The following is a 103,404-nucleotide window of genomic DNA, read 5'->3' on the forward strand; positions in this document are numbered from 1 at the left end:
GCTGTCACATTTCACATCTAAGTATCTTCAATGAAATAAACAGTTGAATCAGATATCCAGATAACAAACTGCATTATAAAAGCTACTGAGCCCAAATAATAGAAATCCAAAAGCTACTGCCAAGAAGGGGGGAAAAATAGTAATAAAGTGTTGCAAATTGGGAAAAACATAAATTACAATCACGTAGTTTATAAGTTTATAACTGTCATGATCTTTTCCTAATCATAAATATTATATAGAATTGTGGAAATTGGTTTTCCTTTTTTCTGAAAGCAATACTAATGCTAAATAACTATAAATGCTAAATAATTATTACGTACCAGCAAAACTGCATGAAAACATACATTGCAGTATATGAAAATGGATGTCCCTCATAGAATGGGCAGCAGCTTTACTCTCTATTTAGTGAGTGGAAAATAATTTTTATTAGCCCTCAGAGCATTCCTAAATTCAGAGACAGGATGTCACTGTTTATGCTTTTCCCACCATTATTAAAGATTTGTGTTAGCATTTTATCCACAATGCAAATAGACTTAACTCTGGGAAACAACAAAGTCATGGACACAAACCCAATTCTCAACAACCATACATGCCATGATACCTTAAAGAGGTTCACATATTAGTGTTGGCTCAATGGGATTTTGAAACTTCCTATGTGAATTATAGGGACGCGGTGGCTCAGTGGGTTAGGACGCTGAGCTTGTCGATCAGAAGGTCGGCAGTTTGGCGGGTCGAATCCCGAGTGCCGCATAGCAGAGTGAGCGCCTGTTACTCGTCCCAGCTTCTGCCAACCTAGCAGTTCGAAAGCACGTAAAAATGCAAGTAGAAAAATAGGGACCACTACAGTGGGAAGGTAACAGCGTTCCGTGCGCCTTTGGCATCTAGTCATGCCAGCCACATGACCATGGAGACGTCCTCGGACAAGCGCTGGCTCTTCGGCTTTGAAACGGAGATGAGCACCGGCCCCTAGAGTCGGAAACGACTAGCACGCATGTGCGGGGGAACCTTTACCTTTACCTTTTATGTGAATTAATTCTGCCTTATCTAAGTTCTTGATTACAAAAATGTTGAAAACCCAATGATGCATTTACAGTTTTCTGAACTTTTAAGAAAACCAAACTTTGCATCTGTTAGTACTTGAACTACATTGTTGACTGTTTTTCCCAGAGACTTTGATGAACCTTATACATCCTGATGAGATGTGCACTGAGACTAAAAGTATAGTTAAGTGATGCAAGCTGTGTTTCACAGTATGCTAATCTAATTGCCTGTGTTTATGAAATATATTGCAAAGTTTCAAGTAGAAGCAGCTCAACCTTAGGCTGCATTTTGGTTCACCAGAGCATTAGGTTAAAATGTGAAATTAAGTAATTAACAACTGACGTAGTGCATCGGGTGAATCCAATTGCAGTCTAAGGTGAGAGCTGCTTCTACTTTCTACTCTCGATGCCACAGAGAGGCCTTGATAATTTGAGATCACCTGATTTTATGATTTTGTCACTTTTGTTTTGATAAATTTATATTCAGATAATTCTCAACTTACAGCCATTTGTTTAGTGATCATTTAAAATTACAACAGTACTGAAAAAGTGACTTATGACAACTTTTCACACTTACAACTGTTGCAGTATCTTCATGGTTACATGATCAAATTTGGATGCTTGGCAACTGGCATGTATTTATGATGGTTGCAGTGTCCTGGGATCATGTCAACTTTTGCAGCCTTCTGAAAAACAGTCAATGGGGAAGCCAGATTTACTTAAAACCATATTACTAATCTATTCTGTCTGCGTGTGTATGTGTGTGTGTGTGTGTGTGTGTGTGTGTGTGTGTGTGTGTGTGTGTAAATTTTTTGGATTGCTGACAAAGAATTAAAAGGAAACTGATATGGCCATTTGTCCCGTGTTTGGGGCCTAGCAAGGTATTCTAAAATACTACACACACACACACACACACACACACACACACACACACACACACACATATATATATATATATATATATATATACACACATATATGTTAAATGCTTGTTAACTATTTAGATTACCTTGCTAGGCCCCAAACATGGAACAAATCTTTATTTCCTGTTTCAGCCTAACCGAAGGCCATCGACAGGCAGTAGTCACAACAGTGACAGCTCATATTTGTGTAAATGTTTTAGATTGCTAACAAAGAATTAAAGGGAGACTGATATGCATTTCAAACTTATTTGTTTTCATCAGTCAGCCATACCCTTCTGAGATTTGAACCTGGGCTGATTGCACATTAGGCAATATATACATACATATACATATACATATACATATACATATACATATACATATACATATACATATACATATACATATACATATAATACATACATACATACATACATACATACATACATACATACATATATATATATATATATATATATATATATATATATATATATATATAAAATGTTTTCTGAGGTTTTTGCGGGTGTTTGTATGTGGATCTCTGGTCATTCAGGTTTTTTTCCGCGTAGAATTGAAGGTGTACCACATGCTTCTCCCAGAAGAAGGAAGCTGAAGCCACCAGCCTGAGGATGACAGATGGGATTCCGTCAAAACGTTGCTCCTACACCTTCAATTCTACGCGGGGAAAAACCCGAATGACCAGAGATCTATATATGTAGATCTATATTTTTACACTCTCTCTCTCTCTCTCTCTCTCTCTCTATATATATATATATATATATATATATATATATATATATATATATATATATATATATATATATATATATATATATAGAGAGAGAGAGAGAGAGAGAGAGAGAGAGAGAGAGTGAGTGTAAAAATGCGAATCCTGGTTGTGTGCACGTTAGAAAGAAAAGAATCTAGCACCAGGATAGAAAAATAAACAAACTGTTTAATATGCAAAACACTTAGCTTTCATTGGCCAAACTGCCGACATCATCAGAGCAAGAATAGGAGATCTGGGAGTTTGCCTATATAGCCGGCTGATTTTGCACCCTGCTCATTGTGCGGGTAACAGGTCTATTGACTTCAAACGGCCGTAGCGTTTCTAAATGTCCCGCATTTCTTCGCGTGCTTGCAGGATCAGAACTTGTTTAAGACTGGTGACCCGCTCAATGAGCAGGCTGGAAAAGCAGCCAGCTATATAGGCAAACTCCCAGATCTCCTATTCTTGCTCTGACAACATCGGCAGTTTGGCCAATGAAAGCTAAGTGTTTTGCATATTAAACAGTTTATTTTTCTATCCTGGTGCTCGATTCTTTTCTTTCTAACAGATATGGATATAGATATAGATGATAGAGATAGAGATAGAGATAGAGATAGAGATAGAGATAGAGATAGAGATAGAGATAGAGATAGAGATAGAGATAGAGATAGAGATAGAGATAGAGATACAATGCCTTGGTAAGGCCACACTTGGAATACTGCATCCAGTTTTGGTCACCACGATGTAAAAAAGATGTTGAGCCTCTGGAAAGAGTACAGAGGAGAGCAGCAAAGATGATTAGGGGACTGGAGGCTAAAAAAATATAAGGAATGGCTGCTGGAAATGGTTATGTCTAGTTTAATGAAGAGAAGGTCTAGAGATGACATGATAGCAGTGTTCCAATATCTCAGGGGCTGCCACACGGAAGAGGGAGTCAAGCTATTCTCCAAAGCGCCCAAGGGCAGGACAAGAAGCAACAGATAGAAATTAATCAAGGAGAGAAGCAACCTAGAACTAAGGAGAAACTTCCTGACAGTTAGAACAATTAAGCAGTGGAACAACCTGCCTCCAGAAGCTGTGAATGCTCCAACACTGGAAATTTTTAAGAAGAGACTGGACAGCCATTTGTCTGAAATGGTATAGGGTTTCCTGCCTGAACAGGGGGTTGGACTAGATGACCTCCATGGTCCCTTCCAACTTAACTATTATGATTATGATTATAGAGATAGATAGATAGATAGATAGATAGATAGATAGATAGATAGATAGATAGATAGATAGATAGATAGATAGATGATAGATAGATAGATGATAGATAGATAGATAGATAGAGAGGGGGGGGAGAGAGGGAGAGAGAAAGGGAGATTTTTTATATAATCCTCAACTTCTGACCACAACTGGGATCAAAATTTCCATTGCTAAGCAAAACTAAAATTAAATGAGTTCAATTTTATGAACTTTTTGCCATGGTCATTCAGCAAATCAGTGAATCTGACTTCACATTGACTTTTTCAGAAGCTGGCTGGGAAGGACATAAATGGAAATCACATTATCCTGGGACATTGTAACTGTCATAAACAGTGCTTTTTTTTAAAAAAAGGTGCCGTTCAGAGGTGCTGTCACTGGGAGCGATGCCAGTGTCTTGCTATGGCATTGCCGCCCATCCTTTGTACCCCCGCCCCTGTGGCTCGGAGCCACATGCCGCAGGGATTCCCCTCCCCACAGCCGCCATGGGAATTCCCCACCCTGCAGTTGCCATGCCATGCTGAGCCCCCACCCAGAGCTGCTCTGAACCCCGACCCAGAGCTGTGTTCCTTGTGGCAGTGGTCTCCGGCGCCAAACAGCCTCTTTCCAACCACATCCATAAAAATTTGTAACAAACATTGGAATTCTCAAGGCCATGTTTGGTATTTCCCAGCAATCTGTTACTGGAAGAAAAAAGCAATTCCTGCTGTGTTACTGATCCCAGAGAAGCATTTGCATGTATGCAGGTATCCTTTTGCTAGGATACATGACCACTGCTTGTCCAGAATGTGAAAAGTGAAAGATTGTGACTAAACAAAATTGTAATGTACAGATAATACCACCAGAAATTATTTTAGCTTTTTTAATAAATGTTGATATTGATGTTAAGCTCACCATGGAAAACATCATATATTGTTATGTATATACTAGGTTAATTATTTAAAGACTGAAGTGCAACATAACTAGATTCTAAATAATCTATTTTTCAAAACACACAACAGTCCGAACAGTAAAAGTAAAGTCCAAGTTAAGAATATTTTATTCTTAAGAATTGTTTAATTTAAAGTGGTTTAGTTGTAATAGATGGTTATAGATTCAAAATAGTTTTCAAGAGTGTACAAAAGATACTATTTTTTTCTAGCATCAGCTAAATTAGACATATTACATTGAGAAAAATGTTTCTCATTTCTTTCCTGTTACCTTTATTGATTTCATTGCAGAGATGTTAACATAGGAAATAGATTATTTTGTTATCTAATTTTACCTTCCAAAAGACAGAAGCAGATGAAAAATGTGAGTTTCGTTCCTGTTGGCTTTTTTGAATTAGCTGTTTTAGATTCTAAAAGTTTAGTTCCTAAAGAAGTAACCTTGTAAATAATTTTAATGTCCTCCTCTAGTGCAGGGTAGGCAACCTTGGCTCTTTTATGACTCAAGGACTTCAATCCCAGAATTCCTGAGCCAGCATGGCTCAGCTTAGAAACCTCTCTCTTTCCCCTCAGCATGGCTGGCTCAGGATTTCTGGGAGTTGAAGTCCACAAGTCATAAAAAAGAGCCAAGATTGCCTACTCCTAAGGGGGAGCTTTTTTTTGTTGCAAAAGAAAAGGTGCCGGAACGCCGTTCTGAGTGTTCTATGAGGAAAAAAGCCCTGGTCATAAACGTATGCCAGTTGCCAAGTTTTTCAGAAGTGTTGTAACTTAGAATGGTCACTAAACAAATGGTTATAAGATGAGGACTATTATTCATGGAGAAAATGAAGGGTGGAAAAGCCTTAGGTCAGGCATGTCAAAAGTGCAACACATTGGGACTTTTTTCCCTTTGCTGGCAATGGGGTGGGCACAGTTTCGGCGTGACGCATCTGGCTCGCAGGCTGGCAGTTTGACATGCTTGCCTTAGTTGATGATGAAGGAAATCAGTGTATCCAATCTATTCTAATGGATTGTTTGCCTGTGCTTTGCTTCTGGTTATTGGGAAGTTCTGCTACACCAGGGAAGGCCACCTGTACATCCGGATCATATCAACAGGTCATTGTGTTTATTATTTCAGAGTTTGTATTTTCTAGTCTTACTTTCTTAAAAACCTGGCTTGGCTTATTTTTTATTTTCTACAGTACTCCTTTGCTTGAAGTTGATTGAATGACCTGCCTGGATACAGATTTGATCCCGTCCACCTACATTACTGTGTCTATTCAAGCAAGACACTTCTAATGGGAGATTAAATGAAGCCTGATCAAAAGTCTAGCTTTAACTACAGCTGATGACTTTTGAAGTTGCAGTTCCATCACATCTGGAAGTTATAAAGTTAAGACAGCTCCCAAGTTGATTTCAATATTTAAGTAGGAATGTGAGATTGTCTGTTATATCACTCCATCCACCCAATTTAGCATCCATCTTAAAACACTATGTATTGTAGGCAGTGCTTTTTTTGTAAAAGAAAAAGGTGCCGGAACTCACACATGTCATACAACCTGCCTTGCCTACCCTACAAGGTTGACCATCCAAAAAAGGTGCCGGAACTCCGTTCTGGGCATTCTATGAGGAAAAAAGCCCTGATTGTAGGAAAATATCTTTGTAACTCTCTCAGAAGATTAGAAATTTCAGCTTGCAAAATACTTCAAAAATGTTTATGAAAACTTATTTTTCTCTGGCATTAAGATGTACAGATTCCTAAACACCTTGGCTTTCAAATATGCTGTTTCTGGGAATCTTGAAAAAATAAATAGCATTTTAAGGTGTATTAGCAGAACTATGTGATAATGCAAGGAGGGAACATACAAAAATATTGGAGCATAGTATCTGAATAATAATAATATACATGACCAAATTAGATTTTGCAACAGGAAGAGCTACCAATTTTTTTCTTCTGAGAAATAATCTTTCTGTGTGAAGACAAAAGGGCATATCAGTGTGGCCTGCTGGCAAAACTATTCCTTGGTGCATTGTTACTACTCCAAGAAACGTACTCTTAATTTTTGAGATAAGTCAAATGAGACACATTTCCACTCTTTTATTTCATTTATATTGCAGGTACACCATGAGGTCCTAAATAAAACTAGTTACACAGAACACAGCATTAACATCCCATCCGAGTAATTTCAATCTAGATTCAGTCTATTTCATTTGCTATTTCAGTAACAAGCATATAGTCGCATAATAGATGGCATTTCAGATGATTGAAGAGCATAGAGTGTGGTTTGGACCTAGGCATAATCATAGTTAGGAGAGACCCATAGGTCTACTTTGGCAAAACCTTAATCCAAACCTGTGGATTTTATTTGAAAAGTCTAATTCTGATATTCAAGAACATTAAAGTACACTACATAACAAAAATATACGGTAAATTGGATTAACAGAGCATAGCAAGACCAAAATTGCAATATTAAATTCAGAGGACTTTGCTCATATGACATATTAAATGTATTGCCATATGCCAATCTTTTTTACAGCCAAAATTATAAAAGTACAAAATCTATAACAATTATATAGAATTTAAAAGAAGTTCAAGAATTCTAACAGTAAATCTAAGCGCATGAGTTAGCTAGAAATCACTAGGATAGGGTATGGGAAAACAACTGGTAATAGAATAGATCTATACTGCAATGTAGTTGGAATACTGTGAAAAAAATTGAGCTATTATTAAAATGTATATTATATGGATGGAAAAGATATAAAAAGCAGGATGAAAATGTGAAATAAAGTTGACTCGGCTGACAACAGTGATGGAAAGAAGAGCAGGCAAGTAGAGGAATAAGGAGATGACTTGAGATTGCCCATATGTTCTCCCGTCAGCTGCACCTCATGAGGAGACTGTAGGATAGGTTCTCTGGCAGGCTTAGAGCTTTAGGAGACATCTTGCTGAAACCACAGTCAATGTTTTAAAACGATACTGGTTCTACATACTTCCTTTTCTAATCACTTTCAAAAATGGTTTGTTAATTGTTTTTCAGCTATTAGAAATGACAGATTTTATAGGACCAGGTGAGTCTCTTTCAATCCTTCACAAAACAAATTGCAAGTACAAGGGGGAGGGCCTTCTCTGTGGGTGCGCCTGCCCTTTGGAACCAGCTGCCCGTGGAGCTTAGGACTGCCCCCGACCTTTGCTCATTTCGCCGGGACCTGAAGACCTGGCTCTTCGAGCTTTCCAGCCCAGGCTGAGAGTTTTAATTGGGGTTTTTATATTTCTACTTCAGGGACTGAATTTAATCATTTTTAACTGTTTTTTAATTTTTGTATTGATGTTTTAAACACCTTGTATACCACCCTGAGTCCTACAGGAAAAGGGCGGTATATAAATCTAATAAAATCTAAATCTAAGATTAAGAACTTAAAAACATTCATTTTTTGAATAAATATCAAATGGATTGCTTTTGATATTAGAAAGTTAAATTTTCTTTTGAACTGGACTGGAGCAAACCTGAAAAAATTAATTACAATATAGGAAGAAGAACACTTAGATTTGACTTACTAATACAAAATGGAGGAAAATACTTTCACATTGGACATATTGAGGGATATTTGTGAAAAATAGACCCAGAAATTAATTTTAGTCAGCCATTATTAGGTAGTGCTTTAAAAAAAATTATAGAAGAGGAACAAGTTTTACCAGACAAGACTGAGTCTGATGAGAAAGTGGACTTTAAAATGGCAGGTTACAAGAATGATATAGAAAAAGATGCTATACTGGGTATACAAATAAAACCAGCTGACGTCTTAATAAAAGGAATATACAAATGCAAACCAAAACAGCAACCTGAATAACTTTCCAATACTGGATTTATAAGAGATTTGTTAATGTTTTGAAAAATGTTGTGAAAAGGGAGAAAGAAAAAATTGGGAAAAGTCAAGTTTTAAGCCATCATTTGAAGGAATTAAAAATCAAGATTTTTTAAAAAAATAAAAGGAATATAAAATTGGTGCATTTTATCAAGGTTTATCATTTTATCAAGATGTGTTTCTTTATATATTTTTCTTTTTCTTTACTATATTTTTATTTTTTTATTTTTTATTTTTTACATGTTGTATTTTTTATTCTTTTATTTTTCTTAATTGTATTTTTTTCTTAATTGTAATGTTTGATACAATTACTATAAAAAAAGATACAGAAAAGAGCAGCCAAAATAATAAGTGGTTCGGAATAATTCCCCTTTAAGGAAAGATTATCACATTAAGATTCCGCTTAGACAGAAAATGGATAGAAAAAATAAGGTAATAAAAAAATCAATGTTTGTAGAAAATGTGGATATTCTTCCTATTTCCAAGTTATTATAGGAACTAAATACAGGGAGATTTGGCAAACTGCATAGTTTCAACACAGAATTCCTGCCATTCAATATGGTGATATCCACCAACTTATCCTTAGCATCTCATCTTGGAGAATTATTCTGACGATCACTACACAACAGCAAAGTGGCCATTTATATTTTTGCAGCTCTAAATTAGGGAAAGTTCTCAATCATGTTTGGAAACAAAATATTAATTTAAACAAAAACTAATTCTGACAATAGTTTGGTATCCTTGAAAATGAAAAAGAATGAAATTGTTATTAACCAGAATGTACAAAGCTACAAAGGTGAATCACAACAATGCTATTAGAATAGGATCCTGTTTTATAACCTCCTAAAATTTCAAATAGGAATGACTTTCTCCTCACTTAATACCACCAATAGAGGAAGCAGCTGTACATAATTCAATTTAATTATAGTTAAATCAAAACTTTGAGAAGTTTGACGGTTTTGGTATGTAAAACTGACTTTAAAAATCACCCATATATCGCAGCGATCCCCAATATTTCTGGCTCCATGAACCAGGAGTGGCAGTAACAGCAGCGGGTGGGAGGGGATGGTTTCCTGCTCCCAACCCAGATCCCACGCATGTGCAAATGAAACTTCACACACTGACCCGCCATTTCCACAGCCCGATTCCCAACAGTTTGCAGACTAATACCAGTTTGCGGTCTGCAGGTTTGGGACCCCTGATATAAAGAATGCCCTTTTGAATTGAATGGCACTTCTTGATAACAAAAGTTACAAAATTTATTCGTGGTTATTTCACTCAGTGAGCTGAAAATATAAAGTGAAATACAGTAGCTCGATATCCCTCTTTAATGTGGCTGTTGAAAGTATAAGGACTTTAGAGATTTTTTTCCTTATTTAATTTTATGTCTCTTTAATTAAAGCAATTTTAAAGGTTTTCCTGTCTAAAATCTATCAGTTGCAATCACTCACTGGCTGCACATCTACTATATTAATGTAATACAATTTCATGCTCAGAATACTAGTGAACAAAATAGACATATTTACCTAAATAAAAATGGGAGAACAGAATATCCACAAACCATAATTGTGACATCAATTTCTGTTAAAAATAAATGAAGATAAATTTTGAGGGGTCCTTGGTACTCTCTGAACTTAATTGGCTAACATTATCAAAGCAATTTTTTCTTGAGGTACCTAGGTCTAAAATACAAATTCATATCCCCACCCCCACTCTGCCCAGACAAGCTGGCTACTTGAAGGCATCAGAGTATGATCTTGCAAGCACTGCTTTTAAATGTGTATGCAAAGCCTGTTCCCTGTCAAATACATTCCCAACTCTCCTGACCTCTTGGTCTGTTTAGGCAGAAAAATATTACTTTTGACTTACACACCCAACTGTGGGCCAAAAATGAACAACTTTTTTTTCATTATCCAAGCCAAGCTGGCTAGATTACCTTGATTAGAAACATCTGTGTAATGCACAGAGATCGTAATAAAAATCAAATGTTACCATAATTACCTAGAGTATGAGAACAATTTTGGCTTAACCTATTACATACGAATAACTTAAACCTACATTCTTACTGCATTTTAACCTTCTATGAGCAAGCCTGGTGTTGTTTCAAGATAAACAACCATTTAAATTGACTAAAATAAATAAATATGGATTGTGTCAAGATATACATGTACTGACTTTTATATTTATGATCATAGAAATGATCATTGAGGCAATGTGAATAGTAACACCCTGTCCTTTCATTTCCCTAATATAATTTTTAACCAATTAAGTCTGCTAAAGTCATGAAAGCAGCTTATCTTATAAGAGCATAGAAAGATTTAATTGCCCTTCTGATTTCAGAGGGGAGACTAATCTCACCAATTACATAACATATCACCCCAGGATTTCTGAAACATTCTACATCCAATCCTAGCAATGGTGTAACTGAAAAATGGAGAGCCTTGAGAATAATTTCAACCATTAGAAGTCCTCATTCACAGATTTCTATTAGATTGCTTTTTCTTTTTTCTTTTTTTTTTTAAAAAAAAGCCAAATTATTTATGTTCGAAGATTGTCCTATGATTCCCTTGGGCATTGGTCTTTTCTTCAGAAGTAACCCTGGATATTTCTTACATATATTTTAAAAAAAACCTTCTTAAAGTCTGTTGTACCCTTCTTAAAGACTATTGTATGACTATTTGTGTGACTTCTTGCATATATTTAAAAAACTTCTTAAAGACTATTGTATGACTTCTATGTGATCCTGTTAGTACTAGTCTATATTCAAGATGCTTTAATCTTTTACACAATTGCTCTTATAGAGCAGAATCTCCTGAACCTGGCAGAGTAATGAACCTGTGTGTAAACTGAATTATTTGGTGTATAATATGCATATTTGAAATACAGATAAAGTTAATGAATTAGTACATTCAAATTAACATTATTTCAGCTCTCTCCTTCTAACTCTTAGGCACTAACAGTATCACATTTGAAATAAGGGGAGAGGTTCCAGATTCCTGAAGTTCCTTTGTTTTGCCTAACATCAAAAATTACCCAAGGAAAATCACTAAGAATTAAAAATCTTGATGAATAGACCAAAAAAAATGCTTATTAATAAAATATATGTTGGCTTTCAGCCAGAAAGTATAACAAATTACATACAAAACTATCTACAAGGATCTTTGCCAAACAATAATGGTCAAGCCATCATTGGGAAAGAAATATCATAATATAGCATCATTTTACCATAATAATATTGATGTATCGCTTTTGGTATGTTAGCAACCAGCAAAGTATATTGAACCAGATAATAATAATAATAATAATAATAATAATAATAATAATAATAATAATAATAATAATAATAATAATAATAATAATAATAATAATAATAATAATAATAATAATATAAAGTTGGAAGGGACCTTGGAGGTCATCTAGTCCAACCCCCTGCTCAGGCAGGAAACCCTATACCATTTCAGGCAAATGGCTGTCCAGTCTCTTCTTAAAAACCTCCAGTGTTGGAGCATTCACCACCTCTGGAGGCAGGTTGTTCCACTGGTTAATTGTTCTGTCAGGAAGTTTCTCCTTAGTTCTAGGTTGCTTCTCTCCTTGACTAGTTTCCATCCGTTGCTTCTTGTCCTGCTCTCAGGCACTTTGGAGAACAGCTTGACTCCCTCTTCTTTGTGATAGCCCCTGAGATACTGGAACACTGCTATCATGTCACCCCTCACCCTTCTCTTCATTAAACTACACATACCCAATTCCAGCAACCGTTCCCTATATGTTTTAGCCTCCAGCCCCCTAATCATCTTTGTTGCTCTTCTCTGTACCCTTTCTAGAGTCTCGACATCTTTTTTACATCGTGGTGACCAAAACTGGATGCAGTATTCCAGGCGTGGCCTTACCAAGGCATTGTAAAGTGGTATTAGTACTTCACTTGATCTTGATTCTATCCCTCTGTTAATGCAGCCTAGCACTGTGTTGGCTTTTTTGGCAGCTGCAGCACACTGCTGGCTCATATTGAAGTGATTGTCTACTAAGACTCCGAGATCCCTCTCACAGTTACTACTATTGAGCAAGGTACCACCTAAACTATACCTATGCATTTGATTTTTCCTGCCTAAATGTAGAACCTTACTTTTTTCACCATTGAATTTCATTTTGTTAGATAGTGCCCAGTGTTCGAGTCTGTCCAGATCCTTCTGTATCTTAAGCCTATCTTCTGGAGTATTGGCTATTCCTGCCAGCTTGGTGTCGTCTGCAAATTTGATGAGTTCCCCATCTATCCCCTCATCCAAATCATTAATGAAGATGTTGAAGAGCACTGGGCCCAGAACAGAGCCCTGGGGCACCCCACTACACACTGGGTGGGTGCTTTAACTATTATTAAAACTACTCCATGTTTAATATGTCATCTGAACAAGTCATAAACAAGAAGCCATTACAAAAATATATACAGAGTGGCAAGTTAACTAGGGGGAAAATGCAACGTTCAAGTTCTATCTAATGCAGTGTTTCATAAAATGAGATCCAAGGACCCTGTGTGGTCTTCCAAGACCTTCTGCAAAATCAAAATTATTTGCTGGATATATTTGCAAAGAGCTAAAACAATGTCACATTTTTCATTATTTTTTATTTGTTAAAATAAAGTTTTATTTATGTTAATCTTTCTCTCTCCCTCTCCCTCTCCCCCCCCCCTCTCTCTTTATTTCAGCTTTTGGGAAAACATAGCTGATTGAGAAGGACTTTGGGAGCTGATTGGTGTGGTGTCACTGACACTAGATGTAGATATTATAGGAGAGATGTGTTAGTTATGGTGGCCAAAATCAGGTGTCTGCATGGACCTTTTCTAACTAATACATTTTATTAAAAAGCCTAAGTTTTCATAAGAGATCTGGTGAAGTGGCTGCAGCTCATGAAAGTTATGCCTCTTAATAAAATGTGTAAATTAGAAAAGGTGCAACCAGACCTTTCTTAGGTTTTAATGTATTTTTATTGATTGGCTATGCTTTATTCTTTCTACACATATACTCTTTGAAAACTGAAGAGCTTATAAATTTTCTAAACCAAGAAGCAAATGATGTACTTTCCTGTAATCATAAAAACCTAAACTTTAAATACATTGAGCAAACCACTGCTACCTTAATTCTTGTGTTAAGGAACGTATGAATGCTCAGGAAGGAATATTCATGCTATGAATACCATGGCAAAGGGCATAGTTACTTGTTTGTCTCCCATAATATCTTCCTGGCCAATTCTATCCTGCAAGGTTCCTTCAATTAAACAATGTCATCTCTCAAGACCTTAGAAACATTATTTCTCTAAAGCAGCACCTGCCCTCTGGAATGAGGTTTCCCCCAAGATCCAGAGCCCACCCCCGTTATTTAGAAGAACTATCAAACTGTAAAACAGACTGAGCATGAAACATGAGTTAAATCTACCCTACTATAAGGCTACAAGAATCTTGCACTGAAAGTGCAAATGTACTGTCTCTTTTTACCATCTGATTAGTTAGGGCAGATCTTTTCTAAGTTTCTTTTTTTTAATCCGTTCTTCACTTATGGGTCCCTCCCTCTACTATATAGCAATAGCACTAAACTTATATACCACTTCACCATGCTTTGTTACCCTCTCTAAGCAGTTTAGTGTCAGCCTCTTTCCCCCAACAATCTGAGTCCTCATTTTACTGACCTCAGAAGGATGGAAGGCTGAGTCAACCGAGCTGGTGAGTCAGCAGTCAGCAGAATTAGCCTGCAATACTGCATTCTAACCACTGTGTCACCACAGCTCTATAACCTTTAGGCAATATCTCTCCCCTCCCCCATCTTCCAAACTTATTTTCACATTATATTACAAGAACCACAAAGGCCTGGCTCTTCACACAGACCTGCAGCAAAGCAGAGTGAAACCCATGCTTCATCTTTCTTGCCATCTTTTACCTTTCTGGTATTATTATTTTAACCTACATTTTATTGATTTTATTCCAGTGTCTTTATTAGATTGTTGTGAGCAATCCAGTCAGGTGGCATACAGGTTTAATGAAATTATTATTAAACATTGTTTTGTTATGAAGTTTTATGAGGCTTTTTACTGGCTACTGGTGAATAATCCTGAAATAACCAGTATCTCTAATAAGGTTTTAAAAATAAAAAAACTTTTCTTATGGTTGGAAGTGCTGTTTTTCTAGTATAGTTACTCACTTGATAGTAACTAAACAAAAACATGTTTACATTGTTATATAATATGTATAATAACTATATTTATAATAAAATGTGTATATAATAAAAATAAATTATATATAAAATATACATGCACACTCATAACCATATAGTACATATGTAATCTCTTAAGGGTTTTATTTTCCATGTCATGCTTCCTCCATCAGTAGAATTTAAGTAAATGGACAGCTCCCATTTTGAATTCAACATAATCACAATTCAGATACTTATAGTGAATAATTACAGCAAGCCTATATATTTCTAAATATCCATTGGAAGCTCTACTGATGCAAAAAATCACTTGCCTTTTGCGATTAGGCTGTTCCTACTGCTTATTAAAATGCCTGCCTGTACCTATAAATAATCCTCTTGAAAAATTCATCTTATATAACAGATTTTTATTAGCATAAGTGTTGAAGTTTGAAATAATTTAACTTCATAAATCTACTAGTGATTGATACATTCAAAGTTGACTTGGTTTTTAGACCAGACAGAGCCAATGTTCCAGCTGGAGGGCTGAATTCAGAGCATCAAAACTTCTGTTGCCGTACTGCTTGTCCAGAGCTGATTCAAGGCCAAACCTTTTGAAGCATTTGAAACAAAGAGTAGTTCATTTTATAGACATTCAAATGCATATATTAGGGTTAAGAAATCTATCATCTAATTCTCATAATTTGCATCTGGCCTTCATTCATTCATTTACAAAAATGTACAGCAACTGATCAGAGTTTGAGAAGAATTAAAAATTAGAACAGAGGCATAAAACGGAATAGTTTCATTTAATTTCAGTTAATACCAACAGTAATTTTTCATACTGAACCAGCATTTGCAATTAAAAACAACTCTTAAGTATGAAAATTTAGATTTCCTGAATCTCATTAGATTCTCTTTGGATATGCTATAATGCAAATATGATATGGAAATCATATACTACCTCTTCTATTTATACTTTGGAATATTCAGAAATGTAAGTTGGGTCCCACTGATGATTTACCTGCTGTTCTTACCTCTCCATTTGATGACACACAAATATAGGTAGGAACAATGAAATAAAAATATTGCAGGTGGTAAAACCTATGACTCGGCCAATTTCTATATTATACTACACATGCATCCTATATAATGTGACATAATTATATATTTATATAGCCTATTTTGTACTAAAATTATTTCATTTACATCTTTTATTTTTCATTCCTAGAATGTATTTCACGTGTTTTTCAAACTCAGCAACCTTTAAGATATGTAGACTTCAACTCCCAGAATTCTCCAGCACTGACACTGACAATGCTGTACTACATAGGCAGAAAACTAGCTTTAAGAAAAAAATTAAAATGTGGTTCCCTCTTTCTAAAACCGAATTTCAAATTAAGAAAATTTTGAAACATAAAATTCAGATAAAGCTGGCTCCTTAATAAAATATATTCAGTTGCCTATTTAGCTCTGATCATTAAATTTAAGGAAAGGATTTATACATTTTAAAAGAAGAAAAACAGCTGATAATCATGGCAATCCCTAGTCGTTAAATGTTTTTAAATACTACACATGAAAGCTTTCTGGATCTAGGATAACTTGCCATGCCCAACCCATTGCAGCCAACTTGCCAAGACCAAATTGCCAAGGGACAACTCACCACAGCCAACTCGCCACTGCACAACTTCAACACTATATTAAGCATTTCATTCAGTTACGGTACTTTTATTATTGGTGACCACATTATCAAAATTACTGTAACTCTTGTATTTCTGGATTGACTTTATTATTATTAGCCCTGGTTCCATTGAAATTAATTTAACTTTTGCATTTATTGAATTGTCCTGTGGCGAGTTGTCCCATGGCAAGTTGGCCAAAGCAAGTTGTCCCACAGTGAGTTGGCCATGGAAACTTGTCCCATTCTGTTTTTCTTAAATTATATTCCTAACACCTTTCCTAAACTGATTCATTTGATGCTATTTATAGCAGTTAATAGGGACGTGGTGGCTCAGTGGGTTAGGACGCTGAGCTTGTCGATCAGAAGGTCAGCAGTTTGGCGGGTCGAATCCCGAGTGCCACGTAACAGAGTGAGCACCTGTTACTCGTCCCAGCTTCTGCCAACCTAGCAGTTCGAAAGCACGTAAAAACGCAAGTAGAAAAATAGGGACCACTACGGTGGGAAGGTAACAGCGTTTCGTACGCCTTTGGTGTCTAGTCATGCCGGCCACATGACCACGGAGACGTCCTCGAACAAGCGCTGGCTCTTCAGCTTTGAAACGGAGATGAGCACCGGGCCCTAGAGTTGGAAACGACTAGCATGCATGTGCAGGGGAACAGTTTAGGGATAATGGTGCACATCAATGACAGAACTAGGCAGATATTGATTTTAAAAATTCTTATTTGAGTTAAGCTACTATAAGGATTTTTGTTTCTAACCTTTCAAAAATGCTTTCCACTAACCCTTAAGGCAGGGATGTCAAACTCACGTCACGTGACGTGTTGCGATGCATGGTGACTTTTTTCCTGTTGCCAAAAATGGGGTGAGTGCAGTTTCACCATGACACATCTGGTCCACAGGCCAGCAGTTTGTCACCCGGCTTAAGGTCAGAAAATATGGTGCACTTGGAACTGCACTCCTTTTCTTATCCAGTTATAAGGCCAGCTGTAAGACCAGAGTTGAGTGCATTTTTATGGATTTACTGCAGTTGTGGAAAACTTTTTTTCCTACTAAAATTCACCAGCTAGTAGGAAAAACAACCATCACTCTCCCTAGTATGGGCTGGAGCTTTGGCAGGAGACAAGAATGTAATGGAATATGAGGAATTTTGAGTCAATATTGGTGACTCCTTCTGGGTAGGAGTCACCTCTACTTAGTAGAGTTGAATTAGAGCTTAGTAGAGTTGGGTCAATGAGCATATTTTACTGGTAAATTTGCTTGCACTAAGCCTGGATTTCATTTGGATAGGAAGTCCTGTGGTGTCTTGCTGTGCTACTTGGGATGTTTGTAACATCTAAGAAAATGGATGGATCAGTGGTGGGATTCAAATATGTGAACAACTAGTTCTTTGTGTGGATGCCTCTTCTGGAAGTACGCTCTGGACCTGGGCAACAAAAAATTAGCTGGTTCTGCCAAAGTGGTGCAAACTGGCAGGGACAGATGTTCTTTTGGATATCCTTGCATAACTGCAGGATAGAGCTCTATCCTACAGCCTCAACTGAACAAAAGATTTACCTATTTACATATTTAAACAGCCTTTCCCTATTCACAAAATAGTAAATTGTTTAAATAGCAATATATGCAACCAGTTAACCTGAAAGTCAAAAGCAGCATTTCACCATTTGCTCATAAATATGCCAATTCAGCTCTGCTGCTTAACAGCCAAGACCTCCATCTAGTGGTGAGTTGCAGCCTGACACTGCAAAAGATTCACCTCTTATAAATGGATACTTACACAAATTTATGATCTTCTCTACCTAATTTCTTCTAATTTATAAATAACAATTTATCCAAATACAACATATTTGCTTCAAAACTTTATTCAGATAATTGTAATACTGTTAATGCAAAAACAGACAACTGAACAGAAGAAACAGAATTACAAATAATTCAGCAACATTACATTCAAAACAATACCAGATATTAATTTATGGATTTTCCAATCTTAGCTAACTTAACTAGCTCTGATTAATTTAAATAAAGTAATTATAGAAATCTCTAAGGTAACATGTGAAGCTTCAATCCAATATTCTGTTGTTTTTCACTTCTGGAAGACAAGTGGGAAAAATACTTGACAGCAGATAAATTTTAACATTCACAAAACTAAAGCTATTAACTCAGGTCAAGCACTGATATCTCTAGATATTATGTATCACAGTTGTTTTTAAAAAATACCAAAACATATGTATATAATTTTTCAAGATATATTTGTATCTTCTCCTGAAAAAGGCTATCTTGGGATGTATAGGTTACCCTGATCTTATTTATTGTGAATTGGCATTCTGATCACTCATATCCGCATCTGAATCTTTATCTGATGAAGGTTCACTCTTGTCATCCAGCCTTTCATCAAACACATCTTCTGGTCTCTGTTCTCCATGGTCATATTCAGTCACTTCACTTTCCAGTGGAACTGAAATCAGGTCAGGTGACAAGAAGCAGTCGTCATTCAACACCTGTTCTGCAGTCATCCGATTACCATAGCAAACGAGTTGTGAAAGCAGAGATTTAACTTTATCATCCTTGAAAGAAAAAGTCAGCATGAAACATCACTCAATCAAAGTGCAATTATTCAAAATCAATAAATGGGAATATTTGTTTTACAGAAAGAGTAACATTTTATTATATACCTCTGAAGTAAAAAAACACGAATTGCTTGCTCTACTGCAGGTGAGACAAAATCTGCAAGATGGTGGCCATGGAATCATGTTCACATACTGTAAACCTTTGATGATGATGTCATATCCACTATCTTCCAAATTTTGAGCTCATCATGCAGACTCCCCTAATGTATCCACAGTATTTCTTCTGTCTTCCATCTGAGTTGGAGCACTTTTGTCAACTTTAATTCAGCATTTAATACAATCATTCCTCAGCACCTACACCTAATAGACAAACTGGGCCTTTTAGGCTTTAATACTTCAAAAGTAAGACCTACCCCGAAAGTAAACCCTAGCTTGAGTATTGGAGTTGGGCCTAATATAAGCCCTACCCCAAAAGTAAGCCCTGCTTAAGAGCCTGCACAACAGACCACCTGCTGATTCCGTCTGGTTGCTACCAGACATGAGGTGGGGGGGGGAAGCTTCCAGTATGCTGCGACGAGACAAAGCCAGTGGGGAAGGGAGAATCTGACCCACATGCCCTGCTTACCAGTACCCTGCTTCAGCTTCTCACGCTGTCCCACTGGTTCTGTGGCTGGTTTCAGACGCTCACGGCATGACACATCGCACATTGTGCCCAATACCAGTACATGAGGCTTGGCAGATCCCCCCTCTGACCCACACAGCACCTGCTTTCCAACTCCCGACGCAATCCTAACCCTCACTCCCCAACCCTAACCCTCACTCCCTCCCCAGGGCAACCACAATGCCTTACCCCAACACTAACCCTCAATGAAATCAAGTTTGACACCACCACCACCCCGGTTTAATGATTTAATTTAATGGCAGATTCAAAGGGAGTATTTTGACTCCTGAAGAGTTCAAAAAGAAGGTGCTGGGCAAAGACCCATCCACCTGGAGCATCAGCCTGGCCATTCCCACCTTGGCGCCCTTCTGCCACACCCTGCACAGACTGGCACAGGAACAGCATCCATGCCCCCTGCCTGCCCATGTCATACGGTACCTTTACTATACTGTAGTTGCTTCACCACAACGCTCCAAGGTTGGCCCATTGCCACATGCTCTGTCTTCATTCCATGTGCAGACTACACCACACCCCTCCCGCTGCACGCTTGCCGCCTACTAGTAATGTAAGATCTACCCTGAAAATAAGCCCTATAGTGCTTATTTCAGAGCCCAGGAGGAAATAAGACTGGGTCTTATTTTGGGGAAAACGTGGTACTCCTTTGTGCAACTGGATTCTTGATTTTCTTATTGACAAGCCCCAGCATGTGCATGTTGGGACTAATATTTCTAACACCATTTTTTGAGTACAGGCTTTTCCCAGGGCTGCATCCTAAGTCCGCTGTTCACCCTGTTGACCCATGAATGTTGTACACGGTTTGCCATCAACCATATTATGAAGTATGCAGACAATACAACAGTTGTGGGCCTTATTCGAGGTGACAATGAGGGTGCTTACCACAGGAGGTAGAGGATTTGGTGAACTGGTGTAAGAAAAACAGCCTAATTTTAAATGTTGGAAAAACTAAAGAGATCATTGTCGATTTCAGAAAAGGCAGGTACAGCCACACTCTTCTAAGTATTAATGATTCACCTGTGGAGATAGTTAGCACCATCAAATTTCCGGGAGTGCAGCTAACGAGTAGGCTGCTGTGGTTGCTCAACAGCGAGACATTTGTGAAGCGGACACAGCGCCTGCATTTTCTGCATCACATGAAAAAAGTACATCTTCCTTCCCCTGTCCTTACTACTTTCTATAGAGGGACGATCAAAGAGCATCCTATCATATTGCATTACAGTCTGGTTTGGAAGCATCACTGCCTCAGACAGGAAGGCAGTGCAGAGTGGTGAGGATGGCAGAAAAGATTATTGGCAGTTCACTCCCTTCTATACAGGACATAGCATATAAGCAATGCTTGAGCAGGGTCCGCAGGATTGTCTGGGATGATACACATCCTCTTCACGACCTGTTTTCCCTGTTACCTTCTGGGAGGAGGCTTCGTGGTACCCGAAGCAGAACATCCAGATTCAGCCAGTTTTGTTCCATACAGTATTAACCTTGTAAACTTCCTCTTTCTGCTATGTATTCTAGATGGACAGTGATTAATATTTATATGTTATTTAAATGTAAGGGTGTAGGTATGTACATGTTCCCTATCTACATGTTTGTTATGTATGTGTACACTTTTGAGAACAGGCAACAGAATTTCATTTTTAATGTGTGCCAGTGTGCCCACAGTAAAAAATGGCAATAAAGGTTATCTATTTTAGGAAAACAAAAGCCCTTCACTCAGGTGAAAGAAAGAGAGTGAGAGGCTTCACTTCATTCCTTCTGGTCTGTTATGTTTGTCATATTTAATCTTTATGTTTTATTGATTTTACTGTAATTTCTTTATTTGGTTGTTATTAGCCACCCAGATTTGTTGAGAATTAGGTGGGATATAATTTTAATATATTATTGTTGTTGTAAACTGCAAATTCAGTGGAAAAAAGTATTATAAAACAGAAATGCAGAACAATGAGAAAAGAAAATAGCACTAATAGAGAGACTTTTATATGTACAACCAATAGCTAAGAGCATTGAATCCAGACAGGACAAACCTCAACATGCCTGCATATCACAGACAGTGACACTATTAAAACAAATTCTAAATTATGGTTAAAATATTTTGCCACTGAACCAAGCATCAAATACATACAAATAAAGCAGGTGTTACACACCTGTAGAGGGATCCCTTTTTAAGGAGGCTCTGTAAACTCCATAAACAAATGGAACCTCTTTGAAAATTGTGCTTCCTGAAAAAAAACCCTCTACAGAATTGTGAGAATAGAATCTGTTACAAAATAGCATTAAATTGCCAAGAGAATGGGTCTGTAAGAAACTGATCCTATATCAGGCTGGGTGCCTCTCTCAGAACCTGCAAACACAAAAAGGTTGGACTGGATGTTGCTAGGTCCTGGAGCAAGCTGAGTCTGGCAAGTCCTTGGGTGGAATCTCCCCTTACTCGCTGGAGTTTGTGAACTCCAGCCAGACTGATCTCCCACACTTGCTTGAGTTTGCAAACTCAGGATGGCCTAATGTCCCCTTGCTTGCTGGGTGGGAAAGTATTTGGAGGTTTGCAAGCTTCCTTCCCATCAAGTGAAAAGGGAGATCAAGTCATTTGGAGCTAGCAAACCTCCAAATACTTTCCCACCCAGCAAGCAAGGGGACATTTCTGCCACTCGCACAAGAAGCTGCAGTGCTGTTTCCGCTGCTTGCGGCATGACGCCACCTGGTGCTTTGTGCCATTGCTGCCGCTCACAGCAAGCAACCACGCGGTTCTTCAGGACATTGCTGTCGCTCATGGCAGGAGGCCATGCAGCATTCTGCCATTAGCAGCAGAAACGTCTCAAAGAGCCACACAGCATCCTGCCACAAGCAGCGGAAACAGCCCAAAGCGCCAAGCGGCTTCTTGCCAAGAGGAGTGGAAATGGACCAAAGAGCCATGCAGTGTCCTACTGCAAACAGCGGAAATGGCCCGAAGTGCTGTGCAGTGTCCTGCAACGAGCAGCGGAAACGGACAGAAGTGCTGTGTAACCTCCTGCCACAAGCGGTGGCACTGACGTGATGAGCCACACACATGGCTTTACAAGTATCGGGGCTTGGGAGGCCTGGCTGTGATGGTCCTACCGGTAAGGTAAACAGGTGCTGGCACGTGGGACAGCTTCATCCCCCCTACCCCAGCTTCATTTTTAGGCGTGTGCCTCGCCCCAAAACTAGGACTTATTTTTGGGGTAGGGCTTATATTAAGCCCACCCCCAAAAAATCAAGCTGGGTCTTACTTTTGGGGAAAGACGGTAGAAGCTAGTCAAAGTTATAAGAAAATTGCCCTTGAAAGTAACACTATTGCTTTCAGTCTAGCTTTTGTTTATACCACAGTGAACTGCCTATGAAATAACATTAAAACAGGACAAATAAAAATATGATCAGTAAATCCTCTGGTGGGAATAACATATATTTAAAAATTGTCAGAAAAAATGCAAAGAAACTGGTTTGTAAAAAAAATCTAAATCACATATTAATCATACTTAAGTCACAAGAATTGGTAAATATGTATGCTTATCAGGCAAGAGTTACAAAAAAAATCTATTAGTCCCAATAATTGGGACTAATATTTATTTATTCATTTATTCATTTTCATTCATTCAATAACCCTATTTTTATAAACAACTCAAAGTGGTAAACATTCCCAAATACCTTCCTCCTCCTCCTATTTTCCCGACAACAACCACCCTGTGAGGTGAGTTGGGCTAAGAGTGACTAGCCAAGGTCACCCAGATGGCTTTCAGGCTAAGTCGTGATTAGAACTCACAGTCTCCTGTTTTCTAGCTTGGTGCCATAAGAGGTCTGTTATAAATTAACAGCTAGAAACAAAATTGAAATGCAAATTGGGAAAATATTACTGAAAGCACTGGTGCATCTAATTTAAATCTTTTTGAAGGAGGAGGGGCATCACAGAGATATCAAGCACTGAATTTGGGACTGGGCCCCAATGATATGCCCCACACCAACAAAACATGGGGCTTATTGTGGAAACAATTTGTATTCCCAGTACAGTGAACTCCATGTCAGGCAGACTGTAGACATTCACTCACCTCAGGATGAAAATTATCTGCAGGAGGGATAATTATATTATATAAATAACCTTTGAAACAGGTATTCTCCTGCTTCTACTTCACCTGGGAGGTGTTACACTCCACCTCTTATCTAGCAGCTTCTCCTTGTTACAAAAAGAAACTTCAATCCTCTCATTAGCAAAGGGGAGGAGGTCAGGAAATCTGATTTTGCATGTGATTCAGATAATATTTCTTAGCAAGGTGGTAATGTCTCTATTTTATAATCTAATTGGAACTATGTCTTACATTTTCAAATAGTTTTTTAGCTAGGCTACCAGTTTTTGTTTCCACATTAATTTATTTTATTTATTTATTTTATTTTAATTCCATTTATATCCCGCCCTTCTCCGAAGACTCAGGGCGGCTTACAAACTTAGCAATAGCCTTCATTCTATGTATATGCCTGCTTATTAGGGCTTTCACACACACACCCCAAGCGGCATTATTACAAAGTCAGCTTAATTGCCCCCAACAATCTGGTAACTCCATAAGTTATATTTCTTCTTAGCATTGAATATTTATATTTTCTTGTTTAAATTTAAATAAACTTTTATATGATTTTTTAAAATATTTCTTTTAATAAATTTGATTTTATCAAATAAAATGTACCAATCTTGCAAAATTGGTTTACCCAAATTTATACCAATTTCCAAAGGAGAGGCATACAAAGTCTGATATATTTACAATCCCTATGAATATTGATGACATTACTCCATAAGTTTATCTAATCCTTTTAAAAGCAGAATAAACCATGATACCATAACCTTGGATCATCCAAGTTCTTGTGATATTAAAAAAATAAGAAAATTATTCACATTCTGAACAGCATGCATAATTGAATGTTATGTGATCAGCGACCAGTCATTGCTCCAGTTTTCTATTCATTTTGGTTATATTTCAATCTTCCAGAACCAATCCTTGCAACTATGTGAAATAATCAAATTAGTTAGCAATACTTGAACAATATGCAGCCCTCTGTTCTTCATACTTTATACCGATCTTTTCATTTTCCTGGAGATCAGCAATATGAAAATGTTTTGAAAGGTTTTGTATAAATAGTTGTCACTTTATGTCACTATACTCTTACATGTCTTAATTTTTTACTTAACATGCATTAAAAAACAGCCAATTCTGCACTGAATCTGAAATATTTTAGATGGAAAAAACATACCATATCTAGGCCATCAATTTGAGGAGTTCCATCTCCATTTGTTTTCAATTCTTGCTTTCCAATAAATAGCTGCACATTTAAAAGATGACAAAATTATTCCCAAAGATCAATAAACTAAACATTGCACTGCCCAAACTTTTTTTTGTTCTCTCTCTCCCCCCGCCCCCATCTGCACTCCATCAGCACTGAATTTCCTGCATACTTTTTGCCTGGTTCTGTTCTCCTATCCACTTCTTCCCCCCCCCCCCCCTGTTTTCCTATGTTAGGCTTCTTTGGCATGCACTAATTCCATTTAGAGATCAAGCTGGCCCAAAATGAACATTCCTGGCTCAACTGGTAAGATTACCAACAGTATAACAAAAAAGTGCAATAAACACAACTTGATTTAATAATTATGGAAACTGTAATACCATTCTATTACATTGGCTACCATTATTTTTTTAATATCTTCTCCAAGAAACACCATATAAATCCTTAGACAAACACAGTTTCAAAACAGAAGCAAAATGCATCATACTGCAATATATCAATGCCTGTGAGCAAAGATTTACATACCCAGTAAAGCAGACAACCAAAAACATACATATCTGAAGCTGGAGAAGGTGGCTGACCATTTCTTAGCTCAGGGGAAATTAAGCTCAAACCATTCAAAGTCATAAAATCTGACAAAGCACGCTTGCTCTGAAAGTAAAACAATCCAGAAGTTATATAGAGGCTTTGACTCTTATCCCGCCATATTGAGCCCATTGTCTGGGATATGAAGTCTATTGCTATTGATGTTATTCAGATATTATATTTCAGTGGCGTCAGGTATGGGGAGATTCAATTGCAGGAGACGTCTTGTACTGGTTGCTTGTTCCAGCTCCTTAAACTTGCCCTCTTTATCTGGTCAGATCAAAGGCAAAGCAGGTCTTTTCAACCTTTTCACCGATTGTACCACTTTTAGGATATGGCAATATTTGAGTACCTAGCAAGGTGTCAAAAACTTGATAACCCCCCCCAAAAAAAATTGTTCAAAGTTGCAATTGCACTGAAATGACGTATGACCATTTTTCACACTTATGACCATTGTAGCATGCCCAGGGTCATGTATATATTTGGATGCTTGGCAACTGATCCATATTTATGATGGTCACAGTGTCCCAGGGTCATGTGATCCCCTTTTGCAACCTTTTAACAAGTAAAGTCAATGGCAGGGCTGCTGGTGGCCAAGTGCTAAGGTGGGACCTCCCTCCCTCCCTCTTACTCATTCGCATTGCCTCCTTTTATAGCCTCTCCTGTCTTCACTCCCCCTCCTTTCTCATCCGGGTGAGCCAGAAGTGAGCCTTGGGCCATTGCCTTGCCCCAGCAGCCCTGCAGCTCTAGAGGACTCTCACAGTAAGTCCTGCCCTGTGCTGGCTCATTCCCTCCCCCACTACACTTGGCTGGGCAGGTTTGCATACCACCTGCCATGTACTAATGTACCACAGGTGGTACGCGTACCACCAGTTGAAAAGCCCTGTTCTATAGCACAACTAGCAGAAAATGAAGAACAAATTCAATTGAACATAGGTAAGAACTATTAAAGTCTACCTCTGGCAATTTATTCAGTGAAGCAAAAATACTTCGCACAAATTGCATATGCAGATAATCGCCCAGCGATCCTTTTTAAGGTAACATGAGTGGAAACAGTATTGGTCGCACTCTCTAGAGCAGTGATGGTGAATCTTATAGAGACTGAGTGCCCAAACTGCAACCCAAACCCCACTTATCGTCGGGTGCCGGATGGTCGTGGGTCACTTGGTGAGCATGGCCTACTGGGTGGGCATGGCTGGCATGGGCATGGCCTACTGGGTGGGTGTGGCCAGCTCGATGTCACTTGTGTCAGGGGCACTTGTGCAGGGCTGGGCAGGACTAGGGCAGATTGGGAGGGTCTCCGGCGGAGGGGGGATGGGACCGGGGCGAGCACCGGGTCATGGTCCACTGGAGGAGCCTCACTGATATTAAAGGAGGTGGGGGAAGAGATATTAAAGGGGGTGGGGGAAGAGATGATATTAAAGGGGGTGAGGGAAGAGATATTACAGGGGGTGAGGAAGTTAAGCCACCGCACCAAACTGGACATTTGCTGAGATACGCAAGGTGGCTGTTTGCCTCCAGCCAGAGGCAAACACCTGTGCTGCGCCGAACCACCCATTTGCCGCACTGCAAGCAGTTACTGGAGGCAAGCAGCCGCGACACACCAAACTGGATGTTTGCACAGCTTGCGAGGCGGCTGTTTGCCTCCAGCCAGAGGCAGACAGCCTTGCTGTGCCAAAACCAGCCATTTTTCGCACCGAACCGGCCATTTTCTGCAACGCCTCGCATGTCGCTGAAAATGGCCAGTTTCTGTGTGGTGTAGATACTTACCTCTGGCCGGAGGCAAAAAACGGCAAGTGGTGCAGATCTTTCCCTCTGACAGGAGACAAACAGCCACCTCACGTGTCATGGCAAATGGCCGGTTTTGGTGTGGTGTGGATTCTTGCCTCTGGCTGGAGGCAAACAACCAGCAAGTGGTGCGGATCTTTCCCTCTGACCAGAGGCAAACAACCATGCCATGCCAAAACCGGCCATTTGCCGCAACGCGTGGTGAAGATCTTTACCTCCTCTCAGCCCCAGCCCTGGTGGCATGCTTGCCTTCCGCAGCAGAGGGGCCGAGGTGGCGGCTGGTGGCGGCTCCAGGCAAGGAGGGCCTCCCATCAGCGGTTGTGGCCAGGCCAGCTCTGAAAGAAGCGAGCAGGATGCCCGGTTGGAAAAGTGAGCGGGCGGGCATGGCTCCGGTCCCTCCCCAGCGGGCTGCCCTTTGTTCGCCCAGAATCCTGCGGCGGGCACCTCCCTCACAGCTGCTCCCCTTAAAGTGGCAGACGGCACTGCCGGATTTGCCGCATGACCAGGAGAAGACAGCCAGAGGGCCAAGCAGCTCTAGCCATGCCTACGTTCCAGCCATGATCCCTGCCTTACGGACATTTGGGTTCAGGACTCCTTAGTTCTTGGTGAATTACCATCTTTGGTTATGGATGAACTTGCATTAACCCAGGCAGAACAGGTATGTAATCTGGGGATTGTCCTGGACTTGCAACTCCAGATTGAGGAGCAGTTGATAACCAAGATTACAAGGGTCTTCGTACAACTGTGGGTTATATGCTAGTAATGCTTATTCCTGACTCAATTTGTCCTTCTCACACTCACCCCTATCCTGGTCACCTCATTTGGACTTTTGTAATGAGCTCTATATGGGGCTACTCTTGAAGAATATCCAGAAGCTTCAGATGCTTCAAACTGTAACAGCTTACAAACTTTTGAGCAAGACTATATTTGCTATATTTCCACTCCAGTATCTTTACCATGAAAACCATGGACAGTACCAAAGGCAAAAAGATATGATGCTGGAAGATGAGCCCCTCAGATCGGAAGATGCTACTGGAGAAGAGCAGAGGGCTAGTACTAGTAGCATCAGAAAGAGTAAAACGACTGGGCCAAAGCTGAAAGGATGCTCAGCTGTGGTTGTGTCTGGTGGTGAAAGGAAAGTCTGATGCTGTAAAGATTTTTTCTCCATAGGAACCTGGAATGTAAGATCCATGAATCAAGGGAAGCTAGACGTGTTCAAACAAGAGACGACAAGACTGAACTTCGACATCTTAGGAATCTGTGAACTAAAACGGACAGGAATGGGTGAATTTAATTCAGATGAACATCATATATACTACTGCGGGCAAGAATCCCTCAGAAGAAATGGAGTAGCCTTCATAGTCAATAAAAGAGTAGGAAAAGCAATACTGGGATACAATCCACAAAATGACAGAATGATCTCAGTGCGAATCCAAGGCAAACCATTCAATATCACAATAGTCCAAGTCTATGCCCCAACCACCGGTGCTGAAGAGGATGAAATTGACCGGTTCTACGAAGCCCTACAGCACCTTATAGAATCCACACCAAAAAATAATGTCCTTATCATCATGTGGGATTGGAATGCTAAAGTAGGAAGCCAAAAGATAACCGCAATAAAAGGCAGTTTGGCCTTGGGAGTACAAAATGAAGCAGGGTTATAGAATTTTGTCAAGAGAAGACAATGGTCATAGCAAACACTCTTTTCCAACAACCCAAGAGACGACTCCACACATGGACATCACTATAGTCAACACAGAAATCAGACTGACTATTTACAGTCAGTAAAACAAGACCAGGAGCTCATTGTGGTTCAGATCATGAGCCTCTCATTGCACAATATAGGCTTAAATTGAAGAAAGTAGGGGAAAACACTAGGCCACTCAGGTACGAACTAAATCATATCCCTCATGAATATACAGTGAAGGTGACAAATAGATTTAAGGAATTAGATCTGATAGACAGAGTGCCTGAAGAACTATGGACGGAGGTTCGCAACATTGTACAAGAGGTAGCAACTAAAACCATCCCAAAGAAAAAGAAATACAAGAAAGCAAAATGCCTGTCTGACAAAGCTTTGAAAATAGCTGAGAAAAGAAGGGAAGCAAAAGGCAAGGGAGAAAAAGAAAGATACACCCAACTGAATGCAGAATTCCAGAGAATAGCTAGAAGAGATAAGAATGCCTTCTTAAATGAACAGTGCAAAGAAATAGAAGAAAACAATAGAATAGGGAGAACTAGAGATCTCTTCAAGAAAATTGGGAGAGATGAAGGGAACGTTTCATGTAAAGATGGGCATGATAAAAGACCAAAATGGCAGGGACCTGACAGAGGCAGAAGAGATTAAGAAGAGGTGGAAAAATTACACAGAAGAACTACCGGTATACAAAAACGAGCTTAGCGTCCCTGATAACCACAATGGGGTGGTCACTGACCTCGAGCCAGACATCCTAGAATGTGAAGTGAAGTGGGCCTTCGGAAATCTGAGCAACAACAAAGCTAGTGGAGGTGACAGTATTCCAGCTGAGCTATTCAAAATCTTAGAAGACGATGCAGTAAAAGTGCTACACTCAATTTGCCAGCAAATTTGGAAAACTCAACAGTAGCCATAGGATTGGAGGTCAGTTTACATTCCAATTCCAAAGAAAGGCAGTGTTGCAATTCTGTGACAGACTGTGCTCCCAACAGCTGAGTCCAAGGGATCTGAGGAGGAGGAAGAGGGGTTTGGAGAGCCATCGGAGTCGAAAGGAGGCTCTGATGCATTACAAGACTTAAAGTCAGAGAAAGGGCCTGGCCCCTCCAATCATGTTCTGGATAAGACTCAGATGTGTGGGGAGGATGAGTCGGACTCTGAGAACTCACAGATGGACGTAATTATCGATGCTTGTAATTATCGATGCTTATAATAGAAGGCAGTTAACTAAAACAGGTCAGAGGAAGACTATGTGGCAAGTCAGCAAAAGGAGGAGAAAGCACTGAGAAGCCATGCCTTGGGGCTGCTTAATAAAAGGGGATAGTGTGGGCGGTGCTGGTTGCTGAAGGCAACCGTTTGTAGAACTTCAAGGGAATCATGGTCTGTTTCTTTTATTGGCAAACTTCTTGTTTAACTCCTGCTCTGTTTTGCTGTTTACACCAATTATTCGTTGGAAAAGTATTCTGTTGTTTTTTGTTTTGAGGAGTTAAGTATTAGGACTGTATATAAATAAAAGGGGTTGGCTATTCCAGCCTACTGATAAAAAAGGGGTTGTTTTTGTGACGCAAAAAAGGACAGTCATAGGCTGGGACAGAACAGGCAGTGCCAAAGAATGTTCAAACTATCGCACTAATGCACTCATTTCACATGCTAATAAAGTTATGCTTAAAATCCTACAAGCTAGACTCCAGCAGTATGTGGATCGAGAACTACCAGAAGTACAGGCAGGATTTCGAAGAGGCAGAGGAACTAGAGATCAAATTGCCAACATATGCTGGATCATGGAGAAAGCTAGGAAGTTCCAGAAAAACATCTACTTCTGCTTCAATGAATATGCTTAAGCCTTTGATCGTGTGGATCACAACAAATTGTGGCAAGTTCTTAAAGAGATGGGAGTTCCAGACCATCTTATTTGTCTCTTGAGAAATCTATATGCAGGTCAAGAAGCAACAGTGAAAACTGGACACGGAACCACTGATTGGTTCAAAATTGGGAAAGGAGTCCGGCAAGGCTGTATACTGTCGCCCTGCCTATTTAACTTATATGCAGAGCACATCATGAGAAAGGCAGGGATAGATGAATCAAAAGTTGGGATTAAGATTGCCGAGAGAAATATCAACAACCTAAGATATGCAGATGATACCACTCTAATGGCAGAAAGTAAAGAGGAACTAAAGAGCCTCTTGTTGAGAATGAAGAAGGAGACTGCAAAAGTTGGCTTGAAACTAAACATTAAGAAAACCAATATCATGGTATCCGGCCCTCTCAATTCTTGGCAAATAGAAGGGGAATAAATGGAGGTAGTGACAGATTTTATTTTCCTGGGCTCCAAGATGACCGCAGACAAGGACTGCAGCCAAGAATTAAGACGCCTGCTCCTGGGGAGGAAAACTATGGCAAATCTAGACAGCATACTAAAAAGTGTGTATAGTCAAGGCTATGGTCTTCCCAGTTGCAATGTATGGCTGTGAAAGTTGGACCATAAGAAAAGCTGAGCGCCAAAGAATTGAGGCCCTTGAACTATGGTGCTGGAGAAGACTCCTGCGAGTCCCTTGGACTGCAAGGCGTTCAAACTGGGGAGTCCTAGAGGAGATCAACCCTGACTGCTCTTTAGAAGGTCAGATCCTGAAGTTGAAACTCAAATACTTTGGCCACCTAATGAGAAGGAAAGACTCACTGGAGAAGAGCCTAATGCTGGGAAAGGTTGAGGGCAAGAGAAGAAAGGGACGGCAGAGAATGAGGTGGCTAGATGGAGTCACTGAAGCAGTAGGCGTGAGCTTAAAGGGACTCCAGAAGATGGTAGAGGACAGGAAGGCCTAGAGAAACGTTGTCCATGGGGTCGCTATCAGTCGGACATGACTTTGCAACTAACAACAATATTTGCATGTGTCATCTCTTTTGGGAAAATTGCACTGATTGTCAGTTTGCTTCCAGATGCAACTTAAAATGCTGGTTATCACCTTTAAAGCCCTACATGGCCAGGGGCCAGTTTATTTGAAATATTACCTTTCCACATTTACATCCACCCAGCTCTCCAGGGCAAGAAGGCAATGTATATTGCTGATCCTATCCATTATGGAAATACACCTGCTGTGACCAAGAAATAGGGCTTTCTCGGTGATGGCTCCCTCCTTATGGAATATAATTACTCTAAAGATTGACCCCCATCGTGTTACTTTTCTGGAAGGCCCCATCATAATGCCACTGAAGAATTGATTCTTCTCTGTTATACTTTGCTAATAAATAAAAACAACATGTCAGGATCAAAATACTAAACTGAGTAATTCCTCAAATTCCTTGGATTTTAAACATCCCAAAAATGGTATTTGTGCTATTAATTTACACTGTGCAATTCCTATTTATTTGTAATGAAAACATTGTTTTACCTCAGATTTGGTGAAATCAAAATCTCCAACAATTCCCTGTTCTCTGTTCAATGCAAACACATTGTTTTTATGTAATGATCCATGAATTATATCAGCTTTGTGTAGTGCACACAGACCACGTGCCACTCCTTTCATTACTTTTAATGTTTCCTAAAGTGATAAAAGATCCTGAGATCAGTGCCAAAATATTCCCAGAAGGATTTTTAAAAAATACTTATTACACATCCAATGAAAAAACAAGAGGAAAACTACTTTCAAAACATCTATCAAACTGAATTTATAGTTTCCTATAAACCATTAATTTTCCTAGGCTTCATTCAGTAGTGTAAGACAATTAATTCAGATTTCAAAGGTGGAAAACATTTTGTCAACAGTTATTTTAAAAACTAATAACTGTTTAAACTATGCTGGAGACCACAGAACAGAATCATTTTTTTCATCCCTCCATCATTCTTCTGGGGAAGATCACCCACTCTGCTAATGGCTAGACAAGGGATAAGATGGGAGTTCTCTACGTATAACATTTCTAACATCTTTTTGTTCTCTGAAAAGCAAAACGGGAGAAAGTGCTAACTAGGATCAATTTTACAGCAAAAACATACATTAAATATGGGTTCTACAATATGAGAATCTGAAATCAATATTGCTTTTGCCTCCTACAATTAACTAATAGGTGTACAGTACATTTCAAAAAAATCACATTGCTCAGCTACTAAGGAGGTCAGAAGGGAGTGACTGCAACCTCTTCCTTTTTCTTGGCCAGACTGCTTCAGGAGGGCTAAGATATCCTACATAGGCACAAATCAGCCTTTGGGGGGAAAAGTAGATGAGGATGATGGAAGCTGGCATTTACTTCTTGATGGTTACTTCTTGAAGGAGGAAAATACGCTGTTTGGGATAAGCACTAGGCTAGGGGTAAAGAGCAAGCCAGCCAGCAAATTCAATAATCAATCACGGGGGAAAAAGAAGGCATCTTGTAAAGAACACTAAAAACAAAGTGTGACACTAAATACATCCACAACACTCACATACATACATTCAAACATCAAGAGAAATTATTGGAGAAAACTCTCTGAATATTCCATATTCAACAGCCAATTAATCAGTATAGTATACTACAGGGTTTTTCACCAATTGTACCACTTTTAGAATATGGCAATATTCGAGTACCACCAGTCACCTAGGAAGGTGTCAAAAACTTGAAGATCAAAAAAATGGAAAACAGTAATAAAATACAGGTAGTCCTTGACTTACAACAGTTTGCTTAGTGACTGAAGTTACAACGGCACTGAAAAAAGTGACTTATGACCATTTTTCACACTTATGATCGTTGCAGCATTCCCAAGGTCACGTGATTTACATTCGGATGCTTGGCAACTGGTTCATATTTATGACGGTTTCAATGTCCTGGGGTCATATGATCTCTTTTGTGACCTTCTGACAAGCAGAGTCAAAGGGGAAGCCGGATTCACTTAAGAACCACGTTACTAATTTAATAACTGCACTGATTCACTTAACAAATGTGGCAAGAAAAGTCATAAAATGGGATAAAAATTTCTCACTTAACAACATAAAATTAGGGCTCAATTGTGGTTGTAGGTTGATGACTATCTGTACACCCACTTACAACACTTTTAATGGGGAAACTTGTGCCTGTTTCTCTGACATTAATCTTTGCACTGTCCTATCCCCTTCTCTCTTTCTGGTTGACTCAAAGAAGCCGAGAGGTGATTGCAGGGACTTGTGGGGGAGAGGGAGTGCAGCTTCTGCCATTGAAGTGGGGGCATGGGGGGCGTGTTGGGGTGCTAGTTGGCTATCCCCCAAAGATTCCCTAACTTTAAAACAGCTCTTGGGTGGCAACAGTTACCCAGCACAAGGGGCTCAGGAGAAAGAGATGCTGGCAATGCTAACTCCCAAGACTGAGGGGCTCAGAGGCAGCTACAAACAGGGGAGGCAGGGAGGGTGAGGGGGGGGGCAAAGAAAGGAAATCAAACCTAGTAACCCTGCCCCTACTCCGCAAAGGGCAGATCCCTATCGTCTCCAGCCCAGCAGGGGTCTTCCTGCCACATTGTTTCAGACAAAGGGGGGCTCTGGTGAGGAGGAAGAGGTGGAGGAAGAGAGTTTAAGCAAGCTTAGCAACCAGAATGGGGATCCCCCCCCAAAACAAATGCTGCCAATCCTCAACAGAAATACTCATGACAAGAAAAACCTCGGACAGAGGGAAAGAGCACAGGTGGGTGGTTTCTTACTCAGCTGTGGCTTGGGGGCGGGGGGGGGGGGGAAAGGGGGCAGTTTCACCTCCCCAAATGCTGCTTTCTCATGAAAGCAGGATGAAAACTCCGAAAAACAACAAGAAAAAAAGGTTAAAACAGAAGAGTGTCTCTTCTGAACAAGAAAAAAACAAAATCACATCTGCATCCAGCTCTTGGGGGTGGAATGGGGGATATTTTTTTTTGCCTCGTTTTGCTGTTTTAAAAAGACTGCACCCCCACGTGCCATCACCGTTCGCCTGTGCACCACCCCCACGCATCCAAAGCCCCTCTTTCACTTCCTTTGAAACAAACAACACCCCCTCCTCCCCCAGAATTCTACCTTCTGAATTACAACAAAAGAAAGCCTGTTTTTTTTTCTTTTGTGGTCTTTACATATTTAAATTGCTAGAAGGAAGTAAGGAAGCAAACAACGCAAGGCACTCTTCTGTTTTAACCTTTTTTCCTTGTCGTTTTTCTGGAGTTTTCATCCTGCTTTCCTGAGAGAGCAGCGTTTGGGGGAGTGAAACTGCCCCCTTCCACCCACAAGCCACAGCCGAGCAAGACACCCGCCTGCCCGCCCAGCCACACTCTTCCCCCTGTCCGGTTTTCGTTGTCATGAGTGTTTCTGTTGAGGATTGGCTGGGGGGGGGAGCTGTTTGGTTTTTATTTCCCCACCACCACCTATCTGCTGGTGGATGCAGCAGGTTTTGGTCACTTCTGTCGTGCTGGGAGCTTACCCACGAAGCACGTTTGTTTTGCGGGAGAATCCCCACTCCGGTTGCTAAGCTTGCTTAAACCCTCTTCCTCCACCTCCTCCTCCTCCTCACCAGAGCCCCGCTTTTGCAGTGCAGCAGGAAGACCCCTGCCAGGCTGGGGATGATGGGGATCTGCCCTCTGCAGAGTAGGACCAGGGTTACTATGCTCCCTGTCAATCAGGTTTGATTTCCTTTCTTTGCCCCCCTCCACCCTGCCTCCCCTGCTTGTAGCTGCCTCTGAGCCCCTCATTCTTGGGAGTTAACATTGCCGGCATCTTTCTCCTGAGCCCCTCATGCTCGGTAACTGTTGCCACCCAAGAGCTGTTTTAAGGTTAGGGAATCTTTGGGGGAATAGCCAACCATCACCCCAACGCACCCCCCTATGCCCCCACTTCAACGGCAGAAGCTGCACCCCCCTAAAGCCCGTGCAATCACCTATCGGCAATCGCATGCTGCTCTGAGGAGGAACGCTGGAGGCAAATGGGCAGAGGCGGGAGGCTCAAGGAGAAGGAGGCGTGGCCAAGGGTAGGAGGCAAAAGAGCCTAGACCTGCCGCCAATCAGTTGTAGCTGCATGTGCCAATTGTGGGCTCTCAGTAGGACCCAGGCAACACCTAGCGCAGCTCCTGCTGATTCTCCCACAGGCCTGTTTGGCACTGCCACCACCTCATCCACTTTTACTTTTTTTTACAGTGCTTTTCAAGCTGCCATATGCGTACCACCTGCCAGGTGCCAACGTACCACCAGTGGTATGCCTACCAGCGGTTGAAAAGCCCTAGTATACTATATCAATCAATATAGTATAGGAGCATCTTAAATATATTTTTGATTACCAATTTACGAAAAGGGATTGAAGATGTTTGACATTAAATTTAATTTGCTAAAGGAAGTATTTTTAAAAACAAAAATAATACAAGCCAAAAAAATATCCCAGGTATCTATAGAAAACTCATAAAAACTATTTGCATGCTTCTGAAGCTTTCCAACTTTAAATACAGTTTTAATATCAACCATGAGCTACTTTGATTGTGTAGGTATGGAAGATATACTCCGTAAAAAAAAACCCTGCATTCACTAATTAGAACAGCTTTTTCCAAATTTAATGATGTCTAGATATTTTAGAATGGCAATTCCCAGAATTTCCCAGTTAGTGGACCTAACAAACTAAGGAATGCAAGGGTAAAAGGTTGGTTTAGAAATTCAAGAAGGTGATTTCTTTTCACACTATCAGATTACTTACTTGTGGTGTTAAAGGTGCTGTCATCTGCAATGTCCCCAGGTCTGCTCCAGCATAGTATGGAATCATTAAATATACCATAGGATCCGACTTAACAAATAAAAACAAAAGTTTTATGTGCAGGAACAGAAAACATCAAATATCATGCCAATGAAACACTTCCTATTTGTGTTTTTATCATTTATACAAATTTAAAGAGTCTTATCTTAAAACAGGAAAAGGATTTGTTTATGAGATCTTTGAACTTTTTATGCAGAAGTAACAAAGGGAAAAAATACACTTCAATGTACAACTTGCCTTGCATAAAAACAGGAACATTGGTTGCATTAAACAAGATTCCTCCCTTAATTCTTTCCAAACTTTGTGATACTTTGCTGCTCTTTCTATTATTTGAGTTTCAATATTCATATCCACAATATATCCCTGAAAAGGTAAATTCGGGTGAGTAAAAAGCTGTTCTGTGAGATTATTAAACTATTTCCCAGAATATGAAAAAGGGAGCCATTTCTGCCAAATAATGATTCTATTTTCTGAATTAATCAATGGAATCTTTATTGCTTTTGAATATAAAGTACATACTATAGCCCACAATTTCTAAATGAAAATAACTGCATTCTAGTAATACTGTTTCTCACTTTCAGATCAATGACATTTAAAGGACAGATAAGAATAGGAGAGGAGTTACATTTGGCAAAAACTGTAGTCTATAATCTAAATAAACACGTGTGTAATTTCTAGGTAGTTATCCAAAGACATATATTGTCCACTATCCTAAGCTGTTTTTCACCAAGATTAGGATGTGTGTCACCGTTTAAATGATCCTGAATACCTGTCAAGTCAACAAACAGGAACGGTGACTGCTAACATGGGGAGAGCTAGAAGTAGAAATAAGCTTTACCACTATTTCAAGTTGCCATAGTAATTGGCTTTTTTAAATGGCATGGTTGTCAAAAATCTCAGCCAGCATGGTTTCTAAAAAGTGGATTTAAATTGCTGATTCAGATTTTTTTTCACCTTCAACGTAACATATAAACTGTATAATACAAATAAAAAATAAACTGAAATTGTTTAGGGCAGGGGTAGGCAACCTCGGCTCTTTTATGACTCATGGACTTCAACTCCCAGAATTCCTGAGTCAGCTGACTCAGGAATTCTGGGAGTTGAAGTGGTTTAGGGGAAAAAACACCAACACAAAACTAGAATAATTTGGCTGCATAAATGTGCATACCCTAGGGATGTGGCTGTAATCACATTCAAACCGATGTTAAAAAGTAGTCAATACATACCTGTCATTAATTAAAGTGACTCTGATCAAGCTTATATAAAGTTTAATTGTTCTAGTGGGAATTTTCTGACATTTACTCAGTTGCCTCTTAAAGCAAAACCCATAGCCTGCAAAGAGCTTACAAGGCATCAATGGGATCTCATTGTTGGAAGGCATCCATTAGGATATACCATGGAACACAGGGAAAATAATCATCATTAAGTGGGGAAAAATGGCATCATCAATTTCCAAGAAATGGATGTCCCTCTAAAATTGATGGGAAAAAACAATAAGAAAACTGTGAAGCTGCCATGAGGCCAACAGCAACATTAAAGAAGTTAAAGGGATTTCTGGCAAGTACTGATTGTGTATTACATATGGCAACAATCTCCCATACACAAGTCTGATAAAAGCATGTGTCAAAAGGCTGATTGTTTTCACCATAATTCCAAAAAATATGTTTGGTGCAAAAACAATACTGCACATCACCAAAAATACACCATATCCACAGTTCATAGTGGTGGCAGTAGTATGCTTTGGGGCAGCTTTTCTTCAGCTGGAACTGGGTCTTTAATCAAGACAAAGGGAACTAAGAATAGTTCCAACCATCAGTCAATTTTGGCACAAAATTTTCAGGCTGCTGCTAAAATGCTGAAGACAAAGAGGAATTTCACCTTTCAACACAATGACCCAAATTAGGGGACTGGAGGCTAAAACATATAAGGAACGGTTGCTGGAATTAGGTATGTCTAGTTTAATGAAGAGAAGGGTGAGGGGTGATAGCAGTGTGCCAATATCTCAGGGGCTGCCACAAAGAAGAGGGAGTAAAGCTATTCTCCAAAGCGCCCAAAGGCAGGACAAGAAGCAATGGATGGAAACTAATCAAGGAGAGAAGCAACCTAGAACTATGGAGAAACTTCCTGACAGTTAGAACAATTAACCAGTGGAACAACCTGCCTCCAGAAGCGGTGAATGCTCAACACTGGAAGTTTTTAAGAAGAGACTGGGCAGCCATTTGTCTGAAATGGTATAGGGTTTCCTGCCTGAGCAGGGGTAGGACTAGATGACCTCCAATGTCCCTTCCAACATTATTATTATTATTATTATTATTATTATTATTATTATTATTATTATTATTATTATTATTATTATTATTATATTATTATTATTATTATTATTATTATTATTATTATTATTATTATTATTATTATTATTATTATTATTATTATTATTATTATTATTGAAAGAAACAGATACTTAATACTGGCTGCTCAAGAACAAGCACTACAAACTAATGCCATGAAAGCGAAGATACAAAAATTTACTGACAATCCAAATTGCCGACTTTGCAACGACAAAGTTGAAACTGTTTCGCATTTAATATGTGAGTGCAGCAAAATCGCGCAAACTGATTACAATGCTAGACATGACCAAGTTGCTAAACTAATCCACTGGTTATTGTGTAAAAAATATGACTTGCCTGTGTCTGAAAAGTCGTGGGAACAAAGGGTGGAAAAAGTTGTCGAGAATGAGAGGGTGAAGATCTTGTGGGACTTCCGAATACAGACAGATCACCATTTGGAACACAACACGCCAGATATTACAGTCATAGAGAACTGAAGTGTACAGTTGATTGATATCGCCGTACCAGGAGATGCCAGAGTCGAAGAAAACGAACTGGGAAAAATTACAAAATACCACAATCTGGCCATCGAAACTGTGCGATTATGGATGAAACGTGTAACAGTGATACCCATTGTCATCAGGGCACTGGGAACTATGTCCAAAAACTTTGCAAAATACATCAAGAAATTGCAACTTCCTGCAATAACTCCAGCAAAGCTTCAAAAAACTGCACCACTCGGAACATCTTACATTTTAAGGAGATACCTGGTTGATACCTAGGATGCTGGCAGCAACCCGTCTCAACCATTAGTGCCAGTCAATCTGAGTGTTCAGTTGACTGAGTTTCATGTTTTATGAATAAAAGTTATTATAGTAATAATAGTAATAATAATAGTAGTAGTAGTAGTAGAAGAAGAAGAAAAAGAAGAAGAAGAAGAAGAAGAAGAAGAAGAAGAAGAAGAAGAAGAAGAAGAAGAAGAAGAAGAAGAAGAAGAAGAAGAAGAAGAAGAAGAAGAAGAAGAAGAAGAAGAAGAAGAAGAAGAAGAAAATAAAAGAATGGCTTCACCGGAAGAAGTTCAAAGTTTTGGAATAGCCCAGCCAGAGTCCATACTGAAATCAAATTAAAAATCTGTGGGGTCAGGACTTCTGGTTTGCTGATGCGGCGGTTATGGATGCTTGGAGGGCGACTCTCGTCTTCCAAGTCCAGTTTCGCATCACTGGGGGGCTCTAAAAGGGCCGAAGAGTTGCCCTGGAGAGGCGATCAGCAAGAAGGGGCTTTTGCAGAAACACGGGGGAGCCACAACTCTCCCGTTGGTGCCTGCATTCCCTTCGAACCAGCGGACAAAAGACCGGCCATAGCAACATGTTACTAGGCTGCAGACAGCCGAAGTCACACTTACCACCAAGCAACAATAAAGCAGCATGGAAGAGACTGGGTAAGATCAACCTCTCTTATACTCCAATAAGCAGCTAAGCACTTTCCCCCCTGCAGAGAGGGAGGGATTTCAACAGCGGCGATTGAATTTCCATGGGTGATTTAAAAAGAAACATTGAAAAACGAATTGGACCTCAACTAGAACTTTATTCCTTTTTAAAAAAAAACTTGTGGACTAAAAGCTTTTGACTATCTACTCCTTACTTCCTATCCTTATTTGAAAATTTGGCTCTGTTCTTCTAAAACAGAAGAAACAAGTGAAAAGAATTTTCTAAGCACTTAAGGGACACCTTGTGGCTAAACCTGAAATTGCAATCTGACACCCTAAAAAAAAGAGAGAGAGACTTGGCTAACACTTTAGACAAGATAAGACTAACCTTGAACACCGGATGTGAGAGTACACCATGGAAGAAATACAAAAACAAATCTATGCTATGATGAAAATAACCTGCCAAATTATCAGTTCCTTTCTACAGCTGGTGATGAAATAACAGTTTTTGAAAAAGAACTAGAAAGCGTCTTGGATAAGCAAACTCAAATTGTGACTACAACTAATAATTTATTGGGACAGAACATAACAGAAGAAATTGAACAATACTCTGACAGACAATTTAACTACTCAACAAGCACAGGTAAGAGAAAACTCAGAGAAAAACATGACAAAATTGATGGAGGGAAAAATTTGTTACATAAAGCAGAAGGAATCTGAAGATCAAAACGAGAAACAGATGGAAGAAAAAACAGTCCAGGACCACTACGCCAAAAGGAGAAAATAATGAGAAGATTTGGTACCTCTATCAGACCCCTCAACCCTTCCAAAATGGAGATTGGAGAGTGACTTCAATATGATACAACAACACAAGAACTCTTTGATGACCCTGAAGCAAAGAAATGGAAAATGACATGGCAAAGGAAAAAAGCTAGAATAAGATTGAAGAAGAAGGGATATATTTAAGAGGCCTGACATGGAAAATATCTAAATAGTCAGGATTGTATTTGGATTATGAACTGTTTTGAAATGCAGATAAAAATATTGGCTAATTAAAAAAACTTAGATGTGTGGATATCAACAGTTAAATTGAAATATTGAGCCATTTAAATGAAATTGACTAAAACGTATATATGTTAAGAGTGATATAATGTAACTTAATATACTTGGATGTAGTGATAAGAATAAAATTATAAGTCTAAGCATGAGAAAGCACATACAAAGGAGAAGAGAAAGGATGTATTAAATGCTGAAATGGGAGAAATTTTGGTTATTGAATTTACAGTATGTGGAAATTATAATGAAAACAAGAATATTATATTGTATTATTAACCTGTTGATATGGAAATGAGATAGATAAGATGTGTATCTAGATTATTAGGTATTGGAGAGAACTGTGATAAAGGGAAGTGGGGTCACTGAGAAATATGAAAATGAGAAACTTCAAACGTTTAACTTTAATATTAATGCAAAATTAAAGCTGGGAAAATTTATAAAGTGATTGATGCTTTAAAGATGGAATGTTAAAATAAATAAAATATATAAAAGTATTGACAAATGTAAGAAAACCACTAAATAACTGATAGATAAAATAAGTACCGTATATACTTGAGTATAAGCCGAATTTTTCAGCCCACTTTTTGGGCTGAAAAATTCCACTTCGGCTTATACTCCAGTCAACAAAAAAACTTACCGAGGACTTGTGCACGGCCGAGGCTTTGGTGCTTCCGGGATCGCGCGCACCTCTCCCAAGCCACCGCCGTCCGAGACCTGCCGAAGTTTGGGGAGGTTTGGGGAGGTGCGCGCGCACCTCCCCAAACCTCCCCAAACGGCAGGTCTCCGTTCCTCCGCGCCCTGCCTGCCTGCTTCTTTCCGCAGCGGAAAGAAGTAGGCAGGCAGGGTGCGGAGGAACGGAGACCTGCCGACGTTTGGGGAGGTTTGGGCGCCTCCCCAAACCTCCCCAGGTCTCCGTTCCTCCTGCCGACGTTTGGGGAGGTTTGGGCGCCTCCCCAAACCTCCCCAGGTCTCCGTTCCTCCGCGCAGACCTGCCGACGTTTGGGGAGGTTTGGGCGCCTCCCCAAACCTCCCCAAACGTCGGCCAGTCTCCGTTCCTCCTGCCGACGTTTGGGGAGGTTTGGGCACCTCCCCAAACCTCCCCAGGTCTCCGTTCCTCCGCGCAGACCTGCCGACGTTTGGGGAGGTTTGGGCGCCTCCCCAAACCTCCCCAGGTCTCCGTTCCTCCTGCCGACGTTTGGGAAGGTTTGGGCGCCTCCCCAAACCTCCCCAGGTCTCCGTTCCTCCGCGCAGACCTGCCGACGTTTGGGGAGGTTTGGGCGCCTCCCCAAACCTCCCCAGGTCTCCGTTCCTCCGCGCAGACCTGCCGACGTTTGGGGAGGTTTGGGCGCCTCCCCAAACCTCCCCAGGTCTCCGTTCCTCCACGCAGACCTGCCGACGTTTGGGGAGGTTTGGGCGCCTCCCCAAACCTCCCCAGGTCTCCGTTCCTCCTGCCGACGTTTGGGGAGGTTTGGGCACCTCCCCAAACCTCCCCAGGTCTCCGTTCCTCCGCGCAGACCTGCCGACGTTTGGGGAGGTTTGGGCGCCTCCCCAAACCTCCCCAGGTCTCCGTTCCTCCTGCCGACGTTTGGGAAGGTTTGGGCGCCTCCCCAAACCTCCCCAGGTCTCCGTTCCTCCGCGCAGACCTGCCGACGTTTGGGGAGGTTTGGGCGCCTCCCCAAACCTCCCCAGGTCTCCGTTCCTCCACGCAGACCTGCCGACGTTTGGGGAGGTTTGGGCGCCTCCCCAAACCTCCCCAGGTCTCCGTTCCTCCTGCCGACGTTTGGGGAGGTTTGGGCACCTCCCCAAACCTCCCCAGGTCTCCGTTCCTCCGCGCAGACCTGCCGACGTTTGGGGAGGTTTGGGCGCCTCCCCAAACCTCCCCAGGTCTCCGTTCCTCCTGCCGACGTTTGGGGAGGTTTGGGCACCTCCCCAAACCTCCCCAGGTCTCCGTTCCTCCGCACAGACCTGCCGACGTTTGGGGAGGTTTGGGCGCCTCCCCAAACCTCCCCAGGTCTCCGTTCCTCCGCGCAGACCTGCCGACGTTTGGGGAGGTTTGGGCGCCTCCCCAAACCTCCCCAGGTCTCCGTTCCTCCTGCCGACGTTTGGGGAGGTTTGGGCACCTCCCCAAACCTCCCCAGGTCTCCGTTCCTCCGCACAGACCTGCCGACGTTTGGGGAGGTTTGGGCGCCTCCCCAAACCTCCCCAGGTCTCCGTTCCTCCGCGCAGACCTGCCGACGTTTGGGGAGGTTTGGGCACCTCCCCAAACCTCCCCAGGTCTCCGTTCTTCCGCGCAGACCTGCCGACGTTTGGGGAGGCACCCAAACCTTCCCAAACGTCGGCAGGTCTGTGCGGAGGAACGGAGACCTGGGGAGGTTTGGGGAGGCGCCCAAACCTCCCCAAACGTCGGCAGGAGGAACGGAGACCTGCCGACGTTTGGGGAGGTTTGGGGAGGCGCCCAAACCTCCCCAAACGTCGGCAGGTCTGCGCGGAGGAACGGAGACCTGGGGAGGTTTGGGGAGGTGCCCAAACCTCCCCAAACGTCGGCAGGAGGAACAGAGACCTGGGGAAGTTTGGGGAGGCGCCCAAACCTCCCCAAACGTCGGCAGGTCTGCGCGGAGGAACGGAGACCTGGGGAGGTTTGGGGAGGCGCCCAAACCTCCCCAAACGTCGGCAGGTCTGCGCGGAGGAACGGAGACCTGGGGAGGTTTGGGGAGGCGCCCAAACCTCCCCAAACGTCGGCAGGAGGAACGGAGACCAGCCGACGTTTGGGGAGGTTTGGGGAGGCGCCCAAACCTCCCCAAACGTCGGCAGGTCTGCGCGGAGGAACGGAGACCTGGGGAGGTTTGGGGAGGTGCCCAAACCTCCCCAAACGTCGGCAGGAGGAACGGAGACCTGGGGAGGTTTGGGGAGGCGCCCAAACCTCCCCAAACGTCGGCAGGTCTGCGCGGAGGAACGGAGACCTGGGGAGGTTTGGGGAGGTGCCCAAACCTCCCCAAACGTCGGCAGGAGGAACGGAGACCTGGGGAGGTTTGGGGAGGCGCCCAAACCTCCCCAAACGTCGGCAGGTCTGCGCGGAGGAATGGAGACCTGGGGAGGTTTGGGGAGGCGCCCAAACCTCCCCAAACATCGGCAGGTCTGCGCGGAGGAACGGAGACCTGGGGAGGTTTGGGGAGGCGCCCAAACCTCCCCAAACGTCGGCAGGAGGAACGGAGACCTGCCGACGTTTGGGGAGGTTTGGGGAGGCGCCCAAACCTCCCCAAACGTCGGCAGGTCTGCGCGGAGGAACGGAGACCTGGGGAGGTTTGGGGAGGTGCCCAAACCTCCCCAAACGTCGGCAGGAGGAACGGAGACCTGCCGACGTTTGGGGAGGTTTGGGGAGGTGCCCAAACCTCCCCAAACGTCGGCAGGTCTGCGCGGAGGAACGGAGACCTGGGGAGGTTTGGGGAGGCGCCCAAACCTCCCCAAACGTCGGCAGGAGGAACGGAGACCTGCCGACGTTTGGGGAGGTTTGGGGAGGCGCCCAAACCTCCCCAAACGTCGGCAGGTCTGCGCGGAGGAACGGAGACCTGGGGAGGTTTGGGGAGGTGCCCAAACCTCCCCAAACGTCGGCAGGAGGAACGGAGACCTGCCGACGTTTGGGGAGGTTTGGGGAGGCGCCCAAACCTCCCCAAACGTCGGCAGGTCTGTGCGGAGGAACGGAGACCTGCCGACGTTTGGGGAGGTTTGGGGAGGTGCGCGCGCACCTCCCCAAACTTCGGCAGGTCTCCGGACGGCGGCGGCTTGGGAGAGGTGCGCGCGATCCTGGAAGCACCGAAGCCTCGGCCGCGCGCAAGTCCTCGGTAAGCTCCGGGCGGTCACTTGCTTCGCGTCTCCTGAGGGAAGGGGGGGCGACTGGAGCGGGCGTGTTTCCTCACCTGCTGGGCACCGCGATTTGCCCGGGGAACGCGCGGGCCCCGAATGGCAGTGTGGAGCGAGGAAGCGGACAGCCAGGGCTTCCCCGAGAGCCGCGGCCACACAGGGTATTCCTGTGTATTCAGGCTTGCAAAATGGCGGATCGAGCCTCTGCCGGCGGCGGAGGCTTGCAGAACGGCGGATCGGCTTATACTCGAGTCAACAACTTTTCCCAGTTTTTGGGGGTGAAATTGGGGGTCTCGGCTTATACTCGAGTCGGCTTATACTCAAGTATATACGGTATGTTAATTTAGATAAGAATATGTATTAAAGGAAAAAAGAGAGGAAATATTGGCTACAACAAATTGGTGATTTGTAATAACATGTATTTGTATGAAATGGAACTAATGTAACCCAGACACCACGTTGCTTTTCAAATATACAATTGTAATATTGGAAAATCAATAAAAAATTATATATAAAAATATCTGTGAGGTCAGTTGAAGAGGACTGTGCACAATCTGATAGATTTGTAATACTTTTGCAGGGAAAAATGGGCAAAGATTCCCAGAGCAAGATGTGCCATGTGGTAGGCTCCTAGCCCAAAAGATTGAATGCTATAATAAAATCAAAGGGTAGTTCAGCAAAGTATTACTTTAAGGACATGCACACTTATGCAACCATGTTTTTTATATTACTTTTCCCCCTAAAAGATTTGCTTTTCAATTGAACTATACAGCTTATATGTTATATTAAAGATGGAAAAAATTCTGAAGTGTTTTATCTTGTTCTGATTTTTTTTACATCTCAGTTTCTAGACTTTTTATATCCACTATATAAATGTAGTTTCCAGCTCCAAAATAAGCCCAGCTATTTTAATATTTCCTAAACTTACGTAAAGGCTTGTCTTTTATTAGCAGTAATTTCTTTTGGGGGGGGGCGGAGAACGACAAGCTAACCATTCAGAAACCATACCTTCAGGAGAACCTTTTGTCCTTGAATTGTGGAGCACATCACAGGATGTTTTATGCTCAGTTCCTTCACTGGCTCAGCATTTAAGAGATCACGTTCTAAACTGACAGTCAAACCTCCTGAGTTCTGGAGAATATATATATAAAAAAGCTTACTCTCAGTTTTGTATCGTAGACCCGTACACAATATTTATGTGCATCCCACTTCTGGTAGTAAAAAACTTTGTGTCACCACATTTACTCAGAAGGCTGTTTAACAGGCAGATTATAAGACGAGTCACATTTAGGGTTAAAAAGATTCCTGCCTCTGGAACACACAGCAGTACAGAATTCTTGTAAAAGGAAAAAGTCAGCTCTGTTCCTCTTTGTTTCCTTGTTCTTTAGATTGCTTTCTTGTTATCCTTTTTCTTGATCAACTTTTCTGCCCATTATTTTTGTTTTGCTAAAACACATCTAGTACTGCCAATTGCTTTTGTCAAAGATACATCAATCAATCTTAGCTTTGTAAAGGAAACACAAATCTTACCATATACTTCAAAATTCCTACTTCAGGATGAAGGAGTGGCAGCTCAGGGAAACGTTTTTGAACTAGATGATTAAGCTTTTCCTAAATCAGAAAAAAAAGTCTTCAGTAACAATTACAATATTAAAATAATATCCAGCAGTATGTTGGAAGCATGTTTTTTTTCTGTAGTATCACAACAGTGACTCTGCAATGAGCAGGTAAATATTCATGGACAATTAAATCTCTCTTTATCCTCCTCCTTCAATGCAGAAGATTTAACTTTCTAGTTCTGTAGCAACTCTTTTGTCCCAAAGAAATGGCATCATCATAGCTCCGCTTGTGTCTTCATTCTTCGGTAGAGCAGCATCTATAGTTGTTTATAGCTTTTTTAACTAAGCATGTGATGAGAATTCAAAGCATAGATAATTGCACTATCAACCATATTTGTCTATAATTTTAAGAACAAAGCCAGGTGTGAACCCCATTTTATTTGTGTTTATAACAAGACGGGGAACCATTAGCTTCTTCTTGATGGTAACTGACACCAAATCTAGCAATAAACTCTGATTCTCAAAAATAAAGGAAGAAAAATATCCCTGTATATGTGTGGTAGTACCCACTACTAACTTTGTTCCCCAAATAAGGCAGTTTTTGATAGAAAAAAGGTCATGAGTAGTGATCCGTAGCCAACTTCTTTAGAATATATCTACTTTCTATCTACTGCCATTTACAGTTCCATATAATAGGACACTTTAAAAATGCCAAAGATTCTTGGGGTAAATCAGAGAGCAATTCTCTAATCTCTATGTCCCGCTAAGATTCAGTTTGCCCTGACCCGGTAACTCTTGGAAAGTCTGAAGACTTGATTCTTCTCAAAGGCATTGTGATCAGGATATTAGCTGAGGCCAATATGTATGTTTTGGGGTGCATTTATCTGAACCGTGTTTGCAGACTCGGCAGCATTGTATTTATTTTTGCCATTTCAAAACTACTGTACTCATCAGACGTATTGCATAAATTTAAAAATTACTTCAAAAGATTAAAGTATTATTTGCACCAGATAATATATCCATTAAAATTGAGAAATTACTTATTTTTTTCTATTTCTATTTTGTGTTTTTTGTATTTCTAGTGCCCAGAGTCACTAGGATGAGGTGGGCAACCTCATAAATTCTTTATGTAAATAAATTAAAATATTGACAATATATTCAATTTTTCCTTCTGGACATATATTTAGGAGGAACATGAACAAAAGTACAGTTTTTTTTCTGTTTTATCTATATCCATTTATAAATATGAAAAATATGTATAATTTGGCTCTACTAGTCTTTGAGTTATATGACACAGAAGGCTACAATTTTGTTTGAGATGAAGGAACTGACATCTGTCTTAATTTCATAGGCATTATACCATTATACCATTATACCTAAAATGAACTTCAGGATCAGAAAATGACTTTTTCATAGATGCTAATATAACTGAGTACTTACATATTCTTTTTGTTCCTTATATATTTCCTGAAATACATTATCCTGTAGAGCACTGATTTCTTCTTTTATTTTCACCATTTCATCCTTGCTGTAATTATCAGACTGCAGAAATTTAAAAATTACTACTTCAAAAGATGAGTCTTATTTTCACCAGGGAATATACCCATCATAGAGTATACTATTTACATTCTCTTCACCTACCCATTCCCTCTTGTATCTGAAATTACATTAAATTCTAGTCACCATATGAAATGTGCCTTCTCCTTTTTTGCCTGATCCAAGTTAATACCAATTTCTTTCAGGTTTTTTTGTTTACATACTGAGACAAAAGGTGATTGTCAGAAGAAACACAGATTCAGTTTCATGGCCAAATAACAATTAATATGAGATCTCTCATATTAAGGGAACACCTGCTGCCAGCATCAAGTTCCCTTCGTCCAGTGCGCTCGCACAGGGAAGGTCTTCTCAGGGTGCCGCCGGTAAAAGATTGCCGGCGGATAACACCCAGGGAGAGGGCCTTTTCTGTGGGTGCGCCTACCCTCTGGAACCAGCTGCCCGTGGAGCTCAGGACTGCCCCTGACCTACGCTCTTTCCGCCGGGACCTGAAGACTTGGCTCTTTGAGCTCTCTGACCCAGGCTGAGAATTTTAACTGGGGTTTTATTTTCAGGGATAATTTAATCTTTTAATTCTCTTTTAACTTTGTATTTTATATTGATGTGATTTTAAAATGCCCTGTAAACCGCCCTGAGTCCTTCGGGAAAGGGCGGTATATAAATCTAATAAAATCTAAATCTAAATCTCATAAACCTATTAACAAGGACTGAGAAACATTTTATTCATCAAAACAAAGCAGTTCTATGCTGCACTACTGGACTCCACCTGGAATATTTTGTCCAGTTTGACTCACCACAATTTAAGGAGAACAGCTTGGAACTGGAAAGTGCACAGAGAAGAGCAATGAAGATGGTAAAGGACTTAGAACAGAGATCCCCAAACTTTCTTGGTTTAATTTTCTTAAGAGACTCAATAATTTTTGAATCTCTAAGGACACTAAGGACAATAATAATCACAGTGCCGTTAGGCCACAATAAATATTTAATAGTCCCCTTTATTAAATAAAGGTAACGGTAAAGGTTCCCCCGCACATGCGTGCTAGTCGTTTCCGACTCTAGGGGCCAGTGCTCATCTCCGTTTCAAAGCCGAAGAGCCAGTGCTTGTCCGAGGATGTCTCCATGGGCGCACAGAACGCTGTTACCTTCCCACCATAGTGGTCCCTATTTTTCTACTTGCATTTTTACGTGCTTTCGAACTGCTAGGTTGGCAGAAGCTGGGACGAGTAACAGACGCTCACTCTGCTACGCGGCAGTAGGGATTCAACCCGCCAAACTGCCGACCTTCTGATCGACACGCTCAGCGTCCTAACCCACTGAGCCACCACGTCCCTTTTTTTTAAGTTTAGTTTTTTTTAGTTAAGTCCAAATTTAAAATATACTGAAACACGCAAGGCACACACTTGGGAACTGTAGACTTGGGAGGCCTACAAATCTACAGATTTATTCTCCTCAGCTCCTGAGAACCCACTAGATCCAAACTCTCATCAGGAGAAATTTCCTAACTATATTAGCAATAGCACTTATATACTGCTCCATAGTGCTTTCAACACTTTCTGAATGATTTACAAATAAAAGCTATTTAACAGTAGAAAAACCTTATCCTGAGGTTATAGATAATAATAATAATAAGTTGGAAGGGACTTTGGAGGTCATCTAGTCTAACCCCCTGCTCAAGCAGGGAACCCTATACCATTTCAGACAAATGCTCCATCACCAAGTTTTTCAACAAAGGCTGTGCAGTCATTTATCTAGATGGTATTAGGGTTGTACTAAATGGCCTCCATAGTACCTCCCATTTATATCACTACCAGCCACCATACAATGAAAGGAGCTTTAGTAAGCTGCAGCTGCCAAAAAGCCAATGTAGCCGTAGGCTGCATCAACAGAGCTGCATCATCACAATCACAAGACACGATGCCATCATTCTATACTGCAATAGTGAGGCCGCACTTGGAATACTGCGTCAACTTCTGGTTACCACTATACAAAAAAGATGCTGATATCCTACAAAGAATGTAAAGAGCAACAAAGATTATGAGGGATCTGGAAGCTAATGGTTAAGAGAAATAGATACATCCAGCCCAATAAAGAGAAAGATTAGGGATGACATGATAGCTGTCTTCCAGTACAGGGGCAATCAAGGGAAGACTTGACTTATTCTCCAAAGCACTTGAGAGCAGGATAATGGGTGGAAACTTTGAAGAGAGATCCAACCCAGAGAAATTTCCTGACAATGAGAACAATTAATCAATGCAACAGCTTGCCTCCCAGAATTGTGGATGCTTCATCGCTGGAGGTTTTCAAGAAAAGACGACATCCATTTGTCCCAGATAGTATAAGGTCTCCTCCCCTGGGCAGGGCATTGGAGAAGACTTCCAAGGTCCCTTCCAGCCCTATGATTCTATGTCTATGAGACACAAAATGCTTATGCTTCTAGAAGTGACATGAGGTTTTTTTCTTTTAAGTGATCTCTCTAGAGGTCAGAATGTTGTAAACCAGGGATAATTCTAAACTTGCAGTTTCTAAATCTGTGGGATCTACTTATTCTGCTGAATTTATAATCTGGAACTTTCTCAATTAGTTGTATCCCAGCTTTTATAACTGCCAGCAGTATCAGCCAACATGGCTGTAAGCAGGGCTTTTTTTCTCATAGAATGCTCAGAATGGCGTTCCGGCACCTTTTTTTTTTTTTTGGAAAAAAAAGCTACCCTCTATTGGCTTTCCTAAGCCTATTGCAGGGCTAGGCAAACTTGGCTCTTTTTTGTGACTCGTGGACTTCAACTCCCAGAAATCCTGAGCCAGCCATGCTGAGGGGAAAGGAAGAGGTTTCCAAGCTGAGCCATGCTGGCTCAGGAATTCTAGGAGTTGAAGTCCTTGAGTGATAAAAGAGCCAAGGTTGCCTACCCGGAACTAGAGGAGGACATTAAAATTATTTATAGGGTTACTTCTTTAGGAACTAAACTTTTGGAATCTAAAACAGCTAATTCAAAAAAGCCAACAGGAAAGAATCTCACATTTTTCATCTGCTTCTGTCTTTTGGAAGGTAAAATTAGATAACAAAATAATCTATTTCCTATGTTAACCTCTGCAATGAAATCAATAAAGATAACAGGAAAGAAATGAGAAACATTTTTCTCAATGTAATATGTCTAATTTAGCTGATGCTAGGGGAAAAAACATCTTTTGTACATACTGTTGAAAACTATTTTGAATCTAACCATCTATTATAACTAAACCACTTTAAATTAAACAATTCTTAAGAATGAAATATTCTTAATTTGGACTTTACGTTTACTGTTTGGACTGTTTTGTGTTTTGAAAAATAGATTATTTAGAATCTAGTTATGTTGCACTTCAGTCTTTAAATAATTAACCTATTTGTGCATTCTGTTATTTATGTCACTGTTCACCGCCCTGAGTCCTTAGGGAGAAGGGCGGTATACAAATCAAATCAAATCAAATCAAATCAAATCAAATCAATAAATAAATAAATAAATAAATAAATAAATAAATAAATAAATAAACATAACAATATATGATGTTTTCCATGGTGAGCTTAACATCAATAACATCATTTATTAAAAAGGCTAAAATAATTTCTGGGGGTATTATCTGTACATTAAAATTTTGGACAAGCAGTGATCATGTATCCTAGCAAAAGATGTTACATATGTGCATAAGCGTAGTCAGTAGCATATGCCTTTTTAAAAATATCAAACATGCAAAGAAACAAAAATAAGTCCAAAATATCTGTATTACATCCAGAAATGCCAACTTTGCAACCAATATTTCTCATCCATAACTATGGCACCCTAAGGATACCTGCATACATGCAAATGCGTCTCTGGGATCAGTAATGCAGCATGGATTGCTTTTTCCTTCCAGTAACATATACCTAAAATCAGTTTATTGCATTTGGCAACTGTACTAAAAAAAAATCTCATTGTCAACCAATATAATTCATTTAATTTGAAATCAAGTGAAAAATTGATTAAAATTATTTTATTAAAACAAATTAATGGCAATTCTTTTATAAGAAGTTGCCTCAAACAAAATGAGTTTGAGATGCCTGCTCTAGATAGTTGAATGCTCCAAAATAAATTCTAGACTAGGCCTGTACATGCAGCCTACAAAGCACCCTTGGACAGAGCACAGACTTTTTTTTAAAAAAAAGTAATAAAATCACCACTGCTGCCCTGAAAGTCATGTTGCCTAGTGCCTCCATGGCTTACCATGACTACGAGCTCCAACACTGTAGATGCTCCTCTAGTCACCAAATCATTGATTAGCCCACCAGCATTCCTTTGCAGACCACAAAGATTTTTAATTTATCAGTGTGGGCCTTTCCCTTCTACAAGTTGCACAGATCTCTTCTAGATTTTCCTCTTGCCTTTCCGAGTTAACTCCTTGGTCTGTCACTGAGCAAGAATTGACTTTGTAGAGAAGCATATTATCATTTGATGTATATTTAACATATGTTCTACCTTTATTTACCGATTATATAATATTTGTATGCAATCCATATGGCAAGGTTTGGGGCAACTTACAATAGAAAAAAATATATTTTTAAAATCATAAGATTAAAACATAAAAGCAGGGCTTTTTTTCTCATAGAATGCTCAGAATGGCGTTCCGGCATGTTTTTTTGCACACACACAAAAAAGCTTTTCCACAGGCTATGCTACTCCCTCTATTGGCTTTCAAAAGCCTATTGGCTTTCGAAAGCCAATAGGAATTGCTGCTGAGTGCACCAAAAGACCTGGCTGGTAAACGTTGCACCGGCAAGTTGTCTGCAGCGAAGGCGAGTAGGCAGGAACTTTGCATCCCTCCCTGCTGTCCAACTACAACATCTCAACTAGGTAAGTAAGAGAGAACAAGGAGCGGGAGGTGGGTTCTGCGGAGTCCATGTGCACTCCTTCCTTGTGCTCACCTGTGTCAGTCAGGCTGGTGGCCTACCTGGTGCTGGACTTGTGCCACCGTTGCCTCGCCCTGCGAGCCTAAGTGGCCGCCCTGCATCGCCTGGCCCGCACCGCCTCTACCGCCCGCCCCACACAGCCCCGCCATATAGAGCAGGCCCTGCTGCTCCCACAGCACCAGCTGTGCCGGCTCCAGCCCCAGGGGGCAGCCCGCCGCCAACACCCCTCGCACCCGTGACTGCAGCAGTGCCTCCGCCCCCCCCACCTCCTGCACCCGCCAAGATGAGGGTTCCAGCACTTTTTTTTTTTTTAGAAAAAAAGCACTGGCTGTAGGTGATGGCAGCTGTTGTTAAAACAGTTTGCGAAATACTTTCAGCCACAAAGACACATATAAAAATAAGGATCTGAAAGCCAAAATACTGGGAATGATTATATTAATTCTATCATATTAACAGAGGATATGGGTATTTAAAATTTTCAAGCCTAGAGGTGTTAATGTGGGGCTGAGAAGTACTGTAGTTTTTGTTGCCGTCATGTGGCACTGATTGATTTTTTTAGTCATTACATAAAATTAGATGCTGAATGAAACTGACCTTTGTATTGGCCCTAGTGGGTGGTATTTCACTTTAGCCCTATTTCTCCCTGGGTATTTATGTAGTTTTGAGTGCTTTTTGTTTTTCAGCATCTCTCTTCATGTTTCTGTGTACTCCTCATAACTCTTTCATCCTAATTCTACATTAACTATACAATCAACATTTTACAGCTTTTCAATATCATACTGTTTAATGTACGGTATCCATTCCGGAGTTATGATAACCTGCTGCAAGACAAATGGAGTATCTGTTGTTTTTAACTGCAAAATCAATAATACATGTAGAAATTACGTACTTTCTTGAATTGCAATAATCAAGAATGAGGAGCATTAGCAATGTGAAACACTAAGTGCAAAATAAATTGTTCAGAAATCTGCATTTTTGTTTCTTTCCAACTTTGTTCTAAAATAAATTCCTTTAGGCTTTCATTTGGATTTATATGAATAAATTATGTCCCTAACATCATTTCTCCAGAGCTAGAAAGCAACATTTTCTATGTCATCATCCACCATTTCTTATGGAAAATAAGAATCTTAAAACATCAAAATATCACTGCCGTACTTCTTCCAAGTTGTTTTTTTCTACTAATTTCCACCTCAGCTGAGCCTTTATGTTTTTCATTCTCTTCTTTATCAGTAACAAATCATCAATATTAGGAGTCATATCCAGCCATTCCATAATCTGTTTTTTGAACTGAAAAAGAAAACATACTATTAATCAGAAGATTTCTTCAAAATGGAAAAAGCTCCTGTACTTTGAGGAATATTACTCCTTATACACAAATTGCATTACAATGTAAGTATTAATATTTTCAGATCACATTTTTAAGTGATACAAGTGAACATAAAGGCTAGGTTGTACTGTTATATTTATATGACTCATTAAATGTTATTTTTTCTTACTGAAATTGCTCAAAAAGATGCATAAGTATCTTTTAAAAAGCTGTTAATGACTTTCTACATTATAGGATATGACAAAGAAGCAACTAGACAACTGACCTCACAACTTTCAAGATATTTTTGATTTACTGTATTTATTAGATCTTGTTCTTGAAGGACCTTCCGCATAACCACATTATACATTTTTAAGATGACTTTTTTGTCTTTTTCATCTAGCTTCTGAAAGGAATTATAGAGTAACAATAAATATCTATAACAACATTGCAAAATTTGTTGATTTTAAAAATATGAAGTGCATTTTAAATGGAAAAATATGGTGGGTTATCAATTTTTGTTTGATAAAGTAGAAAGTACACCATTCATAAAGCAAATTCTCACAAATATAAATAACTAAGATTCTCCCATTTAGAGTAACACAACAGAAATATAATATCCACACAATTTACATCCATACTTCTTGATCAAGCAGGTTACAAGGCTGTGTGGCAAGAGGAGCTCAATAAATGAATGCCAAGCATTCACATGTTTGCAATTGAATCAGAGTAAAAGAGAAATTTTGATCACGATTGCCAAGGGGGGCTGCAATGTCTCTAATTTTGAGGACCAGTTGTAAATACTATTCATTCAGCACTGTTGGAACTTCAGCCACTAAAGAAATAGTCGTTAAGCAAGGACTACCTGCATGCTATGCTGTTTCTATTGCTATGGTTAGCTTTATGGCTTTAATACTTTATTACAAACATCGTGATATATTCTTACTACTGAATCAATTTATGTTTTAATGTTTAGTAGATGATGTCTTGGAAGCGAAGCTTTTCTAAAAGATGAAGTGCATATTTTTAAATACAGAGAACTGAATATGAGGAATCCTTGGCCCTTTTCTCCAAGTTTGAAGAAAAATGGAGTAGCAAGTTGAAACCTTTTTCAAGAAACTAACAGCAACTTGCTTTGCTTAAAGAGACCTGGGGTTTAACCAGGTTCTTAATGCACATAAAGGTAATAAAATTATTTTCAATATTATCTTCTATTGTGTTACAAAAATCTTATTACATTAAAATATATCAATATTTAGCACATCTGCTATTCCAGCTATGCAGACATCTGGATTTGAGGATGCTTTGTAATGTAGAGTTGTCAGCATCTTTCTAAATTCAATGTATTTTTTCTGAGATTGTGCTGCAGCTGTAGAGGATATCCATATGAACCCAAAAGATGATACAGCTTCTTTAAAGAGTTACCATCAACTGCTATGTACTCTTCAAAATTGAATAACTTCAAAACCCCTATATGTTGCCTCATGATATATCATATTCATTACATGATTGGGAAGAAGTAAATGATGTGGCAGACTGCTATGGTAACGCACTATGAGAATAATCTTGGAAATCAAGATGAGAAGCAGTTGCAACCTTGACAACTATCAAACAATAACTGGGATGGAAAGATACTTATGACTAGATAGAGGGGGGATTGTATTTCTTCACCACCACCCCTTCACCCACCCTCCTACTTCCATCTTTGTTTCTCGCTGAGCTTGCTTGTTTTCTTGCAGACAATTCATTATCCAAACTAGGTAATATAATCAGTGCTAGGGTTGATGATGTTACTTAGTTTGGGTAATGAAACATCTGCAAGAAAACAAGCAAGTTCACAGAGCACCAAGGACCCATCATGTGAACCCTAAGCTACAAATATTCTTCTTAATTAGTATCCTTCCATCCGCCCCACCATCATTCAGTCAGAACCTATCCTTCCATCACCCATCACCCAGTCTCAATTGTCAGTACCTATCCTCCATCCCTCTCCCCATCACCATCACAATTGATGAAGTTTCTTGATTGAGAAACTAAACATTTTATTTTTCTTCCTCAAAGAAAAAACAGCCCAGTTGCCTTTTGAAAAAAGCACTTTTGAGATTTTTATGTGAAAGGAAAAATATAAAAATATAGCTTACTGTTAGAAACATGTCAAATTCTTGTGAAATATCAAGCTCGACATTCTTAAGAACTTCATCTACATTGACAGCTACATCCTCAGATTTCATTAATACAGCTGACCCTATATCAAAAAACTTGACCGGAAAAAAGAGACACAAAGAAAGAAGTATTAATCAAGTCTGCAAAGTAATACTCAAAAAGTTAATAGCGAATGAGAAAACTGCAATGTTACACTTGGTTCCATTCAGCCTTAAGCAATTTCTATCTTTTTAAGCAAGAAAGCAAAAGAAAAAATAGCCAAGTCCTCCAAAAATTACTGTCAATACTGACGTGTACATAAAGCCATAACACTCCAATGCAGCTTGTCAACACTTAAGTTGAAGATGTTCCAGTTGATTAATCCATCTCTCTGCATCACCTTAAGTTCTTATTTACTTTTTTTATAACCAAGGAAAAGCCCCTTTCAACACCAGATTCCATGCACCAGAAAAAATTTCAGAAGTGCTATGTTATAGTTGTTCCACACAGTAAACAGTTGTTTTGTTATCTATACTTGAAAGAATAAGTTATAGCTCAACTGGCAAGACACTCAAGGAAACATGATTTGTCTCTGAGAACTGGATCATGCTTTCTACTTAGTGTATTTGGATATTCAGTATGTTTGCATCATATTTCCAAGCCAATGGAATAGGAGCTGAAACACCTCAATTTCTCCAAACCCCATGAAATGGGGGTCATTTTAACAATTTAAGAATCAGTGTGATTCCATTTCATATTGTCAAGCAGAGCTGAATATTATTCCCCAGCAAGACATGAATGCAGCCCAGCTGTCATTTTAAATGTAATCATGATACTAATATTATCTTGGACCAATTCTCTGATCAAATATTAATGGTTATTTTATATAATGAAGGGTTCCATTTTGGAACTCTCAATGTAATATTTTTCAGAAAAGCAACAATTAACCTCTTTGGATTCAACTGCAGTACACATAGCAAAAAAAAAAGTAGGGTGCTTTTCTACATTTTACTGCCTAATTTTACTAATAGGTGTCTATTAGTTGCAGTGTTGAAAAGTTGCAAGTTTATCTGATGCAAAAAATCTAGAAAGAATTAGACCAGAACCTTCACAGACCTTCAATATAAACGTAATTAGCTGCAAATCATAATCTGAACACAAAGCTTTTTTAAATATAGATCTTTTTTACCTGAATTATGTTGCTGAAACTTAATACAAGATTTTGTAAGGAAGCATCTGTAGCATTCCTGACCCGACTGAATTTCTCCAACCTAGCATTCTTCCATTCAAAGAACTCTTCAAACACTTCTTCTGAACTCTCTGCTTCATCAGCCTGTCCATATGCAACCTCCAAAGATCCTTGCAACTTCTGAATATCAAAACAGATAACAAAGAAAATACGATAAAAGCAACAAGGGACCATAATTATACATTATAAAACAAAGCAAGCTCCTCTGGCTTTATGCTGATTCCTCTAATAACTATATGGAGCAAAACCTGAAGCAGCAAATTGTAAGCAATTTTTAGGTTAAGGACTAAATATTTTTAATTTCTGACCTATATATCAGGAAGAGAAGGAATTATTGCTTATCTATACACAGAAGGAAGAGAATTTCAAATATGCATAAAATATATATTTTATATAGGTAATCCTATATTAGACAGAGTGCCTGAAGAACTATGGACAGAGGTTCGCAACATTGTACAACAGGTAGCAACCAAAACCATCCAAAAGAAAAAGAAATGCAAGAAAGCAAAATGGCTGTCTGAGGAAGCTTTGCAAATAGCTGAGGAAAGGAGGGAAGCAAAAGGCAAGGGAGAAAAAGATACGCCCAATTGAATGCAGAATTCCAGAGAAACAAAAGATCACATGACCACATCACTTAGTGACTACAACCTTGTTGTTAAGTAAATTTCGCTAGTTACTACCAAGAACCCATCCCAATCCAAGCTATTCTGGTCTTCATCCCTCCCGGTCCCAAGTTTCAGTAAAGTAAGGGGATTGCTTCCAACTCTCCCCCAATGACATCTCTGCACCCTGCCTTGTGGGGCAGCAAATAGTCACAGAACCATATGGCTTCGACACAGTTTGCCACACCCTGGGAAGCTGCAGCTGCCTTAGATCGGTCAGTCACCCTCACAAGCCTACATTCTGAGACTGCTGCCACCCTGCCCTCCACTACCACAGTTCACCTTCAACAGTCTTCTTGTTCCTGCTATTCACAAGGCATGCCCTGTCTTGGCATGCCTTAACATGGCAAAAAATAAAAAATAAATAAACACAAAGCAACTTAATGGAATAGGAGTGCACCAAAATGCCCCTTTTCACCACTGGTTGTATGGGGTTGGTTTTGCTTTGTGAAAAACGAAAAAAAGCCAAGAGCAGCCCATGTTCTATCCAATGCATTGCAGAAAAGGCTCCTTTAAGCTTTTTTTCTTCTTCTTTTCCCCAGTGCAAAGGGGTGTTTTGACATGCTTTGAATTCCTTTACACCTTTTCTTCTCCAGTATGCAAAGCCAGCAGCCAGGCCAGGCAGACCTCGTCAACACTGGGAACAAGGTGGTTGCAAAGGTCAGCAGGGGACCAAAATGGCAAAGATGGGGGAGGGGGAAAATGGTAGGTGGGGTGAGCTGCAGTGCTGCAATACTAAGAGCAGGTGGGCCACCAAGTTCCCAATTTTGATCATGTAACCATGAACTACAACTATGAGCATCGATCTAAAATGCCTTCTTTCTATCACATCGCAACCTTGAATGGTTGCTGAACAAATGATTGTAAGTTGAGGACTATTTAAATTTGAAACAACTCATCTAGTTGCTTCATGCTTGTAGATGGAAAATGTCAAAAGACTGTAGGTCCTAAGGCTAATTTCATGTTTTAAAGCTTGCCAGTTCTAACACTATAGCACAACATGCACCCAACTGTCATGGATGTGAATGGCTACTAAATACTATTTGAAAATAATGAAAAGCAGAAATAGATATGATAATTATCTGTAAGAAGAATGTAGTAGTGAGAAATAAGAGAAAATATAGGAAAGTCCCTGAAGTGCATGAAAAGAAAGGTGCCGCCAAGATGCTGTCTACATCTGATTTGATTTTGAAGGTTTGACATGCTTTGGTTTCCTTCAATTAAACAATGTCATTTCTCAATTCCCAGAACTGTACCTTCTGCATAGCTGCACCTACGTTCTGGAACAAAAGTTCCCCCCAAGATCCATTCCCCACGCCTGATTTCTATCCGCTGGAGAGGGGTCCAATAGGACCGAAAGTCGCCCTGTAGAGGCGACTGGCCAAGGGATGATGCTTTGTAGATCACAGGCCAGAGGTAGCTGACCTGCCTGATCCAAAGAAGCCCTCGGGACCAGCAGGAAGAAAGGCTGACTGCACCCATGTGACTAGCCAGAAGCGGCTGATCATCGGAGACAACGAACATAAACAAGCGGAAAGCAAAACAGCTGATCTGGGTGAGGCTACTTTCCTTATCTCTCTACAAGTGAAAAATACCGGTTCTGGAAAAAGCTCCCAAAAGTAAGAAATCCCCAAGCTCTGGGGAGGGGAGGGTTCTCCACCCCTCCCTCCTGAACTATAAGCGGCAGTTTAAGCTTTGGGGAAAATTAAAACTGACTTATAATAACACTGTGGAGATAACAGAGACAGAAGGATATTTTGGGAAACTTTTGCATTTTTATTCCTTGTTTGGAAACAATTGGATTTTAAATTTTTTAAAGTTTGGTGGGAATGGACATCTAATGACCTCTGGTGGCAAAATTAAGAGCTAAATTTAGCCTTTCAGTTTTAACCTTATCAAGCTGTTATGACTGGAGCCCTAGAACTTGGCTAGATGCCCAGAAACAGCTTATAGTTTAAACTTGTTGATGTCCTTGGAATCTATAGTCCTGGAGATAGTGGCTAAAAAAGAGAATTTTTTTGGATTGCCCTTTTTTACAGGATGCATTACAATTACAAATAAAAGTTATTTTGAACTCATCTGATTTCCCTGGATTACAAATACAGCTTGACCTGGAATTTTCCAAGCTGTTTTGAGACAGTGAATAACAAGAAACTTCTACTAGCAGAACACTTTGGATTACAAATTTTAGTATTTTTTTCTTTTTCCCCTTTTGTTCTTTTTTATTATTTATTATTTTCACTATTTTACCTCTCCTATTTGTTAGTAGCCTATTGGATTACAAATTCTGATTTACCTGTTGGATTATAAAGTATGATTAAAAGATAAAGATGAGCATCCCAAATCTATCTAAAGCTGAAAAAAAGTAACTTCTGCTCCCTCCTCTGCTTCTGCAAGTCCAGTTTATCAGAGATCAGTTGATACAATGCTCCAACAAGAAAAGGCTAATAACTTCCAAAAAGAAACACAAGTGTCACTACAAGCAATCCAAGAGGCAATTGCTACTGACATGGCAGCTACGAGAAGCCAAAATGAACCAAAAAATTAATAATATGGACTCTCAATTTGAAAATTTCAAACAGATAGTTACAAAAAATCAACAAAAAATTCAAAAAGTAGAAGATAAATCAACTGAAGTTGACCAGAAATTAGAAAACTTAAAAGATGAAAACGAGAAATTGATGCAAATAAATGGAGAACTAGAAGACTCAATAGCTGTCATGAAAATGGAAAAGGCCTCATACTTTTTAAGAATTCAAATATAATGGAAGATAAGGAAGAGGACCTTCTGATAATGAAATTATTGGCAGATGAATTTATTTTATTTTATTTTAATTCCATTTATATCCCGCCCTTCTCCGAAGACTCAGGGCGGCTTACAAGCTTAGCAGTAGCCTTCATTCTATGTATATGCCTGCTTATTAGGGCTTTCACACACACACCCCAAGCGGCATTAGGAATTGGGAAACAGAAAATGGAAGGAGAATTAGATCAGATCTATAGTGTCAACTCAAACTACACTAGAAAAAATAAAGTTGCCAGAAAACTACACATTAGATTTCTTAAAAGATCCATGAGAGATGAGATTTTGAGAAGAGTAGATGAACCTTTGAAATACAAAGAAAAAAAAACAAGTTCCTAGGAGAATAAGAGAATCCCGAAGAGAATATCAGTTTCTCACTAGAAAATTAATTGAAAAAGGAATGAATTTTAGATGGCTGATTCCAGAAAGGATTTTAATCTATTGGGACACGAAAAGATATAGATTGGATACACCACTTAAAGCAATGGAATTCTATGACAACCACAGAGCGTTTATGGAAGGAGGTGATTTTGAATCTGGTACAATGAGCGAAACAAAGAAACAGGAAGAGATGGCAGTAGATGGAGCAGTCAAACCAAGAGAGGAGGAAATTAAAAACAAAGACATAGAAGAAGGAGCAAGACGAAGAGAACAGAGACAGGTAAGATCAACTAGAAGATTTAAGACCTAGATATAATTGAAAGAGAAGGAGAAGGAAAGTGGGATCTTGTTAATGAATATAAATTGACTAAATTCTCCCTCAAAAAGGAAAAAAAATTACATTACTACTAAAATTAAAAATGGATATAATTTCCCTCCAAGAAACACATATTAAGAAACACTATAAACTGTTAGAACCGAAAATTGGTAAACTTCACTTTGCATTAGCACGTCACAAGAAAAGAGGAATAACTATACATTAAAGAAACGATGAACCCTAAACAAATTTATGCGGATAAAGAGGGAAGAATATTAATAGTGGAAATAATGATGGATAAAAACAGATACTGATGGTAGCAATATATGCACCAAATGATAAACAAGAACAATTTTATCAAAAATTATATAAAAAATATTAGAATTGGACTATCGAAATCTTTGTATAATGGGAGACTTCAATGCAATAATAGATGGAACTTTGGACTATAAAAGCAATAAAGAAGGGAAGAAAGGAAGAAATATATTACCTAAAGCGTTTTTAAAAATTTATTTTATTTTTTTATTTTTATTTTAATCCCATTTATATCCTGCCCTTCTCCGAAGACTCAGGGCGGCTTACACTCTAAGCACAAATCAATGTGCTTAGCAAAAAATGGCAGAACAACTCTGTATCCAAGATATATGAAGAAAAAAAAACTAAGAAACTACAATATACATTTTACTCAAATAGACATAAATCATGGTCTAGAATTGATATGATTTGGACATCCTCGGAACTTAGCACAATGATACAAGAAATTGAGATAGAAATTAATATATGGGCAGATCATAATCCAATAAAGATGACTTGGAGACGAGGCAAGAAAAAATTAAGATGGTCCTTTTTTCAAATCTATATTGGGGGAAAAAGAATTCATACAACTAGTGACAAAGGAAATGGGACTTTTTTCCAAAATAAAAAAGAAGAGACATCACTTCAAAATGTGTGGGACACAGCTAAAGCATATTTCAGAGGGTTAGCTATAACTGATACTGCTAAAAAGAATAAAGAAAAGAAACAAAAACAGTTAAAGTTGAAGGAAGAATTCAGAAAATAAGAATCAGAATTACAAATAGACCCACAAAAGAAAATACTTAGGAAGCAAATGGAGATAATAAAACATAAATTAAACTTAGCTGAGATGGAAATAATGGCCCAACAGATTAAAAGGGCTAAACAGAACTTTTTTGAAAATGCCAATAAACCGGGGAGATGGTTAGCATATAGACTTTAAAAAGTAAGAGAAAAAACTGATAAACAAGTTGCAAGACTCAAAAGGTGAGTTAGTTTCAAAATGATACAATTAAAAAAATTATCAAAGACTATTACGAGATACTTTACAACACAGAGGAAATTTCAAAAGAAAAGAAAAAAATACAGCAGTATTTTTTAAAAAAGCAGACTTACCAAAAATTTCAGAGAATATTCAAAATATATTAAATGGAAAAATATCAGTGATGGAGATTACAGAGGCTATAAAAGGCAAAAAAATGATAAGATCCGAGGCCAGATGGATTACCTGCAAAGCTTTATAAATCATTACAAGATATACTAAGCCCAATATTGAAAGAACTGTGCTAAAATACCAAATACATGGACCAAAGCCAATATTGCCCTAATACCCAAAGAAGACTCTGATCTAATGCAAATAAAAAATTACTGACCAATATCATTATTAAATGTATTATAAAATTTTTGCCTCAATAATAGCAGAAAGACTAAAGAAATTTGTCTGAATTTATACATATAGGCCAAAATGGCTGTCTACCTAAAAGACAGAGAAAAAAAAATAAGAATGATTCTAGATGCTTGAGAATACTATGAAATTCATCCAGGGAAACAGATGTCTATAATATTTCTCGATGCACAGAAAGTGTTCGACAACGTAAACTGGCAATTTATGTTTCAGCAACTAGAGGTGTCATGATTCCGACAGATGAAACCCTGCAAAAGAACTTCGAGGCATTGTTTTCCTTAAAGAATCTTTTATTTGGGAAACAAAGTATCAGCACTACATAAAGGTAAAGGTTCCCCCACACATGCATGCTAGTCGTTTCCAACTCCAGGGGCCGGTGCTCATCTCTTGTTTCAAAGCTGAAGAGCCAGCGCTTGTCCGAGGACGTCTCCATGGTCATGTGGCCGGCATGACTAGATACCAAAGGGGCACGGAACACTGTTACCTTCCCACTGTAGTGGTCCCTATTTTTCTACTTGCATTTTAACATGCTTTCGAACTGCTAGGTGGGCAGAAGCTGGGACGAGTAACAGGCACTCACTCTTCAAATACTTTAAAAAAATTAAATATTTGGGTATTTATTTAACAGCAAAATGTGCAACAATAAAAGAAGACAATTATGTAAGATTGCTAAAACAAATAAAATTGAATTTGGAAAAGTGGAAAAATTTACAATTTTCAATGCTGGGGAGAATAGCATCAGTTAAAATGAATATCTTACTGAAAATACTTTTTCTGTTCCAAATGATACCTGTAACACTGGGAAAAACCTTTTTTGATGAACTAAATACAACAATACTGAAATTTATCTGGCAAGGAAAAAAAGCTAGAATCAGACTGAAAATGCGAAAGAAAGTGGAGGATTTGGACTGCCGGACTGGACGTTATACTACCAAGCAATTATATTAACAAAACCACTTTATAAGAAATACACTTCTTTTAGAATGGGAAAAAATAAAAGCAAAAATTTGTATCAAGATACCTGGATGACTTTCAACAATGGAAGCATCTGATTACCCAAATTTAATTATGACAAAATTGTGACCTTTAAAGATATTTTGGACAATGAAGGGGAAATTGAAAGACAGACAAGATTTACAAGAACAAGGTATTGATCTATCATGGTGGCCAAATTTGCAAATCCAAACGAGATATGAAAAAGATGCTAAAACAATGAGATTCTATAAAGAACAAACAGAATTCGATCAGATACTGCTAAAAACAGATGAAAAACTGATTAAGAAACTCTATAAATATTTGTTAAGCTTAAAAATGGAAGAGGAACAAGTAAAAGAAACAATGATAACATGGACAAAGAACTATGCACATAACATAGAATTAGAAAGCTGGCAAAGTTTATGGGAAAGAAATTCTCACATTCATTTTTCACAGGAATATGGAAAATTGACTCTGTTGGACTGCAGAAGAATTAATCCATTCCAGGAAGCAATATATCATTTTCTTATTCCTCTTTCTCAATTCTAAGAAAATGTTCAGTCTTTCAATTTTTTTTAATTTATAGCAGAAAAGCAATTAAAGGCATATATTACTATTCCAAAATATTTAAAGAAAGTCAGACTTTCTAAAGCATTGGCAAGAAAAATAACAGAATATGAAATTATTTTAAATACATCTTTTGCAAGGCCATTCCAAGAAAGAATAAAAGGAGACAATGGCAAACAGCAATTTGACTGATTAAAAAAAATCTTTTTTTTAATTTGTAAATGCCCAGTGAAAAGGTTTGACAGTATACTCCTTTGCTATTGACACATTTGAAAAAGCTTGAAGACTGCCATCTTGTGGAGACAGTTTAACCTAACATATGCACTATTAAGTTTGAAGCAAAACTTTTTTAAAAAAGCCTTAAGCCTGTTAGGGAGTTTAAATTGTTACAAAATACGTTTATAGATGATCTGTGGAATGAAATAGAAAGAAGTATATTGAGGTGACTTGGTCATATTGAGAAAATGAGCAAAACTCAAAATGCAGAACAAATTTGTAAAAGAATAATAAATTGGTGGGAAAGAAAAGACTACATTAGGATCAGTTACAGTTAAATGAGATCCTCAAAAAAAGAGAGGATACAACAGATGCAGAAGGAATCTGAAAGAGATGGTTCTGAATTAGGTTCTACAGATACTGACTTTACTAAATTTTTAGCTTAACTATGATTACAAATGTCTATCATGAAATATAAATGGACCATATGCTTAAGAGATATTTTTCAGTAGTTAAAGAATTAAAACAAAATATACTTGTCTGCAAGAGAATTATATAAAGAAAAATATAAACTATTTGATTTATAAAAATTTGGATGAAAAATTTCTCTCAGCAGGAATAAAAAAAAGAAATGGAGTTATAGCTGGCTGACCGGTCGTACTCAGCATGTGGTCCTCAATGGAACCGCATCTACATGGAGGGAAGTGTGTAGTGGGGTGCCCCATGGCTGTTTTGGGCCCATCAAATTTTCAGACGACACCAAGCTGTCAAGAATAGCCAATACTCCAGAAGATAGATTTAAGATACAGGAGAATCTGGACAGACTTGAACATTGGGCGCTATCTAACAAAATGAAATTCAATGGTGAAAAAAGTAAGGTTCTACATTTAGGCAAGAAAAACCAAATGTACAGGTATAGTATAGGGGCTACCTTGCTCAATAGTAGTAACTGTGAGAGGGATCTCGGAGTCCTAGTGGACAATCACTTAAATACGAGTCAGCAGTGTGCTGCAGCTGCCAAAACAGCCAACACAGTTCTAGGCTGCATTAACAGAGGGATAGAATCAAGATTACGTGAAGTATTAATACCACTTTACAATGCCTTGGTAAGGCCACCCTTGGAATACTGCATCCAGTTTTGGTCACCAAGATGTAAAAAAGGATGTTGAGACTCTAGAAAGACTACAGAGAAGAGCAACAAAGATGATTAGGGGACTGGAGGCTAAAACATATAAGGAACGTTTGCTGGAATTGGGTATGTTCAGTTTAATGAAGAGAAGGGTGAGGGGTGACATGATAGCAGTGTTCCAATATCTCAGGGGCTGCCACAAAGAAGAGGGAGTCAAGCTATTCTCTAAAGCACCTGAAAGCAGGACAAGAAGCAACAGATGGAAACTAATCAAGGAGAGAAGCAACCTAGAAACTTCCTGACAGTTAGAACAATTAACCAGTGGAACAACCTGCTTCCAGAAGCGGTGAATGCTCCAACACTGGAAGTTTTTAAGACAGCCATTTGTCTGAAATGGTACAGGGCTATGGTGGCAAATTTATGGCACTTGTGCCACAGGTGGCACGCAAAACCCTCTGTAGGCACGTGCGCCCTTCTCCAGTCTTAGGCCTTCAGCTGGATTTTATAAAACCTTTTCGCTTTAGGCCTCCGCCACCGTGTACAAAAAAAGGTGCAATCAATCAATCAATTTCAACTTCTCGCTGGGAAAAAAGATCTCACAAAGTTGGAATTGATTGATTGAGCTTTTTAGTCCCAGTCAGCCTGCCGTTACCACTGCAGCCACGCCCACCCAATGGGCCGCACTCACCCAATGGGCCACATACCCGGCACCTGACAATACGTAAATGGGTTTTGGGTTGCGGTTTGGGCACTCGTACTCTAAAAGGTTCACCATCACTGGTATAGGGTTTCCTGCCTGAGCAGGGGGTTGGACTAGATGATCTCCAAGGTCCCTTCCAACATTATATTATTATTATTACTATTATATTACTATTATTATTATATATTAATCCTCAACTAAAACAGAAAGCCTATTGACTAGAACATGATAGATTTATTGAGACAGAATGTTTACTTACATGGGGCTAAGACTATGGTATTGAGAATTCATATACCTACTTTTGCAAAATACAATTAATTCTATTTTATAGGGAAGAAAATTCTAGAGGCTAATATCTAGAGGGACAAAATATTATTTTAATAAAAAACTATAGAACAATATTATTGAATATAAATTGTTTACAACAATCCTAGCTTATAGATTGAAGATAATTTTGCAAGAATTTATTCATGAAGATCAGTGTGGGTTTTTACCTACAAGACAATTAAAAGATGTCAAAACTGCTAGATATTCCAAAATATTTATTACAAAACAAAACTGCCTTGATTTGTTTAGGTGCAGAGAAACCCTTTGAAAATTTGAAATGAATTTTTCTATTTACAATTTTGGAAGATATGAATTCTGGGAAGAATGTTATAAAATTGCTATAATCGATTTATACCTCACAGAATGTACAAATTATTGTTAATAGAGATTTAACAAAATCATGTGAATAAGGAACTTGACAGAGCTATCTTCTTTTTGTGTTCTTGATATTTTGAATAGAGATGTAAGATAGGATGAGGGAATAAAAATTTAATGGAACTGCATCTACATGGAGAGAAGTGTGGAGTGGGGTGCCCCAGGGCTCTGTTCTGGGCCGTGCTCTTCAACATCTTCATCAATGATTTGGATGAGGGGATAGAAGGGGAACTCATCAAATTTGCAAACACCAAGCTCTCAGGAATAACCAACACACTCCAGAAGATAGGCTTAAGATACAGGAGGATCTTGACAGACTTGAACATTGGGCACTATCTAACAAAATGAAATTCTATGGTGAAAAAAGATTCTACATTTAGGCAAGAAAACCCAACTGCACATGTACAGTATAGGTGGCACCTTGCTCAATAGTAGTAACTGTGAGAGGGATCTCGGAGTCCTAGTGGACAATCACTTTAATATGAGCCAGCAGTGTGCTGTAGCTACCAAAAAGCCAACACAGTTCTAGGCTGCATTAACAGAGGGATAGAATCAAGATCACGTGAAGTATTAATATCACTTTACAATGCCTTGGTAAGACCACACTTGGAATACTGCATCCAGTTTTGGTTGCCACAATGTAAAAAGATATTGAGACTCCAGAAAGAGTAAAAAGAAGAGCAGCAAAGATGATTAGGGGATTGGAGGCTAAAACATACAAAGAATGGTTGCTGGAATTGGGTATGTCTAGTTTAGTGAAGAGGTGACGTGATATCAGTGTTCCAGTATTTCAGGAGTTGCCACAAAGAAGAGCGAGTCAAGCTATTCTTCAAAGAACCTGAAAGCAGGACAAGAAGCAACGGATGGAAACTAATCAAGGAGAGAAGCAACCTAGAACTAAGGAGAAACTTCCTGACAGTTAGAACAATTAACCAGTGGAACAACCTGCCTCCAGAGGTGGTGAATGCTCCAACACTGGAGGTTTTTAAGAAGAGACTGGGCAGCCATTTGTGTGAAATGGTATAAGGTTTCCTGCCTGAGCAGGGGTTTGGACTAGAAGACGTCTAAGGTCCCTTCCAACTAATGATGATGATAAAATAAAAAAAGAATAAAATGGGTTTTAAGATTGAAAGTAAATATATGGGTATTAGATTAGAATTGAATATAAGATTTTACAAGATGTAAAAAAAAGAAGGCTTGGGATTACCCTATTTAAAATTGTATTTTGCAGCTTGTTATTTAGTTGGATGAAAGAATGGATGTTAGTAGAAAAGGTTTGGAGCTAAAAGCACATGATTTGAAACTTGGGTGGTTTGTATATTTATAGTAGGATAAAGCCAAGGTTTTACTGAATATTGTAAAAATCATTTTTTAGATGTACCACTGTAGAATAGAGAAAATTGCATGTATCTGTGTTGTCTTTCTTTCCTATTTGAGCCCTCTCCCAGGCTCAGCGTGCAGAATTGTTCATAAAATGCTTCACTCTGAAACAGGTGAAGAAGGGAGAACAAAAGAAATATGCATGTTTTTGAAACAGCAGCGGCTGCTGCCAGAAAACCCACTCAATAAAAAAGCGGGTTTTTTTTCACAGAGGCAGAAATGTTGGAGGAAAAAGAAGAGGCACAGCCAAGCCAACCCCAATATTGGAAAAGTGCTAGTGCTTTACCTGCTCCCTGTTAATAAAGAAGAACATAATAATAAAATAAATCCGGGGAAGGAGAGGATTAAAAAACAGACCACTGTAACAATACACTGTCGAACATGACTGAACGGATAACATGACCATCATACTAATAATAGTACAGTACCAATAGTAATGTTAGTAGAAATATTATATAGCAGAGAATATTAGTAGAATATTGTATACAGTAATGTTTAGGGAACACTATATACTACAAATAGTAATAGAAACAAAAGGTGGTATAGAACAATTCCCATAGAAACCTGCATGTTTCTGTTTTACGTTCATATCTTGGGTATTCTTTTTCCAAAATAAAACCAACTCTTACAGAGAGATATAAAAACCCAACTATTTAAGATCCAACGCTTTTAATGGATTTTTGGAAGGTAAATTAATCACATTTATTTATCTATATATTTTTCACATTTCTGTACTGCTCATCTTGCTCAAAGAGGGACTCTGGGTACAGTGTACAATAAATTGGGTATAATTTAAAAAATACATTACAGTCAGATTGAGAATATGGAAGAGATATAAACTAGACTATACTTGAAAATATCTTTGTGGATCTCAGCATAAGAATCATTTTGTAGAAAAGAAATGATAAGTAAGCTCAAATGGCTATATTAGTTTTTTTTTCTCAATGGAATATAAAAAGTCAGGAACAGATTTGGTGATAGGATATACTTGTCAATGGTTTTCTTATATACCATTCTACAATTTAATAACCTCTGGGTCTGAGCACTGTAGGACTGATTTTGAAACAGAATTGTCTACAAATGATAAACATGTTATTGCTAAGGTATATATATTTCTGCTGAAATTTTAAACAGAAGAGCAAGTAAAAGAATGTATAAAATGAGTTACAATCTTTGCTTACAAAGATACAAAGAGAATAGTGAGAGAATAGGATTGAAAAGATTGAAGTTTACATTATTTAAAAATGTTAACAGATTTTTTAATTAAATAATGTTATCAATGGTATATGTCACCAGAATTGTCTAGAACAGGGGTGTCAAATTCAATTTCATTGAGAGCCGCATCAGTAGTATGGTTGCCCTCAAAGGGCCGGGTGGGTGTGGCCGAGTGGGCATGACTAAGTGGGTGTGGCTGAGTGGGCATGGCCAGCTCAATGCTGCTCATTTAGCGCAGCTGACTCGAGATACCTGGGTCAGGAGAGAACAAGTTGCACCGGCTAATTTGATGTGGGGACAACTCGTTGCCCCACAAGCTCTTCACCTCCCCAAACTTCTGCAGCCAAGCATGTGCACATGCACATGCACACACACTGCATTCCACGTTTGGGGACTTTTATCCACAGAGGATGGAAAGGGCCTTCTTCTCAAGCACAGGCATGATTGGTAGTTTGTTAGCTCAGATGTAGATAGCCTCCTAGTCTCCAAGCTTTGTGTGTGTGTGTGTGTGTGTGTTGGAGCAGCCTTCCCTCATGCAGCTTCCCTGCCACCTCCTGCTCCTCTCCAGAGATCTTTCAAGGCAGAAGTTGGAGGAAACTGCTTCCTGGAAACTTCTGCCACATCAGCATCGTGGTTGCCTTCAAAGGGCCAGTTGCATGTAAGACTATTGTATCGTATTAGTTCAGAAGCGTATTATGTCTAAGAGTGGGGCAAAAAGGAGTAGAATTTCAAATATGAACAAATAAACTATTTATTTCAAATAAATCTGAAAAAACACATTTAAAACAAAGAAAAACACAAGCTTTTTAGTTCTCATGCCATTTTGTCCAAACTGGATGTTTTGCATCTTTTCTTGCCTACAAGTTCATCCATGTTTGGGGATAGGTTTTGAGCAGTGGATACTCTCAAGATAGTGTGGAGGTGTGCATCCGTGAGCAGACCTCTGTGTGTGCTTTTGTTCACCCTCATGACGGAGAAAAGTTGCTCACAGAGGTATGTACTCCCAAACATGGAGAGCATTTATTTATTTATTTTATTTATTTTAATTCCATTAAATTAAATTAAATTAAAGGCGGAGTTGGAGCATTGTTTCAGGGATGAACCTGGTGAACTGTGCGGGTCCTACAGAATTGTACTTTCCCTTCAGCGTGCTATTACACTGGAGTTCTATCAGCTCCATCTGGATATTTACAGAAGCGCTGTCCACTTTGACTGAAAATGGATTGCTGAGTGGTCCAAAACTGAATTTCTGTTTTTCAAAATCAACAAAGCGACGTGACGTGTAAACTTCATCTGAAGTTTGCTCAGTTTATCAGCAAACTCAGCATTTGAGAAGGCAGTGGTGGAGACTTGGTTTTTTATTGTTTGGCAACTGGGAAAGTGACTCAAGTTTCCTTGCTGCATGTGTCTCCCACAGTGGCAGCTTTACTTGAAAAGCTTTTACAGCATCGTACGTCTGTGATCACACGGTCCTGTCCCTGAAGCTGTAGGTTTAGTGCACTGAGATAAATAGTAATGTCACATAGAAATGCTAATTCACACAGCCACTTTTCATCTTGCAATTCCGTGCAGTCTTTTCCTTTACTTTCAATAAACTAACAAATTTCCATGCGCAATTCAAAAACTCTATTGAGTGCTTTCCCTTGACTTAGCCATCGCACCTCTGTGTGATAAGGGAGATCACCAAGTTCAGAATTTATTTTTTCAAGAAAAGACTTAAATTGACGGTGATTTAAACCTTTGGCTCTTATAAAGTTAGCTGTCTGTGTTACAGTGTGCATTACATGGTCCATTTTCAGGGCTTTGCTACATAGTGTTTCTTGATGTATAATGCAGTGATATGCTGTCAGCTCAACTGTGCAATTCTCACTCTTGATTTTGTCTCGCAACCTTCCTACTAATCCACTCTTTTCCCTGCACACTGAATGTGCTCCATCTGTTGTGATTCCTATAAGTTTGTCCCAGGGCAGTTTCATATCATGTATACTTTTGGATACTGCTTCAAATATGTCCTTCCCTGTGGTAGTGCCATGCAGTGATCTTATATCCAGAAGCTCCTCCGTAATGCATAAACCTGAGTCCACTCCACGGATGAAGATTGTCAGCTGTGCTGTGTCAGAGACGTCAGTGCTCTCATCCACAGCAAGCGAATAACCAATAAATTCTTTTTCCCTTTTCAACCAATTGTCCTTGTAAATCAGTGGCAAGCTCACATATCCGATCAACAACAGTATTTCTGCTTAGGCTTGCGTTCAAAAAAGCTTGCTTTTCGTCTGGACACAAGACTTCACACACTTTAATCATACAGCGCTTCAAAAACTCCCCCTCTGTAAATGGCCGGGCTGATTTGGCTGTCTCTTCTGCCACTATAAAACTAGCTTTCGCAGTAGCTTCACTTTGTGATTTTGCTTTTGTGAACATATGCTGCCGTGACATCAGGTTCTTTTTCAAGTCATCCACCTTCTGTGCTTTCTGCTCCACGTTCAAGTTTTTGCACTTGTCCTGATGCTTCGTCTCATAGTGCCGTCTCAAGTTATATTCTTTAAATACAGCCACAGTAGCTCCACAAACAAGGCACACAGCCTTATCTTCAATGTCAACAAACAGGTACTCTGGCTCTCACCTCTTTTGAAAGCATCTTTTTTTAAAGTCCACTTTCTGTTTGGCCATTTTGGGAGGTTTAAATATCAGCACACGTCTTCTTCCCTGCAGATGTATATATGGATGAGACTGGACAGAAAGTCCCAGGTACTGTGAGGCAAGTAGTTGTGAGCACGCTAGGTATCCACTCTGTTGGCTCAGTAGGATGCTGCAAGTCCAGATGTTTGGAGCAGGTTTAGCAACATCACAGCATCTGTGGAGAGAAAGCAAGTGACTGCAGCCCTCTTTGACACAATTGAAATTATATGTTTTATACAAGAGAGATCCTGTATGGATGGAGGAAAAAATCAGCAATCCACCATCACTCAGAAGCTGGTCTAGCAGCCAAAAGGACTACTCAGCCTCTCTAGTTAAGCTACCTCCATTTCTGATCAGACAAGTGGGGTGAGTGGTGGGAAAGGGGCAGGCGGACCCTGCGGGGCGCCCTCTGCGCTGGGAACATCTATCCCCATCCACCCCATCCAGGACCCTGCGGGCTGCGGTGCACGGGCTTTGCAACCCCCGTTTCTCTGCAATGGCCAGGGTTTTCCTTCGCCCTTCCCAAATGCGGGGTTGCTTCAGCGGGTTTTCCTGCCATGGGAAGGGGAGAGCTTCCAGCCCCGGACCCTGCCTCACTCCCTCCTCCTCCCCCTCCTGGATCTGCGATTTTTTTTTGGACGCGTGGGCGTGGCAGGTCGTGGGAATGGCTCCCCAAAGGCTGGAAGGCCAGTTCCTGTGGACAAAATCCCCCTCCAAATCGCATCCTTCTCAGATGGCTTGAACCTCTGGTTTGGCGGCAGTGGCAAGGATAGCCCGCAGAAAAGGAGGACAGCAGCATGTGAATTGGGCTGGGAACATGCGGGGGGGGGGGGGAGGAAGGCCCATGAACCCTCCAGTTTGGCGGCAGTGGCAGGGATCGCCTGCGGAAAAGGAGGACGGCAGCGTGTGAGTTGGGCTGGGAACATGCGGTGGTGGGGGAAGGCCCACGAACCCTCAGGTTTGGCAGCAGTGGCAGGAATGGCTCGTGGCGTGTGTCGGGCTGGGAACATGCAGGTGGGGAAAGGCGGGATGGACTGAACGTGCTTTACCATATGCCTGGCGGGCTGCAATGGTGGAAAATTCACCTCTGGACTCGACAACTTTCCCGGGCTAAAGGAAGGTGGAGGGGCGGCGGTGCTCCTGTTTCCCCTGCTAAGTGTGGAATAGCCCAACTGCTGGGTCCTGAGGTGCGAAAATGCGCTGCAGGGGCCAAGTGCAGCTGATTGGATGTCCCTGGCTAATGAACTGTCGAGGGGCTAATGAGCTGCAAATGTTGCTGGGCTCCACCAGCCCACGTGCACTTGCCTCCTACTGAGCAAGTGATCAGCTGGGCCAGCGCCAAGGTGGTGGGGGCCAGACATTCGTAATTTCCAGGAGAATTGAGCGGGTCGGATTCAATTATATGACGGGCCGTTTGTAGCCCGCAAGCCTTGTGTTTGACATGTCTGGTCTAGAATGTTTAAAGCACTTCAAATTTATGTCAGGAATGTAAACAAGGGGACATTTCATAATGTTTTGTGGGTGTGCAAAAAGCAATGTTTGTGATTCAATTACATACACAAATTCAGAAGGTTTTAAAGATTAATATACAACTGAAACCAGAGGTTTTCATTTGGGGCTCACTTGATAAGACAGAAAAAATAACTGAATTTTGTTTTTATATAACAACAGTGAGACTATTATATGCTCAAAAACAAACATTACTCATAAGGGAAGAATGGATGGTGACGATGATAGAAACTTGATGAGATGGCCAAATTAGCAGCTTTGATCAGAGAAAAACATTATCTATGTTTTAGTGTTGACTAGAAACCATGCATAGACTTTCTATGTGAAACAGAAAAAACATATTTTTTTATTACAATAATTATAGAAAAAAATATAAATCATGTGGTAACCATAGTGTAAGATAAATATACTTACAAATGCTGTAAAGAAAATAAGAAGCTACTTTTTTATATTCTTTCCTGTCTTTTCCTTTCTTTTTTTCTAAATATTAGTTTGTGCTAGTTTTATCTCTTTTTTAAAAAAAAGAACTGATATAAAAAAAGAACAGTGAGAAGTTTAACAGTACATTTACTTAGAGATCCTTTTCTTTCTCTTTTTTCTTAGCTTCAATTTCCTTTATCTATTATTACTCATTTGTTTTCTTTGCATTACACAGCATATCCCAAATGGGAACAGCATGTTTGCTATGTACATACATACGCTTATTACTGTGCCATTTCTAAATACTGTTTTGAATAGCATGATCTGCTCAGACTGCACAGACTGTTAAAAAGTAGAACATAATGGAAATTTTGTCAGTATTCCAGATTAGAAACAACAGCATCAGGGAGTTCTAAGGCTATCTGAGAAGTTAATTTAACTATTAATGTCTGCAAAAAGAACTGTAAGACTGATCCTGTGACTTTCTTAAATTACTGTTTATGATATCACTTATAATACCAAATGTAATCTGATCTGGAGAGCATCTTATAAACATAAAATAAAGTAACTACACATGCCACTCTGGACCCAACCTTCAATGTTTCTAAGCGCTCAGAAAGCGGCAGATCATTCACTTCCACAATGAATTCTTCTAAAGCCTGGGGCAATTTATGTTGCAAGTCATTCCTCTGGAGAATCAAGCTTTGTACTTCATCCTGTGTAGAAGAGAACACACAATTGAGGTCTTCCTCAGTAGAGATACAGGTACTCATCAACTTACAACCACAAATGGAAACAACATTTCTCTTGCTACGCAAAGGAGTTGTGCCCAAGTTCATGACCTTTCCTGCCATAGTTGTTAAATAAACCACTGCATTGTTAAGTGAATCATGCAGTTGTTAACCAAACCTTGCTTCTCCCATTGACTTTGGTTATTAGAACCCATCTGAAAAGATCAAAAATGGCAATCACATGATCCAGAAACAATGCAACCCCATCATAAACACATGCCATTTACCAAGAACCCAAATTTTGATCCTGTAATTTAATGGATGCTGTGACAGATGTAAGTGTGAGTTTGTGTGAGAATGTTTTTGCTTTGACAGTGAGGACTCTTCACTATATTCAGTGCTATTGTAACTTTGAACAATCACTAAATCACAAATGGTTCTAAGTCAAGGACCTCCTATATAGGACAATACTATAGGACAATGAACTTAATCACAAGAAGTGTCAACTGCTCTCTACAGTGCATCCTGATTTACCTTCAGGTTTTTCTACAACCTAATGCAGCAGTGACATTGATCCAAGATGTTGGTTTTCAGATACTGCTGCAGTTACAATGTTTTATCATGTACATATTTATAATTCAAGCCAGTACAAATAAATCTGCAGATGAAAACAAAAGCAGCCAAATTCTCAATGCTTGCAGTTAGACAAGCGAGCAACAACAGAAAGAACATCCCTCTGGGAATTTTCAAACTTTTACTGTTGTTCACAGCAGTCCTTTTTCTTTATTTCCTGACTTATGATAACCAATGAAGAAAATATATACATTAATTTGTTTACATACCTTTTATTTATTTTAAAATGTTATTTTATTTTATTTTATTTTATTTTATTTTATTTTATTTTATTTTATTTTTAAAAGCTGTATTTGTTAAAGTCAAATATTTCACCATCAATTACTGGACTCTTCCCAAGCTACTCTATAGGACCTTTTAAGACCAAAATCTTATGGTTGTTTCTACATGAATTTACATAGCTTTTTAATCCAGATGCTGAGTCCTTTGGGGGGAAGGGGAAACAGAGATAAAGAGAATACCCATTCTCACACAGGGAAAATGAATTTCCTCTCTCTTGCAAACATTTACAATTTATCAATAGAATAATCTGTAAGTAACGGACATGCAATAAGCATAAAGGTAAAGGTTCCCCCGCACATGCATGCTAGTCGTTTCCGACTCTAGGGGCCGGTGCTCATCTCCGTTTCAAAGCCGAAGAGCCAGCGTTTGTCTGAGGACATCTCATGTGGCCGGCATAAATAGATGCCAAAGGCGCACGGAACACTGTTACCTTCCCACCGTAGTGGTCTCTATTTTTCTACTTGCATTTTTACGAGCTTTCGAACTGCTAGGTTCACAGAAGCTGGGCCGAGTAACAGGCGCTCGCCAAACTGCCGACCATCTGATTGACAAGCTCAGTGTCCTAACCCACTGAGCCACCGCGTCCCTCGCAATAAGCATAACAATCATATAAAATTAACAAGATCAATAATATGAATGATAAAAAAGATACGGAAGCCTTACATTCAATTTTCACTCAAAATTTCCTGTCACTGGTCCTACCCAATATAATAATCTTCCTGGATGTAATTATTAGAAATTGAATTTAACTTCCTAGTAGCTACATCTAGGAAGATTATTCTAATAATGAGTAGGACTAGCAACAGGAATTTTTTCATTTGACTAGCAAGCTGTAAATTTTTTAAGTTCTCATTTTCTCGCTCACTCACACAAACACACGTTATTGCAGTCTAACAAATTCTCAAATTATGACTTTATTCAACTATTCCATTGCTGATCAGTAGAGGGAAGAGAAAAGCTGCAAGAATTTGCTAGTGATTACTTGTAAGTTTCTTTCTCCTCTTCACAAAATCTATAACCTGTGATAGCTCTAACATGGTCTAATGTTTAAGGCCTAGAAACCAGGGGACTTATGAATTATAGTCCTGCCTTAGGCTTGAAAGCCAGCTGTGTAACTCTGAGCCAATCACACTCTCTCAGCCAACTTACCTCACAGGATTGTTGTGTAAAAATAGGAATATTATGGATGTTCCCTGTCTTGAGTTACTTATAAAGTAATAAAGTAGGATAAAAATCAAATCAATTAATATGGATACATCATATATTAGCAAAACATGGTCACATTTTAAATCCTTGACAATTCTTTTGCTAACAAGCATAAGCAGCTACATGAACAAAATTTAAGAGAGATCATTGAAGCTTATGATTTGCCATAAAATGATATATCACCTACCACATGTTTACAAAGACGTATTTCTTGCTGGGAGATGTTATAATCTGCCCATATCTTTTCCAGCTTTTCCATGGACTGAAGGGCCAGAATTTTTTCTTTGGTAACTATATTTGCAGCTTCTAAAAGATCTTCTCCAAAATGAGCACTTGCATGATTTTGCCTGAATAATATTTAAAAATAATATTTAAAAATGAACATTTATAATACTACATAATTAAGATCCATTATATAATTAAGGTCCATTGCTATGTATCTCTTACAGCTATTTTTACTCAATAAGATATGTCCCTTAATATCCCAAGTATAACTGATTCTATCTGACATACAGTAGAAGAATACACAAGAGGAACAACAGATTAAATCTTCCCATGTAGGAATACCATCATCAGGGACATAATAAAATAATATGCTTAAGTAACTGTATTCAAAGATAAAGCAATACTATTTATCAGGAAAGCATAAACTATAGCCCAGACCATGTTCAGGTTTTGAGCCCTCTTGTTCCCTTTCCTCCTTCCTGCACCTTCCCATCAGGTTGCCTGCTGCCATATTCCCCTTCATTTCCCTCACCCCAACCTCCTACCTTCCTTCCTATTTCTTCACTGACTGCCAAGCTGCTAACTTCTATTCTGCTTCTTTTACCTCCCCACTTGCATCTTTTATTCCAACTCTTCCTTTTGTCTTGCTTTCTTTCCAGCTACTTTCTCTGCCTCCTGACACACTATCCTTTTCTTCACATCTGCTCAAATTTTTCACTATGCCAACAAGGGGTATTGAGGGAAGGGGAAAATCAAAGAAATCAAGATGGCAGCCAAAACAGAGACCTTTTTACATTTGTTGACATTGGTACTATCATCCACCTTTATATAATCAAACCCACTGGCTTATATATTATATATAGTTATATTTTTATTTATGTTAAGTAAATCATGCTATTTGACATTGTGTGAAAAACCATGTTTTTCTGCAAAGAGATCAGAAAAGACTTTTATGGAACTACTATGTCCAAGACACTTTAAACAACTTCCCATTCAGTGAATTTATCTTTAAAAAAATCAAGGTTTAAATGTTCACTGTTCTTTGAGATAATGTGTACTTGAATTGTCAAATTTTGCACATTCCTACTAAGGTCTCTAACCATTACTGAAAAGTACAGTAAGCTACTCAATTAACTGGGCCCAATACATATTGTCCTCAACTTATGACTATAACAGAGCCTGAAATTTCTGTCATATGTTATGATGGTCGTTAACTTGAGGCACCCATTTGACCAAGCAAGTTTTATTACCTTTTTTGCAGTTATTAAGAGAATGCAGCTGTCGTAAAGCAAAAGCTGCGGTTGTTAAAGCAAACTTATTGTCTGCAATGAGTATTTTTTGCAAGAAACTAGAAGTAAGTTTTTGTTGACTGCAATATCTCAAATTATTTCTCTCAATAATCACCAGCTTAGTTTGCTATGTTTAATTCATAAAATATGTTTAAATAAATCACAGGTTACCATAAGAATAAACCAATATTGGGGGAAAATTCCAGGATTATCATCACTTACATCAGCTATAAATTATCATTTACAGATATAGTCTGGAAACATGCATACCTCATTTCTTTCAATTTTTCGAAGCTGGTAGCCAATTTTCTCACTGTAGTTCCTACATAAGTGAACAGCCTATTTTCCATACAATCAAGGCTTTCCTTGTAAGTTTTCTTCTCTCTCTGCATTGAATACCAATGAAAGCATTAGCCCTACTTCTTTCAGGCTATCAATCTTTCACTGAAGAACTGCACAGGACTAAGTAGATCTTTCATACACATACACAGATTTTTGCTTTAGGCAATTAGAATCACAAAGGAAAACAGTGTTGGCATAAATATTTTAACTGGAAATGGTGGTGACGATGAGCCAAGATAAACAGAGAGTAAGCAGCTTTTCAGCAGTCAAGGGCCACATTTATTATTACTAAGGAAGGCAAAGGTAAGCATGATAAAACAAATTGAAAGAAGCCATGTTACACATCTGGACAAGCAGGCAAGGCAACATTTCCCCAACATGGAAGATGAGTTTCAGAGTTTGATTTTAAGACCATGATAAGCTTGTTTTACAACTTATACTTTAGTGGGTTTCTGCCTTAAATGGTGATTTTTACCAATCCTGACCAGAAGCGCTTGGTTAGTAAAAGTGATTGTGGACTAGCTATCCTTGAGCTAAAGGGTACCAGGTTAACAAATGCTACTCTAAAGAATTGCTTATATTAGCTGGATCTCTATTGTCTCAGGCACCTTCGTTACTAATTACATTTGGTCAGGCCCACAGAATCCACTGACAGAAGTTAACACATTAAAGAAAGAACATCAAGGTCAGTGTTTCTTAACCTGGGACACTTTAAGAGCGTTGGATAAGAATTCTTGAAGTCCCTATTTCTTAAAAGTGACCAAGGCTGAGAAACACTGATCATCAAGCATCCACCTTCATTTTCCACTAAGGAGAAAGGAAAAATGTTTTCTACATCATTTCATTATTGTAAGACTGACAATTACATAATTATGGATGTAGCAACATTCTATTTATCCTACCTCCAGATCACACGTCAGTTTATGTATTGTTGATTCCTGTATTTCACATTGATGGGAAAGAATTTGGTTTTCTTTTTTGAAAGTCACCTTTTCTTCTTTTAATTTCTCAATCTCCTCAATCAACTTCTGATCCTCCCTGATCTTTTCCAGGCTAGTATCTGACATCCTTCTAAAATCACAAATTACCATTCTATTATTCTTGGAACACACTTATCAAAGGAATTTTAAAGCGGTGTTTTAAGGAATTGTGTCCAAAGTCCATCAAGTACATCTTTACTAGCTAATTAATTTATCTTTGTTGTAACAAACCTGAGTAAAACAAAAACAACTTTTATGGCTTTGCTTCCTAAGAAAGTAAGAATATCTTTTTCCAGTATATTCCACTCTACTGCTAAGCTAACACAAAAGCTTATTATATGCATTACTCCCAATGAGGTCAAAAAATTCACATCACACATTAACACTTGGATGATAATTAAGCTTCAACTTCAATACCTAGAAATCTGTGGCACATCCTTGTTTTATTGACAATAATATGAACATAAGTTGTTTTGAGTCAGAAAAATGTGTTGCCTGGTTTTCTTATTTATAATTTTAAAATTTAGGCAGGAAAATACGTGGATTTGAAGTGGTTCAAAAGGAATTTGAAATTGTGTTGTATGTTAATGATGAACATCTTAGTGTGAAAGGGTTTTCTGAAGAATAATCATTTAAACTGAATAATGGGGACAGAGAGTAAATCAGTGAAGAACATTTCTGCTCCCAGCAATCTAAAACTAATAGGATTGTCAGCACTGTTAACATAGATGTTTATGAGGATAAGAATATTAACATTAGTATTAAGAAAAATGAAGCCTTTCATAGTATGTGCCATACCCTGTACACTAATCAAACAGGTGGTAAGTATGTAGGGGAATTTAGACACAAAACAGGTTATATAGAAATCAGTCAAAAATATGACTTCCGGTTCCTGTTTCTCAGCAGAGCAGTTGGAGAATTCGAAACGTCGGATCCTCCGGCTGAAATTTCTTTTTGTTGGGGACCCTAAGGGGCCAGAATCCACCGTGAAGGGGTGGAATGAAGGAACGAAATCCCAGGGACTTAGGAGAGGTGGCAGTCTCTCCGAACAGTCCAGGAGAAGCCTCCCAGAAACCAACGGAAGAAAAGGCTGGCTAACACCATATCCAGTCATAGCTGAAGCAACAGAAGTCATAAGCAATTAAACTAAGCGAAATAATAAACAGCATGCTTGAATCTGGGTAAGAATACTGATTTTCTCTATCCTACCAACTTTCCTGAAGAAAAAAATCCCCAAAATAAGAGATCTCCGAAGAAGGAAAGGGGGAGGGGGACTTCGCTCCCTCCCTTTCAGTCGGGCGGCAACATTTACCCTTTAGAGAAAGAAAACAACTAGAAAGACATGAAAAATGAGCAAATGCTGACACCTGCTGATGGATGAGGATTTTTCTTCTTTTTTTTCCCTTTGAACTTTAATGCACCTGTTTAAACAAAGTTAACACAGCTGAAGCAATGAATACTTTACAAAAGGAAATATGTGATGAGTGACAACAATTTCAAAGGACAATGACTTTAAACTACATAGAAATCCAAAATAACTTTCAGAGTATGAATCAACTCATATTCAACTTAATTTCACTCCAAGAAATTCCTCAGGAAAATACAGTAGAGATGATTAAATATAATTTTGAGAATAGAGACTTGAAGATGGAATCATATAAAATAAAAAAATATGATTTAATTCTATTGGGAAATATTTTAATACGTCTAAACAACTTTGAAGATAAGGAAAATGAGAAAAAATTCCCTGTAGGGAAACAAGTGATGATGATGAAACATCAGGAAAAAGATGGAATATATCAGAAAGAATACTTCAAAAAGAAACATTTGTTTGAATATGGCTAAGAAATGGGAAAATTTTGAAATATACTACTCTTAGAGGGAAATTTTTTCTTCTTTTTCTTCCTCCAAATCAATATAATTGTGTTTTGTTGTTTTTTTGTTTTGTTTTTTTTCTATTCTTCTGAGTTGAATTGATTTAAACAAAAGCAAACGTTTTAGCTACTTAAATGTGATGATAAGAAAAATATAAAAAAATGTGTTTTGAATGAGATTTAAAGGTTTAGATGATTAGAACTACTGAATGGAATGTTCAAAGTTTTAAATAGACTAAATACATTCTTAGCTATGGTTAAAAAGAATGAGAAATTAAGGGAATAAATATATATTAAATTAGGAGAAATACATATTTTCATATGTTATTGTTTGTAATTTAGTACTTAAATCCACTAATGTAAATATAGTTGAATATTGAACTGATTGTTATTTGTAAGAACACTTGGAATTTGGAGGGAGAAATAAGCTGCTCTTCTTTCTTTCTTTTTGTTTCTTTTTTTTACTTATTGATTGGGAAATATAAAAATATTAGAGGGTATGGAAAAAACAAAATGAAATCCACCAAGGTAAATATAGTTAAGTGTTAAAAAGGGGAGAAATAAGCTGAAATAAATATGGTGACAGGATTTATGATAAGGCAACTAAAATGATATATAGGATTATTGAAACTATATATTGAACTGTTGTTAAGCAAATAAAACTGTCTTAATGTTTTGCAAAGAAAGATACATTGGGGAAAGGGGAAATCAAATAATTAAAATATGGAATATAGATTATAGAAATTGTTAAGGACTGTCTTATAAATGTTACCAAGACAACATTCTGTTTTATGATTTATGTTATGTTAAAAAATTCTAATAAAATATTTACAAAAAGAAAAAAAGAAATCAGTCAAAAATACTTGTATACCAATGCACAAGTATGAAGAATAAACAGGGTGAACTAGAAATCCAAGTGTCTATGGATATTCTTAATCATCTAGATCACAGTTTTCTCAAAGATGCTTTTTAAAAGGAAACTGGACTGTTTTTATATGAAGAAAAAGAAGACATTCACTTCTCATTCCAGAAGCTTCTGAAGTGAATTGTCTTCTTCTTTCTCAAGGAAAAATAGTCCAGTTGCCTTTTGAAAAAGCACCTATGAGATAGAAATCAAAGTACATGAGGGTAGATATCATATTGTTACCATTACGGAAACTTGGTGGGAGGAAACCCATGAATGGAGCATACCGCTACAGTGCTTTTTTTGTAAAAAAGAAAAAAGAAAAAAAGTTGCCGGAACATGTCATACAACCCGCCTTGCCTACCCTACAAGGTTTACCTTTGTAGTTGGAAAAAAAAATCCTTCAATTTATAGTGTATCTAAAAAACTAGAATTTTGTTCAAGGTAAGTTAATACTATTAATGTTACCATGCACTGTGTGGCTTTAAATTACAAGAAGGCATTTTATTAATCTTTTCAAACATTTACCATTGACATACCCATTTAGTTTAATGAGTGGAAATATCAGCTTTCTATGTAGAATGAAATTGGCCCAATAAAACAAAATTTGGTTGCTTGTTAAAGATTCATTTTTAAGAAGTTGTCAAACAAGGTGGAAAAATTTACACTTGGAGTTTAATATGGATATTGACTTGAAACAAATTAAAGTTGAAACTTGTCAGTGAACAGATTACTTTTAATTTACCTTTAAGTTAAACCCAATTTAATAAATACATCTGATTAAACCTCATACTGTAAGTCTACCTTTATATCTGACCAATACATAATTAATGTATAGTACTATTAATAATACTTCCAAATCACAAGACATTGGTTTTATTCTTATTCTTCCCCTCTGCAGTTTGAATATAAAGTATAAAAGACTAAAAAGAGATTTTCATACACATCCTAGCCTTTGAACTACCCAAGGAACAAAAACAGCAGTTTCACTTTCAGACAAGCTTCCACGCCAGCCACTTTTCTTTCCTCTCGCTTTGCCTCTTTTTAACCTCACACCCCACCTTCTGTAAGGGAAGGCAAAAGGCTCGCTCACTGTCTCATGAAAAATGGCCTCCATGTTTATGTGTCTCCCACTGCCACCATCGGCTTCCATACCATATGGTCCGACCCAGCCAATCAAGTCACACTCTGGCTGTGGTGCTCTAGCACCTCATGGCTCCTCCTAGTGGAGGCAGACAGTGCTGGAAGGGACCCCGCTCACACCGTACTGCCAGCGGGGCATTTTCAAAAACAAACGAGGATAAGAAGGGAAACAATGGGAAAAGAATGCAACTCTGGAAAATCCACTGAAAAAAAGTGGTGGAACTTTGTTCCAGTGCGTTCTATGACAAAAAAAGCCCTGCCGCTAAAGCAAGCATGTCAAACTCGCGATGATCGCACAATGTATTGCAATTTTTCCCCATTGCCAGCAATGGGGTGGGTGTGGCTTCGGCGTGACGCATCCGGCCCGTGGGCTGGCAATTTGACTTGCCTGTGCTAGAGGTATTTAAATTGTCTAAAAGAAACAGACCTAATAAAAGGGGGAGGTGGAGATGCACTATATATAAGAAATAACTTTATTTCTACAGAAATACAGCAGAATAATGATGAAAACCATCTTGAATGCATTTGGGTCAATATAAAAGGAAAATAGAATTACATTGCCATAGGTGAATACTAGAAGCCACCCAACCAAACAGAGAAATACATGAACTTTTTGATAGTCAGTTAACTAAGGTATGTAGGAAGCACACTACATTAGTAATGGGGGACTTTAACAATTCTGACATCAACTTAAGAGATGAACTGTGCACCTAGTGGAAGGTCAAAAAGATATCTGACAAACCTAGCAGGCAACTTTGTCTTCCAAAAGGTAGAGAAGAGAATTAGGGGGTCAGCCATATTGGACTTAATTCTCAGTAACAAAAGATGAAATGATAGAAGGCAAAGTTACAGCAACCTTGGGGGGGGGAATAACCATACAATCCTGGAATTCAACATTATACAAATATGCAATAGAACAAAGTCATACTAGAGTCTTGGACTTCAAAAGAGCTAATTTCAACAAACTTAGAAAGAGCTTGAGAAGGATTCCATGGATAAAAATCCTTACAGGGAAAACAATCCAAGAAGCTTAAGAAACTTTGAAAAGTAAGATTATAAAACTCCAGTCTAGCACAATTCCAATTAAGAAAAAAAATAAAGAGATCTCAAAATAAACTAGCATGGCTCACGAAGAACTCTGATAAACTGAAAGACACAAAGGAAAAGTAAAAAATGTGGAAAGGGAGCATTTAACTTGGGCAGAATATCAGCAAATACCCAAAACTTGCAAAGATGAAGTCAGGAAAGCTAAAGCTCAAAATAAACTAAGGCTTGCGACAAAAGTCAAAAATTAACATCAAAAAAAGCTTCTTTCAACATGTAAAAAACAAGAAAAAAGTCAAGGTAACAATTGTCCATTAATGGGAGAAAACAGCAAGAAGGGGACAAATAGCAGGGAGAAAGCAGAATTGCTTAACTCATTTTTTTGCATCTATATTTACACAAAAGAAAAAAAACAGTTCAACCTATTAAAAAAATACTTGCTTTCATACAGACTATGAATGCAAGTCTAAATAAGTAAGAAAATGATAACACCTATTCATTGTAAAGAAGTTCAAATCACCAGGATCAAATTGATTACAACCCAAGGTTCTAAAAGAATTATCAAATGTGATCTCAGAACCACTAAACTACATACTTTAAAGATCCTGTAGCACTAAGGAACTATCAGATGACTGGAAAAGGGCTGATGCAGTTCCCATTTTCAAAAAAGGAAAACAATTGGATCCAGGAAACTACAGACCTATCAGTCTGACAGCTGGGAAGATAATCAAGATAATAAAAAAGATAATCAAGCAGAGAATCTATAAACACCTAGAGGCAAACAAAGTCATAACCAGAAGCCAAAATGGTTTTGTCAAAAACAGATCATGTCAAACAAATCTTATTGCATTCTTTGACAATAAGATCTTTTTAGACTACCAAAATTCTGTGGATTTGAAGTGGACGCAGTGGCTCAGTGGGTTAGGACGCTGAGCTTGTCAAGGTCGGCAGTTTGGTGGGTTGAATCCCGAGTGCCGCGTAACAGAGTAAGCGCCTGTTACTCATCCCAGCTTCTGCCAACCTAGCAGTTCGAAAGCACGTAAAAATGCAAGTAGAAAAATAGAGACCACTACGGTGGGAAGGTAACAGCATTCCGTGCGCCTTTGGTGTCTAGTCATGCCGGCCACATGACCACGGAGACGTCCTCAGACAAACGCTGGCTCTTCGGCTTTGAAACAGAGATGAGCACTGGCCCCTAGAGTTGGAAACAACTAGCACGCATGTGCAGGGGAACCTTTACCTTTACGGATTTGATAAAGTAGACAACAACCTACTATTTGTTAAGATAGAAAAATATGGGTTGCACAGCATCACCACCAGATGGATTCATGGCCGGCTGACCAATGCAGTGGGGTATCCTAAGGCTCTGTCTTAGGCCCAGTACTCTTTAATATCTTATCAATGTATTGATGCTATAAACGAGGGAATAGAAGGGAAACTCATCAAATTTGCAGAACTAGCCAACACTCAAGATAGGCTCAAGATACAGGAAGATCTTGATTGACTTGAACTCTGGGCCCTATATAACAAAATGAAATTCAATGGTGAGACAACTAAGATTCTACATTTAGGAAAGAAAAAACAAATATATATATATAAAATAGGTGATACCTGGCCCAATAGTAACTATGGAGTCCTGGTAGATAATCACTTAAATATGAGTCAGCAGTGTGCTGCACATGCCCCAAAAGCCAATGCAAGCCAAAAAAGCCAATTAACAGAGGGATAAAATCAAGATCTTGTGAAGTGTTAATATCACTTTATAATGCCTTGATAAGAACACTCTTAGAATATTGCATCTATTTTTGGTCACCACAGTATAAAAAAAGATACTGAAACTAGAAAAGTACAGAGAAGAACAACAAAGATTATTAGGGGACTGGAGGCTAAAACATACAAAGAATGGTTGCAAGAATTGGATAATTCTAGTTTAATAAAAAGAACGACCAGGGGTGACACAATAACAGTGTTCCAATATCGAAGGTGCTGCCACAAAGAAGGGTCAACCTATAATCAAATAGATAAGTTGTGTATTTAGAATATTGGAAGAAGTTGAGATAAGGGAAACTTTGGTCACCTAAATATAAAAAACTTGGAAATCATAAATAACAAATGTTAATTTGAATATTGATGGGAAAGCTTGGGGGGGGGAGCAGTAACAGGACATTGCCTGTATATAAGGATAGAATGAAAAGGCAATTAAGATATGTATAAGCTAAACACTATTGATAATTGTAACACAAATATTTTTATTCAGTTGATAATAACTGTATTAGCTTAACATGAGATAGTAGATATTAAGGGGAAAAGAGAGGAAATATCTGATGTTGTAACATGAGGTTTATACTAAAGATTTATGTATGCCATTGAACTATTGATTAACCCAGTCTTCACATTGCTTTTTAAAATACTCAAATGTAAAATGAGAAAAAATATATATAAAAAACAAGAAAATAGAAACCAAAAAAAATTCTTTTATGACTATTGGACACAGATCTGGAAAAAAATGGAACTTTATTGCAATTATTTTAATTAAGAAAAATAATGTAACTAGTTTTGTTTTCATTTGGAAACCACTTTCGGGAGTTTCTGCTCAAAAGACATAAAAATGAAGTTTTAATTTTGGGTTTTGATGGTTAAATAGGTAGTTGTTATAGAAATGGCTAGCACTATCTTTATATAGGTAAAAAGCTGAGACTAATTTTATCATCTAACTTACTGCACCAAAAAAGTTGGAAGGCACAGATTTGACCCCCTTCCTCCTTATATTCCCCTTTCCTTTTGCCCTTACCTCTTTCCTATTGTCTTTATTTTTATTTATATTTTATATCAGCAAAACAATAATAAAAATTATTACTTAAAAGTTGTTTAGCTTTTCTCATTTTCTTCTGAAGAAAAATTCAGGCTAAATTAACCAAAACTGGACCACCCTTGGTCTTTCAGCATTCTGCTGGAGAATATGCTCCAAAATGCAGGAGGGACCAAGACAGCAACCTTTAATAAAATGAGGATCAAATTTAAAATTCAGATAAATTACCCATTTATGTTAATGTAATTAATATATGAATAATAATTTTTCCATTATATCAAGTTAAAAATTAAAAACTGGATGCAGTATATTGTACCCATGGGTTCAGGTTGCATAGTTATTCTAAGAAATCATTATGTACCCTTGCCCTTCAAATTATATCACAGAAAACCCTTTCCCACTATAACTTACTGAATCGAAGAAAAATGATTTATAGAATTTTCATTTTTTTCACTCAGAAACATATCACCATGACTTCCTGGCATTCTACTGCTTGCTACAGAGTTCATTCCCCATCTTGGAGTTGATGTTTTGGAATTCCTATGCAAAAAGAAATCCACTTTTGTCTCAAAGAATTTATTTTTTATGGGAGATTTGCGAAGTTCAACAAAGCCTTTCTTAGCCATTTCTTCCCCAACATCCAGTAAACCACATTCTGCCTGGGCAACAATGGTGCCGTCCCGATGCATGGCTTTATGTGTTATCTTCACCTCTTTTTCAAATATCAAACTATTAAGAAATATCCTCCCCTGCAAAATAAAATTTAGAAAGTATTACAGAAGTTGAAATATGGTATAACAATTAAAGAATCTCAGAAATCATGAAGTGCACTGCTGTATATTCTCTCTCTCTCTCTCTCTCTTTCTCTCTCTCTCGTAAAAAACAAATTAAACAAATTCACAAATTGCTTCCAGTACTTGCATCACCTTGATATCTATCAGAGCCACTCAATCTAATTTAGCATTATATGCATTTAATCAAAACCTAGAAAGTATATCCACTTCTTTTCTGCAAAATATTTTGACGGTTCTTGTCATTATACATAAAACAGAAATTGAATGCCTTTAGCTGGGTGATTAATATAAATATTCAAGATATCTCCCTTGCCTGTTCATCTTAATTGGTAATTCCTCTATAGGTAAAAAGGTGCATAAAATGGAGTAATGACCTGATCAGATCAAAACATACCTGTTTTGTTACTGATTGTGCCTTTTTTCCCCCTATCCCTTTCATCTGAGCATTTATTCTCAGTTTCTTATAATCTGAGGATCTTTGAGGATACTGACTGTGGCAATCAAGGGCAATGTTCCATTTATGGTGTCCTGGCCAGAAATTAAAAACTATCTATAAGTGAAACCCACTTTTATACAACCCTTGGGGAAATATGAATGACCCAGACTGCTTTTCACCATTTTGCCTCTGTATAAATGAAATTAAAATGGGAAAGGTTCAGGAAGAAAACAAAAGCTCATTTCCTTGTTCAGGTATCTCTTCATGAAGTCAGTAAGATGTTACAGAAGGCATGTTTGTGTCAAACTAGTTTTTTCACAATCAGTAAAATAGAGAGGAAGAATAAATAGTTCACAATGAAAATAACAGGAATGCTACCAAGAGAAGAATTAATGCTGCTACTTTTCTTTGCAATTTTTATATGTATTTTTCTACACACCCTTATCACAAGTACCATAGAGTTTACATTTGAAATTTACATGCACAAACATAATCACATGAAACCTGGCTTACCAGATCAAATTGATTTAAATCTATATTAGCTGATAACTGTAATCCCCACAATTTATACTTTTTTGCCACACCAGGAAACTGCAAGTTTTCTGTGATCTCAACTATTTCTGATCTTCTGAGGACCTCAGAGTTCCCATAGTCAATGTATAACACTTGACACTGTAAAAGCAAAATAACAGCGATAAAAATAAAATCTGCCTTTTGAAGTTGTAAGGTAGTGAAGCCTGTTCTTTCCAGTTGATACTCCATCCCATTCCCTTCTTGCTGGGCATCTTATAACCATTTCCCACATACTGGGTTCTCCAAGAGCACAAAGTAAACTCTGTTTATACCATGTACTTATTTTATTTGAGGATCACCTTTATTTTGCTCCTTCGTTATGAGCAAAGCAGGAAAGCCTTCTTCCTTTCTGATTTTCTTCATAGGGATATGTAAAAATCAGGGAGCTTAGCATTATAAATAACACAATGTATTAAGGAATCAGTTTTCAATGGGCAAACAATCTGGATAAAGAAATATCACTTTAATTTATAATAAAAGTAAACATGCAACTAAAGGATAATGGAAATAAAATCTAATTACTGAATATGTGTTTACAGATAAAAACAACCAATAGAACAAAATAAACAAAGACAAGAGAAAATATACTCTAAGTAATCAAAGTCTGTTCTCTAGGTCAGGGCTTTTCAACCTTTTCACCCATTGTACTACTTTTAGGATAAGGAACTCTCCGAGTACCACCAGTCACCCAGCAAGGTGTCAAAAACCTGACACCCCCCCCAAAAAGGAAAAAATGATAAAGTACAGGTAGTCCTCGACTTACAATTCACTTAGTTCTAAATTACAACAGCACTGAAAAAAGTGACTTATGACCATTTTTCACTTATGACTGTTGCAGCATCCCCAGGGTCATTCAGATGCTTGGCAACTGATTCATACTTATGACGTTCTGTGTCCCAATGGCTGGGGGGCGTGGCCAGCTCATCACTCAGGTTGTGGGGTGCCTGTAAGGGGGGGGAATCCGTGGGTCTCTGGTGGATGGGGGTGGGACTGGGGTGGGTGCCTTCCTTCCCTCCCTCTCCCATTGTCCCTACATTTCTTTCTTTCCTTCCTTTCTTCCTTCCTTCCCTTTTTCCCTTCTTTCCCTCCATCTCTCCCATTGTCCCTACTATTCTTTCCTTCCTCCCTTCCTTTCCCTCCTTCCCTCTTTATCGCTTCCTTCCATCCCTCTCCCATTGTCCCTACCTTTCCTTCCTTTCTTCCTTCTTTCCTTCCCGTTGTCCCTCCTCCCTTTCCTCCCTCCCATTGTCCCTCCCTTTCTCTCCTTCCTTCCCTCCGTCCCTTCCTCCTTTCCATTGTCCCTCCCTCCCTCCCCTCTTTGTCCCTTCTTTCCTTCCTTCCCTCCCTTCCCTTTTCCCCTCCCTCCCTTCCTTCCTTCCTTCCCTCGCTCCCTCCCATTGTCCTGTACTATGCTGCCCAGACCCCAGGCAACAGAGGATTCTCACCACACGGAGCGGCCAGGGGTGAAGTGAACCAGCGACATCACGGCCCTGCCTGTGCGCATGCAGAGGCAGAGGAGAGCACATGCTTGAAGGTGGCCGCACGCACGCCCTTCCTTTGCCCGGGGTTGCTGCTTGACCCACCGTAGCTGGGTGCTGGCAGCTTTGCACGGCGCTGCCAGGGCGGCACGCAAGAAGGGCTTCTCCCTCCAGGGGTGGGGGGAGAAAGACACATTCTCCAACCTGCTCTTCATTCCCCTTCTCTGGGTTGGACTGCAATCTCACCCGCTGCTTCTGCACTATCTACCTGGTCCTTACCTATAAAGCCCTACATGGTTTAGGCCCGGGATATTTGCAGGACCGTCTGCTGCCAGGAACGATTTCCCATCGCCCTGTGTGCTCGCAGAGAGGGCCTCCTCAGGGTGCCGTCGGCCAGACAATGTCGGCTGGCAACCCCCAGGGGGAGGGCCTCCTCTGTTGGGGCACCTGCTTGGTGGAATCAGCTCCCCCGGGAGCTCCGGATGGCCCCAGACCTTCGGTCCTTTTGTCATGACCTTAAGACATATCTTTTCCAACAGGCCAACCTGGACTGATGATAATGGGGTTTTAATTATGATTTTAAATGTTTTTATTGGTTTTAGTGGGACTTCGACATAATTTACTTCTTTTTTAATATTTGTATTTATTGTATTTTATTGTTGTTAGCCGCCCTGAGTCCTTCGGGAGATAGGGCGGCATACAAGCCTCATTATAAATACTTCCTCCTCCTCCCCTTGCAGATAAAAAGGAGAAGGCAGGCAACGGGGCAGGGGGTTTCCCCATCCCAGATGCTCCTTGCCCGCAGCCCCACCCTGAATTGCTGGCATCCTCTGCCAGAGAAATCCCTGTATGGGAATTGCATCCGGGGATTTCTCCCAACCACACATACATTCTTTCCCTGACTTGCCCCGCATCTGGGGTTTCCTTCCTCGCGAGGAGACCAGCAAGATTTCCTGCTTACAAAAGGGCAATCACTTCTGCCTGTCTTGCATATACAGGGATTTCTCTAGCAGAGCAAAGCAGACAGAGCAAAGCCTCTGCTTCATTGCTGTGGAGAAAGAAGCGCTGCGTTTCCCGCCAGTAAAGGCAGTCCGGGTCCTGCAAGAGGCCAAGCGGGAATGAAGCAGCCCTCAGGTCTGCGCTGCAGAAAAGCCACAAGTGCCGGTGTCGCCTGGGCTCCTGCCCAGCTCACTTGCTTGCAGGGAAGACGGCAGCAACAGTTGTGTCGAGCCAATGGGCCCGACACACAAAGGAAAGGGGAACCCAGTGCCGGGCCGCCACCTCCCTCCCAGCTTCCGGGAAGCCATCAACCCACCGGGAGCTCTCTGTGGACTGGAGCCCATTGGTGGAGGTCAGGGCCGGCCGTACGAAATCACCAGCTGACTAGCAGCCCCGGATGCGGCCTCCCGGCACACAGTGTCACACCCATGTGCCACCTTTGCTGCTCATTCTGCGTTAGAGCTGGGAGACTGTGTGGTGAGGGACAACCCGACATTGAGCTGTGGGGAGGGCAATCCCCGTGGCGTCATCACAGCTGAGGGCGTGGAGCTCCCTGCAGCAGCTGTGGGGAGGGGAATCCCCGCAGTCCATGGCATGGAGCACAGAATGGCGGCTCGACGCCACAGGGGACATTGCTGCCAGTCCTACGTCCCTGTTGCGGGGGAGGAAGGCGAGGGACTGAACTGCCACTTGTGGCCTTCTCGTCGGATGCTGGCATTTCAAAAGGGCGGTGGCAGCGGTGGCAGAGAGAAAAAGGGCCGGATGCCCCAACTCCTCCTCAGCATGCTTTCAAGGCCATTGAGGAAAGGGCAGGGGAAAAAAGCGGAGCGAGGGGGAAGAAGATGACCAAGACACTTGCCCTGTGCACGCCTCCCGGAGTTTGCCTTCACAGTGCCTCTAAAGCGGCAAGTTAAAAAAAAAACCCAAAAAGATGAGGGGGGGGAGAAAGGTGATCAGTCAGCCAAGAGCCCAGCTGTTTCAGACTTTAAGCCCGCGATACAGGTAACGCTCTGTGCTTCTCCTGGCCCGGAAGGGGAAACTGGCGAGCAGGCCCACCGGCCATCGCGGAGATGACGAAGGGTTAAATGCTGAGAAACAGTAGGGGGGGTGGAGTCAGGCGGGCACATTTTTTCCTCCACACCCACATTCTGATGGCTTCACCTGGCGCGCATCAGCAAAACAAACGTGGGCCTTAATTCCCACCTGCTGCCATGGGATGAGTCCTCTGGGAGGGCGCGCGCGTCTGGCCACTTTGCTTTCCCCTCCATAAAGCCGGGCACCTCGGGAAGAAGAGAGGGGGAAAAGTCTCAAGCCCCGTGAGGAAACGTGAGGTCCGTGAGGGGTATTGCAAGCTCGCAGGGGGGGGAGAAGATGGAAGAGCGTAAGACCACAAGAGACAGAGAGAAGGGGAGAAAGAAGGAGGTGCGGTTGTGAGGTTGGCGCTCAGGGCCACAACGTGGTCTCAAACACGTACCTGCCAAGGGAGTGGATGGCTCTATTCCCATCAGGCTCACACTTAATTGTGAAGTAAGAAGAGGGGGGGGGAAGGGCGACACGGATCCCACACGAGAAGAAGTCAATCCGGTTGCTGCACAACGAGTCCCTGGGGAAAGCAGGGCCTCGCTCTGCGCCTGCGCTCTTCACACACCCCTCAGTAGGGTTCTTGCAGGCCACCGCCAAGCAGCATGTTTTCTGCAAGCGAGCTGGGAAAGAGCGGGGGAGGGAGGCAACGCCGCATACCACCAGCCACGTACCACCAGTTGAAAAGCCCTGCTCTAGGGACACTTCCATAAACTTTCTCTTTTTGAAAGTTAATGTCTGAGCCTTTCTCTCAATCAGAACTGTGAACACTATTGAATTGTTTGACCATTAAACACCTGCCTTTTATTTGAAAATCTCCTACACCTACTCCTTGCTCTGATAGAAAGACTCAATAACTGTCTCCATAGCACAGGCCGGCCCATGGGCTAGACGCATCATGCAGAAGCCACGTCCATCCCACTGCCAGCAATGGCAACAGTCCCGATACGTTGCACGATGTCACATGACATCGCAAGTTTGACATGTCTGTCATAGCACTTAAAATTTTCAGGGCATCAATACAAATGTGTACACTAGTCAGTAAAAAGTCAAGCCCATAGATTTTTGGTGGGCTTATTTGCAAGTATGCAAATGTAACAAAATAGGATGAAAAAGTTGGTCCAGGTTGTACAAAAACAGTTTCTCTGTTTAGACCTAGACATTAAAATCAGAAGTCAATAGTTCTCCCAATTATACAATGAAGTGGGGAGAACCACTGAATTCCCCATAAATATAACATTAGTTTTTAAAATACAGCAGCAGAACAATGCAAAAGAAATTTGAATAGTGTATTAACTAGGATACAAAATTAAACCTGCTGTACTTTGCAAAACTTCATTTTTCTTGTCAATCCATTTTTGTATTTCCAAAATTATATTTAAAAATCAAGCCAAGCAGCTATTAATCAAAATATCATCCTCACTTTTTCATCACTGATAATTTTGAGTACTTTACATCTGTACCAGCATTTATCTTCAGAAAAGCAACCTCCGTATATCTGAGGATTAAAACAGATTTAGGTCAATTTATAACTTTCCATGTATTTTTTTAGATCCTGTTTAGAAAGTCATCATGACATCCCAATAAATATAAACAGAAAAGAAATCAAGATTACCAGCAATTTGCCAAAGATATATCCCATAGTTTTATACCTCTTTTTCACGCTTAGTATCTTATTCTGATATTCTCACTAGTTGGATATGCACACAGGTTATTTGGGTTTATAATTTTTGCAGCCAAAATTTCATCCTAATACCACTAGGTATTAGAGATCTGAATTTCCAAGGAAAAAAAATCTGGGATGAAAAATTTTGTTTCTCCTTTATAACTATGGAGAAAAAAATAATTCTTCTCAAATATTGGGAGGAAATCTAGAAGTTACAGGTAACATTGTAAAAATTATCTTTGCTTCTTTGGGAAAAGTTTTTTTTAAAAAATCAATTTTATACAAAGAATTCTGTGTGAAAAGTTTTATGCACAATAATAGTAATTCGTCTGTTAGGCTAATTTCCAGGATCCATTATCCACATGCTTAACCATAAAACAGTTCTATAGCAGACAAAGATATGTTGTTTCCATACTGTCCTTCTATTTACGATTTTATGATAGTCAAGCAAATTGTCCAAACTAAAGATGCTACTAAACTAAACCACAAATCTTTAATACAGGTAGTCCTCGCTTAGCAACCACAACTGGGACTAGTAACTTGGTTACTAAGCAGAAAATCACATGACCATAACAGTCTTATGGTTAAGAAAAGCACTGCAATTGCTAAACAAAAATCACATGACCAATTTTACTTCTGCCTTCTCTAGTAACTGTTTGTTGTAAGCCATTTATAAAACATGCAAATAGTGCTCATGTGATGATCAGAAACACAAGGACTGATCAGTTATTTATTTTATTATTTTAGTGAACTCTTAACTTCAAACAATTGCTACATGATGCAGTCGGTAACTGAAGACCACTTGTACATATTGTTGTAATATTTCTACAGCAACTAGAAGTACATTTTTCTTTTTGATAGCCACACATCCATGACAACTGTTTGCAAGCTATTCCTTTTTGTCCACCAGCATTAAAATGAGTTATTGTATTAAAATACTGTATTGTATTTAAAATATTTACTCAACTTTTCTATCATAAGCAGCTCAAAAGTGTATGACAAATATAAGTGAAAACAACATTTGAATTTAATATTTCGAGGCAAATAAAAAGCCAGATCACATGTTTTGTAGAACAAGCCACAATTAACAATCTGGGCTGGGTCATAACAAATATTGTTATCATTTAGCATGAAATGCAAAACTAGTCAATATTTTCTGTGCATGTACTAAAAGCCGAGGTAGAAGACAGGAATATATTATTTAAAAGCTCATCAATTTACTTCAAATAAAAATCCTTGGAGTACATGTTAAAATATACAAATTTAAGTGATCCCTGCAAGCTGTTATCTTATGCTTATATAAAATAAGAAAATATGGGCATAACCTACCTTATTGAAATCAGGATTGCCAAAAACTGGGACGGCTTGAGGACAGATTTCAGCCAGACCAGAGCTAATCTTTAAAATTTCCTGAGATTTATTAATGTTCTAAACAACACACATTGAAATCCAAATCAATATATACATTCAAGGTTTTTATACCACAAATGACAAATACTAAAGTGATTCAAACATAAAACATTCTGTGTGTAAAAATTTATGAATTTATCTTTAAAAAGCTTGATTTTATCAAATTTAAGCATCAAGAATTTCAATTTTTAGATAACTACCTCAAGCATGAATTATTTTAATTTCAATTTAATCAACATTGCTGTTCATAATACCCCACAATTCTGACCTTACCTGTGCCCAAAAGGTTACAGCATCTTCTATATGACAGCCAACTGCACTTTCGACTGTGAAAGAAAAAATAGTCAAATCATAATTTTACTGTTAAAAAAATAAAACTATACCCTCTTCATATATTTACCTTTATTATATGTTGAATCCTCCTCCATGATGACAGAACCTAAAATATGGAAGCAATCAGTGATTAGAATAATAGCCTATTAATAACTTAAGCAGTTTCACTACAGGTAATCCCCAAGTTACGAGCATTCACTTAACCCTCGTTCAAAGTTACGTGATCAGCGCCCCCTAATGCTTATGAGTATTTCCCGAAATTATGACTATTACAGCACCACGGCAGTCATTCGCCCTTACAAGCGACCGCAGAAGCTCTGCAGTACAGTATTCACCCTATTCCCTTCCCCACTCCCCACAAGTGCTTTCCCCCTCCCTTCCTGCCACGCTGGAGTCCCTTACCTTGCAAAATCTGTCTCCTCTCTGCCACGGTTTCTTTCCTTTGAGGGAGAGTAGAAAACCTTGCAAATGCTTTCCTGCTGACAATGGGAGCTCCTGGGTGCCATAATATCCCGCAAGTTCGAACACCCATTCTTTGCAAAAGAGATCATGGCCCTGGAAGCTTCCATTCTCGGGGGGGGGGGGGGGAGAACAGAAGTGTTTGCTTCATTTGCATGCCTACGGAGCGAAGCATGGAATCAGAGTCGGCCGGGCGCAGGGACCAATACTGTAAGTGGCCCGGCTAAGCGGTTCGCTTGCATGCGCCAGACCTCCTTACTCAAGCGGCAGCAAGAGCTTGAGTTTCTCAGCTCAATCTAAGTGGAGGAAAGCGGAGGCGCAGCAACAAGACTGCTCTCAAACAATAAGACCCAGGTGCGCTGCTTGCTTGTATCTGCTGGCCTTATTGAGAGCAATCCTGCTGCTGTGCCTCCGCTTTCCTCCACTCAGATGGAGCCGAGAAACCCAAGCTCCTGCCGCTACTAAACTTCTTATCTGAAGGGAGACATTGGGGAAACTGGACTCTCCTTCTGAGCAAATGGGGCAGTTCAGAACAAAGCAAATTCACTGTGTTTCCAAGGGTTACATTCACACTCAGATGGAACTCCTCATCTCCCAAAGATCTCCCTTCAGATAAGAGGTGTTTGAGCGGCAGCAGCTTGAATTTCTCCATCCAAGTGAAAATAAGCAGAGGCGCACAGTGGGATTGCTCTCAATGACGCCAGCGCATGAGAGCGAGCAGCGCACCTACAAATTCTTCAGAGTAATCCTGGTCTGAGCAGCAGCAGCTGCTTATTTTCACTTGGACAGAGCAGAGAAACTCAAGTGGCTGCCGCTCAAACACGTCTTATCCGAATGGAGATCTTTCGGACATGAGGAGCTCCATCTGAGTGTGAATGTAACGCTTGAAAACGCAACGGTTCGCTGCGTTTTCAAGGCTCCCAGAGGCCCCCAAACACCCTTAATCCCAACGGAGATCTTGGGGAGATGGGGAGCTCTGAGTGTGACCCCTTCATGGATTACTGACTTGTCGTGGCAAAGGGGCTTGGGTAATTCAATGAAGCTATGAGGTATGCCGTGCAGGGCCACTCAAGACGGAAAGGTCATAGCAGAGAGTTCTGACAAAACGTGATCCACTGGAGAAGGAAATGGCAAACCACTCCAGTATCTTTGCCATGAAAACCCTATGGACAGTACCAAAAGGCAAAACGATATGACGCTGGAAGATGAGCCGCTCAGGTCGGAAGACGTCCAATATGCTACTGGGGAAGAGCAGAGGGCTAGTACTACTAGGGCCAGAAAGAATGAAGCGACTGGGCCAAAGCCGAAAGGACGCTCAGCTGTGGATGTGTCTGGTGGTGAAAGCAAAGTCCGATGCTGTAATGATTTTTTCTCCATAGGAAACTGGAATGTAAGATCCATGAATCAAGGAAAGCTGGACGTGGTCAAACAAGAGATGACAAGACTGAACATCGACATCTTAGGTATCAGCGAACTAAAATGGACAGGAATGGGTGAATTTAATTCAGATGACCATCAGGTATACTACTGCGGGCAAGAATCCCTCAGAAGAAATGGAGTAGCCTTCATAGTCAATAAAAGAGTAGGAAAAGCAATACTGGGATACAATCCTCAAAATGACAAAATGATCTCAGTTCAAATCCAAGGCAAACTATTCAATATCACAGTAGTTCAAGTCTATGCCCCAACCACCAGTGCTGAAGAGGATGAAATTGACTGGTTCTATGAAGCCCTACAGCACCTTATAGAACTAACACCAAAAAATGATGTCCTTATCATCATGGGGGATTGGAATGCTAAAGTAAGAAGCCAAAAGATAACCGGAATAACAGGCAAGTTTGGCCTTGGAGTACAAAATGAAGCAGGGCACAGGCTGATAGAATATTGTCAAGAGAATACGATGGTCATAGCAAACACTCTTTTCCAACAACCCAAGAGACGGCTCTACACATGGACATCACCAGACGGTCAACACAGAAATCAGATTGACTATATGCTCTGCAGCCAAAGATGGAGAAGCTCTATACAGTCAGTAAAAACAAAACCAGGAGCTGACTGTGGCTCAGACCATGAGCTTCTTATTGCAAAGTTTAGGCTTAAACTGAAGAAATTAGGGGAAAGCGCTAGGCCAGTCAGGTATGAATTAAATCATATCCCTGTTGAATATACAGTAGAGGTGACAAATAGATTTAAGGAATTAGATCTGATAGACAGAGTGCCTGAAGAACTATGGACAGAGGTTCGCAACATTGTACAACAAGTAGCAACCAAAACCATCCCAAAGAAAAAGAAATGCAAGAAAGCAAAATGGCTGTCTGAGGAAGCTTTGCAAATAGCTGAGGAAAGGAGGGAAGCGAAAGGCAAGGGAGAAAAAGATACGCCCAATTGAATGCAAAATTCCAGAGAATAGCTAGAAGAGATGAGTGCCTTCTTAAATGAACAGTGCAAAGAAATAGAAGAAAACAATAGAATAGGGAGGACCAGAGATCTTTTCAAGAAAATTGGAGAGATGAAGAAAATGTTTCATGCAAAAATGGGCATGATAAAGGACCAAAATGGCAGGGACCTAACAGAGGCTGAAGAGATTAAGAAGAGGTGGCAAAATTACACAGAAGAACTATACAAGAATGAGCTTAACGTCCCTGATAATCACAATGAGGTGGTCACTGACCTCAAGCCAGACATTCTAGAATGTGAAGTGAAGTGGGCCTTAGAAAAACTGAGCAACAACAAAGCTAGTGGAGGTGACAGTATTCCAGCTGAGCTATTCAAAATCTTAAAAGACAATGCAGTAAAAGTGCTACACTCAATTTGCCAGCAAATTTGGAAAACTCAACAGTGGCCACAGGATTGGAAAAGATCAGTTTACATTCCAATTCCAAAGAAAGGCAGTGCCAAAGAATGTTCAAACTATTGCACCATTGCACTCATTTCTCATGCTAGTAAAGTTATGCTTAAAATCCTACAAGCTAGACTCCAGCAGTATGTGCATCGAGAACTACCAGAAGTACAGGCAGGATTTCGAAGAGGCAGAGGATCTAGAGCTCAAATTGCCAACATACGCTGGATCATGGAGAAAGCTAGAGTTCCAGAAAAACATCTACTTCTGCTTCATTGACTATGCTAAAGCCTTTGATTGTGTGGATCATAACAAACTGTGGCAAGTTCTTAAAGAGATGGGCGTACCAGACCATCTTATTTGTTTCTCTTGAGAAACCTATATGCGGGCCAAGAAGCAACAGTGAGAACTGGACACGGAACCACTGATTGGTTCAAAATTGGGAAAGGAGTCCGGCAAGGCTGTATACTGTCGCCTTGCCTATTTAACTTATATGCAGAGCACATCATGAGAAAGGCAGGGCTAGATGAATCAAAAATTGGAATTAAGATTGCCGAGAGAAATATCAACAACCTAAGATATGCAGATGATACCACTCTAATGGCAGAAAGTGAAAAGGAACTAAAGAGCCTCTTTTTGCGAGTGAAGGAGAGTGCAAAGCGTGGGTTGAAACTAAACATTAAGAAAACCAAGATCATGGCATACGGCCTTCTCAATTCCTGACAAATAGATGGGAAAGAAATGGAGGTTGTGACAGATTTTATTTTCCTGGGCTCCAAGATCACCGCAAATGGGGACTGCAGCCAATAAATTAAAAGACGCTTGCTCCTGGGGAGGAAAGCCATGGGAAATCTAGACAGCACACTAAAAAGCAGAGACATCACCCTGCCAACAAAAGAGCATACAGTAAAGGCTATGGTCTTCCCAGTTGCAATGTATGGCTGTGAAAGTTGGACCATAAGAAAGGCTGAGCGCCAAAGAATTGAAGCCTTTGAACTATGGTGCTGGAGGAGACTCCTGCGAGGCCCTTGGATTGCAAGGCGATCAAACCGGTCAGCCCTAGAGGAGATCAACCCTGACTGCTCTTTAGAAGGCCAGATCCTGAAGGTGAAACTCAAATACTTTGGCCACCTAATGAGAAGGAAGGGCTCACTGGAGAAGAGCCTAATGCTGGGAAAGGTTGAGGGCAAGAGAAGAAGGGGACGACAGAGAATGAAGTGGCTGGATGGAGTCACTGAAGCAGTATGCATGGGCATAAATGGACTCCAGAAGATGGTAGAGGACAGGAAGGCCTGGAGGAACGTTGTCCATAGGGTTGCGATGGGTCGGACATGACTTCGCAACTAACAACAACAATCTGAGTGTGAATGTAACGCTTGAAAACACTGTGAATTTGCTTTGTTCTGAACCGCCACATTTGCTCAGAGGGAGAATCCAGTTTCCCCAAGGTCTCCCTTGGATAAGAAGTTTATTAGCGGCAGGAGCTTGGGTTTCTCAGGTCCATCTGCACGGAGGAAAGAGGAGGCACAGCAGCAGGACTGCTCTCAATAAGGTCGGCGCACACAAGCAAGCAGTGCACCTGGGTCTTATTCTTTGAGAGCAATCTTGCTGCTGTGCCTTTGCTTTCCTCCACTCAGATGGAGCCAAGAAACCCAAGGTCCTGTCCCGGATTGAGTGAGGAGAAGAGTAGTGAGGATGTGTGCCAGCAGGTCAGCCAGGGAAAGACTAGGTCAGGCAGGATGGGTGGCTGGCTGGGGAGGCTGGATGATGGCTGCTCAGGTGGTTGCCGCCGCTGCTGGCTTGGATGCAGGTCGAAAGGACCTGGCCCTGCAATGCCTCCCCGCTCATTTGAAAGCTTCATTCCCGGCCGACTCTGATTCCATGCTTTGCTCCATAGGCGTGCAAATGAAGCAAACACTGCTCCCCGCCCCAGAAAGGAAGCTTCTAGGGCCATGATCTCTTTTGCAAAGAATGGGTGTTTGAACTTGCATCCACAGCTTTCATTGTCAGCACGAAAAGCATTTAAAATATTTTCTCTTTCCCTCAAAGGTTTTTTGGTAGAGACAGATTTTGTAAGGTAAGGGACTCCTGTGCAGCAGGAAGGGAGGGGAAACCATGAGGTTTTTTAGTGGGTCAGGGAGGCCTTGGGGGCCTGTTCCATCACTAGGTCCCCCATGGCCCCCTTCCCCACCGAGATACCTCATGTTTACTTAACGAACCATGTGCGTTTTAACAAGGAAGAGTGTGATCTCGCTAAAGGAACGAGATTCACTCTGA

General features: G+C 39.7%; 1 protein-coding gene across 1 annotated transcript; it reads right to left on the reverse strand.

Moving 5' to 3' along the window:
• Positions 1–18,515: 18,515 nt before the first annotated feature.
• Positions 18,516–97,924, reverse strand: STK31 (serine/threonine kinase 31; the record flags this gene model as incomplete). The annotated part of the gene is made up of 23 exons (XM_081342999.1): positions 18,516–19,140; positions 25,070–25,138; positions 25,625–25,750; positions 32,552–32,701; positions 36,797–36,883; positions 37,091–37,216; positions 46,529–46,651; positions 47,051–47,131; positions 48,520–48,621; positions 54,704–54,835; positions 55,141–55,260; positions 56,996–57,112; positions 58,186–58,365; positions 76,192–76,314; positions 78,638–78,797; positions 80,235–80,350; positions 81,209–81,377; positions 89,472–89,809; positions 90,804–90,962; positions 95,844–95,918; positions 97,416–97,514; positions 97,770–97,822; positions 97,897–97,924. 23 exons carry the CDS (start codon positions 97,922–97,924, stop codon positions 18,883–18,885), a joined length of 2,991 nt encoding a protein of 996 aa, XP_081199125.1. The 3' UTR covers positions 18,516–18,882.
• Positions 97,925–103,404: the final 5,480 nt, after the last annotated feature.

Source organism: Vipera berus (assembly GCF_964194415.1).
Source record: "Vipera berus genome assembly, chromosome: Z".
Taxonomy (NCBI): domain Eukaryota; kingdom Metazoa; phylum Chordata; class Lepidosauria; order Squamata; family Viperidae; genus Vipera; species Vipera berus.